The 144,179-nt window shown below is 42.9% G+C and overlaps 5 protein-coding genes and 1 pseudogene across 8 annotated transcripts; 1 reads left to right on the forward strand and 5 right to left on the reverse strand.

The window, feature by feature from the left end:
- Positions 1-9,841: 9,841 nt before the first annotated feature.
- Positions 9,842-10,774, reverse strand: LOC147444727 (uncharacterized). The gene has a single exon (XM_086527930.1). It carries the CDS (start codon positions 10,772-10,774, stop codon positions 9,842-9,844), a length of 933 nt encoding a protein of 310 aa, XP_086384056.1.
- Positions 10,775-11,683: 909 nt separating this feature from the next.
- Positions 11,684-12,297, reverse strand: LOC147444728 (uncharacterized). Its single transcript, XM_086527931.1, has 2 exons — positions 12,083-12,297; positions 11,684-12,005 (listed from the first exon to the last, which is right to left on the reverse strand). Exons 1-2 carry the CDS (start codon positions 12,295-12,297, stop codon positions 11,684-11,686), a joined length of 537 nt encoding a protein of 178 aa, XP_086384057.1.
- A 394-nt stretch (positions 12,298-12,691) lies between these two features.
- On the reverse strand, positions 12,692-13,397 carry LOC147444729 (uncharacterized). The gene is made up of 3 exons (XM_086528139.1): positions 13,364-13,397; positions 12,971-13,280; positions 12,692-12,890 (listed from the first exon to the last, which is right to left on the reverse strand). The coding sequence occupies exons 1-3, from the start codon at positions 13,395-13,397 to the stop codon at positions 12,692-12,694; spliced, it is 543 nt and encodes a 180-aa protein (XP_086384265.1).
- Positions 13,398-16,619: 3,222 nt separating this feature from the next.
- Positions 16,620-38,188, forward strand: LOC147444730 (endo-1,3;1,4-beta-D-glucanase-like). 3 transcript variants are annotated; one of them, XM_086527274.1, is made up of 7 exons: positions 16,620-17,239; positions 18,585-18,606; positions 18,692-18,812; positions 19,014-19,104; positions 37,400-37,489; positions 37,620-37,720; positions 37,809-38,188. In XM_086527274.1, exons 1-7 carry the CDS (start codon positions 17,158-17,160, stop codon positions 37,959-37,961), a joined length of 660 nt encoding a protein of 219 aa, XP_086383400.1. In that variant the 5' UTR covers positions 16,620-17,157; the 3' UTR covers positions 37,962-38,188. The 3 variants fall into 3 exon arrangements, with proteins under 3 accessions (XP_086383400.1, XP_086383399.1, XP_086383398.1); XM_086527272.1 differs by having other exon boundaries at positions 16,625-17,199; XM_086527273.1 differs by lacking the exon at positions 37,400-37,489 and having other exon boundaries at positions 16,624-17,199.
- A 12,478-nt stretch (positions 38,189-50,666) lies between these two features.
- Positions 50,667-97,424, reverse strand: LOC147444731 (endo-1,3;1,4-beta-D-glucanase-like). 2 transcript variants are annotated; one of them, XM_086527275.1, is made up of 7 exons: positions 97,026-97,424; positions 52,191-52,212; positions 51,986-52,103; positions 51,708-51,798; positions 51,425-51,514; positions 51,199-51,299; positions 50,667-51,110 (listed from the first exon to the last, which is right to left on the reverse strand). In XM_086527275.1, the coding sequence occupies exons 1-7, from the start codon at positions 97,228-97,230 to the stop codon at positions 50,958-50,960; spliced, it is 780 nt and encodes a 259-aa protein (XP_086383401.1). In that variant the 5' UTR covers positions 97,231-97,424; the 3' UTR covers positions 50,667-50,957. The 2 variants fall into 2 exon arrangements, with proteins under 2 accessions (XP_086383401.1, XP_086383402.1); XM_086527276.1 differs by lacking the exon at positions 97,026-97,424 and adding an exon at positions 53,770-53,988.
- A 4,835-nt stretch (positions 97,425-102,259) lies between these two features.
- Positions 102,260-103,362, reverse strand: LOC147444732 (uncharacterized; annotated as a pseudogene).
- Positions 103,363-144,179: the final 40,817 nt, after the last annotated feature.

Below are 144,179 nucleotides of genomic sequence, written 5' to 3' on the forward strand. Positions count from 1 at the left end.
GCACCATCTAGGCATCTTCTTGGTTTAGCCCACGACTTTGATAATGTGACAAGAATTGCCTCACATGGTTGACAACATCCTCAGAAGACGGTCTCTTTAAAGTAGGAAACTTGATGTTGACCCTCAATAGAAGGGCTGTCAATTCCTCCACCATGATAGGCCTGATAAGAGGGGTGGAAGGTGGTTTTGGAGAAGAGGTTGGAGAGGGAGATGATAGTGGGGGTGGCAAAGGTGGCCTTTGTGGCTGAGGGAAAGGCTTGGGTGAAGGTAGAGGCACTGGTGCAAGTGAGGTGGCAAAAGGTGAGTTCAAGTGATGATGGTGATGAATCTTTACAAGACTTTCTAAACATGCTCCACTTGATTTAGAGGAAGTGACCATATGCATAGATGCAAAAATAGGGTTTTATAAATTTAGGCTAAAATTTAGGGCAGGTGGTCCGAGTGACTACATATGCCTATGGCACCCTAGAATATGGTCACACTATTGGCTTGCCTCAAATCTAACTTCCTAGGTGACCAAGCTAGCTTGCAAGAAGCGATAGAGATGTCCCATCGGACGTGCAAAAACTGAGAGAAACTATAGATGGAAATGGTGCACAATTCTCTCCAGTGGTGGGGTTCTATAAATGTTATATGCTCACAAGCTAGCTCAAAATTGATAGGCAGTGTGAAAACATGAAAATAGAACTAAACAATGAACTGAACAAAAACTGAAACAATAGACAACCACAAGCCCTCCAAGGCAACACCTTGTACATAACCAAATGACCATACAAGACTAGTCTAGTTACTCCAACTCTACCCAGTCCAGGACTACACAACAAGGTATAATGGGGATGTAGAGGCTGAGGTGCAATGGAGAATGCAGTGGGTGCAAAGGTACAAGACACAACGGAAAATCACATTGTAACTAGATAATAAGACTACAAGGCTCACAAGCCGGCCAACTGCAGACAACCAAGGTGAAGGGCTCCAAAGGCTAATGCCAAAAAGTGCAAGGCCAGTGCTCTAGAAGGTGACACACATAGTGGCAAGCGCATAGCAAGACTATGGAAAGACTCTTAAAAACTCTAGCAAGACTCTCAAGAACTTTCCAAAACTCTTTTTTCTATCCACATCACACTGTATATATCGACAAGCCAATGCCATCATACGGCCACCACATATTTGTTGCTAATGGAAATATCTAGCCAAGGCAACCCCTGGCAACTAAAAATATATGATGTTAGTGGCCTATGGAATCCCTTGGTGAGTATGGCCACTAACTGCTAGGCTGGCCACTTGACATCCTAGCCATATCGCTCTTGGGAAAACCAAAGAATTGTTTTCTTGTAGCTCTTGGATTCTCTAAAAAGAGTGGCCACACTCTGTATCATGAATGCTACCTCTCTCTAGCCAAGGTGGTCTGAGCCCCACCCTGGCCGATCGATGTGCACATTGGGGCCCATGGGTGGGGGGGTCCAAGAGTGCCCAAGCATTCGGACCAAGTATGGTCCAGCTTGAAGAGAATTTCCTCTAGAGAAGATCCACCAAGGTGGTCATGCAAGTTTAGCCTTGTAACCTCGCTACATTGGTGCTTTTAGCGGCCATTGACCTGTTGAGGATAGTAACAACACGATTTTTTTAAAAAGTTTTTTTACATGTCAAAAAGGTTAGCCAACATCTCATTTGGTGATCTATAAAGGGCAGCCAAATCAGCAATAGAAGTTCTCACACAAAAACTTTTCAATTATGACTGTTGTGCAGTCAGGGTTGTCACCACCTCCACCCATTTGGTAGCATAGTCTATGGCTATTAGATGGTACATTTTATTGCTTGGTTGGCCAACCGGATTGATCGGCCCAACAAAACCTATGCCCCACCTTTCAAATAACAGCCATGCTAAAGAGATCTACAAGGGAAGGTTAGCCTAGCAAGCTAGTTTAGGAGTGCACTATTGGCAAGAATCACAAGACCGAGCGTATTGCACTGCATCTCAAAACATGTATGGCCACCACAATTGAGTGTTTTTTGGTGGATACAGGCGTATGCACACCAAACCCTGTAAACACTTACTCAATTTTTTGAAGAAAGCCGTGTAATTTAGCCTACGATGATTTTTAATTGTGATGTAATTTGACAATACCGTGTCAACCTCTTTGAGTCTACACCCTTGTTGTAAGTGGCTGGATGGCTGTGGGAAAGCTCCCTTAACTTTTAAGTCAAAACCCTTAGTTTGGACTAAGGAGATATCATTATCTTGGAAGATTTGAAAACGTGCACTGTGGGAGCTTCTTGCTGCTACCAATTGTAATCCTCTTTTCTCATGGACTAGTAATCAGAATTCATTTTCAAATAGCACATTGCGTTCCTTGTCTCTTGCTCTACAATCTAAGTGTAATCATCTTCAATTCTGCTGTGGTTTGCAATGCTTTGCTTGTGAGCTAAATGCATTGATTTGGAGGTTAAAATGGTTGTTTTTTTTATGTTTTGACCATGGATAAGTGTTTCTATGCTTAAGGAGGAGCTTTCCAAGTACTTCTGTTTCAGTTTTCTGCACATTTTTTGTGATGGATCATGATTTATGTACCTTCCTAGACAGTGATAGAACTTGGTAGGATTGTGCCCTTAGGTGTTGTGATACCTCTCCTTAAGTTTTGTTGCATTCCAAATTCGTTTGGATGCCGAAAAGGCGTGATGACCTAGAGCGGTGAGATTGGACACATACTGATTGTCTGACTAGGAAGTAGTTGATTTGCTTTTGTCATAGAATGAGTAGCCCTTTGAGCTCACTTTGATGAGATCGACACTCTCATTAAGTCTCCGTGCCCCATTCTGAGTCTCTTCCTTGCATATTGACATTATGTTAGTACAAAAGATCTATGCTGCAGACGTTCGTCACGGCAACCCACTAACATTGGCGCCGCTGCCGGAGAAACCGATCCTTAGGTGGTGAGTGACTCAGTGTATGAAAAAATCTCCCTTCAAAGCTTTTGACACCTATTTCACTTACACATAGACAGTGAAGCAGCTAGACGTAGGTTTAGTGCTTGGTAGAGACTGGAGTCCGAGACTAGCCAATGCTACTCCTTAAGGGCAAAGAAAGCTGTGAGTAAAGTACAAGATAGTTCTTTGATTTTCCCATGCTTGGAAAGGACTGTTCCACCACACACTTCGTTGTTATTTTTGTATTGTTAAGTTCATTTAGATTTGCAGATTTATTTCAGTTTATAGGAGTAGATTAGGAAACAATACACCATCATTTGGAGCCAAAAGGATCGAGGAGAAAACTATCAAAAATCTTATTTTGGTGTTGAAGACCATAGCTCTGAAAAGTTGAAGAATGATGGTCATAGCTTCAAAACTGAACCAAACCCAGCAAAACCTTCAAAAAGGGGATAAAAACACTTGCTGAAAACAAAATGTATAGAAAACTTCCATTTTGCCTGTCCAACATGGATCGCGATCCATGTACCTTTTTGGCAAAATGTGCTAAAATTGTTTCCTTTGCTTAGAACAGGCTCTCAGGCATCAGAACCTTGAGTTTGGTCAAAAAAAGAGTGCTAGAAGACCACTAAATCAAAAGATTGGGATGAGCAGAGCAAAACCTTGGAAATTGGGGAAAACAGGGAAAAATGAACTTTTACTTGTCCAAATTCAAAAAGGGATGAGAATGGGGATCAACTAGAAGCAGGGCACCAACAAAACCAAAACTCATGTCCAGCTGCTTCCAAACATGGATCGTGATCCATGTTCCTTATAGACATCTGACAATAAGATATGCCCAATGTACTCTTGATCACTAGTTGGACAACTTTTCCAAAAGGAGCCATGGACAAAAAGTGACAAAACCTGACCAAAACACCAAAAAAGAAGTTGTTTGCAAAAAAATGCAAAACAGACACAAGATCTTACTTTTGACTTGGAAAAAACTGATCAAATCCAAAAATATATGGGGAATAGCATCACCATACCTTGTGTCACCAACTCACAAAGTATCAGTCCAAAATCTTGCCAAACATGGATCGCGATCCATGTACCTTTTTGGAATTTTGAGTTGATAATGGGAAAGTAGAAAACTGATATTAATTGAAGCACTTTATCCCAAGGGACCCTTATCAAAAGAGTTATAAAAGAGAGAAAAAGGGGGCAAAAATCAGATCAAGGGGGAAACCACTGAAACAAACCCTAAAACTGACTTTTGGCTGACCTAAAAATCCAAAACATTCAAAAACCATATAGCCAACATCACTAGGCCAAGGACTAGCTGTGGCCAAGTTTCAGTGCATACTGACACTAAGGAACAGGTTCCCCTGACACATTTTGACATCAAACTGGCACCATAGCTAGAGAGCATCACAGAGAGTCTAGTGGTCCTTCCAAAATTGAATTTGGATGCAAAAATCCATCCCAAAAGCCCAAAATTGGAAGGAGCTCTGGCAAAGTGACAAAATAAACCTAGCTTCCAATCCAGAGGGTCATTTCTAACATTTTTGATACCATCAGACCTCATAATCATGTTGAACCTGATGGTATCAACAAAAGTTCATTTGGCTTCCCAACATGGATCACGATCCATGTACCTCTGAGTCAGAACAGAAACAAAATTCTACCACACAAAGAGATAGTCCACAGTATCCTAGTGGTTTTTTCAAATTTGAAATTGAATCTAAATTTAAATCCCTTATTTTGTTCGCACGTGCTATCTTACATATTTTCTAGTGGAAGCCCCGAGATTGGTGGAGCATAGCCTATGGCTTTGATACCACTGCTACATAGAGAGCACAAAGGGCTTGAAAAATACCAAAAATAACATGCTACAAGTCATAAAATAATAGATCTCCATACTTGGAAAATCCCACAAGCACATAATCAATGTTATACATGATCTGGGAGAGACAAAGAGCGAGAGAGGTAAAGGAGAACATGCAGGTGCACCTTCGAGAGCAGAGAGCTACACCAACACAACGAGAGAAAAGAGGGCAGACAAGAGAAGAGTAACACAGACATTGGGTGCAATTTTCCCCCCATACAAGAGAGAGCATTTTCCTCTTGCACATATTTATTTATAGATTGACCAATGCTCAAATATGATTACAAAATATCCACCCAAACATAAAGTGACCATGGCTCTTTAATTACAAGATACCCATAGATTTTCTATTCTTTGGTATAGTCCATAGCTTTTGCCATGTGTCAGCTGCAATAACTACATATTTATCCATTTTGATTACAACACGCATTCCCATTGGTTGCTAAATGAAGATAGAGTTTTCTATGTCATACCACATCGTGAGTGGCTCAACACTCTCTAGTGGGAGGTGTACACTTGGTCAATGGTTCAACATTTGACATTCTAGTTGCACAAAATGTTTTCTTGTTATTACCTAGTGGTGAATTATATATACTACAACATGTGTACTAAGTTCCTCAGTTGAGACAAAGTTTGATCCCAATGAGATAGTTAACAAATTATGGGTGTTAGAGACTGCTTAGAGAGCAGTCTTCCAAATGCATTGAAGATCAATAGAGATTGCCAAAGGGAGCCCGTAGTGGCTAGCACAATCTCAATTTTGTTTTTGGCATGTGTTGAGCGAGAGACAAGATGTGTCTCCTTTGTGAGTGAGCTCCAATATGCTCACAAGACAGAGCTTTTAGCTGAGCAAGACATACAAGTAGACTCTGTAGAGATAAAGGTAGAGCGGCAGTGCTCTAGTGAGACACAAAAGATATCGGAGTCTTTGTAGACATAGATAGAGTGGGTATGCTCCCAGACATAAGTAGAGATGCTAGATATGGATTTCTTTGATATACTCATGATAGAGGCGGTTGATGAGTTGATGCTAGGAAACATAGTCCACCTATGGATGAGAGGAATGCAGCCATCCTAGTTTTGGCAATGACACATCCATACATGATGAGTATCCTTGATGATGCAATGCATGAAAATAGCAGTGTGATGAGGCTAGCACAGCCAAGTTTTGCGGGTTTTATCCGCGTTCAAGCATCTCATGTACAATCTACTAGTGTCAATGCTTGACCTAGCAACTGTAGTGGGAGCATTTGCAGCAGGAATTGTCAGTCATGTGAATGTAGTCTCTCACCTATTTTCTTGTACATATTAGTTTACCTAGAAGGACTCATTTATCAACAAATTCTCCTTTAAGTTGGAGGTTGGTGGAGTAAAGGCGACATGCCTCTAAGTGGGGTTGGACATCTAGTTTTTAACCATCCACTGACCACACTTTCCATATTAGTGAATTGAGGTTTTCTCCACCCACATAATGTTTCTCTTCTCCTCCTGCCCTTCCTCACACGCATGCATCCACACTGCAGCCCACACTCATCAATAACCAAATCAAACCATGACTTGATGTTTGAGGATTACATGGAGATGAGGGTGAAAATGGAGAATCCATGAAGTAGCTTGAAGGTTGGAAATTTGAGGCATTCAAGTAGGGTATGAAGCTAAGACTACAAATCTTGCAAGGAATATAGTGTGCAACAATGGAGAACACTTCCCCGGGGAAGTCACCTATTAAAAATGTAACCTATCACATGAGTTCAACAGAAGGGTATAAAGTTCTTGAAACTTGCAGAAAATATATATATAGAAGGGCAGTATTTTTTCAAATTTGAAAAAAACTTACAGATTTTAAAAGAAAAAGATATATTATATTCCTTTAAAATTCACAGATAAGGGGTTTTACAAAGATGTTTTGAACGCACGTAATATGGTAGTTTTACACATAGTGAACCCCCCAAGAACACTTCCCAAATGCCCCAATCAAGGATTTCATTGACGTGATCACAATCATGTGATCACATTAAAAAAGACGTGGTCATGTTAATTGTTAATGTGATCTTGATGGTGAACTGCAAAAACCAATAGAGCCAATAGGCACACCGGGCTTTTTCATTTTCCTCGCGGCGAGCTCGTCAGGAAAAATGAGAAAGCCCGATGGGCCTAAACTGTATATAGTAAACCTCTTCTTACTTTTTCATTTTAACTAGGCAAATCCATGGGGAGTGTATTTGAGTACCGGGTACAATTATCTCCTTGTGAATTGACCTAAGGTCACAGAGTCACAGGTCCTTTTTTTGGGCCGAGCGTGATTCTTAATACGGTAACCACTTCTAAAATATTTAAATCTTTCACAAAAAATAAAGGTATGAAGCCAAAAAAATTGAAACTTCAAAGGGTCATTCTCATTGTTGTGACGAAGCCATTGGTCCATAAAAGGGCCGAAGTTGGTTTTAGAAGATGAGCATATTAAATAACGAGTTGATAGTCAAGGGTCGGATGCCCTATACTAGTGTACTAGGTATATAAAGATCCTTGAAGTCTTGCATTTTTCACCATTATAGATTTGAATTGATATACATTATCACTGCACAATATGAGAGCTATAATCCTTAATTGGGTGAAATCAGCTTTTATATATTGAATTGGATGCATAAGGGGGCTTCTATCCTTTTGATTGGGTACAAGTAGTCCTCAATTGTGAAATTGTATTGAAGATTTTATTGCCTTGTTTAATGCATTGGGATATATAGGGAGTGCATTATGTATTATGGAAGATTTTTAGTGCATGAGATGGCCAATCATCGAGATTATTGCTTTCTTGTGTGTTTTGCAAATAATTATCATTGTTTTAATGTAAATGTTGATGATTCTTTGTAGCATGTGAAAATACTTATGTCTTATTGTTTTCAAATCCTAGAGGATGTATGCTAGTCTTTATATTTATAATTGCATTGACAATTTCATATCATTTTTGTATGCATAATTCCATGTAGAAAGTGCATTGCAATGTGTATGTTCGCTCAAAACATATGTGATCAATATATGGAATTGACTAGAGTGCATTGCAAATCTCATATTGTGTAGATTTGATTGCTTTTGTAGTGATTGTTTTTCTAATATATACTGAAAAGAAGAAAATTACTTTTAAAATTGAACATCTAGTTCTTATGTCTTCAGTATTAAATTGAAAGCAATGGAGCAAAATGTCGGCACAAGTGATACAAAGAAGGCAAAGAATAAAAAAGCCCCTAGCAAACAAGGGGTTTGAATCTCAAATCAAAAAAATTATTTCCCAGATTCGGCCTGACAGACAGACTTAGTATTGGAGTATAACTTGGCCTAAATAAGTTGAAGGTTTAGCCAGACAATTTCTACAGAATCCTTACAAAGTTATCATTGGTTCATAAGCTTTGAAATCCAATCATTCAATTCTGCAGATTGTAGAAGTTGTTTTTTAGAATGAGAAATACTCAAAATTGGCAGATTTACTGAAGCAAATGATGGATGGAAGTAAAGTGATCATATTTATGAAAACAAAAAGAGGTTGTGATCAAGTTACTAAACAACTTTGAATGGATGAATTTGCAGCTTTATCTATCCATGATGATAAGAGTCAAGCTGAACAAGATTGGCTTCTTTTTTAATTTAGATCTAGCAATAGCCCTATACTTACAACAATAGATGTTGTAGCTTGGGGTTTGGATGTGAAGTACATAAAGCACAAGAAAGAAAATGATGACAAAGAATGCACTGACATTGAAAATGAGGTCATGTTAGGGACGAAATGAATTCGGAGGGGGGAGTGTTGACGCATGGGTCAACAACACGACATAACTCAATTTCCATACCAAAGTCTTATTTTTTTGAGAGTTATGAGATGATGTGGATTATGGTTAAAAACATCATTTATAATGAGTAGTTATTCTAGTCATAGAAGACGAGGTGCAATGTCACTTCCAAATTGTAAATACAAATCCATTTGACCCCTTGAACTCGAGTGCATCCATGGAGCGAGCCAAGAGCAGTGAGCCTCGAGCAAAAATGAGAAATCAGTTGAGCAGATAGAAGCGAGCACAAAGTAGCTTGAGACAACCCCACCGTAGTAAAATCAAGCCCCATGTATTTAGGGTTTAATACTTCTATGACAAATACTCCAGTGCACATAGAGAAAGACGATCCTAAAATCGCGAGAGAGAGAGAGAGAGAGAGAGAGAGAGAGAGAGGAAAATTTTTATAGACCTTCATGAATGTTAATACTCCCTAACCAAAAATTGGTAGGGCAATGGAAAAATTGCATGCACCATGATTTCTTTTAAATCATGGGAAAAATTTATAGGGAGGAAAATTTGTAGAGAGCTTGTGTGTGTGTGTGTGTGTGTGTGTGTGTGTGTGTGTGTGTGTGTGTGTGTGTGTGTGTGTGTGTGTGTGTGTGTGAGAGAGAGAGAGAGAGAGAGAGAGAGAGAGAGAGAGAGAGAGTGGATTTGAGATGTACTACCTTTGCAAAAGGCCCAAATGATCTATGAGAGAAAAACATACATTAATCATACCTATGATACAATTATTTGAAACACGAATGAAACAAAAGAAACAACCTGAAAAGATTATGAGTGGTGGGTACAAAATGAGATAGTGACAAGCTAGAGGGGGTTTGAAGTGTGTGTGTGTGTGTGTGTGTGTGTGTGTGTGTGTGTGTGTGTGTGTGTGACAGTGACAGAGAGCATGCCATTCAAAGTTGACCATTGGAAAGCAATGGAGATTGCAATATAGACAAGAGAGAGTGCCATGGTAGAGTTGCAAAGTTTGCAAAACTCTTTGAATATGTTATGGATGAAATCTATCATATTCTTGAAGGAATAACCTAGAAAAAAAAATGCTTTAGTACCTACCTCTTACAAAAAGTTTATGCTAATTCATTTAAAAAATTAGGTGCTGAGTGGGTTACAAAATGCACTAAGTAGGAGGAACTAAATAACTGCAGTGATCTATAGACTATAGGTTTTGCTATCTTGTCTACCCTTCCAAAAACAAAATAAGACATCACCCAGGCTATAGCCCTTATAGCTGATTAGGTTGGATTCTGACTGCCTTTGTTAGCATATCCTTAAGAATGGCCTTTGGAATTCGTGCTTGATGGATATGCATGTTGTTGTTGACATCTTGTCCAAGTACAATCAAGTACACAAAATAAAGATGCTTGCAAGCAAGAAAGGATGCTTTTTTTGCCAACCTGCCTTGAAAATCAATGCACGAACAAGATGGGACATTCTGAATTATAACTTCTATGCATGATGTAGGGGCTCTACTGTGACCTGTCAGTAGTTCTATGGTAAAAATCTCTTTCTCTCCTTCCACTTCTACGCGGCTTCCAGTCAATTTTGCTGACATTTCTAATGCTGCATTAACTTGAGCATAGGCAGCCTTCGATACCCCTGGTCGATAGGGATAATTTTGATCTTCATTTTTGTTGGCATGGGGCTCTCTCTGATGCACTTCTTTGGGGATCAATGATTCCGTTGACACTCCAATCTCAAATCCTGCCTTCACAAGTGCACAAGCTTCTTGGATGTTGAGTTTGGTGCCCTTTGCAATAGGCCAAACATGCGGAGCGCATTCTGGTGGGTGTATGATGCTTGTGACCATTCTCCATGTATGCCTCACATCTGTGTTGCAAAAGTAGCAAAACTTTTGCTTCCGCCAAGAAGATAATTGACAGTCACTCCAAAAACATGGAGCTGGGTCTCCCGGTCTCTGCCTCAATCCACACTTCTTACCAGCTGTCCAATGGTTACACTCCACTCTACTTGATGTTGGTATCCTACGAATAGCCCACTTTGTGTCATGGACATTTTTCTCTAGAGCTTGCAACAATTCACTGCATGGTTGCTCATGTGTTGCATTTGACGTCTTATCTTGCGTGACATAATTATACTCAGGCCTGTGGCTACAAATTCTTGTATCCATATCCATTAATGGTCGCTTGGCACGCATTGTCCTCTTCTCACCCTTGAAATTAACTCTGTTATTGAACATTGGAGTACCCATGGAAGCATCATCCACTGCCCTAGAGGTGGCTGTTGGTGATGGACTAGTCTGCATCCTTGACATGGCTCTGTCAACTAAAATTTCCAATGTTGGCCCCCCTCCAATATATTTACCATCCAAGAAGGCTAGACGCCGGGCACACTGAAGATAGGCATTAATAAGATCAGTGACACATGCATCATAAAGACTAATTTTTTGCTTGTACCCCTCTCCGGCCAACCAACTTGCATGTTTGCTCTCAGAGAGGTTGGTCCTTGGAATCAATGCATTCATTATGGGCTCCCCATCCTTGACCATCATATGTCCCCAATGGCTAACCCTGAAATGCCACCAACTCAACCAACTATCTAGCTTTGGTATGTTTTTATCTGTTGTCTTGCTTGTTGCCCACCAGCTCCTAATCCTACGAAATTGCTTGAGTGCCGCATCTGTTGTTTTAGACAATCTCCACTTCTCACACATCTCTTTATGCTTTGATTGGTACTGGGAGTGGATATACCTCTGTGTGTGCACCCTCAAATTATCCTCCCAGTGCCATAGACAAGACCTTTCCCTACCCACCATTTCCTTCTTGTCCCCGAACACATATCTCATTGCATTCCAATTTGCTCCTGCCTCATCTAACATAAATCCTTGAAAATTGGCTGGCCTATCTGTGTGCTCAATCATAACCTGGTTCATAGATTCCCAAAACATTATTTGTGCTTCCTCATCCTCTTCTTTGAACTCGCATGTGGCAATAGTTAGAAGCTCTCCAATCCTAATAACATTACAAAGCCATGAGCCAAGGTATACAATAGTTTACACAATTAGTATCCACATCCACTTATTTATTTTTTAATACTTATTTGTTACTTACGTGTGATCATAAACATGTGCTCCCATTGTGTTCCAGCCTCCTTCTATTCGATGGACATGGTCAAAACAAACCCATGATAATCGGAGGTCTTCATGTCCATCTCTATCCATCCTTCTGACCACATCTACTCCTGAACCTGGGCCAGTAGTAGACATCTTGAATATGAAGGACCGCTCTTGTGATGTTGATGCTTGCAACGGAAATCGAGAGCCATGGAAGAACTGAAAGTGGCACTTTCTCTTTAGTTCAAGAATTGCATCATATCCATCACCCATTGGTCGAGTGGTCCTTCTACACTGCATCACCATTTGCTTTACCCTACAAAATACATAATCATGGGTGAACCAATTTTTCAAGAATACAAGTGTTTTGGTGCTTATAAGTTGAAAACTTACTTCTTCATGTTGACAAGGGTAAGCAATTCATGGGACATCTCATGGACCTCCTTCTCACTTATAAAATCCCCACTTGTAATATTGTCATCTGTGAAGGCCTTGAGCACCATCTCTCTAGCCAATATCATTTGTACCTTCCTAGGGCCTGCTCTATTGTCCATTGTCACTGCCTTAGCTACTAAGGCTTTTATGTTCCGAATTGATGCTCTAGACATTCCCTTAGGGACGATGTGTTTGTGCTTGCCATGGTGCATAAATAGCCTACTATGGCAAGAATCCCTAGGCATAAAGTAGTAAATTGTTGTTGGACAATCTTTCACACACATGGGAACATGCTTGCAAAAAAAGCATTCCAAATTTCCATAGCTCCCCATGGCTAGGCAGCCATTCTTTGGGAGCTTGGACAACTGACCATTCCAATGTTTCTTGTTAGTTTGATTAGTTCTGCTCCTAAATGAGCATCGCTCATTCATACATTGGAAAACCCCTCCACAAAAACTCTTCCTAAGGACAAAATTTTTTTGATTTCTTGTCTGAGTTTGTGGTTTTGTCCACAAATTTCCCTCATACTTTTGCTCCATACCCTCCATTGCCTTCCCCTCAATCATTTCATAGATGCAGAATTCTTGGTAGATCTTTGACCTTGCCCTTGTATTCACACTCTTGCATAATAGTGTGAAGCACATCATTGGGAGGGAGTGTACGGATGATCTGGAATGCAGAAACTGTTGTCTCAAAATTTAGAGTTTCTTCATCTAGCTTATCAAATTCAACATGATCTTCATTTTCCTCATCATCATCAATTTGTCTGCAAGAGAGCAAAAAAAATAGTGAAGAATTGTTCAAATTCAAACCTTCCAAAATGATCTTGGACTTACATGCACTTACATTGGTGTAGGTGTTGGACCAATTGGAGATGACTCAGGGGTCTGAAAGATGTCTTCTAGTCTTGCAGTGTAATTTTTAGATAATGATTCCTCCAAGATGAAGTATGCCTCCATATAAACCCCCGCATAGGTGGGAAGAGGTGCCAAAACATTAAACTCTTGTCCCTCCTGAACAAGAGCCTCGACAATGACCCTAGTTGTACCACACAACTTCTCTTGCAGGAGCTTGACGGGAAGGAGGCATTTTCCATGGATGAATGGAATGTTGATGGACTGTCCGGACACAGATTGCAAGAAAATTTTAGCTTCCCTGCATAAAAGAGAACTTTCAATCAGATCAACACCATATCCATAGTTAATAATTTTGAGTAAATTGAACACGTGTCAAGTCAACAACAACTCTGTAAAGTTAACAATTTCACATTCATTCAAAAACACTACTGTCTCAATTCGAGTTTTTTTTAAAAATGAAATTCTGACAAATGCTTTAAAAATGTTAATCTTGAGAAATGTTTTAAAAAACGTTAATCTAGCGAAATGGTTGTAAAAGTTAATAATTTCACAGACATTCGAAAACACTACTATCAATCCCAGTTTTTTTTTAAAAATGAAATTCTGAGAAATGTTTAAAAAATGTTAATTTTGAGACATGTTTAAGAATACGTTAATCTGGAGAAACGGTTGAAGAAAGTTAGTTTGGTTTTTTAATTATATTCTAACTTTTCAAAACATTTTTATTGCCCTTCAAATGTTCAACTTTTTAAATGCACACTGCTTATTCTTAATCGTTCATATTGTTTGCTTGGTTTCCATCCTTTGCAACGCCATGAGGAAGGCAAGGCTCTTGCAAACGTCGCCACTGGCCAAATACTTCCACCCCTTAAGCCCCAAGAAAACAGCAAAGGTAAGCTTAACCTTTTGATTTAAGGACCATCTTTCTCAAATCTTTAAGCACGCTGAGCGCGCTTAAAGATCTGAGAAAAGAGAAGGTGAATTTGACAGCAAATGAGAGCATTTGAGTTGAGCGTAGGTGTGAGAGGAATGGAAGATTCCTGTTGCTGTGTGTATTGAGCTGTTGCTGTGTGTATTGAGCAGGTGGTAGCACTGTTGAAGCTTGCATCACTACTAGTTCGTGGTAGCAACAGAGCTCAGAGAGAGAGAGAGAGAGAGAGAGAGAGAGAGAGAGAGAGAGAGAGAGAGAGAGCTCCTATGAGAGACATTGTGTATAGTAAAGCTCCCTTAACACCTCAAACAGCGTGAGATGCAGGGTGTGAGTTGTCGATGGAGAACTGGAGAGCAAAGCCAGGAGGGGTCAGCGTGACTGCGAATGGAGAACACACACACACACACACACACACACACACACAGAGTCACTTACATATTTGCAGAAAGAACAGATAGATTCTTCACATAAAGATCCAGGAGAATGGAGAAGAGCAAAATGATAAGTGGTAGTATAGAGGTGGTGCGAGATTTGTAAAGTGATAAATGTGCCAGCTGTAATGATTTCAACTCGCCATAATGACTCTAACACACCACAACTACCCATAATTTAGTTAATGGTTGGAGCGAGATTCGTGGTGATAAATGTGTCGACCGTAATGATTTTAACTTGCCATAATGACTCTAACGCAACACAACTACCCATAATTTAGTTAATGGCTGATCTTGTCCTTTCCAATGTGTCCGATTCAGTCATTCATATGTCTTTTAACTAGATTTCATATAATCGAGAATTTTCATTCTTTCAAAGTGTTTATGCACTTCACAAGATCGAATTGTGAGGATGGTAAGTGTGAGGCAGATATTATGAGTATGGTAACTATGCCTAAGAGAAGGAAAATTGTGCAGGGTGCAGGGGATTTTGGAGCAACATACAAGAGAAGAGGTAGACCATCAAAGCAGGACAACTTCAATAGGTCAATTGCAAGAGCAGGTAATCAAGAGCATTCTCAAGTAAGTCAAAAGGATGCTGAAGATGTTGAGGAAAATGGTGGTGCTGAGGAGCTGGTTGATAGTATTGTTCATGACTTGGAGCAAGAAAACGTTGAGAATGTAGTGGATCAAGTTGCTATTGGGAGAGAGGAGCAGGAAGCTGATACTCAGAGAACTCAGGAAGCTTTTGCGAAACTTGGGGATGGATTACAATTCTATCCACGCTTGTCCTAATGACTGCATTCTTTTCAGAGGGGAATACATAGACATGGAGAAGTGTCCGAAATGTGATTCCGAAAGATATCGAGTAGATCTCCACGGGACAAAAATTCCACAAAAGGTTTTGCGACATTTCCCTCTGCTTCCTCGCATCAAGCATTTCTTCGAATGTAAGTCCATGGCCGCCCTAGCATCATGGCATGAGGAGAATAAATCTTCGGATGGTGTGCTACGAATTCCTGCAGATTGCGTAGCGTGGAAACATATAGATGGAATATGGTCGGATTTTGCCAGGGAAGCTCGAAATTTGCGCTTAGGCCTGGCTATGGATGGCGTAAATCCATTTGGTCAAAGATCAACATCTTACAGTGTATGGCCCGTTGTCATCGTCAACTACAACATTCCCCCGTGGTTGACTACGAAGAAGGGGCACCTATGGCTAAGCTTGATTGTGCCAGGGCGATATAAAGTGGGGAATATGGATGTGTATCTTCGTCCACTATTGGAAGAGCTACAACAATTGTGGATTGGCATAGAGGTGGTGGATATGAGCCGACACACAGGACGACGGAATGCTTTGATCAGAGGCATTCTAATGTGGACCATGCATGACTATCCCGGGCTAACAGAATGCTCAGGTGATCTATTGACACTCCTCACTCAGACACTGTAAATCTTGTTTTTTCCCATAGTTGATCTATTATCATGTGTATACATTCAGGGCTTCAAACAAGCGGATACAGAGCATGTGTCACATGTGGACCTAGACTGAATGCACGTAGGGCACCCTCACTGAAGAAGAAAATCTACGAAGGTCATCAAGCGTATCTTCCAGAGAATCATGTGTTACGCGACGGCTTTTTGGGAAGAGAGCCACCAAGGATGTCTGCACAAGCATGGTTAGAGCAGAAGGAGATGTGCGATGACGGATTGCCTCCAGGGATGAACCTACTTCACACCGAGTTCGCACCAAATTTGGTGTGGTGTGCAGACCCTCTCAAGTTCACAACAAGCTCACACTTTGTTCACGTCGAGTTCGCACCAAATTCGGTGTGGTGCACATACCTCCAAAATTTGGTGTGGTGTGCAGACCCTCTCAAGTTCACAACAAGCTCACACTTTGTTCACGTCGAGTTCGCACCAAATTCGGTGTGGTGCACATACCTCCAAAATTTACTCTTAGTTCACACCTAGTTCAAATGACGATCGAACGACCCGGATTGGACCCGCCTCGTGACACCTAATGTGAGGCATTGATCCCACCTCCCTAGGGAGGTGCCTCCCTAAGGAGGTGTCAATTGGGGGGGGGGGGGGGGTTTACCTAAATTGGCCTAACTTCTTGGATGCGTGGGTCGCATGCTGGTTTGAACTAACAAGGTCCTTTAGGTCGAAGTATTTTGATGTTGATAGCCTACCCCATGATCCTAATATTTTCCCCCTTTGTGAGGAAGGCTCTCTACTAATAAATAAAATGAGGTAGTAGATTGTTTCTCTGAAAGCGATGGCTCTATACTAAGATTTTGAATGTTCAAATCGCTTTGGAACATGTCGCAGAGTTGCGCGTGTCCTCAGTACTCTGCGCTATGGAAGATCAACAATATCAAATGCGCAGAGAGAGAGAGAGAGAGAGAGAGAGAGAGAGAGAGAGACTCTGCACGGCCAATAAGAATCACCACCCGAGAGAAAGAGTCTGCACGGCCAATAAGAATCACCACCCAAGCTCCAGAGAGAGAGAGAGAGAGAGAGAGAGAGAGAGAGAGAGACTCTGCACGGCCAATAAGAATCACCACCCGAGAGAGAGAGAGTCTGCACGGCCAATAAGAATCACCACCCAAGCTCGAGAGAGAGAGAGAGAGAGAGAGAGAGAGATGAAGTTGCCGGTGCTCATTCTAGTACTTTGTGTCTTGGCGGTGTGTTCTCCTCGATGCTGCAGCTCTACTAGTAGCCCCAGCCCACCACCGCAACAGAAGCCCTGCTGCGTTACGAAGGAGAAAACCTTTGGCCCCTTTGTATCCTACATCACTTCCCCCTACCATGTCCCAAAAGCAGCCGCCGTCATTGCTAGCGATGTCTTTGGTATGCTGCCCTAATCGAGTCGAGAGAGAGAGATCTGTAGGTAAGCCCATATAATATAGAGAGGGAGAGTCTTAGACTGAAGAAAAGTGGGCATTATAGTGCTACGCAAGGTTTATGTAATCTAGAAACGTTCTACATAAAGCTTGGAAACTCGAATATTGAAGTGAAGCTTAAATACATCACAAAGTCTTTCTATATACAGATATGATAATTAGTGATTTAGTCTCTGTTTGTTATCCTTTTTCTTGTGTGTGTTGATTTTGTGTTTCGTGAAGATGTTATAACCTTATACACCTTAGGTATAGAAACTCTGCTCTTCATACTTCAGAGTTGTAGTATTGAACAATAAACCCTTGATTTTCTTTTTCCCCTTTCCTTGTTGATGTTGTTTAATTATAAGAGGAAGGACTTTATGAGGAATTTGATCGTCGGATCCATGCCATCATTGAGAGGCGTAGAGTGGCTCCTATCAAGTTCTTCACAGAGGAGAAGATCGAGGCCATGAGGCATAGGTCTATGAGAGGCTTCATGTGATGTCATCGTTGTGTAGGTTGTTTGCTATTTTGTTTAGTTTGTTTCATTCCGGGATATGGAACATATGATTCATGATTGTGTAACCTCTTTTGGTCTCTTAGGTCTTTTAGGCCTTTTGCAGACGTTAATGAACATTTCATTTTTCTCTGTCTTCTTTCAAAAAAGGGGGGCTTGTACCTTTTGCATTAAATAAAATTCGATTATCTCTCAAATATACAAGAAATATGAAAAAAACTACAATGAAATCATGGAAATAAAACACCTGTGCAGAGGGATAAGATACAATCAATCAAAAAAATGGTGTAGAAGGCACTGGCTTTGTGAAGCCTACACAAATCTGCCAAAGTTTTTTCTACCTCTGACAATATAATGAAACCATGAAATCTAGTGCTAACTACCAAAAGCATTTGTTTGTCTGTTGTAAGGGGCCATCAAACATCCTATAGTAACTAATAAGCTTAAAAAGACTAGATGTCATACCTCAAAATCATCTGCATCCAGCTCATCAAGTTTCTATGTCATAAACCAAGAGATGCACAGAGCCATATTGTAAGAGATAGGGGAGGAATCCAACCGTCCTCTGTTCTAAAAACAGGAACATACCAAGAAGAAGGGCTCTTTGACCATACAAGCCATCACTAATTTGGCTCTCATTTATACTTGAAAAAGTTCCATGTCTATTAAATCTTTGGAATCAACTAGCGTTTGCTCTTGTAAAACATCATATACAACATTTCAACACAAACACTGAGGGACCTAAAGATACAAAGTTGTAGTTGCAGATTATGAGTGCACTGAATTTTTGGGTTCTATATTTTTAATCTATGATTGTTTTCTTATGATTGTTGTAGGTTTTGAGGCTCTGCTTCTGAGGTATGCCTCAGCTTCCTGCTGTAATACATTTTGTCTAAACCATTTCCAGTTTGTAGTCGTTTTATCAGTATTTTGTGCTCTTTAGAAAGTTTGCAGATAAAGTTGCCTCTGCTGGTTATTTTGTTGTTGTGCCGGACTTTTTCAATAATGATCCTTATGATCCTGCTACAACTTCTTTGGATGCCTGGCTCCAAAATCATCAACAGGTGCGACTATAAGCATAATTATGTATTGCTCTTTATGTTATGACATGCTTGCCCAAGAGATATAATTAGAGGTGAGGGTCTTTTCTTATGAATGCTAAGCACTGCTATCATTACATATTGCTCTTGTCTTCTCTAGTCATGACATGCTTATTAGGATTGTGGATCGATGCTTATGAATCTTAAGCACTTCTATCCTTTTAGTTGGACTCGGTTCCAGGAGCCAAACAAGTTATTGAATTACTATACAAGAAAGGTTTTTCCTCTGTCGGAGCTATTGGGTTTTGTTGGGGAGGTACTTTCTTCTTACCTTCTTCAACAATTTTATAGAAGCCCTGCCTTCCTCTTTTTGCATGTTTGTGTATGTAAGTTTTGATGTGTGTGTGTGTGTGTGTGTGTGTGTGTGTGTGTGTGTGCGCGCACACACACACACATGTGCGTGTTTCAATAACAATATAACATATACACCAAAGAATCCTTTTAGATCACAAAAGACACTAAAAACTGTGTCAATAAAAAAGAGGTATAATTCCCATTCATAGTACATAACATTATTTATACACCAGTGTTGAAATCAAGAGCCACAAGATATAATAGTCCACATCTTCCAGCCAAGGAACTTTGAAAACCATAGTTGAGAAGGTAACCCTCACCTGCACCCATGGAACCAACACAACAATCAGTTAGCATTGGCACCGTATGGAGGTGATGCATGGGTATCCCTCATGTTATAGATGTCACCCAGCTAAAATGTTTTCAAAGATAAATAATAAAAAATGTGAAGCTACTCATATATTCAAAGATGTTTTCATATACAAGGGGAAAAAACCATTTGGAGCCCCTTTAGCTTTGCAAGCTCTCATGAGATAAGACCAGACCATACACGCCGTTGTCTAACGCCCCACAAGTGTGTCAACCCCACTATATAGGGTCATACACCAGATATTTAGGCAAAACCTCTATCAATACACTGCCTTTCAAGGTCACATTTAAGAAGATACAACTTATCAATGCTTCTTTACATGCTTATAACCAACCGTAGAAACGCATTGACAAATATCCCTAAACGCAACAATGAATTTTAAACCAAAGTCATAGACACCGAAAGGGTGTTCATAAACATGCATTTGATAGGAAAAATCAATTCCTAACTAAGAAGGTGAGTTAAAACCAGTGTTGTAAATACAAAAACATCTCAGCAGAAGTTGCCATCAAAGTACCTCTACCGTCATATGCATGAGAGTTTTCCCATACCAACATGTCAATCACAACCCATCAATTAGTTCGGAAGCAGTCCATTTCAATGCCAAAACGTCACCTGAGATTGAGTCGGAGCAGCCAGCTCCACAATAGCTTGCTTATCCTTGCCCTTTGCCTTAGATCTGACACTTAACATTACCCTTGCAAGTAAAACCTTCACAGTTCTAATGTAGAGACAACAACTCCCAAGAACACACACAGAGCCAATGCTAAGTGAGCATGTAAATCACACATTTTTATAGGGTTTGGAGTAGATAGCCACTGTCCTTCACAGCCATATGGCGGGCCCGATTTCAATAGGGAGGATGGTGCAGCAGCACCGCTTGTATAGAGAGAGAGAGGGAGGGAGAGAGAGGGGGAGGAGAGAGAGAGAGAGAGAGAGCACTAAGGACGCAGTATGAAAGCGTGAAGCAAAAGCTACCGGGAGATGCACGTGTGCAAGATTGGGCTGTATGTAGCCAGGCGTGAGTGCAGGAAGGGGGTAGCACTAGGGATCAAAATTTGCAGAGAGAGAGAGAGAGAGAGAGAGAGAGAGAGAGAGAGAGAGAGAGAGAGAGAGAGAGAGGCTCGTACATTTTGGGAAAACTCACTTGTGTTGAGTTGTGGATATTCCACTTTTATTATATATGACTTTAAAAATGTGTCCAGGTTCAATGTGGACCTGGACAAAGTATAAAAATGTACATAAGGGGTTATTTAGGGCCTTCAACCCAACAACCTCCCACTTAAAGGCATAAATTATGCCTTTAAGTTAACCAACTCCCACCAGTTGTATGCAATGCTTGTGTTGTTGAGCCTTAGCAAGACTCTTGGTGAGACCATCTGCAGGGTTAGCCTGTGTATGGATCTTAGTCAAAGTGACTAGACCATCCTCCAATACCTGACGTATGAAGTGGTACCACACATCTATGTGTTTGGTACGCGCATGAAACATGGCATTTTTTGCTAAATAGACAACACTTTGGCTATCACATCCCAACACGGGAATATGAGCAGGCATGCCAAGCTCTTTTGCAAGTCTGCCGAACCAAATGGCTTCCTTTGAAGCTTTTGTGGCTGAAATGTTTTCAGCCTCAGTAGTACTCAATGCCACAATTTTTTGCAACCTAGAACACCAAGAGACTGCACCACCAACAATAGCAAATACATAACCACTGGTAGATTTCCTAGTATCCATGTCACCTGCCATGTCGGCATCACAATATCCCTACAACTTTAAGTCACTTTTACCATAACAAATACACTTTGATTGTGTACCTTTCAAATATCTCAAAATGCATTTAACAGCTTCCCGCTTTGCCAGGAGTCGACATGTATCGACTAACAACTCCCACTACATAGGCAATGTTGGGACGAGTGGCAGCCATAGCATACATAAGAGAACCACAAGCTGATGCATAAGGGATTCCCTTCATTGCTTTCAATGCCACCTCATCCTTGGGGCAATCTGCTTTGCTAAGCTTGGTGTATGGAGGTAAAGGTACTGCAAGAGGCTTAGCATCAGGCATATTAAACTCGTCAAGTACTTTTGCAATGTACTTTTCTTGACATAAAAACAACAATTTCAGCTTTCTATCTCTTTTAATACACATGCCCAAAATATGCTCTGCATCACCCAAATCCTTCATAGCAAATGTTGAATTTAGCTTACGCTTCAGAGCATCGAGACTAGTCTTATGTTTCCCAGCAAGCAGCATGTCATCAACATAGAGAACAAGTATGATGGGACTACCATCTTCATCCCTTTTCATATACAAACAATGATCTGTATGGCTGCGTTTAAAGCCTTGAGACAACATAAAAGTGTCAAACTTCTTATACCATTGATGTGATGATTGTCTCAAACCATACAGATCCCTTTTCAGTTTTCATACTAGTTCCTCGTGTGTAGGAACTACAAAACCCTCAGGTTGTTTCATGTATATGTCCTCCTCAATGTCACCATGCAAAAACGTTGTCTTTACATCCATTTGATTCAATTCCAAATCAAGCACCACAACGAGAGCAAAAAGGACATGTAACGTTGTAAGCTTTACAACACGGGAAAATATTTCTTGAAAATCAATTTCTTCTTTCTGTGCATATCCTTTTGCAACCAATCTTGCCTTGTACTTTGGTGTTTCATCAACAATCTTAATCTTGTACACCCATTTGTTAGGAAGAGCCTTTCTCCCTTTAGGCAGTGACACAAGATCCCAAGTATCATTTGCATACAAGGATTTCATTTCCTCTTGCGTGGCAAGCTCCCACTTACTGCTTGATTCACATGACTTAGCCTCTTTGTAAGTAGGAGGTTCATCCTCATCTGTGAACATTACATGATGCAAAGAGGGATTAAATCTCTACGGTTGCCTTCTTAAACGAGTTGACTTACGTACCCAATGATCTACATTCTTAGGCAACGGATCTACATCATGAGGCAACTCATTTTTAGCTCTATCATGCTGCTAAAAATCATTTTCAATCAATTCAGGTGGTTGTCCATCCTCATTAGGTGCATCAATATCATGTCCTACCTCTTCTGTCTCAAGGTTAACCGGCTGATTATCAATTTCAGCTTGCGGTAATGCATCATGAGGCTCTTTTTCAACATCAATGGATGGTACGAAAGGCTGAAATCTTATTGTTTTCTTGTTAGCATCAGATTTTGTAGCATTCTTAAGCAATTTTGCCTCATTGAAAACTACATCTCAGCTACAAATTACCTCTCTAAATTGTGGTAACCACACTCTATAGCCCATTTCACCTTCTTCCCCATGACCCAGGAAGACTCCTTTGATGGAGTTCATATCAAGCTTTGTTCTCAAGTCATTGCCTACATAAACAAAAGCTTCGCAGAGCCAAATACTCTCAAATGATCATAAGAGGCAGGTTTGCCAGACCAAACCTCCTTTGGAATGTCGTTTTTCAGCGTTGTATTTGGAGAGCGATTGCAAATATGAACTGTAGTTTTTAATGCCTCTCCCCAAAACTCTTGGGAAAGATTAGCAATGGACAAAATGCAACACACTCTCTCACATAACATACGCTTGTACCTCTCAGCCACCATTCAAAGATGGATTATAGGGGGTGTCAACTCCCTTTTAATCCCATTATCATCACAAAAACGATGAAATTCAGCAAATACATATTCTCCTCCATTGTCCGACCTGAGACATTTAATCTTAGAAATCTTTTGAGTAGTGAAAAAAGCATGAAACTTCTTAAAAGCATTAAAAGTATTAGTCTTATTTTTCAACAAATGCACCCAGCCTTTCCTAGTACAGTCATCAATGAATGTAACAAAATACAATGCACCACCAAAAGATTTAATAGGCATAGTGCATACATTGGAGTGAATAAGATCAAGAGGATTAGCTTTGCGAGAGACACCAGAGTAATAAGAAGATTTCTTTCGCTATCCATAAAGACAATCGTTACAAAAATCAAGTTTTTGCCTTTTACATCAACCCTCTTCAGAGAGGAAAGCACATCAATACCCCTTTGGCTCGTATGAACAAGTCTCTTATGCCACAATTCTGTATGTGAAGCAACTTCAGCAACAGCAAGAAACTTTCTAGGCAAAGCTTTACATCAAAGATAGTACAAAGTACCTCTTTTAGACCCTTTTGCAACAATCATAGAGCCCTTAAGAAACTTCCATGAACCCCCACCAAAGATGGTAGTAAAACCATGTGCATCTAACTCGCCAACAAATAGAAAACTTTTCTTAATGCCTGGTACAAACCTGACATCATTCAATACAAGCTCTTGACCATTGTTAAGATCCAAACGCATGGTACCCATTTCCTCAATATTGCAAGAAAAATTATCACCAAGGTACACCTTGCCATAATTGCCTACAGCATATGTAGCAAAACACTCCAAAGATGGAGTCACATGGAAAGACGCACCAGAATCTACTATGCAAGACTCGAATAGGTCATCATTAGCACTAAGCAATGTATCAATGGCATTTTTTCCCGAGATAAGCATGTCTTCTGCATTAGCTATGTAATGGAAATGGCCTATAAACTTTGAGAGTAGTGGAATTAAAAAATTAGATGAAGTAATTTTGTGAGATTTCTTTGTGAGCATAGCCGGTGAACTTAATTGATGGTAGCAACATAAACATGGTAGTTGACTTGGCATAAACATGGTACTTAGTTACCTTGGCATGAATAATACTTTTGCAAAGAGAGAGTTTAGAGAACATGACAATAGTTGAGGACCGGATTCATACGGAGCCGGTCCCCCCTCCAATAGAAATTTGTATTATAGTTTCTCCCATCAAGAGAGACTTGGTACAATACAATCTTTGTGTTCCTTGCGACCTAGGTGATGCAATGAAGATGGAAAGCTTCATGCATCACAAACATAACATAAACTTTGTAAAAAGCATTAACTATCCCAAGCCTCAGTCCCAAGGCCTCAAACACCTTCCAAGGTGGAGATACCTAGCGGGGAATGAGGGTAGGGAAGAGGAACAAGAAACATTCCATAGAAGAAAGAAATAGTTCCTCACCTATCATCACTCTTCTTGCTAGCATACATAATAGCATAGTAATGAAGATGGAGAAGATGGCAAGCTTAATCATTGAAGCATGTCTCTTGGTTGATTTGCATTCCATAGCCAAGAGTGTTGGTGTAGGCTCTCACTCCTCACAAGCTTCGAGAAGGAGGTGGAGTTACTCAACTTTCACCAAGTGAGAATGGTCCACAAAATGAGTGTGTGTGTGGTGTATATCCCCCAGCACCCCTCTTGCTTGCTTCGAGCGAGTTGTAGCTTTTACACATGTTTCAAGCTCATTGAACCCCTCTTCCCCCTAGCCAATCACATGCAGCATGGCATTCAAGTACATGGGTAGTCTTTGGACAAGTGTCCTCCTTACCCCTTAGAGAGAGAGAAAGAGAGAGAGAGCTTGAAAATATCTAGATATGTGTTGGATGGAACTAAAATCTCATTGGGCCCCTCTTTAGCCCAACCAATAGCATTCAAGCACACCATGTGGTTAAGCTTAGGGAGAGTCTAACATGTGTCCCATGTGCCCTTTTAGAAAAGGGGTGCCCTTTGGGTGAGTGGAGGTTAAGTCAAAGATTCCCCTAACTTTGGGACTTTCATGCATAGGAAGCTTCTCAAGAACCTTCCTCATTAAGTTTTTAGGGCCTCTTTTTGACTCAAGCACCTTACCCCCCAAGCATGGAAAGCTTCTCAAGAACCTTCCTCATTAAGTTTGTAGGGTCTCTTTCTTACTCAAGCACCTTACCCCCCAAGCATGGGAAGCTTCTCAAGCACCTTCCTCATTAAGTATGACAAGCACCTCAAGTACCTTAGTCATCAAGCATGACAAGCACCTCAAGCACCTTAGTCATCAAGCATGCACCTTAGGCATCAAGCACGACAAGCACCTCAAGCTTAGGTCGGGTTCCCACCTTAAGCTTAGCCCTAGCTTGCCTAGGGTCAAAGGACTTTTAACCACTAACCATTGGAGGTCTTTAATGAAGCTAACCCTAAGGTCTTTTAAGCTCCATTAGATGCACATTGCTCTTTGATAGACTACCTCCTTTTGGACTCCTATTGAGATGTAACCATCTCTCCTCTTGGTCACCTGCTAAGGTAAGTCTAGAAGCACTTATTGCACATTTCTCTTTGATAGACCATCTCCTTTTGGACGCCTATTTAGATGCAACCATCTCTCCTTTTGGTCCCATATTGAGATAGGTCTAGAACCACATGTCTCTATTCTAACTCTTGTTCCCGTTTATTCTCCCACATAAAATGATCAGTTTAATATAAGAAAATCATTTGGTAAAGTTAAATATTATATTTTATGGAATTACCTCTCTCTTGAAATCATAGTCGTCCTCGACTATGAGGTAAAGAAGATAAAGCCTAGTCATTAGTCCATGTTTCTTAGCGGGTAGAGGCTCCCTTTTTACCCTACGACATCATTCCAAGATGGATAACTAGTCCATTTGGTGCTTGGGGGACGTAGTTTCCACAAGCATATCTGCTCTTTAGTCCATATCATACTTCCAAAGTAGAGTGACAAGTTCTACTTGGTGTTTGTTAGACGTGGTCACAACAAACATGATCCTAGGCATGCATACTATTTAAATTTGTGCACAATAAAAGAGAACTAGTTTTATAAGACAAAAACATTGTTCATTTAAAATGCATTTTCATATGCTTACTTTAAGGCATCATTGTAAGCATGTCAAGGTTCATAATATCGTTAAGCTAGGTTCTTTGCATCCATCTAGCATCTTTAAAAGAATAATTCTTCCACTTAATAAGATATCGTCACATAATCTTACCGTTTCTTAATACCTTGTCTTCATGTCATAGGATGGACTCAGATTGAAGTACTTCTTCTTGATCTTTGATTTTTGGAGGGTCTGCAACTATTGCTTCTTTTGATGGAGCTCCTTTGTAAGGCTTACATAGGCTCTCATGGAAAACATGGTGCATGAGCCAATGGTTGGGCAACTTTAATTGATAAGCCATCTCATTGATTGGCTTAAGAATTTAAAAGGAACATAGTATCTTTTTGCTAGTTTAGCATAATACTCTTGGTGGCCCATAGTATGCCTTAGATGAGCCTTGAGAAACTTTACCAAGACCCAATCATTTTCCTTAAAGGCTAAGGCTCTTCTGTGCTTATTAGCAGCAGCCCTTTTTGCCTTTGCTTTGAGATAGATATAACCTCTTTAATCTTTGAAAAATATTCTTGTGAGTCTCGACTATATTCATCAGTAGTAGCAAAGATCTTCCCATGTACTTTAAGTAGTAAGGGACTTTTGGATCTTCCTTCTTTAACTTCGAAAGGTGCTTTCCCCATAGAAGTATGTACAATGTCATTGTACACATACTCTATAAGATGTAGGTACTTCTCTCATTGAGAACATTGATCCGCTTCCATGACATAGGCTTTTAGTAGATCAAGAATCGTTAGATTAGTTATTTCACTTTATGGATGATAGATCGAAAGAAAAATTTAATCTCCTTCCTAGATTCTCAAAGAGACCCTTCTAGAAATTACTATGGTCATTCTAGGATCTTTGTCCTACACTATGAATGTTGGAAAGCCATGACGCTTGAAAATTTGAGATCTATAGAGGGTTGCTATTTGATGTGCCTTAATAGCCTTTTTGACAGGCATAGAGTGTGTTTTCTTGTTAAGCCTGTCGACTGAAACAATCCAAGTTGCTTCCTTCGATCAAATTTCAGCTTATGGTATACCACACATTTTGAAACATACTCTTGGATGTTTACTTTTCATGGTAGACCAACAAAAATACATTTCTACTCCTTGAAGAGTAGACTATGGAATCCCTGTTTGCCCCGCACAAGGAGAAGTATGGGATTCATACATGTATTTCTTATTGCATGGGTGGTTAACACATAGCCTATTGCCATTTGGACGATAACTGTCCTTCAAGGTGAATGGTTCTTTTTTCTTCCCTATTGCAAAGGTTGTAATTACATACTTAAAGTCTTGCTCGGTAGCATACTCACCTATCATAAAAGATAGATCATTGTGAGTTGCTATAGACACCACATTTACCCTTGGTCGTTGTGAAAGTGCATCGACCACTTGATTGTGCTTGCCAACAATGTGAGCAATATGGAATTTAAATTGAAAAAGGAAATTTTCCCACCTCATTTGTTTGTCAGAGAGCTTGGTTTGCGTCATGAAGTTCCTGAGGCTTTGTGATCCATTTGTAGGATGAATGGAGTCCCCAAGAGATAGTGTTTCCACGTGTTTAGGGCATATAGAATAGCTAGTAGCTCTTTCTTGTATTTTCCCAATACTCACTTATCAAAGTTGATTCTTTGACTCTCATATGCTATGGTATGCCCTTCTTGAAGCAAAATAGCTCCAAGGCAATTACCACAAGCATCACATTGGGCCTCAAGTGGATTTGAGAGGTCTAGTAGTGTGAACACACGTTGAGAGATAAGATTCTCCTTAAGCTCTTCAAAAGCTTCTTGCACTTTTGCAGTCCATGAATACTTAACGTTCTTTTTCGTTAAGTCATGTAATGGGCTTGCTATTAGCGAGAATTTTTTAATGAAGCATCTATAGTATGCACACATACCTATGAAGCTTCATACCTCCTGTAGATTCCTTGGATTAGGCCATCCTTTTATTATCTCTAACTTTGTACGGGTGCCATCTTTAGAGAGAATGTGACCTAAATATTGAATTTCTTGTACAAAAAATTCACTTTTCTTTTGATTAATGAAAAGCTTATTCTCTCTCACAACTTGAAAGATTGCTTGGAGGTGTCGCTTATACTCCTCAAGAGAATTTGAATAGCCTGAAGATTTTTGTCCATCATGAGTTTGAATGTGTCTGGAGCATTTGTCAGGCCAAAAACTTATCAAATACATCTTCTATCCACGGCACGGGAAATCTATTTTTGATAGATAGTGATCTTATTTAGTAATCCATAGTCAACACACATGTGATATGTGTCGTCTTTCTTTTGCACTAGAAGTGATGGTGAACAAAATGCAGAGGAGCTAGACCTCACCATCCCTTTTTCCACCAATTCATACACTTGCCTCATGATCTCCTCTTGTTGAGCTTGTGAAACTCGATAAGGAGGCTTGTTAGGCGACGAGCTTCCTGATAGGAGATCAATTGCATTGTCATCATCCCTCATTTAAGAGGTAGCTCACTAGGGATGTCATCAATAAAAACATCTTGGAGGAAATTAGACAACTCTAATTCCTCTTGATTCCCTTTATTGCTACGTGTAAAACCATTGAAATCATTTGCGGATTCTCCAACAAAATCATATACCCAAAAGAAGAGCTTTTCATGGACTTACCAAAAGTAAGCGTTTTACCAGGGATATGGTGTTCCCTGAGTCATTAGCATGTATGTACATGCCCTTTTTGTTGTAGATAAAGGAGATTCTCCTTTCAGGGAACTTCATGTTGGAAGACATGCAGTTAAACCATGGTGCCCCAATGATAACATTCTCATGTTTGGGAGGGGAGATGAAGAGATCCTTTTTGTCCACATAGCTTTGGACATGAAGCCTTAATTTTCCAATTAAGAAAGTAACTGAGACATCTTGTTCCTTGATAGCTCCATTGGCTTTCAATGCATCTCCCATCTTGTGGGCTTGTATGCCTAGCTTAGTGGTCAACTCCGTGGATATGAAGTTGTGAGTTGAACTAGGGTCAAACAAAATAAAGGCATCATGATTTTGCATCTTTCCCCAAGCATAGGAAAGGAGAAATCCTTGGCAATGAGCATCCTCTTTTGGAGCTTCAAACATAGAGGCTCTAGGAGTCTTATTGTGGGAAATTCTCTTGGGGCAAAGATGATAACCAGGGCCTTGCTCCCCACACTTAAAACATTTGTGGTCCTTACAAAAAGCTTCTAGCTCTTTAGGAGAGAGTTTATGTTTACCTTTGTAAACTCCCTTCTCCTTGGACCGATTGTTGTTGTTGTTAGAATAGCCTTGGTAAGAATTTTGGGCATTGTTTTTCCCCTTGGCATCACTTTTGTCTTTATTTTCCATGGGCTTGACATTCCGTCTAGCCCCTTGTTGGAAATTGACGTCCGAAGCAACCATGGTGTGGTGGATTACTTTGGTGATAGAACCAGGTTGTTGAGAGTTGACATACTCGGCCATCCCTTTGGGTAATCCCGCACAAAATTGTTGCTTTTGCTCGGCAAAGTTTATCTTTTGAAAGATAGTAGCCTTGAGATGTAAATCCCAAAACTTGTCCACATATTTGTGGATAGACTCATGAGAGAGAAGCTTTAAACTCCGCCATTTGGTGAGCAGTTTTTCCTTTGCATTTCTTGCAAGGAATTGCTTCATGATGGAAACTCATAGAGTTTTCCATGTCTTTGGGGCTTTGCCATTGCCATGAAAGCTAGCCCACCATTGACGAGCCGATTTTTGGAAGTGCACAGCTACAGGGTGTAGCTTGGAGGACTCCGTGAAGACCTCGTCTCCAACGGCCGCATCATATTGTTGGATGAAGGCCAATACTTTGTCGGTAGCACCAAAGGTGCCATCATAGGTGAGAAAAGAGATACTCTTTCCTCCCTCTTTGAACTTCTTGAGCTTTTGTGACCTTCTCCATGCAGGGTAAGATTTGCGATGTCCTCCCTTCTTATATTCTCTAGGCGAATAGCCATAGATTTCATCGATAGAGGAGGAAGGTGAAGAAGAATGAGAAGAGGGTGACCTCTTTCTTGCCCTTTTCTTCCTTGGTTTCCTCTCTTCCCTTTTGGAGTGACGACGAGAAGGACTATGGGTTAACCGTTTCCTCTTGGGAGGAGTTGGCGATCGTTTAGTCCACCTTCTTTGTGGAGCCACATCTTTGGTGGAATTTAGGGATTCATTGCTTTCTTGATCTTTGGATTCCTCCTCTCGTATGGGAGAGAGTCTTCTTTTGGGGGTCTCATCAAGAGGCCTCCTAAACTCTCTCTCCTCTTGGAGAGGAAAGAAAATCCCATAAGCATGAAGTTGTTGAGTAACTTCGGCTTCCAAAGCGGGGTTGCCCATAGCTTGTTGCAACCTAGTGTCAAGATAATTAACAAACATGGGGACATCATCATTAGCACCTTCATGTGCAAAATCAAAGTTATCAATGTTCACTCTACTCTCTTGGTTATTGTCAGCCATGTTAATTAAACTTATGTGTTTATTTAGTGTATGCTTTGGCAATTCAAAACCTTAGTTGCTACTCCTCTTAGCCTTTGAAAATAGGCACTTTCTACACCCACGGCTTGAATTGGTTAATTATAGAGAGTAGTGGAGTGAGTCTAAAATAGCAAAGTTGCAGAGGGATAGCTCCTTTCAGACTTCTTATGTCTCAATAATGGTAAAGCCGTAGGCAAGTCTAAAAAGATTCCATTATTAAAACCAAAGCTCCCGAGGTGTGCACCATATCCCACGTACTGGGCTCAACAAAATCGATAATAAATCCCAGTCCCACTTACCCTAATATAATTAACAAAATCAACCATTAATAGGCTACTTAAGGACCTCTCTTCTTAAGCAAGAAAAGAGAAACCAAATGCTCTAATATCAATGTAATGGAAATGGCCTATGAACTTTCAGAGTAGCGGAATTAGAAAATTAGATGAAGCAATTTTGTGAGATTGCTCTGTGAGCCTAGCGGGTGAACTTAATTGATGGTAGCAACATAAACATGGTACTTAGTTAACTTGGCATAAACATGGTACTTAGTTAACTTGGCATGAATAATACTTTTGCAAAGAGAGAGTTTAGAGAACATGACAATAGTTGAGGACCGGATTCATACGGAGCCGGTCCCCCCTCCAATAGACATTTGTATTATAGCTTCTCCCATCAAGAGAGACTTGGTACAATACAATCGTTTTTTTCCTTGTGACCTAGGTGATGCAATGAAGATGGAAAGCTTCATGCATCACAAACATAACATAAACTTTGTAAAAAGCATTAACTATCCCAAGCCTCAGTCCCAAGGCCTCAAACACCTTCCAAGGTGGAGAGACCTAGCGGGGAATGAGGGTAGGGAAGAGGAACAAGAAACATTCCATAGAAGAAAGAAATAGTTCCTCACCTATCATCACTCTTCTTGCTAGCATACATAATAGCATAGTAATGAAGATGGAGAAGATGGCAAGCTTAATCATTGAAGCATGTCTCTTGGTTGGATTTGCATTCCATAGCCAAGAGTGTTGGTGTAGGCTCTCACTCCTCACAAGCTTCAAGAAGGAGGTGGAGTTACTCAACTTTCACCAAGTGAGAATGATCCACAAAATGAGTGTGTGTGTGGTGTATATCCCCCAGCACCCCTCTTGCTTGCTTCGAGCGAGTTGTAGCTTTTACACATGTTTCAAGCTCATTGAACCCCTCTTCCCCCTAGCCAATCACATGCAGCATGGCATTCAAGTACATGGGTAGTCTTTGGACAAGTTTCCTCCTTACCCCTTAGAGAGAGAGAGCTTGAAAATATCTAGATATTTGTTGGATGGAACTAGAAGCTCATTGGACCCCTCTTTAGCCCAACCAATAGCATTCAAGCACACCATGTGGTTAAGCTTAGGGAGAGTCTGACATGTGTCCCATGTGCCCTTTTAGAAAAGGAGTGCCCTTTGGGTGAGTGGAAGTTTAAGTCAAAGATTCCCCTAGCTTTGCGACTTTCATGCATAGGAAGCTTCTCAGGAACCTTCCTCATTAAGTTTGTAGGGTCTCTTTTTGACTCAAGCACCTTACCCCCCAAGCATGGAAATTTCTCAAGCAGCTTCCTCATTAAGTTTGTAGGGTCTCTTTTTTACTCAAGCACCTTACCCCCCAAGCATGGGAAGCTTCTCAAGCACCTTCCTCATTAAGTATGACAAGCACCTCAAGTACCTTAGTCATCAAGCATGACAAGCACCTCAAGCACCTTAGTCATCAAGCACGAACCTTAGTCATCAAGCACGACAAGCACCTCAATCTTAGGTCGCATTTCCACCTCAAGCTCATTGCCTAAGGTACACTAACCATTGGAGGTCTTTGATGAAGCTAACCTTAAGGTCGTTTAAGCTCCATTAGATGCACATTGCTCTTTGATAGACCACCTCCTTTTGGACCCCTATTGAGATGTAATCATCTCTCCTCTTGGTCCCCTGCTGAGGTAAGTCTAGAAGCACTTATTGCACATTGCTCTTTGATAGACCATCTCCTTTTGGACCCCTATTGAGATGCAACCATCTCTCCTTTTGGTCCCATGTTGAGATAGGTCTAGAAGCACATGTCTCTATTCTAACTCTTGTTCCCGTTTATTTTCCCACATTAAATGATCAGTTTAATATAAGAAAATCATTTGGTAAAGTTAGATATTAGATTTCATGACAAGATATCACCAAATCTAAGGGAAGCCGCAAGAAAAATTTCCTCAATGTCTGACAACTCCTCAATGACCACACTAGAGGATACATTTGCATTTCCAGCATCCCTGGAGAAATCACCTGCTGATTTTTCCCCCTTCTTCTCATCTTTCTTCTTCTTCTCTTGCACTTCCTTCTTCCTATCCTGCTCTGCTTATGACCCTTTCTACCACATTGATAGAAAGTGACATCCTTATCGTTTGTCTTGCTCTTACTTCTATTTTGAGTCCTGTTGCCCGCATCACACTTTTGATTTCTACCTCTTGCATTGTAGGCAGAACTGCCACCTTCCCCACTAGACTTGCGTCTAATACCTTCATTGATAATAGACACTCTCACACCATCATACGTGAGGGTGGGATTGTTACTCAAGGAGACAACCAATGTTTACCAAGTATCTGGCAATGTCATAAGCAAGGAAATAGCTTTCAGCTTATCATCAAATTGTTGAAGCCCACTGTCTTGCAACTGACTCAACACACCTGTAAAAGCATTCAAATGCTCAGTAGCTGGCTTTGAGTCATCAAGCTGCATATTCACCAACTTTTGCATCAAATGCACCTGGTTCACAAGCGTGGTGTTCTCATAATTGGCCTTTAGCTTTTTCCATGTTGCATAAGCAGAGTCCAAACGCTTGATGTGTCAAAATGTCATCATTGATAGCCATTTTGATGTAGTCCATGGCCTTCTTATTCAACCTGGCCCACTCTAAGTCAAAAAAACCTTGCGGCTTATTCTCTTTTAATGCATCTTCACAATCCTTTAAGAAGAGGATACCTTGCATGCGTTCTTGCCAGAGGTCGAACCCTTGACCATCGAACCATTTGATTTTCATCAAACTTTTAGTGTCACATGCGGAAGAGGTAGAAGCCATCTTATCTCAACCACAAGTGGCTATACAAGAGAGATGAAATAGGCTGAAAATTTTAGCAAATAGGAGCAACCACAAGACTTTTATACAATAAACCACAATTTCTTTACATGAAACTGTCCAAATCTGAATTTTCAACTAAATATGCCATTTAAATCACCTGTACTCAGCTTTTCACTCAAATCCTTGCACAAAACATCAATACACGTGATCCCACAAATTTGGTACACCTGCATATTGCTATTTTAACGTGTAATAACTTCTAAATCACCTGTTTTGACCTAAAAACAGCCTATTTTGGGCAGTTTTGGCAGTTTTGATGACCTCCTTGATCCCAGAAGTGAGGGGCTTTGCGATGGAAGTGAAAATTGTCGTTGGACAGCAAATTTAATTTGCTGTCCAACAAACTGCGCATGTCCTATTTTGAATCCTAGAGCTCTGATACCAATTGAAAGCGCGAAGCAGAGACTACCAAGAGATGCGCACGGTGAAGGAGTACAAGATTGGGTCATATGCAGCCAGGCATGAGTGTAGGAAGGGGGTAGCGCTAGGGATCAAAATTTTCACAAAGAGAGAGGCTCGTACGTTTTGGGAAGACTCACTTGTGTTGAGTTCTGGGTTTTCCACTTTTATTAAAAGTGACTTTAAAAATGTGTCCAAGTTCAATGTGAACATGGACAAAGTATAAAAATGTACATAATGTGTACATAAGGGGTTATTTAGGGCCTTTAATCCAACAGAATATTGCAGACTCGTCAGGAGGGAGCCACCTCGCTATTAAGTAGCAGACGACATCATTTACAGAGTCGGGTAGTCTGCCCATAAACCCTTTAATAACTAAGGGTTAGGTACCATTAAGGTACCACCAAAAAAATTATTTTCTAGTGAATTTACGCCAATTCTTCACCAAAGGTATCCCAAGCCAATAGCTCCATCTAATTATACTAGGGAAATGGCAACACGTAAAAACCAGCATATGAGTGTGTGTGTGTGTGTGTGTGTGTGTGTGTGTGTGTGTGTGTGTGTACACGTGTGTGTGTGTACCAATACCAGTACTAGTATAGTCTAGTAGTACCAATAAGTAACAATACCAGTACAACCAGTACTACTAGTACAAGTATAGCAGTATCATTATCTGTAGTGTATAGTGTCATTACCAGTAGTAGTATAGTCCAGTAGTACCAGTCAGTACCAAAGGTATCCTAGGCCTAACATTTCTAGCGAATTATACCAGGGCAATAACCAGCCATGTGTGTGTGTGTGTGTGTGTGTGTGTGTGTGTGTGTGTGTGTGTGTGTGTGTGTACTAGTACCAATATATACAGTACCAGTACAACCTATCAGTACCAGTATTAGTATAGCAGTATAGCAGTGTCACTATCAGTAGTGTATAATGCCATTACCAGTACAAGTATAGCAGTATCAGTATCAGTAGCGTAGAGTGTCAGTACCAGTACTAGTATAATCCAGTAGTACCAGTCAGTACCAGTACTAGTACCATTATATACAGTACTTAGTGAATTTAAGCGAGTTATTCACTAAAGGTACCCCAGGCCAACAGTCCCAACAAATTTATACCAGGGAAATAGCAACTCGCTGCAATTAGCCATGTGTGTGTGTGTGTGTGTGTGTGTGTGTTTTACAATAAGAACCCGTTGAAGACTATAGGAGCCTGAGAAACAGAACCATCATAGACATAGATGATGAATAACATTCCAAATTGAATAGACCATAATCCAAGTCATTATACAATCATAACAGAACAGAACCAAAGGTAAATAGTGTAGAGAGTTTCATCCAAATGACGAGTATCCCGATGACTCCCAAGACATCACCAACAAGACCCCAGTAGCCAGAAGTGGGAGAACTATTACCTGCCACCATCAACACCAAAAAATACATTAGTACATACTTTATGAGTGTTAGAAGACAGGTGTCGTGATCCACCCACACTTGTTATCGATGTCACCAGCCCACCAAGCTTGGTGAATGACATCTAACGGTAAGTCATTTCCAAAAAATTGTTACTTATACCATTTACAAAGATTTTAGAATTTTAATTCTTTCAATCTCATGAAAATGTTAAGATTTTAAAATTTTAATTCCTTTGAAATTTTACCACTCTAAAGAGTACACTCCCAATTAAAGCAAGCTTAACATAAGGAAAATCAAGAGTATTAGGATGTCTCACCAAAAAAATGAAAAGCTGAGAGTTAAAAGCATAAACCCTCACGTCAAGTTAGTGTATAATAGAACGTGGAAGCAAGAGAGTTCAAAATTTTGCAACCCAACATAACATCCTAAGTATGCATGATCAACACAACATCCAAAGTATGCATGATCAAGGATATCACTAGAATATAGAGAAACGACAATGATGCACCATCCAAGCCAATGCAAAAGTCAAAAACAATACCTAAGAGATACACCATCAATCAAAACATGACTCAGATGAGTATGGCTAGCAAAACCTCCAATCATGCGTAGGCAACATTTACTTGTATAGTGACCAAGACATTGCTGCCGTAATAGCCATACATGAATCATTGCCCAAATATTATCAAGTGTTGATTTACAGCACGAGACGACCTCAGATGAAGATGCAAAGTAACACTGCATCCCAATTATGCATGCTCAGAACAGTCAATCCCCGTTATGATTAAATAGTTTTCATAGACAACAAGAATCATACATACATGTTTGTGCAACAGACTAATAGAAACAAAACTCACCAGCATGTACATCCCAATCAGGGAAACATCCATACAGAAAGTACTAAGTAGGAACAATCCCTTTGACAACAGACTTAAACCAACTTCAATAGGTATGTACTATAAGTAGGCACAAGAAGCCTACCTGAAGTGGAGCCGAGTATGGCGATAGCAGTCCTGACGAGGTGTAGAGGGAAAATCCAAAGTACGAGCTCTGATTCAAACAGGAAAGCCCCGCATGATTTAAATACCCAACCATCAACGTTGTGCGCTACCTACGCAGAGAGTGATGCCAGCACCGTGTGGTGCAATAAGAGGGGCGCACGCAAATATTTAAAACTAGCAAAACCATCCCCATGGTTGGAAGCTAAAAAAGGAATATAGAACATCAGGTAACGTAGCTAGCAGGCCCACCCACTAGGGAAGGTATTAAATGAATTTAACAAGAATAGTTAGAGTGGGAGGTCCCACCAGAAGGAATTGGAAGATTCCAATAGGAGGGTGGGAGGTCCCACACCAGAAAAAATCTTTTTTATTTAACCTTAGCTCTAGCAAGGTTTGAATATTTTGTGTGTGTGTGTGTGTGTGTGTGTGTGTGTGTGTGTGTGTGTGTGTGTGTGTGTGTGTGTGTGTGTGTGTGTGTGTGTGCGTGTGCGTGCACAGGCGCGTATACATATGTAGCATACATTCATACAAAAACTCTTCAACAATGTTATAGAAGCCCTGCCTACCTCTTTCTACATGTTTATGTATGTAGTTTTAACACGTGTGTGTGTGTGTGTGTGTGTGTGTGTGTGTGTGGCATACATGAACATACAAAAGCTATGTGTATGCCCCTAGTTACATGTAGTATTCATCGGATGGTTTGCAGCTAAAGTTGTTGTAGAACTTGCTAAAGGAAATTTACTGAAAGCAATTGTAATTGCCCATCCTTCATTGGTCACAATCGAAGATATTCAAGGTAAAGCAATTGGATATGAATCTTTGTTTTAACATGCCACTCTAAGGAGTAACCTTACGTTCTAAAAATTGCAAAGAAAATGTGTTGGTCAGAGAGAAGTGATAGGACTCATCCCCTTGCTTGAATGCAGAGGTGGAGACTCCAATAGCGATACTTGCAGCAGAGTTTGACACAATTACGCCCCCGGCTATTATAGAAGAGTTTAGAGATGTTCTGGAGGCAAAACCAAAAGTATTATACATGTTCTTTTCAAGAAGGCTCCCCAAAATGATGAGGCTTACCATAATCTTATTGATTTCTTGCATCTTGTTCTGTGCAGATCAAAAGCTTTGTTCGAATCTATCCTGGAGTTGTTCACGGATGGACGATTCGATACGATCCTGATAATCCTGAAGAGGTTGCTGCAGCAGAGGAGGCTCAAACAAAAATGATTGCGTGGTTGGACAAATTTCTTCGGTGCAAAACAACTTGATTAAACCATGGAACATGAAGTGGCAATGTAACTAGCATGGTTACTTCCAGTTTTTTTGTGTGGGCAGTGTAATACTATGCAACTATAATGTATGGAGCATGCAGGGGAAGGTTTTTTAAAATAACTAATTGCATATCAGTACAAGCCTCTTGCTTGGTGAAGGCATTGTGTAAATCACTTTATGTGGGTCTATGGAGAGGCAATATAAAATAATATTATTATTGGCATTTTGGTTTTGTGGGCAGTATGAAATATTTGTAAGGAGGTGCTATAAATGGCTTCATTTTTATTTTCGAGCAAGTAGTAGGCCTCAAAATGCTACCTAGGTATCTCATGGGCTTGAGCATTGAATCTGTGACAATGGGTTTATGATAAGTCTAGACAGCTTCCTCATAACTTCAGCTCTTATGTCTCTTAAATTCTTTGGATAGTACCATGCCTTTCAATTATTTGTAGTTGTAGCACTCGTATGAAATTACCAAATAGATGTGCTTCATATACCACTGTATGAGCTTGTTTCGTACTCAAAAAGTGATAAGAGGGTGGCATGATAGCCCTCAACCTCTAAAGAACGATTGTATCATATACTTGATTATTATCTCAGGCCCCGTGCAATTCTCAAACTTGGATGGGGCAAGTCTCAGAGATGCGGAAGCAACGTATCTACGAAATTTTCTTGAATGTAATCTAACCACAAAGCAATTGAAGAATGAGGGAATAAACAATCTGTAGATTTGTTCTACATCCATGTGGAGAGGTGATTGCATGTACCCAAACATTGGAGATAGGGTAGAGGAATCAGTTTAGACACATTCAAATTGTATGTGCCAATTTAGAGAAATTCAAATCTTGCCAAATCAATCAAAATGATGCCAAAAGATAGTTGATATGAAAAAGTATAAAACGTTTATGTCATCGAGTACTTAGCAAGTGAAAATTTTATTCAAACTTTGTCTTGATTTTAGGACCTGCCCTTTTATTGGCTCCTTTACCCTAACACCAATGTGATTTCTAGGATGACCAAATTTGTAGGTTCTTTGGTTGCACAAAAAATAGATTTTTTGGCTTTTTATATGGGGAGCGTACTTTCATTTTCAATCTATGAAGAGAGCTTTTGAATTGACAACTGCAAAAAAAAAAAATGAATTGAGCATGTTGGGTCTCTACTCTTAAGAGATTGAACAAGCTCTACTTGAGGTCTTATCAAACTAAACATGGTGTATTGCATCCAAAATAGGCCCAGCCAATTTTTGAAACCAATTGTTTAGGTAGAATCTAGGGAGATACCTTTCTGTCAAGTAAAGTTAAGTGTTTCAGTTTTAATAGGAAAGTGAGGAGCCATCCACGTGTATGTTTGTGAGTAAGAGTCCGGCGAGGACTAGTGTCGCAACTTAATATCATTCTGCTTTCAATTTCAAAAATGCCAGTTGACGGCAAGGGAAAAAGGAAAATTCCGTCCCAAAATTGCGCTTCCTTGGGGAGGCCGTTTTGCCACACAGAAGCAGGCCATGGATGGCCCGAGAGAGAGAGAGAGAGGGGGGGGGGGGGGGGGGGCGTGGACGATGGACCAAGAGAAACAGGTCGCAGCCCCTGGATGGACCGAGGCGCACACACACACAGAGAGAGAGAGAGAGAGAGAGAGAGAGAGAGCTCATCCGCTTCGTTGTGTGGGCAGGTGCATCTCCACTGCCGGCAAGTAGTAGCTCGAGCACACAGAGAGAAACAGAGAGACGAGCTTGCCGACTTGGTCAGGAGAGAGAGAGAGAGAGAGAGAGAGAGAGAGAGAGAGAGAGAGAGAGAGAGAGAGAGAGAGGACGAGGCCATGACTGCGGAGCTAGAGCGACATGCGCAGAGGATTCGCTAAACGATGATGGCGACTAAGTGCTTTTTCCTTTTCAGATTTAACATTCGAAGGGAATCTGTGTGGCTAATTAATTGGAATGCGAAATCCACCCAAATAGGTGCCCAAAACGACTTTTTTTTGGGTGAATTAAAGGGAATTTGCAAAGATGCCTTTGGCTTGGGAGAGGGAAAGTCAAAACGGGGGCGGTGGGCAGTGTGAAAAGGCCAGAGCTTGACACCTGGCAGCGGATGTGAGAGGGATGCTTTGAGCATTTTTGAAATCTGTAAAGTGGGGGACGAGAAGAGAGTCTTAGTTTGAGGTAGGCGACGATGCGCATGGCCTGTGTCCGATAATGAGAGTCTTAGTTTGAGCTAGGCGATGATGCGCATGGCCTGCGTCCGATAATTCTGAGAAGACTGAGCCGGGATTGAGATGTGAGTCTCGTCGGCATTGCTAGAGAGCAGGGAGACAGAGGCGATGGTAGTGATTGCGAGGTATGCTCGACAGAAGAAGACATCGCAGGTGGAGAGAGAGAGTGAGAGATGAATTTCTATCGCCAGGATAGTGTGCTGCTCTAATCGTGCAATTGATGTCCTGAGGTGTGTACTACCAAAGTGACTCAAACTATTGCAACCATGGACAGCAATTGTTGGGTGTCGAGGTGAGGGCGGACAACAATGGTAAGTCAGGACAGACGACAGATCATGGGAACAACTGCTTCTATGGTGTGGAAGCTTATAAAAGTTTATGCAGGGAATCTTCGTAACAAATTAATGAATGAACTTTCAAACTTGAGCCAGTACGTAGTATAAATTTGAGATGACATTGCAAAGCCCATTACTTGTAATCACAAAAAACCCTAGGTCTATCATTTTTTTACTCTTCCTGCCACACCAAAACCAATGATGCTATTTAATCTTATTGCCATACTCCAACCTTCAAAAGGAAAAATTATGAAACAAACTCTATCGTCTTTTTTGGTGAAGGCTCTTAGCTGGTGATGGAGTGCTCGGACTCCCCCCAATTCACAGCATGCTTAAAGGTATGGGGTTCTTGGTTTGCTTAGGGTGGGTTCAGCCTAGGCAACGGAAGAAAATTGCGAATGGGCATCAATGCTCCATGACGAAAGTTGATTGGTTGAAGTTGAGGCACTCTTCCGAAACCCCCCCCTCCCCCCCCCGCGGAAGAGTTGATGGCCTCTCTCAACCCCCTTTGCTTTTTCACTGTTCCGCCTCCACACTGTTCACACTAGGCCGCGGCAGATTTGCAAAGGCTTCTTTGTTCCACCGGCTCAGTCTGAACCCAGCCGTACTTGAGTCTTGTTTGGAAGGGGCTTTCCTAGTGGTAGTGGGTTTGCATCTTATGGCATCCTTGCTTCTTATGATGTTTTGTATGTGTCGCCGATGTTATGTATTGTGGGTATAGGCCCCCTCCCCTGTAAAGGGTCGGAACATTGTAGTCATGTTTGATCTTTGCTATTGTAGTGTATTATGGGGGGTTTTGCAATTAATTCTTCACTCGCATATGGTGAGTTTTGCCACCAAAAAAAAAAGGGAAAGGGGGGGAGAGGTTTAGAATCTCAAGCATCCATCGATTATTCATGGTTGTGAAAGTAAACAACATAACAATTATTATTATTGGCACTTCCTTTTTGAAACACTACCTCTTCCATTGGCTCCTCCTGCCATGACATACACTGATTCAATAAGAAAGGAAAAAATGGCGAGCAGGTTAAGTCATGTCCAAAAGATAAGCACAAACCTCATTTGAGATTACATTGCAAAGGCCATCACTTGTAATCACCAAAAACCTTGCGTCTCTCATTTTTTACTCTTTCTGCCACACCAAACCAATGAGAGAGAGAGAGAGAGAGAAGAAGAAGAAGAGAGTTTTAACGTCGTAAGAAACTATCCCAAGAGACCTTAACGATCTAGCCGACGAGGAGTTGAAGTCAAGACCTGTTATTCAAGAGGAAAATGGCATAACCAATCTACCACACTTGGGTGATAGAAAGGTTATACCCATTTTCCTCTTTTTATTAGCACACACACCCACACCCACACACACACGAGAAGAAGAGAGTTTTAACGTCGTAGGAAACTATCCCAAGAGACCTTAAAGATCTATCCGACGAGGAGTTGAACTCAAGACCTGTTATTCAAGAGGGAAATGGCATAACCAATCTACCACACTTGGGTTGTCACGATTGTGACTTGCTACACTCTTCTTGATTCATTACAAATGCAAACGCGAAGTGTGGCCAACCCCAGAGGACTCCTGTTCTCGAACAGTCACAACCCTTTGACCGAAAGTCATACCTCTTCACCATGGCCACACTCCTTCGACGACCAGTCATGTCCCTTCGACAATGGTTGTGGCTCTTCATCGAATGGATGTGTCCATTCGCCTAAAGACATGTCTATTCACCTAAAGGATGTGTCTCTTCGTGAAGGGTCATACCTTTTCATATGTATCTGTTCATCTCCTATATAAGGAGCCCTTGTATCACACTTTGGATCAATCAACACAGAGTCTTCTAAGTCTTGTTTCTGAGTTCAGTTCAAGTTTCTTAAATCTTAATCATGAGTTTAAGTACTTAATTAAGGATTAGCACCTAGAATCCTTACAGTGATATCAGAGCAAATTTTTCCCCGGGACCCGAAGGTTGTGAGCCTCTCACCCTCGCCGCTATCCTCTCACCCCCTTCTAGGAGTTGCATGGAAGCAAAAGAAAGATGGCCAATATACAACCCAGCATGAGGTAACCTTCTCTTCTAAATAAATAAAGTCAAGCAGAAGACAAAAGACAAAGATGGGTGTTGAGGCATACCGGCTGCACTCCTGGAGTAAGCCTCTCCAGCAAGAGGTGCCTCTTCGCGCGGATGAGTTGTGTCTTTTCCTATGAAAAGTCACACTCCCCCCCTTGCACATATGACGCGAGCATGTGCATCTTGGTCGTCCCTTCACCCGGCATCACACGCACTGCAGCCCACGCTGGCAGTGTTCGGCATTTTTTTTCTATCCAGCGTATCGATTTCACTTACCAATGTTGGAGTATATTTTTACATTGCCACCCATTAAAATTTTAAGGGGTTTGGCCGACCGCCCAAAAAGTTCAAGTGGGCACCCTCTTGGTACCAAACATTGAAAAAATACTCCACGACCAGCCAACGAAATGAAGAAACGAACCAGTGTATGAATTTGGTGCCGCAACCTCTTTTGCCAATTTTCAGCGCTGCACAATCTGGCCATCACCTGGTGCGCGCACGGGATTTTTCACCGTCAGGGCCGACAATGCCTCCGATGTTCCAATCTCCTTTCTCTCGTACATAGACAAGGTTCCCGAAGACATCTTATCGAAAAATCCTCCTCCTGTTCACGAAGTGATCCAAGGTTGCATCCGAACAACGTACGGATAGGTCCGTATTGTACATCCGTACAATACAGATCCGTACGTATGGATAGGGATCCGTACAGATGCTTTTTTCCAAAGAAAAAAAATCGTGCATTGTGAGGTTTGCAAAACTTATTAGAGTTATGACTTCATACTTCAATCTTGGATTATCATTATGTACTTTTTTTTAATGCTCTTAGGTTTATGAGACCACGACATGAGACATTTGACACTGTTTGGCTGTAGACATTGATCAACTTTGTGTTTTCATTGTTCAGTTAGAGTCGTGGACTCTAGTCTTTATTTGAAGTCTTGGTGAATACATAAGTAAAGGTATGAAGTACTCTCCGTTTTAGGATTTTTGAAAAAAAAAAAGGACGAATTTTTACATACCTAAAAACTCAATCCATTCTGTACTACGTACCTTATGTACCGAATTTGTATCGAACACTACGTACCTAGCTACCTTGAAGTGATCGTTATACCAGATACCCTGGAACCGGAAGCCGCATACGAGCCGAAAGTGATTATCATTCCGGATTCCCCGTCTCCAAAACCCGCACTAGTCTTAGAAGAGATACCAATTCCCGAACCCGTTTCGGCACCCGAACTTGCTCTTGTTCCTGTACTACAGCCAAAAGTTTTGCCGCAGAATTATCTAGTATATGTTACCCATCGACACGCCTCTCGACTATAGGTCTGGGTGGTGTGGCACATAATTGTTACGTGCGAACCTCTTCATTTGCCACATTTCGAGCACATTCTTGGACGGTACCCTCACTTGGCCTATTCTCTGACGGAGTGTCGAGTGGATACAGTGAACGAAATTATTTCGCAACGGCCTCTAGTTCGGGTTCACAGCAAATTGCAGCTTCCGGACTATACCCCTTTGACCCCATACGACACACCTCCTATCAACGAGGTGGAAGATATAGAGGATTCGGACCTTGGGGCATATTTTTTGGAGGAATTCAATGCAGCATCAGCAGCAGCTTTTCCTTTTTACGACAACCACACCTCTCCAGCCTCTCCGAGATATTCCCTTTGAGTTGTCAGAAGGTCAGAGACAGGCAGTGCTCCTGTTCCACCCGACGATCGGATAGCCATCCTCAGAGAGCAGATGTCCATCCTCCAGGAGGCCCTTTTCAGCGGTCTTGCATCGATGGCAGCCCATTTGGATGTCTTACAGACATTTTCTTCTTCAAGGACGCAACTAGCTACACATTCAGTTTCCTCTGTAGAGCAGAGTTAGTTCCTGAGCAAGTCAAATCTCCAGAACCAGAGGTAGACAATCTAGAATTAAAGTACCTTTTTAAAATAATAAACAGAGCACAAAAAAAGAAAATTGATGGAAAGTTTCCCGAGCCATACAAAGGTTGCCGCGATAAGCGCGTGCTGGACCATTGGCTTTTCAAGATGGATGTTTATTTTGCAAACACCGATCTCATTGAAAGTAAGAAGTTTGCTTTGGCAAGTTCCCTGTTAAAGGATACTGCATTCCTTTGTTTGCGTCGACGAGTTAAAGATGGAAAAATCACCGCTACTTGGGACAAATTCCGACGCGTCCTTTGCAAGGCTTTTGAGCCTGCAAATGCATATTTTCACGCCTGGTCTTCTCTCCGCCACCTGAGCCAAACTGGTTCCTTGGTCGCGTACATCTCGGGTTGCAAAAACTAACTCTTGAGATAGAGACTTTCAGTCCTTCCGACAAACTCCACAGTTTTGTTGACAGACTTGAGCCTTCCCTGCGAGATGATGTCCATAAATTTAACCCTGCCACACTAGATACTGCAATTGCCTATGTTGAGCGTCTCGATGATAATCGGTGCCCATTCAGAAGCTTCCTTTCTAGCGATCAAGCTTCCAATTCTGCAGGCTCTTCACAGCGTAATCATCAAGGACACGGTAGTCAGAATCATCGTTCTTTCTCAGGACCTCAATCTTTGAGACAGCACTCTGCTGGACAAAATTCTTTTCGACCCCAATCTTCTGGACAAGCAGCCACTTCCAGAACCTCCTCTTCTGCAAATAATCAAAATCAACGACACAATCGTCCCAATCATAGAAGGAATGGTCGTCGTGATTTTCGACAGATACTTCTTCTGGGCAACAAGCCTCTTCATCGGCTCCTTCAACCTCCCACTCCAACCATCCAGGATTATGCACAATTTGCAATGGACCGCACAGATGGTATGAATGCCCCAAGAAACCAAACCCTTCAAATCCTTGCCAGAATTCTCACATAGAGACCACAATTTCAGAACCTATCCACAGCCAACCTCCTGTCCCAGACAAAGGCAAGCAAGCAGCACGTTGTGTTCAAGTTTCTAAGATGGTGGGTGCCTTAATGTTGAATGCTCGAAATCATGTCGCTGCTCCAATCTTTCGAACCAGGTTCTTAGCCTCCTTGGCTTTGTTGGCAAGCAGCCAACCAATGTTCTTGTGGATAGTGGGTGTTCTACTAATTTTGTTAGCACATCTTTGATTACTAAACTTCACCTTCAACCACAACCTAGTGAGGTGGCTTACCAAGTAGAACGTGCTGATGGTTCCTTCCTCGAGTGCAACAAAAGAATTGAAAAGCTGGATTTTCATATTCAAGACCACCAGGATCAGCTTGGTTTTTCAGTTATTCCCTTGTCACATTACGACTTGATCCTTGGCCAATCTTGGTTATTTCAGTATGATCCAATAATTAGTTTCAAAGATCACTCAATTCGGCTCTTTCACAACAATAGGAAATAGAGCTTCGTAGTCTTTCCAGTTCCAAACCCATTATATTGGTTTTCGCTTTACAAGTCAAATGGCTGGTTCGAAAACGTGATTGTGCTACTGCCTTAATCATGTGGCGAGATGCCAAATCCAGTGCAAAATAAGAAGTTAAATCCTCCTCACCCTTCTTTCAATTCCATCTGGATTTGTTTCCCGACGAGCTACCAACAACGTTGCCTCCTCGGCGTCCAGTGGATCATCCCATAGATTTGATCCCCGGCCAATCTCCACCAATTCGAGCCCCTTATCGAGTTTCATACTCAAAATCTCAAGAGATACGGCGGCAACTAGAAGATTTGTTGGATAAAGGTCATATTCGCCCAAGCAAAAGTCTCTTTGGAGCTCCTGTCCTGTTGGTCAAAAAGAAAGATGGGTCTATGCGTCTTTGCATCGACTATCGTGCTTTGAATAAGTTGACGATTAAAAACAAGTTTCCCCTGCCTCGCATTGACGAGTTATTTGATCAGCTATTGGGAGCGAACATCTACTCCAAAATTGATATAAAGTCAGGGTATCACCAAATTCGCATTCGCATTAGTGATGAGTACAAGACAGTATGGTCACTATGAAATTGCCATTCGGATTAACCAATGCGCCGGCCTCTTTCATGACACTGATGAACGAAATCTTCAAACCTTACTTGGACAAGTTTGTGATCGTATATTTGGATGACATTCTAGTTTTCAGTCGAACGATGGCTGATCACAAGGAACATTGTAGCTTGTCTTCCAGATTTCAACAAGAAGAAAAGTGATTTCTTCAAGAATCAGGTGGAATACCTTGGTCATATTATTTCTGCTAGTGGCGTTGCAGTAGATCCCAAGAAAATACAGGTCATCGTGGATTGGCCTTTACCACTCACCATCTCAGATGTGCGCTCTTTTTTGGGACTTACAACTTTCTATCATACAAAGGTGCACAAGTTCTCAGACATTGCAGCTCCTTTGACGGAGCTTACCAAGCAAGATAAACTTCAATGGACTGAAGAAGCAAAATAGTCGTTCAAAGCCCTTAAACATGCTTTGATGACAACTCCAATCTTGGCTATTGCAAATCCCACTCAACCTTTTCAGGTAATGATCGATGCGTCAGATCGTGCTTCTGGAGGTGTTCTTATGCAGAATGAGCGTGTCATTGCTTTTGAGAGTCGCAAATTTTCAACCATTCAAATGAGATACCTAGTTTATGACAACAAATTCTTAGCCATTGTTCATGCTTACCGCACTTGGAAACACTATCTTCTTGGCGCAGATTCCGTGGTGCAGACAGATCATCAGTCATTAATATACATTTTTACTCAACCATTGATGAATCCTCGTCAAGGACGATGGGTTGAGTTCTTGGCAACTTTTCATATGATTATTCAATACGTGCCATGCCTTGCAAATGCAGTTGCGGATGCCTTAAGCCGCATGCCTCGTGCTATCAACTTTGCCATTTCTGGTGTGCAGATGGAAATACCTACTTGCTTCAAACATGGGTATTTGACAGATAGAGATTTTGGAGATGCATTTCAAGCTCTTAAATCCTCTACTCCGACTCCTGCAGAGATGAATATGTTTGCAGCTTACACCATTGTCAATGATTTGTTGTATTACATTGGTCGCATTTGTGTTCCACACAATGCACCATTGAGGAAAATTTTGATCCAAGAACATCATGAAGTCCCTTTTGTTGCTCATCCAGGAATCAACAAAACATACAAATTGTTATCTGCAACATAATTTTGTCTACAAATGTTCAAGATGTTATCAAGTTTGTCAAAGCTTGTCATTCCTGTCAAACAATGAAGGCTTCTCAACAACCTCCTCAAGGGTTACTTCATCCTTTGCCAATACCTCAAGAAAGATGGGAAAGTGTCAGCATGGATTTTATCACTACTTTACCTCGCTCTCAAAAAGGCAATGCACAAATTCTTGTAGTGGTTGATCGGTTTTCAAAGATGGCACACTTTATTCCTTGCAAAAAGGTTGCTTCAGCCCCAGACGTTGAGCAATTGTTTGTGCAACACATTTTCAGATTACATAGATTACCAAAATCTATTGTTTCAGACAGAGATCCAAAATTCACATGACATTTTTGGACATCTCTCTTCAAATTTCTTGGTACAAATTTGTTATTCAACTCAGCATATCATCCTCAAACTGATGGTCAGACAGAAAGAGTGAATCAAATTTTGGAGGAAATGCTTCAACATTACATACAAATTCGATTGGGGTCATGGGAAGAGTATTTGCCACTTGTAGAGTTCGCATACAATAACTCTATCCATTCAGTAACTGGCATGACTCCATTCCAAGCAGCTTATGGGCATACTCCTCTCGTACTGACAAACTTTGTTCTTCAACACAAAATAGCTCTAGCAGATCAGTTAGTTCAAGAAATGCAAAATGTACTTACTCAAGTACGTGACAGGTTGGTTCATGTCCAACAAAAGTACCAAAAACAAGCCAATAAACATCGACGACATGCAGATTTCAAAGAAGGAGATTTGGTCTTGTTATATGTAGCACCTCATCGCTACAAAACTGTGAAATTGGTCTTTCCAAAGTTGCGCCCTCGCTTCTATGGACCTTTCAAAATAATCAAGAAATACTCAGTTGTTAGTTACAAGTTGGAGCTTCCACTCTCATGGGGAAAACTTCATCCAACCTTCCACATTTCTTGGCTCAAACAGTACATACAAGGAGATTCACCAATTCCCGACTTATCTTCGTATGTGTCAGAAATCGAGGATGAACACATAATTCTTGTTCTAGAAAAGATTCTTGATGTTCGACAAAAAGAGACAAGACGAAAGATCACAACAGAATTTCTTGTTAGGTGGATGGATCTTGATGAATCAGATTCAACTTGGCAGATGGATGAAAAAAATGCAACAGTACCCAAACCTTCTTCAAGAGTTCTTTGACAAGCGGATGACTTTCATTTGAACACGGGGTTTTAATTTAAATGGGAGGGAATGTCACGATTGTGACTTGCTACACTCTTCTTGATTCATTATAGATGCAGACGCAAAGCGTGGCCAACCCGGGAGGACTCCTGTTCTTGAACGGTCACAACCCTTCGCCCAAAAGTCATACCTCTTCACCAACGGCCACACTCCTTCGACGACCAGTCATGTCCCTTCAACCAATGGTTGCAGCTCTTCATCGAATGGATATGTCCATTTGCTTAAAGACATGTCTATTCACCTAAAGGATGTGTCTCTTCGTGAACGGTCATACCTTTTCATATGTACCTGTTCATCTCCTATATAAGGAGCCCTTGTATCAGACTTTGGATCAATCAACACAGAGTCTTCTAAGTCTTGTTTCTGAGTTCAGTTCAAGTTTATTAAATCTTAATCATGAGTTTTACTTAATTAAGATTAGCACCTAAAATCCGAAACTATCCCAAGAGACCTTAAAGATCTAGCTGACGAGGAGTTGAACTCAAGACCTATTGTTCAAGAGGGAAATGGCATAACCAATCTACCACACTTGGGTGATAGAAAGGTTATACCATTTTCCTCTTTTTATTAGCACACACCCACACCCACACACACACCCGAGAAGAAGAGAGTTTGAACGTCGTAGGAAACTATCCCAAGAGACCTTAGATCTAGCCGACGAGGAGTCGAACTCAAGACCTGTTATTCAAGAGGGAAATGGCATTACCAATCTACCACACTTGGGTGATAGAAAGGCTTGTCTCCATCTTTAGGATTCTTTTTTGTCAAAGCCCTTGTCTCGAGCTTTCGGGAAGCATGTGTCCTCCCACACAGGGGTTCCCTTTTGTCCATAGTTTCGGTAGGTTCGCATCATGGAGGCTTCTTCATTGGTATTGGCAACCATGGTGGAACACTCCGTTTGCTCTCTCCATGGGTGCGCTCTTATTGGATAGATGATTAGATTAACATCTCTTCCTAAACAAGGATATTTTATGGTCCATCTATTAGATGCTCAAATGTTAAGAGTCCTACAACAGTACTCCCCCATAATTTTGGGTTCCTGTATAGTGTTACAATCATGGGATATCATGAGAGATTTATTTGGCCACATTTGAATTTCCCTAAATTGGATCATACAATTTGAGTGTCTAAACTGACTCTACCCTACCTCTAATGTTTGCATACATGAAGTCACCTCTCCACATGGATGTAGAACAAATCTAGAGAATGTTTATTCACTCATTCTTCAATTGCTTTGTGGTTAGATTAAATTCGATAAAGAATGGATATTCAAGTAACTTCCGTATGTAACTTACTTGTTCTTTGGAGGTTCAGGGCTATCATGCCCCCCTTTTTAGCAGTTTTTAAGTACAAAACACCAAAAGAAGATTTAGAAATTTTCTAATGTAGGAAAACGGGGTCTTTTTCAGTGTTTTTCATACAATGCATAACATCATGAGCTTTCGCTCGAGAGGCACCGCATACCTAGCTAGGTATACGGTGCCTCCCTCACAAAAGCTCATGATGTTGAGGTAAGTCACAATGTGGGAATTATTTCCAAAACTTCTTGTGCACTTCCATAGAGTGGTATATGTAGCACATCTATTTGGTAATTTCATATGAGTGCCGCAACGACAAATAGTAAAAAGGTACCAGACACATGGTATTGTACAAAGAATTTAAGAGACATAAGAGCTGAAATCTACCCATTGGCAGAGTCAATGCTCGAGCCCATAAGATACCCGCAACAATGACAAAACCAAAATGCCAGAAATAATATTTATTTATATTGCCTATCCACAAACCCACATAAGGTGATTTACATTACCTCTCCACAAATATTTATTTATATTGCCTCTCCACAAACCCACATACGGTGATTTACACAATGCCTTCACCAAGCACAAGGTTGGTACTGATTTGTTGTTGGGTCTTTTTTAATTATACTTTCCCTGCATGTTCCATACATTATATTTACATAATATTACACTGCCCACACAAACAAATTGGCAGTAACCATATGAGTTACATTTCCACTTCATGTTCCATGGCTTACTCAAGTTGTTTTGCACTGCAGAAATTTGTCCAACCACACAATCATCTTTGTTTGAGCCTCCTCTGCTGCAGCAACCTCTTCGGGATTATCAAGATCGTATCGTATCGTCCATCCATGAGCAACTCCAGGGTAAATTTGAACAAAGCTTTTGATCTGCACATAACAAGATGCAAGAAACCTATAAGAGTATGGTATGCCTCATCATTCTGGGGAGCCTTCCTAAAAAGAACATGTATATTACTTCTGGTTTTGCCTCCAGAACATCTCTAAACTGTTCTATTATAGCCGGGGGTGTAATTGTGTCAAACTCTGCAGCAAGTATCGCTATTGGAATCTCCACCTCTGCATTAAAGCAAGGGGATGAGTCCCATCGCATCTCTCCGACAAAAGCATTTTCTTTCAATTTCTAGAACTTGAGGTTACTCCTTAGAGTGGCATGTTGAAAGATTCATATCCGATTGTTTTACCTTGAATGTCTTGGACTGTGACAAGTGAAGGATGGGCAACTACAACTGCTTTCAGTGAATTTCCTTTAGCAAGTTCTACAACAACTTTAGCTGCAAACCATCCGATGAATACTGCATGTAACTAGGTGCAAAGACATAGTTTTTGTATGAATGTACGCTACAGACGTAGATGTACAGCCACACACACACACACACACACACAGATACAACTTACATAAACAAACATGCACTAATAGGAAGGCAGGGCTTCTATAATATTGTTGAAGAAGGTAAGAAAAAGTACCTCCCCAACAAAACCCAACAGCTCCAACAGAGGAAAAACCTTTCTTGTATAATAATTCAATAACCTGTTTGGCTCCTGGAACCAAGTCCAACTAAAAGGACAAAAGTGCTTAAGATTCATAATTAGCGATCCACACTCCTAACAAGCATGTCATGACTAGAGAATTGAGCAATATGTAATGACAACAGTGCTTAAGCAAAGACCCTCAATTCTAATTATCTCTTGAGCAAGCATGTCATGACTTACAGAGCATTACATAATTATGCTTAGAGTCACACCGGTTGATGATTTTGAATCCAGGCATCAAAAGAAGTGGCAGGATTATAAGGATCATTATTGAATAAGTCCGGCACGACGACAAAATAACCAGCAGAGGCAACTTTATCTGCAAACTTTCTGAAGAGAGCACATGTTACTGATAAAAAGACTGCAGGCTGGAAATGCTTTATACAAAATGTATTACAACAGAAAGTTGAGGCATACCTCAGAAGGGGAGCCTCAAAACCTGCCCCAATCATAAAAAAACAATCATAGATTAAAACTATAGAGCCATAAAATTTAGTGTACTCATATTCTGCAACTACAGCTTTCTATCATTGTGTCCTTCAGTGTTTGTGTTGAAATGATGTATATGAAGTTTAACGAGAGCAAACTCTGGTTGAGGCCAAAGATTTCGTAGACTATGGACATTTTTCAGGTATAAATGAGAGTCAGATCAGTGATGTGTTGTGAAGGCTTGTATGGTCAGAGAGCTCTTCTTCTTGCTACGTTCTTGGTTTTTATAATAGAGGATGATTGGATTCCTCCCATATCTCTTACAGTATGGCTCTGTACGTCCTATCTTGGTGTACAACAGAGAAACTTGATGAGTTGGATGCATATGATTTTTGAGGTATGACATAGGGCTTTTTAGTCCCATGGAGCTTATGAGCTGCTACAGGATGCCCCTTACAACAAACAACAGATACTTGAGATCTTTTTGGTAGTTAGCGCTGGATTTCACAGTTTCGGTACATCGCCAGAGGTAGACAGAGCTTTTGGCAGATTTGTGTGGGCTTCACAAAGCCAGTGCCTTCTACACCCTTTTTTATGATTGATTGTATCTAATCACACTGCACTTGTGTTTTATCCCTATGATGGCGTTGTATATTTTTCTTGTAAATTGAGAGATAATCATATTTTATTTAATGCAAAGGGTACAATCCCCCCTTTTTAGCAAGAAGACACAGAGAAATGAAATGTATATTAACGTCTGCAAAAGGCCTGAAAGACCTATGAGACGAAAAGAGGTACACAATCATGATCATGTTAAAGTTTAGGCATCTCAAGTGAACTGCGCAATGTGATCAAAGTCTTGGGTAGGGCAATTTACTGGGCTTGATATAAGCAACCATAGTTACACGGAACGGGAACGGGGAACGAGAACGGGGGGGCTCCGGGACGTTTCCGGAACGGGGGGCCCTTGGGGTGGCGGAACGGGAACGGAGGCCAGAACGGTAGCCTTGAGGGGAAGGGAGAGGGAGAGGGAGCTTTGAGGGAGAGGGTGAGGTAGAGAGCTTGAGAGAGAGAGGGTTTAAAGCCCTTCTTTATATAGGAGAGGATGGAAATAACACCCCCCCAAAAGTTCAAAAACCTGCCCCAAACTGTCATTTTTTAAAACTTTGGTGTTCCGGATTTGCCGTTTCGTGTTCTGGATGCCGTTCCGGTTATGCCTGGGAAGGGAACGGCGTTCCGGTCCCGTTTCCGTTTCGAGGAGGCGTCGGGCTTGGGAACGCGTTCCGGGAACGGGAGGGCCCCATTCCGCCCATTCCCTGTTACTATGTAAGCAACCCCTTGCCTCCATTGTATACACATTCAATTATTCATTGCCAAGGTTGATTGGTTCAGGAGACTCTCTCTCTCTCTCTCTCTCTCTCTCTCTCTCTCTCTCTCTCTCCCCTTAGTCACTACGCTTCCCCATCGTCAACTTTGACATGGTATCAGAGCGGGCGGCTTGAAGCCCTTGGCGTGGAGGAGCAGTTCGTAGAAGAAGAAGCAGAAGGGTTGTCCTTCTCAAGCCTACCTCCTCCCTTGCCGGCAACCCACGGGCCTTTTGGAAACGCTGTCGGAGATTCCTTCTCGCTGAGAGTTTTAAAACGCTCGCTGTCGAGCAGCTTCGAGTGGCGCATCCTGTGCAGCGTTTTAAGACGCCCTGTGCGTCAACGACCGGCCTCCCCCCTCGTGCGCATTTTGAGACGTTGCGCTTAGCAGCGTTTTCCCATTCAACCGACGGTGCCATCTCCCCTCCACTACCTCTGCGCATTTTAAAACGTTGCCTATGACAGCCAGTTTTGCTCCCACTGTCCCCAGCATGTTGAAACGCTGCAGTAAACAGTATTCAGCCCCACCCCCCTCGATTTGCGTTTTGAAACGTTGCATGAAGAGAGGTAGCTTTGAGAATACTGTTTTGGCATAGGCTTGGCCTCCTACAACAATGACAACTTTGGGGAGTGTCTTGGTGGTGAAAATGCACTGAGAGGCAGAAGCGCAAAACAAACCGGGTGGCCTCTACACCAAGACTATGCATGATGGCCTCATCATGGGAGGTACACAATAGGGGCACCACTTAGCAAGATATGCGGCTATGACACATACATATATACAATCAAAAATACCATGGAAAACAATTTCAAGATCCACGCCCAAGTGTGGGATGGGATGGTCGGAAAACAAAATGAGAGGGATGGTGAGTGAGTGAGAATGGGCTTGCTACTCATGCATGTAATAAGAAAGATAATGAGGTAAAGGAAACATGCAAGTATGCTCACTTCTCATACCAGAGGTGGCGAATCCGCACACCTTAAGATGCAAGTAGCAAGATGATAGAAATATGAGTGGGAGAGAGAGAGTGTGTATGGTGGCAAATCCGCACACCTCAACATAAGCAAAATGGAAAGAAACAAGCATAAGCCATACTCACAATGAAGTATATCCCAAACGACACAAGGTATAGCACCAAGATGGAGGGTGTTGATTGCTTGCAAAAGATGAATACAATAGGTAGCACATGTGTCACGTGAAACATCCAACCCTATGTGTCCGTGGACAAGCTACTTCTCAACAAGGGTTCCGTCAATCCAGTCAGTCTAGATTAGCAAGTGTTCTAGCACTTTTGTGAGTCTGTTCGCAGACCGTGCATGCCCAAGCACTTAGTGTAGATGCATTTCCTCCGGTTGCACACAGCATGATCATAAGCATTCCCATCAGAATCCTTCAGGGGAATTTTCTAGTGCATTTAACCTATTTTTCCTATTTTTGACATTTTTCACTTATTAATTTGACTTTTGTTGGAAAGTAGGTAGGGCAAATTGAGTAAATTTGTATATAAGAAAACCTAGGCTAGCACTAATTGGCAGAAGAGCAAGGATAACACAGGCCACAGGCAGCAGGTTCCCCCTCTCTCTCTCAACAAGATCCCCCCCTTGGTGGCGTTTTTCCTCCATGCAAGACACCCCAGCCTCTAGCGTTTTCATCAGCATCGCCATAGTCCTCCCCAGCCTCTGGCGTTTTTCATCCATAGCATCATCGCCCACAATCTTCACTTTGCTGGCGTTTTCAGCAAGATCCTCATCGCCCAAGACCTCACAGCATCCAGCGTTTTTCATCAAGAAGTCTCATCGCCATAGGTCACCCCTTGCTGGCGTTTTTTCAATAGGCCATGATCGCCCACATCCCTAGCGTTTTCAGCAGTTCATAGCATCAGATTTGCAGCGCTTTGACCGCCCAAAACAGCGGTTTTCAGCCAGCAGGAATCAGCCCCAAACCAGCGTTTTTGGTTTTCAGCAGATTTCAGCCATTGGCAGTTTTAGACAGCAGATAAAAGTGCATCAATTTCAACCTTAGCGTCGATCTCGTCATCCGCTCGTCGACCTCGACATAGCCTAGACTTGCATCAGTTTCACTCATTGAGAGTGGACCGTGCACTTAGCGGCCGGCCAATCGACGTGAGGTGGGAAAAAGCAACCTTGGTGTGAGCGCAAGGCCGCCAAGGGGTGCGCCCGCAAAAAAGAGCAAAACTCGGGTGAAGAGAAGATCCTTTCCAAACACAGATTGCAAGCCAAAGAAGACCCTCAAGAACCTCAAGAACCTCAAGACCCTTGAGAACCCAAGAACCCAAGACCCGCAAGAACCCAAGTTCCTCGTGAACTTAAGAACAAAAGACCATAATGCATGGTCATCACCCGAAGCGGAATGGATACTTCGCATACAGGTGATGAGCATGAGAGAGGCGACAAAGAATTTTTCCCACCAGAAGGTTTTTCCGACCCTCCCTCTTCTCCATCTACGCCACAAGTTGTACCAAATCCTATGGAGGCAATGGTCAAGTCAATGTTGGACACGATGGCACAACAACAAGAAGCGAATCGAGTTGCGTTGACACAACAACAAGAAGCGACTCGCGTTGCGCTGGCACAACAAGAAGCAACTCGCATTGCTTTCGAACGCGAGCACGATGCACGAAAAGAAAGAAAAGCACAAAGAAAGGAGGAAGCCGAAGCAAGACGAGCGGCCTTGGAGGCCAATCGTAAGGTTCAAAGAGACCTACGCACTCAAGAATTGGTTCGACAAGTTCTTGCCTCGAAGTCTGAACCAGCCAAAGATGTTGGTAGTTCCTCAAGTGGCGCAAGCCGGGATGCGGACTCCAACAACCCAGTCCCAGAGAAGTTGACTTTCAGTAAGTATGATGGTAAGATGGATGCTACGGTTATTCATTCTTGGTTGCATCAATTTAATGCTTATTTTGCGACAACTAAGAAGACAAGAAATAGCAAAGTTTTGACAGCAGCCATGTACCTTGCCAGTGATGCCATAAATTGGTACCACCCATGGCAAGAGGCACAGCTGGCCGCGCACCTAGAGGAAGCCGACGAATTCACGCCTCTTTCCTTCAATTGGGTTGATTTCCAAGACAAGCTCAAGGCGCGGTTTATGCCACCTCAGTACCTCGCACAATTGAAGGACAATTGGCGCGCTCTCAAGCAAAATGGTATGCCGGTTATGTCTTTCTCTAATCGTGTTTTGCAGCTCGGCACTCAATTACGCAAATCGGATGCGGAGCGCAAGGAGGCATTCCTTTATGGATTGAACAAGTATATCAAGTACAATGTCAAGGTGCTCGATCCAATCAATCTCAACAAGGCAGTAGCGATCGCTCTCGCATAGGAGATGAAGCACAACAAGGGAAAGCCGAAGGAGAACAAGACTTCCACAAGTACCTCTCAGACTTCTCATAACCCTTAGAACGATAAGAACCGTAAGAACGGTAAGAATGGTAAGAACGATAACTCTTCTAACCAATCTTCCAACACTCTCTCAGAAAAAAACTCTCAAAATGAACCTAAGGGTAAGGCTAACACAATTGCTAAACCTAAGCTCACTCCATATGAAAAGGTAGCACAAGGAATTTTAGGAGGATACATCTCGTCGGAAGAGCAAAGCACTTATTTTAAGGAAGGTCGTTGTTTTCTTTGTCACATTAAGGCAAGCTTGACTCTAATGAATCTAAAGAATCCACAGAACCCACTTCCTCTGTCAATGCAATCAATGACAACACGAGTGTACCCCAAGTTTCTCCTGACCCTCCCATTGATGAGTCCCTCATGAAATGTTAAGGTCATACGACGGGGCAGCGTTTTGTCATATTGTTTGACCCGGGCAATATGCATGATGTGATCAGTCCCTCTCTTATTGAGAGAGCCCGCCTAGAGGTTAGTCAGAAATCTCCTCTCGAGGTCTCTGACTTCGCTCCTGGTATGGACTCTCTCATCATGAAAGAGTGCCTTGATGTATTGTTTACAGTTCAACAAGCTGCTTTCCGTAGAAAAATTTTTATCTCTCCTCTCTTAGGATGTGATATGATTTTGGGCATTCGATGGTTTCGTGAGCATAACCCTCTCATTGATTGGGCGGAAAATACGTTCACTTTCAATGCCGAAAGTGACTCTCCCATTGTCATTCGTGGAGACCAAGTTGTTCATTCTCCCTCTCTCATTGCTAATGTGCAGGCGAAGATTGAACGGATTCAGGAGAAAGAGACTCTCTCAGTCTCTTCTTCTCCAAAGCATGACACACAAGATTTGCATGATGATCAGATGTGATTTCTCACAAGCATGATGATTTGTATGAAGATGACGTGATTGTTCACAAGGATGATGAGTTAGTTGATGCTTTTTCTAGCGAAGCTAACCTCGTTGCAGATTCGATCAATCACGAAGAACCAATCTTGGCTCTCGAGCCTCGGTCCAAAGAACCCTCACAGGAAGTATTATGTGTTCGCATGATTAATACGCACGCATTGTTCGAGTGTTTCATTCGTGATCGTTTCCTGTATTTTCGTCAGCGTCTTTATGTGATCCCTTTTCCTAGGCATGACATATTGTACATTGAGCACGTTTCACTCATGAATGAGCACGAATGTATACGGATTGTTCATAAAAAGCTGAAAAGTATGTATGTAAGGAAGTCACATTCCATGTCTCTTCCTTGGCATGACACATTCGTAGAACAAGCACAAGAAAGTATGAGCACCAAGCATGGGCATTTCCGTTGTGAATTGCCAGAGTTGATTGATTTGGATCAGAATGACAAGATTAGATCTCATTGTTTGCGTGTGTGTGGTGAACGGTTTGGCACTTCGTCTCTTTGTTCATCTACATTGCATGCACAGTCTTTTAGGAAGACAAGAATTTTTCCACTCACTTTACATGGAATAGATATGTTCATGGTTTTGTGTTGGAAATGGTTTCAGGAATTTTCAGCCATGGAGATTCTTGAAGAAAAAAGAAGCACGACTCTAGACGAATTTGAAGCATCGAAGGAGCCTCAGAAGACTTTGTGTCGCCTTCGGCGCGGCCCAAAGAAGCAAGCGTTGCAGACCTTTATGAAGTTCAAGTACCGCACGACCCACACATCAAAGTGGGCCGGCGAAGAGTCTCTTCCAGGATTCCGAATGCTATTGGCGATCTCCCTCGACGCCATACAGTTCGGTACCAGTACCTCACTTTGACAAGGAGGGGATGTCACGTGACGCATCCAACCTTATGTGTCCGTGGACAAACTACTTCATAACAAGGGTTCCGTCAGTCCAGTCAGTCTACATTAGCAAGTGTTCTGGCACTTTTGTGAGTCTGTTCGCAGACCGTGCATGCCCAGGCACTTAGTGTAGATGCATATCCTCCGGTTGCACACAGCATGATCATAAGCATTCCCATCAAAATCCTTCAGGGGAATTTTCCAGTGCATTTAACCTATTTTCCCTATTTTTGACATTTTTCACTTATTAATTTAAGTGACTTTTGTTGGAAAGTAGGTAGGGCAAATTGAGTAAGTTCGTATATAGCAAACCTAGACTAGCACTAATTGGTAGAAGAGCAAGGAGAACATAGGCCGCAGGCAGCAGGTTCCCCCTCTCTCTCTAAGCAAGATCCCCCCATTGGTGGCGTTTTTCCTCCAAGCAAAACACCCCAGCCTCTAGCGTTTTCATCAGCATCGCCATAGTCCTCCCCAGTCTCTAGCGTTTTTCATCCACAGCATCATCGCCACAATCTTCACTTTAATTGTGTTTTCAGCAAGATCCTCATCGCCCAAGACCTCACAGCATCCAGCGTTTTTCATCAAGTCTCATCACCATAGGTCACCCCTTGCTGGCATTTTTTCAACAGGCCATGATCGCCCACATCCCTGGCGTTTTCAGCAGTGCATAGCATCAGATTTTCAGCATTTTGACCACCCAAAACAGCAGTTTTCAGCCAGCAAGAATCAGCCCCAAACAAGCGTTTTTGGTTTTCAACAGATTTCAGCCATTGGCGGTTTTGGACAGCAGATAAAAGTGCATCAGTTTCAGCCTTAGCGTCGATCTCGTCATCCCCGTCATCGACCTTGACATGGCCTAGACTTGCATCAGTTTCAGTCATCCACTTTGTACCAGTTTGTGCAATCAATAGTAGACCACTCTCGCCAACGAGAGTGGGGCCTTCGGAGGAGGGTTTCACGTCGTCTCTAGTGTCGTATTCTCTTCTCTCTCTATCTCTCAGTCTCATACACTTTCACGCACAGTGTCCATTCACTTTGTTTGTATCCATTGCACTCTCTCATTAAGAACGGAAGGCTCTCCCTTCCATAAGAACAAAAGGAACCTTGAGCACAGTTTGGAGCACTCATCTTGAGAAAAGTACAACATTCACAAGAAGATGAGAAGGGGACAAGACCGTAGGATGCATAATGGAGGGATGGGAGTTGATGGCGAGGAATATCATGCGTGTAGCCATTATTCTTCTTCTTGAAATCGTGCCTTCAATCCTTCATTACAAGTGTGTGGAGATATGGTGCTCATTTTGTGCATGGTGATGGTGATGGTGTTGTGATTATGTGATTAGGGTTCATGCTACTAGCATGTAGCACAAGGGTGTATATGTGTAGGTGTGTGTGCGTGTAGTGTGTTAGTGTGTAGTGTGTAGTGCGTGTAGTGTCAAAGCTTGATCATGTCAAAGCTTTTAGTCCCCGTTTACAAAAGAGAAGGCCTCCTTTTATAGGCCAAGAGAGTGATTAGGAAAGAGATTATGAGCAAGAGGAGTTATTACAAAGTAGCCTCAGTTAGAGGCATTTCCCCAATGAGAGAGCTCCGTGTGGCCTACTTATTGACCAATTTCCTCCTAATCGCCTTCATCACATGACGGGCTTTGTCTCCATGCCACCTTCCATAGCTCGAGTCCAAGAGCTTTCTTACAATATTTGAGAGAACCTTGATAAAATAAGAGAAAATCCAACAATAATGGAGAAAATTGCCCAATTGATCCCATTATTTAGTTTGGCTTTTAGGTATTTATTTTACTTATTTGTCAAAGTCTTGGGTAGGGCAATTTACTGGGCTTGCTATATAAGCAACCCCTTGCCTCCATTGTATACACATTCAGTTATTCATTGCCCAATTGATCCCATTATTTAGTTTGGCTTTTAGGTATTTATTTTACTTATTTGTCAAAGTCTTGGGTAGGGCAATTTACTGGGCTTGCTATATAAGCAACCCCTTGCCTCCATTGTATACACATTCAGTTATTCATTGCCAAGGTTGATTGGTTCAGGAGACTCTCTTTCTTTCTCTCTCTCTCTCTCTCTCTCTCTCTCTCTCTCCCCTTGGTCTCTACAGTTCCGCATCGTCGACTTTGACAGATCATATGATCCATATCCCGACATTAAACAATCTAAACAAAATACCGAACAACCTACACAACAATGACATCACATGAAGCCTCTCATAGACCTATGCCTCATGGCCTCGATCTCCTCCTCTATGAAAAAGAAGTTACACGGTCATGATCATATGATCCATATCCCAGTATGAAACAGTCTAAACAAAATACCAAACAGCTTACACAACAATTACATCACATGAAGCCTATCATAGACCTATGCCTCATGGCCTTGATCTCCTTCTCTATGAAAAAGAGATTGATCATATGATCCATATCCAAGCATGAAACAGTCTAAAAAAAAACACCAAACAATCTACACAACAATGACATCACATGAAGCCTCTCATAGACCTTTGCCTCATGGCCTCGATCTCCTCCTCTATGAAGAACTTGATAGGTGTCACAAGGACGTGGCAACTGTTAACTATGTCACGAGAACGTGGCAACTGCTAACCTTAGTTGTTGGTTTCTTTCCAATGATTTTTGTTTTATTTTTGAGACCCTCTTTTTGAAGTTGCAAATGGTCGGACATTGTCTGTCAATGTGAACGGTAGTTTCCACCGCAGACAGGAAGTGGGTCGGCACTAGAATTCGTATAGTAAGAGGGTGTCTAGGCTCAGTTCAAGATCATGTAGGTCCCTCCGTCGCACTTAGCAAGTTGGTGGATACTAGAAAGTGAACTCAATAAAGGCATAAAGTCAAGGTGGGATCACCAAAAGAAAATACCCGACGGTCGGGCCACATTGCATTTTTGGATGCGGTCCCAATGGGGATAGATGGTCAAAAGACCAGTGGGAGCCCAACTGAAGCATCTCCTAAAAATTAGGGAACTGCTATTTTGGACCATAAAATGTGTTCGCGTCATTACCTCCGGAATGAAAAGGGGAACATTTTACAACTTTGCCGCAAAGTCAATTGGGCAGTCAGTCGGGATATTTTTAAGCGGCAACCCCGAAACGGGAAAATACTTGTAATCGTCTAGGTTGCATAGTCGGCATGTTACGTACACATCTAACCCTATGTGCATGTAGACGAGTTGTGACTCCTATCTCTAGGGTTTAGGTCAGCCTAGGAAGTGTTCTGGCACCCTTGTGAGCCTGTATGCAAAACATGATGTAACAAGCTTGGACACTCCAAGCGAGAAATCTATAGCAACACACGAACAGAAACTTCAAAATCACTGAACTTTAAGAGAGAGAGAGAGAGAGAGAGAGAGAGAGAGAGAGAGTCGACACACCCCGGCATAGTTCCGTGCCCAGAGGTATTGGCCCTAAAGTCTGGCGCCCCTTTCGGTATTTCTTTATCATTAATCATTGCAAGGTACAACTTTCAAGGGACCTCTGCTCTCAGACTCTGCATCTAGATGTTCTACAGAGTGAGGCCTCAAGGGCTCTTTTAAACAGTACAAGGGATGCCAAAAGCAGAGCCCCATAAGCGATCACATGAAAAGCTTCAATTCTAAAAGCACTTGGTCCACATGCTAGCACTCCCAAAAGCTGGCACCGCAAATCACGGAAATCCATACACTGTGTCACGTCAGCAGTCTGCGCGTTTTGCGAACGTCCGTACAGCCTTCCACGTCAACAATTTCCATGCAACTGTCTTTTTTGGAAAATTTTAATTGCCTTGTGTCCCTTGGGCCCTGTCGGAAGGGAAACATAAGTTGAAACAACTTATAAAATCATTTTTATCTACTTGTCCGAGTGGTCATGCCACGTCATCACTTTGTGGCATACCCCCCTCTTGAAAGAATTGTAATCGTCCTCGATTACGCCTGCAAAATCACACACAAGCCACAAACTAGTTCAGTAGACACTCACTCTAAGTACCGACGCACTAGACAACACAAATCCAGCTCTTGCACAAAGACAACAGTCACTGAATATCCACATCACATTCAAATCAAATCGCATAAAATCCATCGAGATCTCGGACCATGATCTCTAGGCAACATGTTTAGCAATCGCATCTAGATCCACACCGGACCTCACTGATGTTGGATTAACTAATTCTTATTGCTATCATGTCCATAGAATCTCAAGACCGAAATGTTTCAATCATTTCATCTTTCAAACCTGCACTCAAACATGGTCACATGAGAGAGCACACATAAATCAGATTCATTTTTGGGAATTCCCATTTCCAAGTACTTCATCCATAAAGTCATAAAGCAAAATACTGTCAACACAGCAATATCCTAGAAATCCAATGGGAAATCAGTGACTTTATTCCATCTGGGTAATTTGTGACAAAGGAGCGCAGTAACTCCCCTCTTGTGCAGTCCCATTTGCACCAGATTTAACCCTGCTGATCTGCGGGATCTCTCAGGATAGTTGAAGCTAGACCGAAAGCCTCAAGGTAAAGTTCCAATATCTGAGGCGTATCTGCTAGGTCCTCAACTTCGCATCCAATGCTGGATAGTTCTTAACTAAGAACCGCTGTTCACTTTACCTTTCTCCATTGTGAGCCAGTATCTATTTTTGGAACGAGAATCTCCTCACTCTCTTCTACTTCCAGGTGCTCCTCAGGCTCTTGTCTACTGGCACCTCACCCTTGAAAGGTTTCAACAGACTCACATGAAACGCATGGTGAATCTTCCAAGTATCTGGCAATTTCTGCAACCATGTGCCAATGTTCTCCCAGATTTCCCTTCAAAACGAACTCATGAATCGGAGATCTCTGTCCGAGACTATGGACTCAGGCATGCCATGTAACCAAAAATTCTATGAGATGAATAGTCTTGCCAAATGGTCACGCTTAGCTATCTTCTTTACCGGAATGAAGTGGGCCTACTTACTAATCCAATGACTGTCCAAATGCCATCATGCCCACTTTGAGTCTTGGGAAGGTCAAAGATGAAATCCATAGCAATGCTTTCCCAAGGGCGGGAGGGTATGGGTAAAGGCTGTAGAAGTCCTGGTGCCTTATGCTTGTCAAACTTGACCTTTTGGCATACTAAACAACTGCGAACAAAGTCGTCCACATCCTTTTTGAGCCTTGGCCAAAAAAAGTAACGCTCAACACCCTTCAAGGTGGTATATATGCCGTGGTGGCCCGAAAAAGGTGGATAGTGGCAATCTGTCAGAACCTTTTCCCTCAAAAGGCTGTGTAGCACACAACATCGCTTTTCGCATCAAATAGCCGTCCCGTATAAAATAGCCTGCAACTGCCTCTCCACTCTGTATCCGGTGAAAGATGTCTACAAAGTCAAGATCTGGGCGTACTGATCCACCATATCCTCGAAGCTTCAATGATGTAACACGGAAATAACCAAAACCAAGGGCTTTTGAGACAATGCATCTGCCACTAAGCAAATTCAAGACGTGAAAAAATCCTGCTCTCATAAGCAATGACATGGCCGTCTTGCATCAAAACTACTCCCAGACTGCGACCACAAGCATCACAATAAACTTTCGAATGGCTTTTGCAAGTCTGGCAAGGCCAACACTAGTCCCGTTGTCAGCTTTTCCTTGAGAGTCTTAAAGGCTGCAATCTCTATCGATCCCCAAGTAAAAGGAACTCCTTTCTGAGTCAGCATATGCAGGAGAAGCTATCTCTGCAAATTTCCGAATGAACCGTCGATAATAAGAGCACAAGCCCAGAAAAACTTCAAACTTCATAAACATATTTCAAATTAGGCCAATCACGGGTGGTCTTTACTTTACCAGGGTCCATCTTTACCCCTTCTACTGAAACGATGTGTCCCAAAAAGTGTATCTCCGGCAAGAAGAACTCGCTGTTTTTCGCATTTATAACCAATCTATGTTTTCGCAATGCATGGAAAACCTGTAACAGATGCTGTCGATGCTCTCTAAAAATTTCGTCCATCATACGGTTGAATGTAGCCAGTGTATTCGTAAGGCCAAATGGCATGACCAAATATTTGTATAAACCAAAAGTCGTCTTGAAAGCTGTCTTGTAGACGTCTCCAGAAGAAATTCGGATCTCATGATATCCACTCTTCAGATCGATTCGATTAAAGCAAGTAGATCCCTGAAGTATGTCGAGTATATCATCAATCCTTGGGATAGGGAATCTGTTCATGATATTTATTTTATTGAGAGTTCTATAATCAATGCACATTCTCCAAGATCCATCTTTCTTCAAAAACAGCAACACTAGCAACCAAAATGGTGAAGTACTAGGTTGGATGAGACCCTTCTCAAAAAGTTCTTTTACCTGGTTCATTATTTCTTTATTTTGGGCTCGGCTAACTCTATAAGATGGCCGGTTTGGTGGTGTAATACGGGTAAATCAAATCAATCGTGTGATCCTCAGGACGTGAAGGAGGCAACTCGCTTGGTAAGCCCTCGAAGAAACAATCAGCCTGAGCTTGCAGAAAATCTTGTTGTTCTTTTGAGAGGTCTGACATATTCGACCTTTGATCATCATTCAGTTCTTTCAAGAAAATCGGGTTTTAAAAAAAAATGGAATTCACCAAGTGGGACGGACTCGTCTTTCAGTTTTCCATCAAGTACAATCTCTTTGCCCTTGTCATTCTTCAAAATGGTTTTCCTTGCCCTATAATCGACCACGGTACTGTTCTTGGGGAACCAAGGGATTCCTCAGAGGGCATCACACCCTTCCAAAGGTCCCCATGCCCTAAATACCCCTGACAATGCAAACGTAGTTTGCCAATGACACATGTAATGGAAACATCTCGTCCGAGTGTCGCTAGAACAGCCTCGGCCTATGGCCCCATTTCCTCGGGCGTAATTCCAAGTCAAGCCGCCAATTCGGTTGAAGTTGGCCTTGGCTCCTCCATCAAACAGATTAGGGCTTCTTGGTCCCGCACTTTGCCTCATGCTCTACAAAGGCCGGTACTTTCGTTCATATGATCAGGATCGGCGGTCCCACAAAATTCGGTGTCAGTCCTGTGTAGCTCTCTTGCTCATCTTCTTGTGGTCCTCCGGTTCATTGTCACGGTGCACATGGCTCTGTGTGCCACGTGGACATACTTCATCGACTTCCAAAGCCAGTTTTCCCCTTCTTCCTAGATAGGGATGTCTAGAATCCTAGGAGGATTAGTACCGGCAATTTTGTGAGCCTGTTCGCAGGACTTGCATGTCCGGACAAATCCATTAGATCAGGTTTTCCAGTTTGGAACCCTCTTGCATAATTGGTTTGTATACGCGTTTTGACAGATGTCATTACACTACGGTGGGCATCTGGCATGTCAAGCATGTCGTTCTAGGTTAGAGGAATGAGGAATTCGACGTGCCAGACCGCACGTCGATCAGATTCCCAGGTGGATGGATGTGCGACAGTTGCACCCAGATTTGGACCCCCTGGACCTATTTTTAATAAGTCATATTTTATGATTTATTTGTTGGAAATCATGGTGGACAATTGCCCTACCTAGGCCTTAATAATTACTTAAGGCCCATTCCTCGCCCATAAAGGGAACCATTTGCTAGCACTTGGAGCAAGAAGAAATAAGCGCTCAGTACAGCCAGCATTTTCAGCAAGGGCATCCCGTTTTGCAGAATTCAGCCAGCAGCTAGCGTTTCCAGAATTCAGCCCAGCCAGCGTTTTCGGTTTTCAACTTTTGGTTTTCAACCCTATCGCCAACAATTCTCAGCCATACCAGCCAACGTTTTGGTTTCCAGCCCAAGTGCTGCAACAGCAGCAGATCAGCCCTGCATTTTTTCAGTTTTCAGCCCATCCCTCACCGCATGTGCAAAAGATCCGCAGTGGTTCCCATTGACGTATGCAGTCCGGTACTTCAGCAGCAAATTGAGCCCTCCCCTCGGCAATTCTCTCGCCGAAATTGAGTGCTCCATCGAGCTTGCGGAAGCGGCAGAGAGAGAGGAGCATCGATTGGCGGCCGAAGCCGAGGCTCGTAGGCTGGAAAGGATTCCATGCGTGATCTCATCACCACCTTGGCGCTACGACCCGATCCACCATCTTTGGAGCCCGATTATGAAAAGCTTGCCAAGACATCGCGGAGGCAACCATTGCTACACGAACGACCAATGATCCAATTCCCGAACAGATCACGTTCAGTAAGTATGACGGTAAGATGGATGCTATTGTCATTTATCGTGGTTGTATCAATTTACATCCTATTTTGCAGTTGTTAAAAAGTCTGATAATAACAAGGTTCTCTTGGCTTCCATGCATCTCATGGATGATGACATCACATGGAAGGATGAATGGATGGAGAAGCAAGAGGCGGCCCATACGGCTACCCTTGCCGAGTCCTACCTCATTCCCCCTCTCGAGCGTAGTTGGTAGGAGTTCACGGAGGATCTCAAGACTCGCTTCCTCCCTCCACAGTACATGAAGCGTTTGAAGGAGGATTTTCGGGCTTTGTCTCAACAAGGTAAACCGGTGATGTCGTATGCTAACCATGTGTTGCAGCTAGGTGGACAATTGCGGAAATCGGATGATGAGAGGTTAGAGACTTTTCTCTTTGGATGTCACATGACACATCTAACCCTATGTGTACGTGGATAAGCTACTTCATGACATGGGTTCAGTTCAGTTAGCTTAGGAAGTGATCTGGCACTTTTGTGAGTCTGTTTGCAGACCGTGCATGTCCAGACCATAGTTACAGGGGACAGGGGGGACGGGCCCTAGGGCCGGGGGACGGCCGTAACCGGGCCGGTAACGGCTGGGAATGCCGAGGGACGGACGGAAAACGGGCCGGACGGGCGGGTCGCAGGGGAGACGGACCGGGGACGGCCGGGGCCGGACCGGGGTCGGACGGACCGGACGGGGACGGCAAGGGTCGGCCGGGGTCGGATTCAAAAAAATGGCCATTTTTTACCGTTTGCAACGGCTCTGTGCAGCCCCAACTGCCATATTTTTTAAGCCTTAGCCCTTGGGAGGCTATAAAAGGCTCCCTTGGGCCTCTTAATACTCATAGTCTCAATGCTCAATGCTCATTCCATTTCCCTCAAGCTCAAGGCTCAAGCTCAAGGCTCAAGCTCATTCCATTTCCCTCAAGCTCAAGGCTCAAGCTCATTCCATTTCCCTCAAGCTCAAGGCTCAAGTTTGAACTTTGAAGCTCTCCTCTCCCTCTTCTACCCACTTTGAAGCTCTCCTTTACTCTCTCTCCACACAAGCTCTCCTCTAACCCTTCTAACTTCTAAGCTCTATGTGTGTGGCATGTGTAGGTCAAAAAATGCCAAAAAAACTCTCTTTTTTTTTTGCCATTCCGACCCCCGTCCCCGTTTCCTAACTTTTGCCGTCCCGACCCCGTTCCCAACCGCGACCCGCCGTCCCATGTAACTATGGTCCAGACACTTAGAGTAGATGCATATCCTCTGGTTGCACACAGCATGATCATCAGATTATCATCAGAACCCATCAGGAGCATTTTTACGGTGCATAGACCTATTTTCTCTATTTTAGCCATTTTTCATTTATTATTTTTAAGTGACTTTTGTTGGGAACTGGGTAGGGCAATTTGACTAAGCCAATACATAAGAAACCTAGCGTTAGCTCTTTCTCGCAAACGAGGCAGCAGGAACCAAGGTTCAGCAGGCACCTTCTCAGCAAGACTCCCCCCCATCAGCAAACCTAGCGTTTTGCAACTTGCAAAGCCTAGTGCTTTTCACCTACATCAGCCCCAGGCGTTTTGGATTGCAGATCAGCCCCGACAGCAGCAAGACAGAAGAAACCCTAGCATTTTTACAACAGAACACAGAACCAGCCCTAGCGTTTTTACATCAGCAAGCAAGCTTAGCATTTGCCAGATTCATCGCAACAAAACCCAGATCTAGACCAGCGTTTTCATTTTCAGCACATAGACTCCGCAGAACAAGTCCCGAACGTCGCAGATCTCACCTTCCCGCAGCAAATCCTCGACACACGGTCAGATCCAGCGTAGTTTGCAGTTTCAGCCCGGAAAACGCAGATTTCAATATCTGCCTTTTCAACGCGTCGTCGTTGCATCGTCATCATCGCCGTCGTCATCGACAAAGAGTCAGAATTCAGCAAATAAAAATTTGCAGATTTCAGCCATTAGCGTTTCCAAATTCCAGCCCGTCTCGTCGTCGTCCTCATCGTTGTCGACATCGTCAGCAAGTCCAAAGCATTGTAGAGATTTGTGCAATCAATAGTAGACCGCTCTCGCCATAGAAAGTGGGGCCTTCGGAGGAGGGTTTGACAACATTCTGGTGTCGTATTCTTCTCTCTATCTCTCAGTCTCAGCACCTTCATTCATAGTGTTCACCACTTTGTTTGTGTCCATTGCACTCTCTCACTAAAGGAACAGAAGGCTCTCCCTTCCGTAAGTAAAAGGAACCCTTGAGCACAGTTCGGAGCACTCATCTTGAGCAAAGTTCAACATTCACTTCTGCTGCACCTTACATTGGTATCAGAGCTTTGGCAGTGTTCTGTATCACTCAAGGAGAGAACCACAAGAATTTTTTTTGCTTGTTGCGATCGCACCTAACCCAAGACCTCTTGGGCGTGTCGATTCCTAATCATGTTTTTGAAGAGTGACAGGAATCCCAAGAAAGAAGGGCTTGTCCAGCCTCCCCTTGTTTCTCTTTTCACTCATTAAGAACGGACCGTGCACTTGGCGGTCGGCCAATCGACGTGAGGTGGGAAAAAGCAACCTTGGTGTGAGCGCAAGGCCGCCAAGGGGTGCGCCCGCAGAAAAGAGAAGAGCTCAGGTAAAGAGAAGATCCTTCTCTAACACAGATTGCAAGCTAAAGAAGAACCCAAGAACCCAAGACCCACAAGAACCCAAGTTCCTCGTGAACTTAAGAACCCACGACTTCAATGTATGGTCATTACCCGAAGCGGAATGGATACTTCGCATGGAGGTGATGAACATGGAAGAGGCGAAGAAGAATTTTTCCCACTAGGAGGTTTTTCTGACCCTCCCCCTTCCCCATCTACACCACGGTTTGCACCAAATCCTATGGAGGCTTTGGTCAAGACGATGATGGACATGATGGCAAAACAAGAAGCGACTCGCATTGCCTTGGAACGCGAGCGCGATGAACGAAAAGAAAGAAAAGCAGAAAGAAAGGCAGCTATTGAGCGTGAGCGTGAGCAATCCCGCTTGGAAGCCGAAGACAGACAAGCGGCCTTGGAGGCAAAGCGTGAGCTGCAGAGAGACTTACGCATGCAAGAGTTGGTCCGACATGCTCTCACCTCGAGACCCGAGCCGGACAAAGATGTTGGTGGTTCATCAAGTGGCTCACGCCGAGATTCGGACTTCAACAACCCCATCACAGAGAAGATCACGTTCAGTAAGTATGATGGTAAGATGGATGCTACGATTATTCATTCTTGGTTGCATCAATTTAATGCTTATTTTGCGACAACTAAGAAGACAGGAAATAGCAAGGTTTTGACGGCAGCTATATACCTTGCCGGTGATGCCATTAATTGGTACCACGCATGGCAAGAGGCACAGTTGACCGCACACCTAGAAGAAGCCGAGGAAGGCACGCCCCTTTCCTTCAATGGGCCGAGTTCCAAGACAAGCTCAAGGCGCGGTTTATGCCCCCACAGTACGTAGCACGGTTGAAAGAAGATTGGCGCAGTCTCAAGCAAAATGGTATGCTAGTTATGTTTTTCTCTAATCGTGTTTTGCACCTCGGCACCCAATTACGCAAATGGGATGATGAGCGCAAGGAGGCTTTCAATTTCGGGTTGGACGACTATATCAGGTTTGATATCGAAGTCCTAGATCCAATCGATCTCAACAAGGCGGTAGCGATTGCTCTCGCACAGGAGATGAAGCACAACAAGGAAAAGGCCAAGGAAAACAAGACTTCAACAAGTACCTCTCAGACTTCTCAAAATCCTCAGAACGGTAAGAACGGTAAGAATGGTAAGAACGGTAACTCTTCTAACCAATCTTCCAATAGTCTCTCAGAAAAGAACTCTCAAAATGAACCTAAGGGTAAGGCTAACACAATTACTAAACCTAAGCTCACTCCAGATGAAAAGGTAGAACAAGGAATTTTAGGAGGATACATCACGTCAGAAGAGCAAATGAAGGTCGTTGTTTTCTTTGTCACATCAAGGGTCATATTAAAAGAACATGTCCTAAGCTTGAATCTAACGACACTAAAGAACCCACAGAACCCACTTCCTCTGTCAATGCAATAAATGAGAACACGAGTGTGAGCCAAGTCTCTCATGATCCTCCCATTGATGAGTCTCTCATTAAGTGTTATGGTCATGTAAAGGGTCAGCGTTTTGTCATATTGCTTGACCCAAGTAGTATGCATGATGTGATTAGTGACTCTTGTCGAAAGAGCTCGCTTGGAGGTTAGCAAGACATCTCCTTTCGAGGTGTCGGGCTTCGCTCCCGATATGGACTCTCTCATCACGCAAGCGTACCTTGATGTTTTGTTCACTGTTCAACAAGCGTCCTTCTACAGAAAATTTGTAGTCTCTCCTCTCTCAGGATGTGATATGCTTTTAGGCATTCGATGGTTTTGTGAGCATAACCCTCTCATTGATTGGGCAGCTAATACGTTCACTTTCAATGCTAAAAGTGACTCTCCCATTGTCATTTGTGGGGAGAAAGTTGTTCATTCTTCATCTCTCATTTCTAAAGTGCAGGCGAAGACTGAAAAAAATCAGGAGATGGAGACTCTCTCAGTCTCGTCTTCTCCACAGCAAGACACACATGGATTTGCATGATAATGGTAAGCATGATGATTTGCATGATCAAGATGTGATTATTCACGAGCATGATGATTTGCAGGATAATGATGTGATTGTTCACAAGGATGATGGTTTAGTTGATACTTTTTCTAGTGAAGCTAACCTCATTGCAGATTCGATCGATCACGAAAAACCCATCTTGGCTCTCGAGTCAAGGTCCAAACAATCCCCACAGGAAGTATTATGTGTTCCAATAATTAGTCAGCACGCATTGTTCGGATGTTTCATTCGTGATGCTTTCCTGTATTTTAGTCACCGTCCTTATGTGATCCCTTTTCACAAGCATGCCATATTGCACGTTAAACACAATTCACTCATGAATGAGCACGGATGTATGCGGATGATTCATGAAAAGATGAAATGTTTGCACCGAAGGAATTCACATTTCATATCTCTTCCTTGGCATGACACAGTTTCAGAAAGAGCACAAGAAGGATTGAGCATCAAGCATCGGCATTTCCATTGTGCTTTGCCACAGTTGATTGATTTAGATCAGAAAGTCAAGATTCGACCCCATTGTTTGCGTGTGTTTGATGAACGGTTTGGCACTCCGTCACTTTGTTCATCTGCATTGCATGCACATTATGGACACAAACAAAGTGGTGAACACTGTGAATGAAGGTGATGAGATTGAGAGACAGAGAGAGAAGAATACGACACCAGAATGTTGTCAAACCCTCCTCCGAAGGCTCCACTCTCTATGGCGAGAGCGGTCTACTATTGATTGCACAAATCTCTACAATGCTTTGGACTTGCCGACGATGTCGACGACGATGAGGACGACGACGAGATGGGCTGGAATCTGAAAATGCTAATGGCTGAAATCTCCAAATCTTTATCTACTGAATGTTGACTCTATATCAATGACGACGGCAATGACAACGATGCAACGACGACGCACTGAAAGCGCAGATGCTGAAATCTGCGTTTTCTAGGCTGAAACTGCAAATTACGCTGGATCTGACCGTGCGGCGAGGATCTACTGCGGAAAGGTGAGATCTGCGAGGTTCGGGACTTGTTCTGCGGAGTCTTTGTACTGAAAACTGAAAACGCTGGTCGCACTCTCTCACTAAAGGAACGGAAGGCTCTCCCTTCCGTAAGTAAAAGGAACCCTGGAGCACAGTTCGGAGCACTCATCTTGAGCAAAGTTCAACATTCACTTCCGCTGCACCTTACATTGGATTGGACCACTCGATCAAGTTTGATGTGGAGGCCGGTCATCCAAAGACATTGCAAGAAGCGATACGCTTGGCTCTACTCCAAGAGATGAAGCACAACGAGGGTAAGCTCAAGACGGCTTCAGGTAATGGTAATTCTTCCTCTCAAGACTCGTCTAAGGAAAAGGACAAGAATACTAATGGGAATGGCAACAATAAAAGAACTCTCCAAATTCTTCTCAATCTACTTCTACCTCTCAATCTTAATCTAAGGATAAGCGTAAAGGAAAATCTCATAAGCCTCAACTCACACTAATGAAAAGATTGCCCAAGGAGTTTTAGGTGGTTCATTAAGTAGAGAGGAACAAGCATTGTATGCAAAGAACGTCGGTGTTTCCATTGTTCAGTCGTAGGTCACATGAAAAAGGAGTGTCCTAAGAAAGAGTCTAAAAAGGAAAACTCTATTGCGTCCACTTCTGACTCTAGCCCTCAAGTGAATGCCGTGAGTGTGGTAGAGCAAGAAGCTAAGCAGGAGGGGACTTTCGAAGAGGATGAACTCATAAAATGTTATGGACATGTTAATGGTCAAAGGGTCATCGTGTTGTTTGATTCTGGAAGTTCTCACGATGTCATAAGTGAATCTCTTGTGAAATGTGCACGTCTTCAGACTAATTTGATCCCCACCATCCCGGTGCAAGGATTTTCTGAAGCCATGGACCTTCTCTTTCTCACGAAGTTAATGATGTCAATTTGATTGTTCAACAGATTCAATTTACTCGTCGATTTGTAGTCTCTAAACTTGCAGGATGTGATATCATTTTGGGCATTAAGTGGTTTCGCATGTTTAAGCCCATTATTGATTGAGAGCAGTACACGCTTCTCATCAATCACAATGTGTCGCAACCAGTCCTCATTCGAGGCGAGAGCGGCATTCCCTCTCTCCCTCTCATTTCTCATGTCCACGCTAAAAGAGAGCTACATCGAGGAGCCCAAGCGGCGGTCATCTATGTCAACCCCACATCCAGGAACTTGGGTATTCCTGATAGGTACGGTGAGTTATTTGAAAAGTTTGAGCATTTATTTCTCCAGGATGATCTCCCCCTACACTCCCTCCCGAGCGACCTAAGGATCATGTCATCGACCTAGTGGACGGAGCACAACCTGTAAGTAAGTTTCCATATCATATGAACAAGGCTAATGAAGAGGAGCTAGAGCACCAACTAGGTGAGTTGTTAGATAGGGGTTTTATACGTCCCAGTGTAAGTCCTTTTGCTGCTCTTATAATTTTTGTTCGTAAGAAAGATGGCTCATCGCGGTTATGTGTGGATTACAAGGCCCTCAACAAGATGACGATCAAGAACAAATTTCCTATGCCACGAATCGAGTACATTTTGGAGCGTCTCAATGGGGCGGTGGTGTTTTCGAAAATCGATTTGAAGAGTGGCTACCACTAGGTAAGAATCGCAAAGCGAGACATCTACAAGACTGCCTTGAGGCTTGCAGACCGAACGCAGGCACTACGAGTTCATTGTTATGCCGTTTGGTCTAATGGACACACTGGGTACGTTTAATCGCATGATAATGCGTATCTTCATCGATTTGTTCGGTAAGTGTGTGTTTATCTTTTTGGATAACATTCTCATTTTCTCCTCTTCTTGGGAGCAACATGCTATTGATGTGGAGAAAGTTCTAGCCCGCTTGGATGCCAAACGTCTTTATATTGCAGCAAAGAAGTCCGGAATTTTTTTTTACTACTGTGTGCTATTTGGGCTACATTATCTCTCCTGAGGGCATTCGACTTGATCCCGCGAAGGTCAATGAGGTAAGAGAGTGGCCTATGCTTGAGACAGCATATGATGTTCGCTCATTTTTGGGTTTGTGTCAAGCATACAATTCTCACATTAGGCATTTTGCACATATTGCCGCACCATTATCTCACTTGTTAAAGGGTGTCAAGACACGCCGTTGGCGCGTTGTCCTGACCGATGCTGCTAAGAGTGCTTTTGAAGCGCTCAAAGTAGCAGTCACCGAGGCACCATGCCTCACTCTTGCCTCTTGGGATGAGCTTTTTGAGGTGTGGACCAACGCTAGTAACATTGCCCTTGGCGCAGTGTTACAGCAAAACAACCATCTAGTGGCATTTCTCTCTCGTAAACTCAATAGTGCTGAGAAGAATTATTCTGTTTATAATAAGAAACTTCGCTCTGTCATTCATGCATTAAAGCATTGGAAGAATTTCATTTATGGGCATGAGTTTGTTGTTCGCACAAATCACCAGGCACTTAAGTGGCTTCAATCTATACCTAGTGCACATTGGAGTGATAGGCAAGCACGATGGTCTCAATTTTTTGAACATTTTGGTGGTATGATTATGTCCTTGGAAAAGCTAACCCTGTTGCAGATGCACTTAGTAGAAAAGGTCAAGTTCTCTCTCTTGAGTCTCATTCTTTTTTTTCTATTCAAGGTGTTAGCTTTGATGATCTAAAAGACAATTACATGGGTTCCGAGTTTGAAAAGCATTGGTTACAAGCATTGAATGCACAAGGTCCGTGCAATTATCTCATTCGTGATGGGTGGATTTTCTTCAAGAACCGCTTGTGTGTGTTGTCTTCTCACCGAGCACCCATTTTGCATGACGCACATGATGCTTTGACGGGTGGGCATAGGGGTATTAATGCTACATTAGAAAAGGTTGAACGATTTTTCTATTGCCAAAGATGCGTAAGGATGTGTATGATTATGTTACTAAGTGTGTTGTGTGTTTTGCAAAAGGTTAAAGTCCCTCATGGTAAGCAACAAGGGCTACGCATGCCATTGCCTATCCCTGACGGACCATTTGAGGACATAAGTATGGACTTCGTAACTAATTTGCCTCCTTCCACATCTGCACGGAGCACACAATGTCTAACCATTGTTGATCGATTAAGCAAAATTTGCATGTTAATCCCTTGCAAGGCTAATGTTACTGCACAAGATGTGCACGGTTGTTCATCAAGCATTGGTATCCATTGTGTGGTCTACCCAAGTCTATCGTTTCAGATCGTGATACTAAGTTCACATCCCATTTTTGGCGTGCTTTGTTTGAAAATTTTGGCACTAAGTTGAATTTTTTGTCTGCATTTCATCCACAGTCTAATGGACAAACTGAAATTTACAATCAATTGGCATTTGATGTTCTCAAATCGTATGTGCATGATAAGCACTCCAAGTGGGAGCAATATTTGCCATTAGTTCAGGTTGTCGTCAATGATTATTTTTCTAGTGCTATTGGTCGCACTCCATATGAGGCTGCATTTGGCCGACCTTTTAATCGTTGTTGACTAGGTCAGTTTCCAAGTTTAATGATGCTAATTGTGTTAGTCAAACCTACGCAGAGGTACTCGAGAGTGTTAAGCTTCGGCTTAGCAAGGCTCAAGAGTCCTATTCTAGGCATGCTAATAAGCATTGACAAGATGTCTTATTCAAGGAAGGTGACTGGGTGTATTTATGAATCATGAAGCAACGTCTCAAGCAAGTCGGTAAGAGGTGTCCTAAACTCTCTTTTCGTATGTATGGTCCATTTCCAATCGTCAAAAAGGTAAATGATGTTTCCATGCAATTACGTTTGCAATCTTCTTGGACAATGCATAATGTTTTCCATGTTTCATGGCTTAAATTGTTTCAAGGTGATCCTCCAAGGAGCGTTCCTAACGAGGATGAAGCCGAGGTGATGGAGCCCGAGCAGATCCTTTTGCATCGATTCAAGCATGGAACGAAGAAGCAAGCACGACAATATTTCCTCAAATTCAAGGATCGAGGGACACATGAAGCGGCATGGGTGGACGAGGAATTCTTCACCGATTACCCCGACTTGCTAGCCTCATACAAGGCGGCCATGCAAATCGGTACCTGTACCTCATCTTAAGCAGGAGGGGATGTCATGTGCACATGGCTCTGTGTGCCACGTGAACATACTTCATCAACTTCCAGACCCAGTTTTCCCCTTCTTCCTAGATAGGGATGTCTAGAATCCTAGGAGGATTAGTACCAACAATTTTGTGAGCCTGTTCGCAAGACCTGCATGTCCGGACAAGTCCATTAGATTAGGTTTTCCAGTTTGGAACCCTCTTGCATAAATGGTTTGTATACGCGTTTTGACAAATATTATTACACTTTGGAGGGCATCTGGCATGTCAAGCATGTAGTTCTAGGTTAGAGGAATCCGACGTGCCAGACCCCGTGTCGATCGGATTCCGAAGTGGGCGGATGTGCGACAGTTGCACCCAGATTTGGACCCCCTGGACCTACTTTTAATAAATCATTTTTTATGATTTATTTGTTGGAAATCCTGGTGGACAGTTGCCCTACCTATGCCTTAATAATATCTTAAGGCCCATTCCTCACCTATAAAGGGAACCATCTGCCAACACTTGGAGCAAGAAGGAAATAAGCACTCAGTATAACCAGCGTTTTCAGCAAGGGCATCCAGCGTTTTGCAGAATTCAGCAAGCAGCCAGCGTTTCCAGAACTCAGCCCAGCCAGCGTTTTTGGTTTTCAGCCCTTATCGCCGGCAATTCTCAGCCATACCAGCCAGTGTTTTGGTTTCCAGCCCAAGCGTTGCAACAGCAGTAGATCAGCCATGCGTTTTTCAGTTTTCAGTCCATCCCTCGCCAGGTCTGCAAGAGATCTGTAGCGGTTTCCCATTGACGGATGCAGCCGGTACTTCGGTAGTAAATTGAGCCCTCCCCTCGGCAATTCCCTCGTCGAAATTGAGTGCTCCATTGTTGTCCATCATCGACCCCGTCGAGATCTGCGTTTTCAACCCATCATACTTCTCACATGTGGAGTGCAAATCAGCCTGTGGTGGTCATCCGCAATTCCCAGATCGAGAAGGATCCAAGGTGCATCAAATCAGCCCCGGAGGTGCCTCTTCTCGAGGAGTTACCATGGTAATTTGTCGTCGTCAAGTCGGTAGAGTCTATATTGACGTATTGCATTGTGTATACATTCCTTTTTCTTTTTCCGAGAAAAAGATCCTTCTATTAGTTAATGAAATTGCCCATGGGGCTACAACCTCCTCTACAAGAGAGGACTACAACAATCATGCTAGGGAGACTCTCCCAATGAAAAAACAACATATGTACAATGAGGCTAGATCAAGGGATGGGAGGGAAGAGCCACACAGGTGGACGGTAGTGCCATCTGAGCACACCCTGGACCATGGTGAAAAATGGCCCAGGACGCCAAAGTCGAAGGAAAGCCTCTCTGCGCTCCCTCATGCGGTCGGACCTGCCCTTGAGTCTCTCAAACTGTCCTCTGAGAGTATGGACCAGCTCAAGCCAAAGGTCCCGAACAGTCTCTACTAGTGGTACAGAGCGAGCCTCGAAGATGCAGAAGCAACGGGCCCGCCAGATGAACCAGAGTGTCAGGCCACTGATGAGCTCCCAACACACCTCTCTCACTGCACCGCTCCTGTGGAGTAAGCTCTGTGGCAGGCTGGAGTGTAGGTCGCCCCCCCTGCATCACTATCATCCTGCTGGTGGATAATAGCTCAAACTAAAGTGCCGGGCCCGTGAGAGTGGACCAAGCAGCTGCCCCCCAAGTGTACTGTTGAGCCGTGGAAAGAGCGGACATCAGCTGAAGAACACGCAGTCACACCTGTTGTGCCAAGGGACAGTCCAAAAGACAGTGACGCTGACTCTCCACAAGATGGTCACAAGCTGTGCATGCGGACGAGAGACCACTATGCACAAGCCAGCTCCCAATTGCTGTAGCTCTGTGTGCGACCAACCACTGAAACAAAGTGACTCGCCTCGGCAGTCTGGAGTCCCACAACCTCTCCCAAAAAGCTGCCAAGAACTCAGCTGTGAGACCCTCCTCCTACCAATGAGGTGTTGCAGCAGGGCGAGCCTCTCTCTGTGCTACCAGAATGAGACGTCCCAGTCGAACAGTGTACTGAAAGAAAGGGACACCTGGGTGGTCTGCAGAAGAGAAGGGGTCCCTCCAAGGCCACTCTCCAGGATCCCATTGTACTCGTGCTGGTGGACAGCACTCCCAAGCCCACAGTCTCCAATGTCCAATCTCAAGAGCAGTTGGGTCAGGATCGATGACACAAGTCCTCCCACAGATGCCCACCACTCGGATGCTCTGAAAACAGCACTCTGCCACCTGCGGGGCCTCTACTCAACTTGCTGTAAGCGTCCCTCACCCTGTAGCTCGAAAAACAGGGAAGGAACAGTCTCTGAGCAAGCCCGAACACAGATGAGAACCTCCAGTTGCGTGAAGGCTCCCATCCATTTGGGCGCTGCCGACTCGAGAGGCGTGAGCCACTCAGCTGATACTGCCTCTGAGATGTCCTGGCACATGCTCTGCACCCCTCTCATGCCCTGTAGCTGAAAGACCTGTAGCTCCTCTGACAAGCCTGAAGACTGTAACCAGTCACCTAAAGAGCGTGTTGGACCCGCTGCCATGGAACCCCAGGAAACATGAGGCCGACTACCAACCAAGTGATCTCTCTGAGTGCAAACCATGGGGTTCCAAACAAGGGGCTGTCGCAGGCGCTCCTCCGTGCAAGTAGGCTGACGTTGCTCCAGGCCTCGCCGCAAGTGCTCCCAAGATCGAAGCAACCCCATGGCGAAGCGATCCTCCAGTCTCCTGCTCAAACCAGCTCTACGCATCTCTGTGAAGATCCGTTTGGTCGAAGGTTGCCAGGGGCCTCCTGCCTGAGGCACCCTAGCACGAAGCGGCTGTAACAAGAACTCCTTCCAAGGCTCCTCACCTGGAAGAAGACCTCGGGCGATGAACTTCCCAAGAAGGGCTCTGCTCTGCTGTGCTGGGTCTATGATCCCTAGCCCTCCCTATGAACAAGGAAGAGTGATGACCTGCCAAGCCACTTTGGCCCGGGCTGTCAGAGTGTCGCGCCCTGACCAAAGGAAATTCCTGATCAGCCGCTCTACCTGGCTGATACAAGAACTCGAGAAGATCCAGCAAGAAGTGATGTACCACATAGTAGCCAACAGCACCTGGTTGGCCACTACAACTCTGTCAGCCAAAGAAAGTCGTGCGGAGCTCCAATGTAACACCTTCCTCCTGATAGACAGGAGGAGAGGAGCAATCTGCTGCTCGGGAGACAAGTCCAAACCAACCTGACAGCCCAAGTACCGAACTGCAGTCCCTGGGGGAATCCACCTGAAACCCTCACCTGGCATCCAATCGGGCACGGCAGCACTACCAACCAAGAAAGCCACTGTCTTTCTCCAGTTGATCAGTGCGACAGATGCACAACAGAAGGTCTCAAGAGCCTGCTCACACCTGTGAAGGTTGGGCCTCCTGGCCATCCAAGTACAAGGCTGAGTCGTCAGCAAACTCAACGTCCAGTAGCTCATCCCCCCGAATAAAGAGTGCTAAGCCCCGTAAACCAACCTGCTGCGACACCAAAAACCTGCTCATGGCCTCATCATAAAACAGAAAGAGGAAGGGGGCAAGAGGGCAGCCCTGTCTGACCGAATGTGTGAGCATGAAACGATCACCTCTACCTCCTGACAAAAATACCCGACTCTGTGCCCGTCTATACAAAACTGACACCCCTCTGATCCAAGCATCTGAGAAGCCCATCCTACGTAGAGTACCCTCCAGAAAGTCCCAATCAACTCTATCGTAGGCCTTCTCAAAATCGAGAAGAAGAATCACCAGATCCTCACCACGGAGCCGCGCTAAGGAAGAAGCCTCCCAAAAAGTAAAGATGTTGTCAAGGATACTGCGCTCCTTGACAAAACCTGTCTGAGTCCCATGTATAAGGCTCTCTAGAAGTGGCTGGATCCTCAAACTCGGAGCCTTGGCAAGAATTTTGTAGGCTGAGTTGAGGATGGTGATGGGGCGCCACTGTCGAATCTCATCCAAGGAGACACCCTCCTTAGGAATGAGGTAGATCAGACCCTCACTCAAGTCGTCAGGCATCTCTCCTGTGTGCAAGATGTACTGGAAAGCACTACAGAGATCTGGGCCAAGCAAGTCCCAGTACTCCAAGAAAAAACTGGGAGTCAAGCCAACCTCACCTAGACAGCTACCACGGGGGAGTGCACTAAGAGTCGTGTGCAACTCCTCAAGCTGAATCGGCAGCTCAAGCATCTGACGCATCTCCTCAGTCACAAGGCAAGGCATTTGTGCCCACACCTACTCCCTGCATACATCTTGACGCTCTAACTGAGGCTCTGCAGACAGTAACTCACGGTAAAAGTCAGTAGCAATTGCACGCATGTCCTCTGGCTCACAAGCAACTGACCCGTCGGGCCCCCTTAACTGACTGACCTTGGCATGCGTATGCCGAGGTCCCACTGCCTCGAAGAAAGCACTAGTCACTCTCTCACCCACTTGTGTCCACTGAGATGCCTGTGGATGGAAAGCAAACTCATGGCGCCGCTCCTCTGTGCTAACAAGCTCCTTGCGAGCCTGCTGTAACTACTCCTCCAACCAAGGACTATCTGGATGCTGCTCCTGCATCCTCTGCAAGGAAGCAACGCCCCCTCTGAGACGCTGCTCCTCCTCTCTCGCTGCAGCCAGGCGAGCCAAAGACTCTTGGAGAAAGGAACGACTAATCTGAGCTAGTCATGAGGCCACTCTGTCAGTAGGAGAATCCTGCATGTCCAAGCTCTCTGTCCAGAGAGCCTCTACTCGCTCTCTGAGTGTAGAATCCAGCAAGACCCTCTAAGGGATGCGAAGGTCCGAGAAGGAAGTCCCTGCCAGAATGCTAACTGTCCCACCCAAGTCACTGAAATGGTCACTAGAAGTAGAAGCGATCTATCCGCGATAGATTCACTCCCCCCACTCTGCGGTCCGATTCCCGAACGAGAGAAGGCCAAGCTGTCTGGGGGCCTCACAGAACTAGAGTGCTGCCACACATCCGAGACCCTCAGTCATACAAAACCTCTCCCAAGCTGCCAACTCAACTCCATGCACAATAGCATGGCTACCACCAATCCAATAAGAAGGGTCCTCCAACATGTTGAAGTCACCCCCTATGCACCATTGCTCTGCCTACGGCAGAGACTCAACAATCTGTGACCAAAACTCTGCTCGTGCACTCGCCACATTGGGCGCATATGTTCAGGAAGCCCACTAGGCAACCCTAAACCTGCATAGTGATCCATTGAGCCTTGCCTCACACAATAATCCCTCTGCCCACAATGGCATGCTGCAAAGAATCCGCAATAGTCATACATAACCCCACCCTGGATGCCTCCAGGTCCAAAAGCAGCTTACCAAAAAGTATCATATCGTCCACGCAAGAGCTGACCACAACGTCTATGCGGTTCTCACACAGATGATGCTCCTGTAGCATAAGGATATCAATCTCTCCTTCCACAAGGCAATGCTGAAGCTCCTGACGTAATCTGTAACAGACTTGGACACTCCAAGTCAAGAATCAATCACGACAGCACCAAATAACCACTTCAAAATAATTCACAGATCACAATAGATTTGCACTGGCCCGGCGGAGTTCCGTGCCTAGAGATATTGGCCCAAAGACTGGCGCCCCTTTCGGTATTTCTTTATGTACTAATCAATGTTCAAAGTACAAGAGAGCGGTTAGGGTTTCACTCTCAGACTCTGCGTCCAGATCCTCTGCAGAGTGAGCCCAAAACCGCTTATTTATTGTTTACAAGGGATGCCAAAAGCAGAACCCCAAAAGCTTCAGAAAATAAAGCAAACTCTCTTTTTCTCTCACAAACTCACTTGAGTTTTTAAAAATAAAGCAAGGGAATCTCTCTCTCTCGCTCTCTCTCTCTCTCTCTCTCTCTCTCTCTCTCTCTCATGCTCAATTGCGTCGCCCAAAAGCTAGAAATCAACGCCGTAAATTCTACCGCAAAACCCGGAAGTCCTTATTGCTGCCACATGGCATTTCTGTCGCCAGAATTAGGGTTTTAGCAGCAGTTAGGGTTAGGGTTTCCAGAATTAGGGTTTTGCAGATTAGGGTTTTTGGCAAAAAATAGGGTTTGCAGGTTTTAGGGTTTCTGCAGAGTAGCCACGTCATCACTTTGTGACATACCCCCCTCTTGAAAGCATTGTAATCGCCCTCGATTACGCCTGCAAAACAGACAGAGGCCATAAGCAGGTTTTAGGGTTTCTGTAGAGTAGCCACGTCATCAATTTGTGACATACCCCCCTCTTGAAAGCATTGTAATCGCCCTCGATTACACCTGCAAAACAGACAGAGGCCATAAACCGTCTTAGCACACACTGACTGTTAGTACCTACGTACTAGAAACACACATCTAGCACATGTACCAATCGACAGTCACATCACACGACATCACAGGACATCACATGACATTCAACATTCATTTGGATCTTAGACCATGATTTATCGACAATGTAGCTAGCAATCGCATCTAGATCCAATCGGGACCTCATCGATGTCCAATTGACTAACCCCTATTGCAACCATGTCTATTCGAAATCAATCAGACCAAAACATGTCGTCTATCAGTTCTTGCACTTAAAAGAAGTCAAGAACAAATCAGTATCATAATCAAGAATTCCATTTCATAAAGTCATACAGCAAAATACTGTCAGCTTTCAGTATCCCTCAAGCTCAAAGAGACATCAGTGACTCTAGTATCTAAATCAAGGCATCTGTTGACAAAGGAGCGGAGTGACTCCCCTCTTCTGCATCCCACTGCACCAGATCTCCGGCCAAGCTGAATTCTAGGTTCCATTTGGAGTAGACTATGCTAAACCAAAAGCATCGAGGTAAAGTTTCACAATCTGAGGAGTATCTGCTAGGTCCTCCTCCTCCATCCACTTCGCATCCAATGCAGGATAGTTCTTGAACTTAACCAAGAACCGCCTTCGGACTTTACCTTTATTCTTCATATCTTTATGTGCCAAAATATGTTCAGGAACAAGGATCTCCTCGTTTTCTTCCACTTCGGGTTGCTCATCAAGCTCCCCATCATCAGGCACATCACCTTTAAAAGGTTTCAAGAGACTCACATGAAATGCATTGTGAATCCTCCAAGTATCAGGCAGTTTCAGTCGGAAGGAGACATCATTTATCTTTTCAGTAATACAGTATCGCATACTAAGCTTTGGAAAAAGCCTCTCCTTTCCCTTTTTCTTTCTCAGGCGTGCCTTCTCAAAACGTAAGAGCACCCAATCATCCTCCTTCAATTTCAAGTCGCAACGATGGCGATCCACTGCCTTTTTCTGTCGTTCTTGAGATTTCTGCAAAGTCTCGCGAACCTTGGCAAAAGCCGTATCTAAGTCTCGCGTGTATTCATCTGCTTCAAAAATCTTATCTTTCGTGCTTAGGAAGGGTGGAACCTTCGTAGCACCTTCAACAATCTCAAATGGCACCTTCCCCGTCAAAGAGTGTATCGTGTTATTGTAGGCAAATTCCACCAAAGGTAGGTACTTTTCCCATTGAGTCTTCTGATCTGAGATATAAGACTTCAATAAATCTAGAACCACTGAATTTGCAATCTCAAATTGCCCATCAATCTGGGGGTGGAACCATGACAAGAACTGCAACCGCGTGCCAATGTTCTCCCAAATTGCCTTCCAAAACAAACTCGTAAATCTGGGGTCTCTGTCGCAGACAATCGTCTCAGGCATGCCATGTGATCTGAAAATCTGGGCCACAAACAGTCTCGCTTAGTGATCCGGCTTGACTGTTTTCTTCACTGGAATGAAATGAGCCTGTTTGCTAAATCTGTCAAGAACAATCCAGATACCATCGTGACTACTCTGTGTTCTCGGTAGATCAAAAATGAAATCCATTGCAATGCTTTCCCAGGGGCGGGTGGGTATGGACAAAGGTTGTAACAATCCCTGTGCTTTATGCCTGTCAAACTTGACCTTCTGACATACTAAGCAACTGCGCACAAACTCTTCCACATCCTTTTTGAGTCTCGCCCAAAAGAAGTATCTCTCTATCCCTTTCATGGTGGTAGCAATGCCACGGTGATCCGTAAAAGGTGGACAGTGGCATTCAGTCATAACCTTTTCCCTCAACGGCTGTGTAACGCACAACATGGTTTTTCTCATCAAGTAGCCATCCCGAATGGAATATCCCGCTACTGTCTCCCCATCCCGTATCCGTGTGAAAACGTCTCCAAAATCTGTATCTGTGGCATACTGGTCGACCATATCCTCGAAGCTTCTATGATGTATCGCGGAAATAGCCAGAACCAACGGCTTGCGAGACAAAGCATCTGCAACCCCATTCTTCTGTCACTGAACATGGACAATTTCGAAGTGAAACTGTGACAAGATGTTCGCCCACCGCATCTGCTTTTCCGAAAGCTGCTTCTGTGATAAGAAGTAGCGCAAACTCTGATGGTCTGTAAAGACGGTAAAATCCGCTCCGAGTAGGTAATGACGCCACTGAGTAAGAGCATGGATAACCGCCAAAAGCTCTTTCTCATAAATCTGTGTTGTCATCTCCGGCCTTGAGAACAATCGGCTCCCGTAAGCAATGACATGGCCTTCTTGCATTAAGACCGCACCCAGACTACGACCACAAGCATCACAATATACTTCAAATGACTTCTGCAAGTCCGGCAAAGTCAAAACTCATCCCGTAGTCAATTTCTCTTTCAATGTCTGAAAGGCAGTCACCTCTGTGGATCCCCACGAGAAAGGGACTCCTTTCTGTGTCAAGATATGCAAAGGGAAAGCAACCTCTGCAAACTTTCGAATGAACCGCCTGGAGTACGAACACAGTCCCAAGAAGCTTCTAACTTCATGGACATTCTTCAAATCGGGCCAATCACGGATAGTCTCTATCTTGGCCGGATCCATTTGCACTCCTGCTGCTCAGACAATGTGTCCCAAAAAGTGTATCTCTAGTAGGAAAATTTCACTTTTCTTTGCATTAATCACTAACTTATGATCTCGTAATGCCTGAAAGACCTGAAGCAGATGATCTCTGTGTTCTGCCTCATTCGTGGAGAAAACAATGATGTCGTCAAAGAAAGTGCCAACAAATAGCCTGTACTCTCGAAAAATCATGTCCATCATCCGGTTAGATGTCGCAAGAGCATTGGTTAAGCCAAAAGGCATCACCAAAAACTCAAATAACCCAAAAGTCGTCCAAAAAGCTGTCTTGTAGACATCTCCCGGTGCGATCCTGATCTGATGATATCCACTCTTCAGATCAATCCTGCTAAAGCACGAGGATCCCTGTAATCTGTCGAGTATATCATCGATCCTAGGAATCGGAAATCTATTCTTGATGGTGATTTTGTTGAGAGCTCTATAATCGATGCACATTCTCCAAGATCCGTCTTTCTTCAAAACCAACAACACTGGAGAGCAATACGGTGAAGTACTAGGTTGGACAAGACCCTTTTCCAAGAGGTCTTTCACTTGGTTCATAATCTCTTCATTCTGTGCTCGGCTCACACGGTAAGGTGGCCGGTTCGGTGGTGTGCTTCCAGGTATCAGATCAATGATATGATCTTCAGGACGAGCAGGTGGTAACTAGCCTAGTAGGCCCTCTGAGAAGCAATCGGTGTGAGAGTGGAGAAAATCTTGGCGTTCTTTATCAATTTTAGACATATTTGTCCTATCCTTATCGCTCAATTCTTTCATAAAGATCGAGTAAACAAACAGACTGGATTTCATTAATTTAGAAATGGCCGAAGCCGATACAATAGGGACAGACTCGCCCTTCAGTTTAATATCAAGTACAATGGTTCTGCCCTTCTCTGTAGTCAATGTTGCTTTCCTTGCCCGATAATCGACCACGACGTTGTTCTTGTGGTACCAGGGAATCCCTAAGAGAACATCACAACCTTCCAAAGGCATTATGAAAAAGTCCTCATGCCCCAAATACCCCTGACAATGCAACCGAAGTTTGCCAATGACAGGTGTAATGGCTATGTCCCTGCCGGGTGCCGCTAGAACTGCCTCCGCAAGTGGTCCCATCCGATCGGGAGTGATCTCGAGCCGCGCCGCCAATTCCGGTGAAATGAAGTTGGCCTTGACTCCTCAATCAAAGGGCCTCTTGATCTTTCACTTTGGCCCAAGCTCGGCAAAGTTCTGTACTCTCGTCCATGGTGTCGGGATCAGTACCCACACAATCTGGAAACAGTCCTATTTTCATCTTGCCTTTTCTTCCACGTTCCTCAGCTACTCTCGAACTCTCAGGCCTGTCGTCGTCCTTATCTTTTTGTTCAATCTGTGCCTTTTTAGGGCACTTCGCAGAGATATGTCAATGTTCCCCACATCCAAAACACTTTCCCTCCCTGATGAAGCGAGCTCGCTCCTCAGGAGTGAGCTTGGGTCGTGCATCCTTCTTCGCTGGGTTGCTCTTTCTCTTTCTACTTTCATTCCCAGAAGTCTGTTCGGCTCCTTGTGTCATGGCCTCATCGGTGGGGTAGGTCAGACTGCGAGAGTGAACGGCAAAGCACCGCTTCGCATGACTCATCAACTCCTGAATAGAAGCTGACTTCTGTTTCAAGCAGTGATCTCGGATCTCTGTAGGTAGACCCAAGGTGAACCGCTCAATTTGTTCTCTGAACGAGATCTTCTTGAATGAAGAGGCAGGTAGAAAAGAGCTCCAGAATCTCTCACAGTAAGCATTTACTGTATCTCTCTTGGCCATCCGAAGATGGTTCCAAGCAGCTCATATATCGCGTTTATATTCTTGCGTCAACCAAGAAGAAATAAAAAGCTTCTTAAATTTCAGCCATTTAGCTGGCGCAGTCTTGTTTAAAAGAAGCGTGGACCACCAAGTTCGAGCATTCCCCTTAAAATAAGAGGCAGCTTTCGCAATCTTGGAGTGCTCTGAGTAGCGTCCTCCCGCAAAAGCGATGTCAAACTGCTATATAAAAGACAAAGCCTTCTAAGCATCTTGGTATCCTAAAAAAGTGTCAAATTTGATCAACTGTCCACCTTTCTTAAACTCTCGGACTTTCTTGCTTTTATCTTCCAGAAAGTCCTACTGGTTGGCTTTATAAAAATTCTTCTTCTTCGCATAAAATTTTCCGTCATCAGAGTCTGAACTGTCTGTAGACGAGTCCTCTGTAGAACTCACTCACTGGGCGAGATTTAGACTTCTTTGCCTTTTTCTTGGCCTTTCCGAAGCGTTGTTTCTTGCTTCGTTTTTTTCCTTTTCTGTCTTCTTCGCTCGAATCTGAAGAGCTAGAAGAACTGTCAGAAGAAGAAGAAGAAGAACTGGGTACTCCTTCAAAGCGAACACGCTTCTTCTGTTTCTTTGCTTTGTCAAATGTCGACTGGCGACCCAAATATCCCGGGAAGTCAATGCCTTTCTTCTGCTTTTTGCCGTGCTCTTTGGCTTTCTTTTGCGCGTCAAAAAGCTGAGCAATCCGTGCATCAACCACCTCTTCTAATTCCTTCTCTGAATATTTCTTGTGCTCAGAAGGTTTCTTGAGAGCGGGTTTCGGGGGTGGTGTTGTGGTTTTCTGCCACTGTGCATGCACTTCTCGAAAAGAAGTCTCGCTCATATATTTTGCCAATTTCGGGTCCTTCGCAAAACTGAGCATCATCTTTGTTGCATCACCGATCAATTGACAAAGCTTCATCTCTCGTTGCTCCGCCTGAGTTGGCCGAGGCGGGCCATACTCTCTGCCAAAATCTTCGTTGTGATCCCTGCCCGCATCTAGATGCAGAGGGAGTCGACCGATCCTTGCGTGAAGCCATAGGTGCCACGGAAAAAAAATTTGGGGATCGGATTTCCCGTAGAAGAGAAATCGGCCGTGCTCTGATACCACTGTAACAGACTTGGACACTCCAAGTCAAGAATCAATCACAACAGCACCAAATAACCACTTCAAAACAATTCACAGATCACAATAGATTTGCACTGGCCCGGCGGAGTTCCGTGCTTGCCTAGAGATATTGGCCCCAAAGACTGGCGTCCCTTTCGGTATTTCTTTATGTATTAATCAATGTTCAAAGTACAAGAGAGCGGTTAGGGTTTCACTCTCAAACTCTGCGTCCAGATCCTCTGCAGAGTGAGCCCAAAACCGCTTATTTATTGTTTACAAGGGATGCCAAAAGCAGAGCCCCAAAAGCTTCAAAAAATAAAGCAAACTCTCTTTTTCTCTCACAAACTCACTTGAGTTTTTAAAAATAAAGCAAGGGAATCTCTCTCTCTCTCTCATGCTCAATTGCGTCGCCCAAAACCTAGAAATCAGCACCGTAAATTCCGCCGCAAAACCCGGAAGTCCGTACTGCTGCCACGTGGCATTTCTGCCGCCATAATTAGGGTTTCAGCCACAGTTAGGGTTTCAACAGCAGTTAGGGTTAGGATTTCCATAATTAGGGTTTCTGCAGATTAGGGTTTCTAGCAAAAATTAGAGTTTGCAGGCTTTAGGGTTTCTGCAGAGTAGCCACGTCATCACTTTGTGACACAATCGGCCCCTCTGATGCTGAAACTGGGGCCCACCAAGTCCCTACACGTTTCATGAGACGATCCTCATGGGGAGCGAGAGAGAACAGATGCTGCCGCAGCAGCTAAACGTGCTATCTTCGAGGCTGGCTTGGATGGGGAGTAATCAGCATCCGAGCGTCCTCTAGATAGGCGTGACTGTAACGAGTGCCTGGCCCAAGGCCAAGTAGATCGAGCCGTACGTAAAGCAACCTCCTCTGTCTAGGAGTCCTCATGAATGTGTACATAGCATGGCAAGCACTGCGTATCAGCAAAGAAACCACAATGTGTCTACATCCTGCTGTATCTGGAGGGGTCACCACAAACTTGGCCAATGGCCACAATATCTGAAGCATGTTTGTAACTCCTAGGTCTCCCATGTGGTGAGAAAACTCTAGGACCTGTGTATGCAACCACTCCAACACTGAGTCGAGAGTCCACTCAGTCTGGTCCCTGCCGCAAAGGGGAAAAGAGAAGCCAATTGCTGAGTCCAAGGCCTCTATCCCCCTAGCTGCAAGGAGCAGTACATGAACCCTGAAGCAGGCTGCCTCATGGTCTGCTGAGGGGTCACCGAGAAAACGTGTAAAGTCGTAGTCAAAGAAGTCCCATCGGCGCCGAATGTCAAAGCTCGTCAGACCACGAGGGACTACTGCAAAGGGATACGTCTGTACCTGTAGAGGGGGTCGCAAGAAAGGCTGTCCCTCTCTCGCCAAGCGACTCATGGCAAAGGTGCTGCCAAGAGATCTCCTAGCAGTCGGGGATGTCCCTGTCCCCTGGGTCGACTGTAGAACTGGAGCGGGAGGGGGGGGTGGAGGAGCAGTCGGAAGAGGGAGAGAAGAGGGGTGGGGGGGAGCGGCAAAGGTAGAGGGGCGAGGGGAAGAGGCGGTGGGAGCAGGAGACGGGGGGGAGGATGATGAGGAGGGGGGAACTCGGGGGGAGGAGGGGCTGTCGAGGGTGAGCTGAGGTGGGGGCGGGAGCAAGGACCTCATCCTGCTCAAGAGGACCGAAACAATTCCCCGTGGGAACCCACTGCTGCTGGGCAGGCGCCTGACGACCACTCTGAGTGCCAGGCTGTCACTGTGGCCCCTACCGTCGTCGACCACGAACTTGCTCCCATCCCTTCTCCGTTGAAGCCCCAGGCTCGGAGGGTGGCTCTGCATGTGTGCTCTGTGTCTCTGCCTGTGGCTGCTGGCCAGCCCTTGCAGGCTAGGGCTGCGTCTGTGGTGTAGGTCGAGGCCTCCTCCATGGACAGGCCTTCGCGAGATGGCCCATCTGTCGACAAATGAAGCACTGGTTCGGGAGGTCCGAATACTCCACGCTCTGTCTAAACCAACCCCCACTCACCCGAGGCAGGAGGATGACCTTCGAGAGAGTGTGAGTGTCCCTAACCAGAACGCGAACTGAGGGAATGCTGGCTGCCTTGGCAGCTACTAAGGCTACCGTGCGAGGTGTCTCCAGGACAGTCCTAATCGCTAAGCCTATCCTGGACAAAAGTGGTAGGTACTCCCTCCGCAAACGAGGAAAGCAGAAGGAGATGGGGATGTCTGCCTCCTCTACTAGAACATCTGAAGCAGGGTCAAAACCATGTCTCCACTGTCAAAAGTGGGCTCGAGCTGCTCGGCTGGTCAATGGACTCATGGCGATGACCTTGAACGCCATCTCGGAGGTCGAACTCGATCTGGTAGTAGCCTCGTTCGAGGATCTGAACGTCCAAGATCTTGCCCACCTCTGCGAGAAGGCGGGCCTGGAGAAGATCATGCAGCTCTCCTCTGTTGGGTCTGGTGCCGAGAATCTTGCAAATGAAAGAAGTCGCCTGCAGGCGATCTACCTCTGCGGCTAGGCTCGCTTGCTCTGTCGGTGAAAGAGCAAGTCGAATGGTGGGCTCAGCGGGGTCGGGCGATGGGGCTTCATTGGAATTTGGAGTCCCTCTACGGTGGAGCTTGAGCCTCCATCTGTGTCTGCTACTGTGAAGAAGAAACGAGGGGGGAGGCTTCGGCTAGACCAAACACGCCAAAGTGATTGGCGAGGCTCGACAAGCAGGGAAGGCTAAAAACGAAAATGCAGGCAAGCGGGGAAAGGGCAGAAAAGTTGCGGGCAGGAAGGAGGGCGGGCAAAAGGATGGCCGCGGGACAGGGCAACGGCGGGGTTGGCTGGGCGGGAAGGCTGAGCGGGCGGCGGGCAGTCAAGCTCTCTTTCTCTCTCCCTCTACACATCTCTATTGCATTCTCTCAACCCCTCTCTTCAGGGGAACATAAAAGGAGCATTCATTGAAGCACAAAGTATTCACTAACACAAGGAAAGAAGAAAAGGATTTTGTGGAAGTGTAAAATTAGATCTTCACCATATTCAATTCCGTTGCACTTGACATTCATTTTCTTTTCAAGAGTTCTGTCTAGCTCTTTCTACGAGTACAGGTTCCGCTTTTCTGCACTAGTATGTCCTTTCAGCTTTCCAAGTTTCCTGACTTGAGAGGAGATTCAATGGCCTCACGCCATCTCAAGTAAATCTCATCAATCGGGTAATTCTTCGGGTGTTTCGCAAATCTCGGGTCTTTGGAGTACTTAATCAATGTTTTCACACGTGTCAACATGCACTTAACGCTTGTACTCTGCTCTGGCAAACTGCTCTGCCGAAAATTTTCCCCAAATCTTTCATTCTTTTCTTCAGTTCCCGCGCAGGATTTCAACTTTTCTTTGCCTACCCACCAAGAGGTGTTATCTCTGTCGGATTCTCCATGAGAACCCATGTGTAATTTGGGGTTCTTTATGGCTTATGCCCTGTAAACAAAGCAATGAAGACGGGAGTGCGCCCGATGCGCGATGTACGAAGAGTGGGAATGGCTAAATAAGTCCAAGATCGGGACACGAAGAATCTTTCAAAGAAAAGTTGTGCGTGCTACAAAAAGGATCAGATCCTCCGTAAAGGACACTCCAAGCTAGAAAACTATAGCAACACACGAACAGAAACTTCAAAATCACTGAACTTTAATAGAGAGAGAAAAAGTCGACACGGCCCCCTAAGGTATTGGCCCCAAGTCTAGCGCCCCTTTCAATATTTCTTTATCATTAATCATTGCAAGGTACAATTCCCAAAGGACCTCTGCTCTCAGACTCTACGTCCACATGCTCTGCAGAGTGAGGCCCCAAGGGCTCTTTTAAACAGTACAAGGGATGCCAAAAGAAGAGCCCCAAAAGCAATCACATGAAAAGCTTCATTTCTAAAAAGCATTTGGTCCACAAGCTAGCGCTCCGAAAATCTGGCACCACAAATCGCAAAAATCCTTACATGTGCCACGTCAACAGTCAGCGTGTTTTGCGGACGTCTATACAGCCTACCACGTCCGCACTTTCCGCACTTAAGCACTCTTATTATGAGTTCTAAACTTATTAATAAGTGACATATAGGCTTTTTATTAGCAAGTCGTGGGGTTTCATGTAGGTTGCTCGACCCAGCATGCTCAAGCCTATATAAATGACCCTAGGGGTCAATCATTAGCATGCTCAAGCCTATATAAATGACCCTAGAATCATTGGATGGGTTAGTACCCAGTAGATGGACAGCTATCACAAGACGGGCACCACGTGCCAAATAGAAAAGAACAGACTGAACAGACATTTAGCACTTCAATAAAAACAGAACTGAGAGAGAGAGAGAGAGACGACACGCGACACGGAGTGGCGGAATTCCACCCCAGAGAGTATTGGCCCCAAACCTTGGCGCCCCTTTCGGTATTTCTTTATATTGCATCAACACAATACAAGCCGGTACTTCAGACTCTGCACCTTCTCCAGGAAGCATGCCAGAGAATGAGCCCTTAGCACATATTTAAAGGCCCTTGGCCTCAAAAGCAATTACAGTGAAAAGCCTTCAAACTCAAAAGCATCTGGTCCAAAAGCAAAGCCAAAAAGCTGCCAACGCAATTTACGAAAATCCGTACAATCCTACCACGTCAGCACCGCCAGCGTGAAAAGCGGAAATCCGTCCTTCTCCAGGAAGCATGCCAGAGAATGAGCCCTTAGCACATATTTAAAGGCCCTTGGCCTCAAAAGCAATTACAGTGAAAAGCCTTCAAACTCAAAAGCATCTGGTCCAAAAGCAAAGCCAAAAAGCTGCCAACGCAATTTACGAAAATCCGTACAATCCTACCACGTCAGCACCGCCAGCGTGAAAAGCGGAAATCCGTACAGTTCTGCCACGTCATCAGCCAGCGTGATTTTCGAAAATCTGCCACGTCATCAGATTGTGACAACAGCAGTACCCTCCGCAGGACCACCACCTTCATCTAGCGTTTTTCCATCAGCCTCCAACCTCAATCATTAGCGTTTTCAGCAGTCCCCCAAGACCAGCATCCAGCATTTTCAGCCCTAGCAACATTAGATTTCAACCCAAGCATCAGATCGATCATTGGCCAGCATTTCCAGTTTTCAGCCATAGCCTCTTCATCAGCTTGCAAATCCCACCAGTTCGACCAGCATTTTTGCATTTCAGCCCTTAGCCTCACAGAACCAAGCATCACCAGCAAGATCCCATTAGTATCGAAGCATCTAGGACCATTGTATCAGCATTTGTGCAATCTAAAGCAAATCCCTCTTTAGCAATAGAGAGGGGTGACCTTGGAGGGGGTTTGGGAGCCCATCTTGTGTCTTCTTCTCTCTCTATCACTCACAGAACCTTCACAATATCATTCTCTCCTCTCTCTAGTCTTCGCACATCTCTCACATGAATTAAAAGAAACTCTCTCGTGAAAATCAACACGAGAGAGAGAGAGAGAGAGAGAGAGAGAGAGAGAGAGAGAGAGAATATTGAATGAACCAACCTTGGCAATGAATTGATGATTATACAATGGGGGCAAGGTGTGCTTATATAGTCACCTTAGCAAATTGCCCTACCCAGAGTTTGACAAATAAGTAAATTAACTTAAAAGCCAAATTGAATATTGGGATCGCATTGGGTAATTCACTTGAGATGCTTAAACTCTTTACACGTACATGGGGGATCATGGAATTGTATAAGACAATGACAGTTAGAGTATCCATGGAAGAGGCTTATCAGAGGTAGTTCACTCCACCGTTGGAGTGAAACAAGGATGCCCACCTTCGCCTACTCTTTTTGGCATGTATATTGATGAGTTGTTATTGACAGAGAGGGAAATATAGGAGCGTAGCTATCAGGTACTTGGATACCCCTATTATTATATGTAGATGACATTTTGCTCATAGTTGACTCACCGCAGGGGTTGCAGATGCAGCTCGATGCATTAAAGACTTTTGCATATGATAGAGACTTGTCGGTAAATCTTGGCAAGACTAAGGTTTGATCTTTCACACTATAGTGCAGTGGGTAAGGGATGCATCAGCACCGGCTCTCATGTATGGGTAGGAGGTGGTGGAGTATGTGGAGTCCTACACACATTTAGGAGTACATTTCAGAGGGCAGTCACCGTCATTTGGATGCTTTGTACACATTTGCCCACAATATTGGACTCTCTCTTAACCTGGGGAAAACCAAGGTTATGGTGTTTAACACACACCACAGTGGGTCAGGAGGTTGACACCCACTTTTACTGTTTACATATGGCCAAGAGACAGTGGACTCTACAGATGCATACACCTATCTTGGGGTGTCTTAAGTGGACCGGTGTTTTCATTGAGAGCAGCAAAAAACTACATTGACGAGAGCTTATGCCGCCTTGGGAGGATTGGAGAAGATGTGTTCGTAGGTTCAATTTCAAGAACAAAGCTGTGGCTTTTTGACACTCTAGTGGCTTCACCTATGCTTTATGGGGTTCAGATTTGGAGACCCTCGGTGGGCCACCCCATGGTAGACCATGGATGGAGATGCATGCAGAGGCCTCTAGTCTCTATGATGCTCGGATGTTTCGGGCTAAGGCCTCAGAGCCACATGAGATTATTCGAGCCGAGCTAGCTGCCCCTCCTCTCATGGTCAAGGCCCTTACTAGATCAGTATCCTTCATGCATAAGTCCCTCCCCAGAGACAGATATGCTTGGCTAGCCCTTAAGTCATCTCGACAGCTAGCGCTACAGGGGGACACAGCATGTTGGTATGGGCAGATGACATCATGGTTTCAGTTATATGGCTTCAGCATAGATAGACTGCCTCCGTTCCACTACTCCTTGGATGCACCCTTCCTATCTCTCACACGGACAGAGATTACTAGACTCATACGTCAGGATTTGATTCAGCTAGATATCAGGAGCACATGGATACAGCCGACACAAGAGTTGGATAAGAAGATGGCTTTCTATTGAGAGCGACTTCTCCAACTAACAGAAGATAGATATGTGATCAGACCGGCCTATATGGACACTCATTTATCCTATGGGATACGATGTGCTATTGGTCAGATGCACACATCATCGCATCAGCTAGAGATTGAGACTAACAGATTTAGGAGAGTACCAACAGAGGCCAGTATATGCCAGTTGTGTCATATAGAGCCAGAAACAAAGTTACAGCACATTCGTCATTGTCCGGTATACTATGAGATACAAGGCCGTTTTCACTGTCTATTCAGAGAAGGCTTTAGACAATTGGCTAGACTCATGAGATATCAAGATCAAAGATGCCTCGGGTTGTTTTTGTTAGAGCTGCGCATACACAAGCAGAGTCTCTTGAGGATATCAGGCAATGAGAGACATTCGCAGAGGGAGATTACTGACTTCTTTAGAGTAAGGACTCAACAGGCAAATGAGCATGCTTCACAATAGACTTCAGACCGCACTTATACCAGAGGTATATTAGTTGACAAAGCCACTGAGCTCGGGAGAGTTAGACGCCCACGTCTATGAGGACGACCACGACATCGACAAAGGCTCCATCAAAGGATCGGGACTATTCTAGCACGACATGGGAGACGCCCAATACGACTATTAACAGAGGTGGACATTGATGAAGCTCTTCAACGACCGATGCAGTACTTTCTCGGACAATGCCCGATGTCGAGCATCCTCGGGCCCTGATGATGATGATAATAATGATGATGATTTTAGTCTTTCCTTTTACTTCACTTCATTTTTATTTTCATACCCAGACATTGGATTAGATCCACTAGGATTATATCAATTTGGTTTCATAGGTCATTTTGGCCTTTTGAAGACGTTTAATATAACATTCCATATCTCTCTCTCTCTCTCTCTCTCTCTCTCTCTCTCTCTCTCTCTCTCATTCATATTCTTCCCATTGCTCTACGCTTCCACATCGTCGACTTTGACATGGTATCAAAGCCTTGTGCTAGTTGATCGCAAGCGAGGATCAGCACATGGTGAAGAAAAAGAAGACCATGGAGAGGAACCGTGTGTGCAACGATGTTCAAAAATGCAAGAAAAGCGAAGCACAGGAGTTGTGGTCGATGGCGTTTTAAAACGCTAGGCGGTGTTTCCTACAGCCTTTTGATAGGCGTGCAGTTTCGGCGATCGTTTGTGGCACATATTGAAATGCTATCAGTTTTGAACCTCATTTCGACAACAGTTCTGAAACGAAGCGGTGGCCCACAGCAGAGTTTCTATTACTAAGGTGTATAAGGCACAGCGTTGGGTGACAACACTGCACAAAACACAAAATACACACAAGAAAAAGGATGACAAACAGAGACTCAATCACTAATTATCTTCTCTTTATACAGAAAGACAAGAACAACGGCTAGATGGGATAAGACCTTTCTTAGCAAACTTCGCTAGTTATTGTGATGTATTTAAGCTTCACTTCAATCGAGTTTCCAAGCTTATGTAGAACTTAGTGTAGTTTCTAGATTACATAAACCCCATATGCATGAACTATAATGCCCACCTTTCTTCAGGCTAAGACTCTCCCTCTATGGGCTTACCTGGATCTCTCTCTCTCTCTCTCTCTCTCTCTCTCACACACACACACACAAGACTCAGGAGCAGCATACCAAAGACATCGCTAGCAATGAAGACGGCGGCTTTGGGGACATGGTAGGGGGAAGTGATGTAGGATACAAAGGGGCCAAAGGTTTTCTCCTTCGTAATGCAGCAGGGCTTCTGTTCAGGTGGTGGGCTGGGGCTAGTAGAGGTGCAGCATTGAGGAGCACACACTGCCAAGACACAAATTACTAGAATGAGCACCGGCAACTTCATATCTCTCAGACGAGAGTCGTCTTATTCTTCTCTCTCTCTCTGGAGCTTGGGTGGTAGTTCTTATTGACAGTGCAGAGTCTCTCTCTCTCTCTCTCTCTCTCTCTCTCTCTGTGTGTGTGTGTGTGCGCGCGCGCGCGCGATATTGGTTTGACTTCCATAAGGAAGTAGAGAGGAGTCGGAAGGACACGCGCAACTTTGCGACGTGCCAAAGTGATTTGACCATCCAAAATTAGCTTGTTGTTGAGGGGCCATTGATTTCAGAAACTCCCTCAAGAGTCAAAGGGCTTTCCTGTCCTAATCCCCACCTCGAAAAAGAACTTTCTTCCTAAAACTTTGGCATGCAAGATAGATATATATATTCACTATCTACATAGTGCAAGACAAGTAAACGCCCACGGAAAATTTTAAAAACAAATGTTGCAATGCATTATTTTATAAGGACGTAAAAATTCTTTTGGCTTTTTAATTTCGTGGGTCTTTTCATTTCCTACATTCACCTTTCACTTTATATACACTTAAGATGTTTTCAAAGGATTTTTATTTTTTTGAAATTGGAGGTCCCACTTAATTAACAAGGTGAGAACTCACAGTGGCCTGCAGAAAGGAAGGGAAGGTCAGTTTTTGGCGATGAGGAGGTATGTAGTGGAGTGGTCGGACCAGTAGTTGTAGTTAGTGTCGGACATGGTTTGTGACAGGTCATTGCTAACCCATACGTGGTCCAGCATAGAGTTGTGTACTGTGGTTGGATGGTGTATCAGTTAGTGGAGATCGTGCTGGAGAATGAGGTTGGAAAGGGTTCTATATGTGGTGGTTTCCTCAAGTGCGTTAATGTTGAAATCTCCCATTATGATTGGTGGTCGCATGGTGCGGGTTGAATCAAGAAGATTGGAGATGCTATGCAGGAACCGTGGGAGCGATGATGTCGGTGCCCTGTAGAGTGAAATGACTGTCGCTAGGCACTTGTTGGCGCAGTGGAAAGTTGCATGGATCGTGTCAAGTGTTTGATTGATGCAGATGTGTATTTGTGTAGGTATTAGGTTGTCTTTATGCAGAATGGAGATGCCGTGTAGTTGTGTTGAGGATATGCTGCGGAAGCCTGGAATGGTTGTTGCATGTTGTCGAGTCTCTTGTAGGCAGAGGACATCGAAGACCATTAGGCTTTTGTCGTGGATGATATCGTTTGCATGCTTTGCAAGGGAGACGACGTTCAGTGATTGGACAATGTAATGTGTATCTTGGTGGAGATCTAGTTGCTTTTGGACGAGGAAATAAGTTGCTTCTGTTCTCAACATGTGGAGCTCTTTGAGGACTGACGCGTCGGTGTGAATGTTGCAGAGCAGCAAGCTCTCCATCAAATATAGATTTGCAGTTTCACGAATCCGTGTGAGAGCAGTGTATGCGAGGCCGTGAGACCTAATCCCTTTGGGGTTGAAAGCTAGTGTGTTGAGTGTAAGCCCTTGCGATCGGTGAATCGTGCGGGCCGCAGCAGGCTGAACTGGGAATTGCTTGCGTGTGAGGGTGTTGAAGTAGTTCTTGCCAATTTGGAATTCGCGTGTGATGCGGAGAATTGGCGTCCAACTAGGCAATGTGAGTGGGTTGCGAAGATGACGGTGGTCGTACCTTTGTTTTTGCCCTATGCTAGGATTGGTGAAATGAATCCAAAGGCATGTCGTGTCGGAGAATGTAGTGTAGATCTTGTAGACGCCTTCTGCATCGTTGACGAGGCCGTCGGGAATGTCCATATTTCCAGCGCATAGCTCGACCACTAGGCCCGGCTTCAGACACAATGTTGCTTGGAGACCCGTAGTTTGTCTGGCATCCAATGGAGTTGCTATTGTTTTGCTACAAGAGGCGCCACGCTTGTCAATTGCTTTGAATATGTGTGCCTCACCGGGCAATTGTGCAAAGACCTTTTCGTTGTGTTCATCCTTTGCCTTGTTAGAGTAGAATAGGTGTGATATGGTTAAGTCAGCAGGCAGCTCTCTGTGGAAGGAGTTGTTAATGTATGCAAGGTCGTTGTTGGTGTGTGAGCCAGTTCTCATTCGGTTGAGCACCTCTATAAACTGTCCATCGGTTTGTCTCATTGTCATCGTTGATTCGTAGCACTTAAGGAATTCATGCTAGTACGAAGGTGCAACCGCCTCGAGAAGAGGCTGCTTGGTTGTGAATATCCAAGAGTCTTTGACTGGGCTAGCTTGGTAGAGGTCACCACAAAGTATGACATCTAGGCCACCAAAAGGTTGGTCGTGTTTTCTCTTGATGGTACGAAGACGTGAGTCGGCCAATGAGAAGACACTTGATCCTATCAAGGAGACTTCATCAAACACTACAAGCTCCAAATCTTGATAAAGTAAGGACAATGCATCTAGCTTTTCTGCTCTGAGGCTTGTGTGTGTCGTAGTTATCAAAGGCAAATGTAAAGTTGAGTGTATAGTTGTACCACCAATGTTGAATGCTGCCTTGCCTGTATATGCCATCGGGAGTGCCTTAGGAAAGTCAGGATTGTGGCCCGACTTATGCGTGTAGAAACGAATGAGGGCTTCGACCAGCAAGAGTAGCGTGAATGTTTTCCCAGTGCCTGCTCCACCTGTGAGGAAGAGATGTATCTTTTCGGATGGCGCTATGCGTTTTTTGAGCATGACATCATCAAGGATGAGTCTCTGTTGTGGGTTTAGTTTTTTTATTCATGTGTGAAAATCCTCATTGGTCATGCCATATATGTTTGGAAAAATTCAAAGCAAATGGTTTCTTCGTCAGTTGGTTTGATGGGGTGTTGATCATCATGCTGGGATTGTTGGAATCGTTCAAGGAACTTACACTTCTCGTGTTGCGTGAGGTTGTGATAGCTGTTGTGAGTCTATCAAGTGGAGCTGGTTCGACAACGAACTGTGATTCATTGTTTTTTACTGTCTCAATGTTCGAAGTGTAGACATCGATCCAAGATGAACCTTCGGGTAGGTGCTCATTCTCATGCCTTGACCACGGCAAGAAGAGAAGGCATTGTTCTCTATAGTGGTTGTCAGGTTCTTTGGCTTTATTGTATCTGACGTATCGCACGATGCGTGCCCTCTGCAACAACTTGTCAGGCCTGGAGGGATTTTTGGTTGTGGAAGCGAACTAGGCCAAGCACATGGCAAAGAACGAGTGTGGTCTGGAGGCTTATTTGTCAATGATGGAGGCAGAGAAGATTTCTGTTGTGTCGGGGTGCATTTTTTGCAGGACGTTCTTCTTTTTGAGAATGAGAGCACGCTCTTCAGGTGGGTTAGTATTTATGTATATGAATTCTCTGGGGGAGCTATGCAATGGAAGCGAGAGACATATGTAAGCAGCTTATTGTGAACTAATTTGCTGTGTCTTAAGGATTGTGCTACCAACTTTTCGTAGTCTCTCCAGCATTGTTGCATTGTTTGCGACACAGTGATCAACTTGTGACTTGATTGCTCCTATTAATGTATTGCCCATTTTTGGCATGTATGAGGTGCAATAGCTCGCAGCTCCATGTGCATTTAGCACGAACTGTATATCTGTATTTGCATTCCAAAGTGAAGCTATTGATTTGTTGAAGTTGTTTGTGAATATATCGCTTGGTTTGCGCTTGAGGAAAATAGTGGGTGTTGAGATAGTTGCTTGCAATGCAAGCAAGTACTGTTCCATGGACAGTTGTACTTGTTCTAGCCATTCTTCAAACGTAGGGGCATTTTGTAAGTCAATTTGGCTGAGTTGTTTTTCGATTTGTTGCAAGTAAAGCTTGCCTTGTCTAGCTATGTTTGCCTCAAGTACTCCTTGTCGGATAAAAGTTGTGAATGGCATGGGAAAACGTGGAAATTCAAAACGGCAACTTTTGCTCTTCTTTTGGCAAGTCTTATGATGCTTGTGCTTGTAAGCTTCAGAAAGGTCATTGGGAAAGATGGATCTATCTGTGCTAATGTGGGTATCTAGAAGTAATACAATATCTAGATCTGAGTGTGTTGTGAGTGATGGAGCATTTTCTAGCCACAGTAAACCATGATCGTGTTGGCTACCGCGACTTTGGAACTCCGTGATGAAAAAGAAGTCCCGTATTTTGCCACATATGGAGGAATCAGTGCGCAACAACCGTTTCATTGCGTTGAACCTGTTGACGTAGAAACGAGCAGTTGTAATGGGATCGGCACGAATGAGGCGACGTTGATATGAGCTCAGACTCTCGTCAGGCTCTTGGCTCAGCGGGACTAACTTCTCAAGTGCAGCAAGAAGCTCTTTCCATCTTCGTTCTGCGGAGGAGAACGTGAAAAAAAATGTAGGCGGTCCAAGTTGCCGGATCATTGCGAAGACATTTTTTTTCATCTTTTCCTTGTAGTCGGGGGACATGCACAGTGCCTCGAAGTCTCTAAAGCCTAATCTTGAGTTGAGAAGCCTCTCTATGTTTGTGTCTTCTAAAACCTGCCTTGCGGTTAGCACTGCACCTCCTAGCTTTCCCTTGCGCATTTGCACCTAAACAGAGGAAGCAACTTGTTGCGACATGATTTTGATAGACTTGAAAAATAAATTCTCGATGTCCAGGGTGAATCTTCTATCGACGTTTAGGAGCTCCCACTTTGCGATCGTTTGATAATCTTTGGTCGCGGCCTCCCTATATCTTCTAGGGGACCCGAAGAAAAGAGTCGGGAAGCTCAACTCCTCGCAATACTCGTCCGTGAAGATGCTCAACGGTGAATTGCCCTCGCAAGGCGCAACATGAAGAATCTTGCCACTGTAGTCGACAACCTCTGCCGCACTTGTGACCCCATGAAGCATGACATCAGTCAGATCATCCTCAAGCTCAACATCATGCGTATTGTCGTTAAGGGTATTTGCAGGAGGCATACTTAGACTGGAAAGGTGTGCAAGCCACCTGTCGTTGATGGTGAAACCTTCTCGTGTGTAGAGCGGTGTGGACAGCAACGTAGTGGTTGCACGCATTGTGAGCAAGGGTCGCACAACACCGCTTAGGTAACATCTATCGTACTCGAGTTTTCGTTTGATGCCCACAAGGACAGAAGCCTCATCCTCAATGAAGCGAGGCAGCTACAGCTTGGCTCTTCTCCAAGTTGGCAAGCACATTGACAACACTACCTCTAAGCCCATACTGACCATCGTACGTCAGTTCACGTATCTTGGCGAAGGGAATACGAATGGAGACCAAGCGTGCCTCTACGGGGTTTAGATCTGACCAAAGGGAAGCATTGGATTGAACCCTGTCTCTTGCAAGCTCCACAGGCGGTTGCTATCACTTGTCAAGTGTTTCTTGCACTGGTTGTAGATGTACACATCCGCATAGCGCCTTCGCTTCGTTGAAGTGGATTCCGCAATTGAAGGTAGAAGCTGACGTCTTAGCTGGCGACGGAACAGCAAGCGTCCACATTTTTCGCAGGGTGTAATGGGCTTGTCCTTGATGATATTGTTGTATCTCTTAATCGCCTTGCTCAACCTAGCATGGGTGCGTCGTATCTGAGCACCGGTGACCAAGCCCTTCTCGTTCTTCAAGCGTGAAAGCTTGCATTTCACGGCCTGGGTTGCGTGCAATGTGTGTGGGTGTTTGGCTTGGAACATGCGGACGACCTCAATATCTGGCAAAGCCTCATGCAACAAGGATAGTTGATGCAAAGTGGCCACCTCATCTTCTTCCCATCGAACACGTGCACGGTTTGAGGACGTTGTGAAGGTGGGAAGGTATGTGATGCCGTTGCTTGTTTCGGAGAGCAGAATGCCCTTTGCAAGAAATGGTTTCGATGGCATCCCCAAGATGATTGTTCTCACGCTTCCATTTATTTTCAAATACACTTTTAGCCTACAAGTCACAGAGCGAGCGAAGGCCGTTAATATGTCGAGGCTAAGGGCAAGTGAGTTGGTGGATGTTGAATACAAAGACGAGAATTTTGTGACTGTCATTGCGCTAGTGGGCTCATCATCACGGAAGAAGAGGCATGCACCCGGGACGGCGTGTCTATCATGCAAGGAGCTCTCAAACAAGACGTTGAGCAAATTTGATCTAAGTTCATGCGGTGCACCTGTTGAGTTTTGGAGATGGTGTAGCACGAGGAAGATGTTTGAATTGTTCGAAAACTGTGCCGCGAAAACGGTATCAACGTCGTGTTTGGCCAAGAGAGTCATTGGAAAGACACGCAAAGATTGTAAACATTAACTCAGCTTGTGTGTTTGTTTGTGTACGTGTGTTAGAGAGAGAGAGAGAGAGAGAGAGAGAGAGAGAGAGAGAGAGAGAGTCTGTGCTTTGGACGGCTGAAAAGATGGAGAGGAAGGAAGAGTAGAGAGCGAGTTATGGAGAGACACCACGGACTTTCTTCTAAAACGGGATATACAATGGACAAGCCAAAATTTAGCTCATCGATTGTAGAGGGATCTAAGTAAGGAAGGATAGTTATTCGTGGTGAAAGGCCAAAATCTATTCAAATACATGCTCTCAAAGCATTTAGGTTTCCAACAGAGGAGTGAAAGATATCATAGAACCATTTGTGCCAATTTTGAACACACCCTCGACAACGGATGTCGATAAAATATCCCTCGCCTCTGGAATGCTCTCCATGTACACCTCCTTGAAGCTCCTTGGCAAGCCCAGAAGACGATCCACCATAGATTCTGACACTTGAACCGCCACAACACGTCTGTCAATGTTGCTTCGAATATGTGCCTCCAGTCTGAGCGTCGTGTTGATGACGTGATCTTTATCGCAAAGAGAAAAACACAGTCGGCCTCTAACCTTCTTCACCTTCGGCGAGTCACAAACTGAGCACTGGGAATGCAAGAGAGCTCTATTGAAGTTCACACAGCGCAAAGTCCCCACAACCTACAAAAAAAAAAAAAACGTGTAAAGACCACTAAAGATGTCTTCATCCGGTTGAGTGCAAACCATGCAAAGTCACCTCTCTATTGTAGCCAAGAGTCTCACACTGTCTATGAAATGCTATGGTCAATTCTTCCTTCAAACGTGATCCTCGCACGGGGGCCAAAGTTGTGACATCCAGAACAGACAATGTGCGCACCTTGCCAACAAAGAGGCCAATATTCCTAGCCACAAACATAACAATGTCCTCCCTAGCCATCTGGGCCATGACCCGATCATAGTCTTGCTTTCGAGAGTTGACAAAGCTGACCTACATATGACAAAAGGTTTGTCAATATCAAAATAAAGAAACGCTGGAGCCAATGCTTCTGATACGTACAACTGCTTTGTCGTCTGGGGTCGGGCCATCAGCAACAACCAAATCCCCAAATGTAGCACCAATTCTTTGATGGAATTACGACTTTGTAAGACAACAAACGCTAGTGTCGCTAAGGGCGGACGTGGGCTAGTAGTCTCGAAAATTGCACCGTCAGCAAGAAATGTGCTTATCTTGGTCTCAAGATAGAAAGCTAAAGCAAGAGGGAATGCGTCACAAGGTCTAATGGTTGCCGATGCATCGACATGCAAGGAGAACGAAGCTGACCCAACATCGTTTTGGTTTTTAGCCCTCACAAGAGGACAGTCAAGCCTGACGAAGAAGCTGATCTTGAGCTCCCTGGTGTAGGTCTCAATGAAGGGATCCACAATGACGACCGTGATCGTGTCGATGCACTCAGCATCGACGATGTCAAACTTGAAGTAACGTGCATTTTTCTTTTGCCCAGACGAGATGGAACGGTATGTGCCATAACAATTCTAGATTTTCCCCTCTATGGAAAAAGGTTTACTGTCCTCATCTATATCGCTGATCATGAATAGCGGCAAGGTTTCCTTGACTAACAAGATTTTCCCTTTGTCCAGTAGCTTGCCACTGTCCAAGACATTCCGAGCAACCGAAGATTGGCCAACTTTAGAAAATGAGGCTGCAGCTTTCCCTAATTCGCGAGGTGGGCAAGGAAGTTGTTGTTGAGAAGAAGACGGTGCTTGTGCGCACTCCTCTCCTAGTGGAGAGTATCCTTTGTCTGCAAAAAAAAGTAGAGCACCATCTTAACGCAACTCGACAGTCAAGAATGCACTGTAGCAAAGAACATCGTAGACACGTTAAGGCTATTCCACAAAGAATGATTGTGCGCATCAGCGATACCTGCACTGCCAACGGGATCGGGAGAAGGGCTTCCTTGAAGCAACGCACGCCTACACCTCTTCCCAATTGCGATTTCCTCGAAGGCCGGATCTGGCGGCGACCCGGCAGAGCTTGGCACCACCCGCTGCGATGAACGTTTGCCTGCAGGACATGGAGGAGACTCAACGAACCTACGCAGTTCTGCAGGAGCAAAAGAAAAGCAAGAATCCAATTAACCATAGCATAAACTAGTTGAGTAAAGCAAAGAGAGAGTAAAAAGGATCCTACAAGCAGCACACTCGCAAAAGCAAAGGAAGAACGAGGCGCGGAAACGAACTTATTGAAAGGATGCGAACAAACTTGCACGGAATATGATTTCTTTTTGGGTGAGCAAGCAAACAAGATATTTAATCTTGGAAAATGTCACGTTTCAAATCCCTCGCCAGGTTGCATACACAAGAAGATTTAGAAATCTTCTCATCCAGGGAAACAGAGTCTCTCAATGTTTTTCTTACAATGTATAACATGATGAGCCTCTGCTCAAGAGGCAACGTATATGGAGGCCTCCGAGCCAGGAAGCAACATTGCAAGTTACTCAAGCGAGCATGAACATAAAGAGCGTCAGCTGGAGCCTCTTGATTCACTCTCCTCAGGCGAGCGAGAGATGCAAGCATGTGTAGAGATGCATAAGTCAAAAGCTAATGAGGGACTGATGCCTGAGCCTGGCCTTGCTAAGGCTTGTGAGCTGTTGCATGTAGAGACAGCTCGGAAAAGGTATAACCAGAGCATAAGAAGAGTTAGGCTGTGGGATACGAGATAGCCGTTGCGTGTGCATGATGCTACTGCTAAGCCCCTTGCTGTGAATTGTACCCAGGCAGGTATACGGTGCCCCCCTCACAAAAGCTCATGATGTTGAGGCAAGTCATGTTGTGAGAATTCTCGTGCTTCTTGTCATACACTACACATGACATGTATGGTATGGCAACAAGGAGTTAGGTGTGTGAATGACTACAGCCTTGCAATGGTCTCCATGCTGACAAGGAGTCTACATTTCTTGCACCCATCCCATCCCAACAGAAATACGGAAAGCATGAAGCCCATTCTTTACCGACCGAGCCCCATTACTCAAGTCAATCAATGCTCACATATCCCAGTTTGAAGCGTAGATTTCCCGGTTTCAATTTAATTCAACCTTTGAGTTCCAAGGTCAAAATTTGGGCGATATAGTTCTAAAAACCTTATTTTGGACATTGATTCTGATTATCTATTTGAATGGACCCTAAAAAACAAGATCTAGCAATGTTTTAGACGTAAGACACACACACACACACACTCTCTCTCTCACTCTCTTACTCACTGTGATACACAATGACAATGTCGGAGCATGTTGTCCTGGAACAGGATGCATCGGTGGCATTTGCTGAGCCATGCAATACTTACAGAACAGACGATATGTTCTCAATTTGTAGCAGCTTCAGATCAAGCAGGGAGGAGAAAGCAAAGCAATCGCTAGCAAGAAGCAAGGTTCTAGTTTTGGAACTACAACGTCCGTGGGTGCGTCATGCAAAAGGTCTGCACATGGAAACGATGACTGATCCTTTAGTCGAGGAGTTGACGCGGCTGAGCAGTGGGGGGGAAAGTCGATGTAGATGTGACAAGTGCACTCCTCATGCTACTCACAACTTTACTTGCCGATGTCCCCTATTGTGTAATTGCACCGGCCTTGCGCGGAATGATGGTCATAAACGCCGCCGGGCTCGAGTTCATCGTCAAAGTCAAGCTTCAGGCTCCCGAATCCGAGGTTGATTCCGAGATTGAATGTGTAATTGCAATGGTGGATGAGCTGGGCATCACTGTTGAAATGGCGGGAACAATAATGCATCGTGTGCTGCCAGCTGTCGTTGCCAGCCGCCACTCGGCCATTGCCGAAGCGCTGGAAATTTTGTTGTCCCCTGCTGCCGTGGCAAAGGACTGAAGCAAGCAACTTCACATAATCTCGAAACAGTTTCAGTGGGCATGACAAAGAGCAGCAACAGATGCTGTGCCAGATCATTATTAGTCCAGCTCTCTCTCTCTCCCTCTCTCGCTCATTGCAAGATTCCATATAACCAAGAGCCGGCCAAGACTGAGACCGACAGTGTACTGTAGGGCTTAGGGAACAAGAGTAGCATAACTACTTTTATTAATAACAAGTACATGCAAGCAATATATTTTGGTTTGTTGAGCACTTGAAACTCGCAGTGCAGCCAAGGTCGATAGTTAGGCTCGCCATGCCATGCTCAACTGCCTCGTCAGGTGCACCAAGCCGAAAGAAAGTAGGACCAGCAAGAACACCAACACAAGAAACACTTCGAGTGCATCGCTCGCAAGCGAAAAGAAACCGGGACTGACAGTCAAAATCAAGACCAGCATAGCACAAGCAAATCAACAACAATTATCGGCATACATAAGCGTACACGAAACCGTTGAGCAAGCAGGGAAACAAACCTCCGGAGAAGTCCATGCTGTCACCATTGCTAGGCGAGGCATTGCTTGCACTCCCTTCACCGCCACCAGCAATACCAGCATCCGTTGCCATGATATTAAAGGATCCAGATACTTTAAGCAAAACACACAACCCTCAAACCAGTCCGCAGCAGATCCTCGACAAATTTCAACTGCTTACGACCAATAGCAACCTCTTCAACAGAATTCAGCAAAAGAAAACGTTCATTCACATATGGTGACTCAAGCGAACTTAAATTTGGAATTCCAACATATCAGCACATAGGAATTGGATAGCAAAAAGAGAATCTTCCGCCAAATAGTGATAGCTCAAGGCTTAAACATCGAAGCAAAGATCACCACTTCCTGGAATATTTACAAAAGCAGGACACATAGAATCTTCCAGTAGATAGATACATCAAAATCTGAAGCAGTAAAAAAGACTTGAGACTTGTTGCTACATCTACAAAAGGCTTGCTGGCATATTTAGAAAAGACTTCCTGGCATATTTACAGAGGCAGGACAGAGACAATCTTCCACTACATAGATAGCTCAAAAGCTCGAACAGTAAAAGACACTTGAAAATTCCTGCTACATGTGCAAAACCACGACACAGCATAATGACGATCGGCTGAGACAGGGAGTTCTTACAACACTGCGTTTTTCTCATCTTTTATACAAGCTACAATGAGCATCTGGATTAAAATATTCTAAGCATCGCATCCCAAGACGTGCTCTCAAGCACAGAGAATGAAGACGAACGCCATTCAGCACCTGAGGCCACACTTGCTGACGCCATTGAATGGAGTCACCCCTAAAATCACACGGATCCACAACCTCGAAAAGCATCCAAACAGCGCCCGCCTTCAGCATTGAACACACCGCACTGCCGTGTGAAAGACCCGCACCACTGCACACGTCCTCTAGCAGCAGCAGCACGAAAACACATGTACATGTTGCACGCCACCTTCATGGGAGGATGACACCTCCTACATGCGTCGCCTTCTCTGGTAGGAGCAGGGCAAAAACCGACGGGACCTGCCAAGAGCAGGCCGCAGCAGGAAAAGACGTTGCAGGTTCTCTCAAACACCCTTTAGTGAACCTAGGGCCACGTGGCACTCATCCAGTGAATGTATCGAACGGCCCAAAAATTGCAACAACTTTGCAGCCCAAACCCTATGGCCTTCTGCAGGCCAAAAAGTATTCTTAATGGTTTCAAAAAAAAATTAAGTTATTCCTAATTCAAAGATTCCCTCAACAACAAGAAAAATGATGCGTTAATTTATAGCACATAACAACAGGCAATGACAAAGCACATATATTTGCAACAGTATTACCTGGGAAGGATGGATACAACATTGCACGCGAGAGAGAGAGAGAGAGAGAGAGAGAGAGAGAGAGAGAGAGAGAGAGAGAGAGAGAGAGAGAGCAAAGAAAACACTCAAGAAAAAATGAAGGAGAAGAGAAAGACCTCTTTATATGGACACAAAAGGTCTATTGACTTTCAATCTTAGTATGTCTTTTGACTTTCCACCTTCCTATGTCTTTTCATTTCCTAAACTCACCCTTGGGCCTTTCACTTATGCACTTGATATGTTTTGAAAGAATTTTTATTTTTCAGAGATCGGGGAGACCTAATTGATTAAATTCGAAGTTTTTTAAACCGAATTTCTCTAAATTTTGTAGGTATTCTCACCTTCAAATTTAGAATTTAGAGGTAAATCTTAAAATTTGTAGATGGGATGAGGCCCCATTCAGATTGCACAAGTCTAGCGCACTTTAGGAGCTTTCATCCAATCAAAAGAGGCGCTTGGGAATGCGTGGTTCACACTAAACGGATCCCAGCTACGCTTGCTACCTTGTTGGCATGCTGAGTCACGCCCAACTATCCTTCCTTTTGTCTGGTCTTCCCACCCCGCGCGTGCTCTTGCTCATCCAGGAGCAGCCAATGAGACGCAGCTCTAGATACTCCCGCCAACTCGCTAAGGCTTAGCGCCTTTTAAAGCACATTCACTCATACGCTTAATGATGTAAGCAGAACCCTGCATTGTGCCTTCATGGGCTCGCTATTGCTCGTCCTACTGGACATATTGGCAGCGTCATCATTTTATTCAATTCAGTGCAAATTTCTATGTGAATCTCATCCTTCGTCTTCTGAGGACCTCACCCTTTAAAAGGGCTAAGCTAGGAATCGATCTCAAGCCCCAAGGGTGTGCGGAGAAAATTGCTACCAGGTCTAACCACAAGCACCGGTTGTTCGTGTTGCAATTCCTAGTGATTCGTAAATTTTAAAAAAAACTAGCAAACTCTCCACCTGCTCCATCTCCACCTCACTCTCCTGCTGCTTCGCCACCTCATTCTTTTTCATTGTGCACCGCCCACCTCTGCCTTGGATAGCTGCCGCCCTCGCTCGTGCATCACCCACCTACTTCATTCTTAATGCTCATTTCGCTTCCTCGTTCATTTACCAAGGGGATCTCCCCAGATTCTTGCTAATAAGAGATTAAAATTGATTGGGTCCTCCCTACTTCTAGCGTTGTTGCTATCTACGGGGGCTCTACCCTTCTCTCACTTGTAGGTTGAAAACTATTCCAGGCTGTCTCAATCCGCCCAGCTCCTCCATTGGCTTGGAGTAAGACCGCATAGGAGCCCATTTAGCTTGCTAGTTGCCGGTAATCAGCTTGTTGTCCGCTCTAGCATACAATTGCGTAATCATCTTGTTATGAGCCTCGGCAATCAGCTGCAACCATAGTTGACGCAACCCTCGCTTTGGACTAATGTGCAAACATTCTTGTGGCAGCTAAGGCTCTCAAGCACCAAATGGACTAGTCATCCATTCTGGAACATTGTCGTAGGGTAACATAGGGATCCTCTACCCGCTAGCAAACGGACTAATGACTAGGCTTTATCTTCTCTATCTCATAGTCGAGGACGACTATGATTTCAAGAGAGAGGTAATGTCATAAAAACTAATATCTAATTCTCACAAATGATTTTCTCATGTTAAAATGATCATTTAATATGGGGAGCTCCCAGGGGAGTAAAAGCCAGAATATTGGTAAGGCTACTAGACCGATCTCAACAGGGATCCAAAGGAGGGAAAATAGGGATCCAAAGGGGGACAGTCTGCAAAAGAGCAATGTGCAAATGGAGCTTAAAAGACTTAAGGTTCAGCTCCATTAAGACTTCCATAGGCTAAGGTTCCAAAATTTAATTAAAAAGTCCAATGGTCAAAAGTGGGGAAAATTGGATGGTTACGGGAAGACTGAAAAGTCTTCCCACATCCCTAGGAAGGAGGGGGCGAGCCCTAAAGGTAGGGGAAGAGAGAGAAAAACACACACACAATCCCAAGCTCTCCCTTTACACAAATGGAATAATGGACACATGGAAGGCTCCTAGCCCAGTTGCCCCCAATCTCCCCTCAAATCCTATTGGATGGCCATAGAGGTGGACCAATGAGAATTAGGCTAGAGTATAATTAGTCTAATCAATTTAAAAATGCTTGATAAAAGAACCAATAGAAATTAAGCTCCTTAGAAGACTATTGGACAGTCTACCAAGGGGTCCAATGAGCATCAAGCAGCCCAATGGCTTGCTTGATTCCTATTGGCCAGAAGATTAAAAGATCCAATGAGAATTTAAATAAATTAATTTAATTATCTAAATCTCTCACAAACAGAAAAAGGGAGACACATGTCACAAAACTATCAACTATGCCTCTTAATTGCTATTGGCTAAGCTCTGCAGGAGCCAATGGGAAGCCAATAAGAGAAAATGGAAAGAGGGGTCAACCAAGAAGAGAGAGAGTTGGCATTTTTAAGCTAGCTCATTTTGCTACACACACACATAACTCATGTGCTGAGGAAGAACTCCATCTCCTCCTCCAAGCATTGAGAAGTAGAGGCCTACACCAACAACTCTTGGCTATGGAATGCAAATCCAACCAAGAGCCAAGCTTCAATGGCATGCTCATCTCCTCTATATGCTAATTACTAAGCTAATATATGCTATAAGAGTGATTATGTGAGGAGAATACTTCTTTCTCGTAAGATACATCTTCTTCCTCTTCATTTTTCCTCATTCCCTGCTAGCTCTCACCATCTTTGATGGTGTGTGAGGTCTTGGGACTGAGGCGAGGTCCACTTTATGTGTTTTTCACGCATAATTTGGTGCATGAAGAGCTTCCATCTTCATTGCACCAACAAGTTTTGTCAAGGAACACAAAGATTGTATTGTACAAAAGTCTCCCTTGATGGGAGAAGCTATAATACAAAGCCTTTTTGGAGGGGGGACCGACTCCATGTAAATCCGGTCCTCAACTATTGTCAATTGTTCTATTTCTGTCTCTTTTAAAGTAATGTCTATGCCAAACTAGCTAGGTATTGCTATGTTGTTTTCTCCAACCAATCCCCCTCTCTATGCTCATTAGGAACTCGTTCTTAATGAAATGCTCACTATGTTATCATTTTCTGCTACACACAAGTTACTAGTGCATTAAATGACTATTTGTAATGCATTTATGCCAACGCCCATTAACTAAGAAAATTTCAAGGTTTCAAACTCACAAGCATCTCATAATTCAGGCTTGTTTTAAAATATTTATAGTGTATCATTTCTTGAAAAAACATTGCTATGAAAAATTAATGAAAGTCGTATATGAATTTCCTAATTATTTCCATATAAGGTATCTATAAACAAATAGGTGAGATGAATTAAAAAATTCAAAAGTGGAACAAAACCAATCTTTGATAAATAGAAATACAACATGCTAGTTTGTTAGATATGGCATAAATCAATAAATATGGCTTGCATAACCATCAAAAAGTATCACTTTATGTAATAGAGTTGAAGATGTTGTATATGCAACTTAAGTCTACATTGTAATGTGAATAAATTAGAAATTTCATGTGGATGTTGATTGAGGGAATGACAAAAATATATAAAGTAGATACAATGAATTATTGCATGCATTTTTCTTGTTTAATTTGTACACTAAAGTACAAGTTTTAGTGAAACATCCACTATTGTTGTGCGAAGGTACTTTTTGTAACATTTAATGGCCTAGTAACTTGTGTGTAGCGGAAAATAGCATGAACATAGTGAGCATTTCATTGGAATAGATTCCTAATGAGATTAACAAGAGTGCTTGGGTGGAGAAAGCAACAAAAAGCATAACACCTAGTTAGATAGCATGTACAATACTTCAAAAGAGAGAGAAATTAAGCAATTGACAACAGTTGAGGACCGGATTTGCATGGAGCCGGTCCCCCCTCCAAAAGGCTTTGTATTATGGTTTCTCCCATCAAGAGAGACATTTTACAATACAATTCCTTGTGTTCCTTCAATACTAGCTAGTGCAATGAAGATGGAAGCTTCATGCACTACGCAAAACGCTTATCAAACACAACATCAATTCCCTCACGGTCTCAGACCCAAGACCTCACACACCTTCGAAGATGGTGAGAGCTAGCGGGGTATGAGAGTAGATTGAGAGGAAGAAGGATTATTCTTACGAGAAAGATGTACATCTCCTCACATAATCACTCATATTAGCATAGCTTAGCTTAGTAATCAGCATGATAGAGGAGATGAGCATGCATTGAAGCTTGGTTCTTGGTTGGATTTGCATCACAAAGCCAATAGTTTTTGGTCTAGGCCTTTCTTCTCACAAGCTTGGAGTAGGTGATAAGCTTTCCATTAAATTTTGAGAAGGAGAGAGAGTCTTCTTTTCTTCACACTTTAGCTAGTGTGAGTGTGTAGGTGATAATGCCTTTGAAAAATCAGCCCCCTCTCTCTCTTGGTCGATCCCTCTTGCTAGCATCCTATTGGACCTCCCCAGGCTTAGCCAATGGTAATTAAGCAGCATAAGTGATAGCCTTCTGACATGTATCCCCCTTTCCCCTTTTGTGAGAGCTTTAGGTAATTATTTATTTCAACTAAACTCTCATTGGACCCCTTTGCCTCCTGGCCAATAGGAATCAGGCAAGCCATTGGGCTCCTGAATGCTCATTGGTCCCCTTGGGAGACTGTCCAATAGTCTTCTAGAGAGCTTAATTCTTATTGGTTCTTTTATTAAGTGTTTTCTAAATTAATTAAACTAGATTTACTCTAGCCTAATTCTCATTGGTCCACCTCCAAGGCCATCCAATAGGAATTCAGTACACCTTGTGGGCAACTGGGCTAGGGAGCTGACATGTGTCCCTCATTCCCTTTGTGTAAAGGGAGCTTGTGTGTGTGTGTGTGTGTGTGTGTGTGTGTGTGTGTGTGAGAGTTTCTCTCTCATCCCCTACTTGCAAGGCTCGCCCCCTCCTATGTAGGGATTGACAAAGACTTTTGGGACACACACAAAGCATCCAATTCCCCCAATGTTTGACCTTTGGACACAACCTTTGAATTTTGGAACCTTAGCATTTTGGAAGTCTTAATGGGTTGAACCTTAGGGTCTTTTAAGCCCATTGTTGCACATGGCTCTTTTACAGATGGCCCCCCCTTTGGATCCCTATTATCCCTCCTTTGGATCCCTTCTGTGGCCGGTCTGCTAGCTTAACCAATATTCTAGCTTTTTGTCCCTTGGCACTTCCCCATATTAAATGATCAGTTTAACATGAGAAAATCATTTAGGAGAATTAGATATTGATTATTATGACACTTTTCATGAGTGTGGTTACTATTGAGGTTGTACAAAAGTGATATGCGATAAGTTTTATGAGTACTTTGGATATAAGTTGGCAAAAGCATTTCTTGATTAAAAAATTTAGATTTCATGTACCATTTTTAATAAGATTGTGAAAAGACAATACTAGAATATTCTTTTTGGTATCAAACTAGTGTTAATAAACCAAAGATGGTTGATAAAGAATTCAATGAATAGTTGTTACATGATTAAATCTCTTTTGTTTTTTTCTTAATGTGTTGTGAATTGATATTATATAGTTTGACAAGAACACTCAGCACAAACATTTCTAGACATTACAAAATTTTGTATACAAAAAACTCTTCATGGCCGCGTTATCGACCAAGCATTTCATATCTGTAATACTCAAACAAAAACTATATATTCATGCACATACAGATTATAAAGGATTCCTAAAGCCAGGTTAATGACCTAAATACCACATTTATGAAAAAAAAAATGGCTCTAATAAATGACACACAGTAGCCACATTACCAACCAAGTGGCGCTCAAATCTACAAAGTAAAAGCAATTTAAATACGAACATCATATGTCCATGTTACCAATTGATTTCCATACATTTATTTTGCATGGGAAAGGGATGATGACTCACCATAAGAATAGTAATATCGCCACATTAATGACGTAGTAACCTTGTGATGAGCAAATACTTACCAGGAGGATATCATATTCCCAGGTGATGTCCTTGTGTAAGCACTAGTCCATATGATAGCTTACGCACACAACCACATTGTGTGGTAAGGTACCTTATTATTGTCGTACTATACAACACAAGGCATGATACCACACAACGCATACACAACACAAACACTCAAGTTGTGTGGTTAGGTACTCGGTTACTGTCGTGCACTGCGACGTAGAGTGCGATCTTATACAACCCCTTCACTCCGTCTCTCCTCTCGATGAACCTGTGGAGGAGATCATCCATTAAAACTCTCTCTCTCTCTCTCTCTCTCTCTCTCTCTCTCTCTCTCTCTCTCTCTCTCTCTCTCTCAAAATGCAAAACCATGGGCACATACAAGCCCGCTTGTTTATTAAGTTGCAGGTCCGTCGGGATTTTTAACTTTTCCCGTAGGGCCATATGGTAATTTTCATTATGTAAATATGATAATAACACTTAGAAATCATAAGAAATTTTATGTGATTCCATAAATATTAAAACCCTAACTAGCACACAGTCATGCGTAAGTTCACAAAAAGATGTTTTGAACATGTACATGAAAATGCTACTTATAGCTTGTCTGAACTAGATGGGATAGAAGTAAAGGTTCTCATTGCAAGGAAAAGGTCAAAGTGTTTAAGGAAGAGAAGAGAGTGATCCAAAAGATGCTGATGAAGAGGATGAGCAAAACACAGGTGAAGATAAAAGTGATGATGAAGCTTTGGAATCTATCAATGAAGATAAAAGCATCCTATCAGTGAAGATAAAAATGATGATGAAGCTTTGGAATCTATCAATGTGCAGGTTGAGAGAGGGTGGATGTTGTACTATAGAACATACATAGCGGGAACGAATGCTACAAGATTTATTTGTGACATTTTGGATGCATAGGTATATTTGTAATGTACATATTCATTTTTAAGTATAAATTTTAATATTTCTATCTCATCCTAGTATTTATATGAAGGGTAACATATTCTTACTTTACAATTAGAAAGTATTGTGGGAAAAATTGTCAACAACTCTGCCTCTTTAATGTGGAAAAAAAACGCATTGGTGCTTTCTTTCTACTATCCCATTATCATCTCCCACTATAGCTAGATCCCATAGGCAGTGTAGTTTCCAATATATATATATATTTTCTATGTAGTTGCATATTTTTCTCATACTCTTTTTTTATAGCTATTAGGAAGATATCAAATCCTAGGGGGACACTAGCTTGCATCATTTTCAAAGATGCAACTATTTTAATCCTTAATTGAAAGGATGCTTACAAAACAGTGTCAAGGATCAATGTCATGCTTTTATATTCCATGAGGTGTCCGTTAGAATCAAATGGAAGTCTAGGCGAAGGGGACCACAATTAGACTATTGTTGCCAGAAAGATATCCTATTTTGATGATTTTTTTACACATAGTTCCCATCCAAATTGGAAAAAACATATAATATGACCATTGTAAAACTTGAGCTGAACTTTTGGCACCTTTTTTTTTTTGGGAGCCACAGTTGAGGATACCTGCTTAAAACAATGGACCCGACTATGTCCGCATCATGTAGGAACATACCATTTTAAACTTTGCCAGCTCCTTTTCATACTGACTCCTCTCTTTCTTGTGTAACCCTTGGGGGTTCCCTTTACCTATAAAAGGGACCTTTATTCCTTGAAAACCATTTAATAAAGGATGAGAGGATTAATGCTTTATCCATAAACATAAACTTAAGCCCTACACTTGCTCCTTAAGGAAGACTAAACAATCTTGTAAGCATTCCTTGTAAGATCAACTCAAATCAAAGAAGAAATTAAATTTTGCGCATCAATCAAGGATTTAAGTCTTCCCTCTCCTTTTATCTCTACCTCTATCTCCAAATATATTCCCGAACCTAGCTCTTTTCCACTTCTAATTCTATCTCTACTTCTACTTCTACTTCTATCTCTATCCATATCCCTATCCCCATATCTCTTGTGTCCTAATTGTTTTTATTGATGGTATTCAACAAACGAGACTCTTCCAAAGCAACGAGCAACCTTCTTGGGAATCTATGATAATGCACAAGGTGAGTAGCCATATCTTCACATGCAAACACTCTCATAAAACTCTCTCATTCTTAGAAGCTCATTCTCTCTACAAACTCTAGGTTCTCCTTGATACAGATACATCTCTCTTCGCAGTATCCTTATTGTCTAAATGTAAGAGTAGGGATGGGGAGAGAAAATTCTAGATGGAGAGAACGACCCTTAGAAGAAGGCAATTGGACTAGAAGATTCTAGATTCTAGAGACAGAGCTACGGATAATTACCTCAATAACTAATATAGTGCATAGGCAGCCAGAACCCAATCAAAAGCCTATAAGTAGGGTCCACTATACCATTTTGAGGGACTTGTTGGTGGAACTTTGGTCTTGGGTTGAGTTCATTCCTTTTATCTTAGCTTTTGGAGCTACATGGTCTTGTAGTTCAAATACACACTTAGCTTATGTCTCAACATTGTACTTGTTCTTACCTGAATACATAATCCCAATTTCAATTTTCAATCTCAGTATCTATTTTCATTTCCAGTACTAGTGTTCAATACCATTTCCAATTTCAATTGTCTTCTTGTGTGCCTTGTCTGAAGTCTTGAGTGACCTAAACTATACCTACCAACCTAGAATAGCTGACTAAAAGTGTCCAACTCATTTAATTTTTTGGCAATCATGGTAGCTTGAGCTAATTTTCTTGACAGTTGAACTATCTCCCTGGTGTTAGAACCATCACAATCAATCATGCCACCTAGAGGAACTACACAAGGTAGGAGGCCAACTACAAGTTTCATGGAGAATCTAGAGCACGTCAGCCCAGTTCCAGAAGAGTTAGAGCGAGGTTCTCACTCAGAGAGAGAACCTAGGAATGAGACCAATGTTCATCCATAACCAAGAACAATTGATGAGTTGAGGGATTTTCAAAATTCATCGCATTCCAGGAACGGGTGGGGAGAGAAAGCAAAACGATGCAATCAATCTCATGGATCTCAACATAGCCAGAAAGCTACTGAAGAAAGAGAGAGAAAAAAAAGAAAACATCAATCAATAGGACACAAGCCAACAAAGAAGAAAAATGAAGACACAATGCTGAAACCAAAACTTACAAACAAAAATCCAAAGATAAGAAGCTAGCTTCCATAACTAGATCCAGTAGTCATGAGCATTCCACTAATTTGAAAATTTTGTTCCCAATATTCAAAGGAGGCAAAAAGGATGATCCGGATTATTACATTCAATCATTTAAGTAGTACGTTGAACTTAAGGATATTGATGAAGATGAATGGGGAGAATACTTTTCCCAAACACTAAAGGAGGCAGCAAGGAAATGGTACTACCATTACCGAGCCTTCTAAATTGAGGTCATAAAATAGGCTCATAAAGGCTTTCAGATTGAAATCTTCAAAAAATAGGGGAAATGGAAAATATCTTTTATGATCTAAACAAGATTAAAAAAGACAAGTTGTTAATTAGTAGTTATGTAGAGAGAATCAAGGAACTAACTAGACAACTACAATAGCCTCCATCAAAAGAAAGAATGAGGGCTTAGTTTTTGAATGGGTTTAAAAGTAAAAAGCTTAGGGAATAGGAGGTTTCAGCACCAACCAAAAAAATTGATGATCTAGTGCAGATGGCACTGAAACTTAAGCAGCAGGCCAAGACATAAGAAGAAACATTCCACTGACAATGAATCGTCCACGAAAGAATCAGACTCTAGTACCAGTTCTAGTACATCTAAAAGTGAATCTGATGATAAGGACAAATGAAGGAAAAGAGGACCGTGGACTAGGAAACTGGAGGAGTTGTCAAAAAAATTTGCTAAAATTGCCAAGACAAGACCATCAGTAAATAAGATAGAGATTTGGTGCTCAAGATGCAAGTCAACAAATCATAGGTCTGATGAGTACTCACAATGTATCTTTGTAAAGCCTGTGGTCATGTATGGAGAAATTGCAGCATTAGAATCCACCACTTTAAGAAGAGAAAGGATTTATCAATGATTGCACTGACAAATCCTGAAGCAATCAAGGAAAATGGGGCTAGTGAGTCCAAGGATAATGAAACCAGTACAAGTATTGGAGGTACTAGTACTGCCAGGGGCCAATTACCAAGGGGGCACTAATAGGGGTAGAGGCAGAGGAGATTTTGCAAAACAAAGCCTAAAATGCTATATGTGAAAAAAGTATGAACACTTTTCACTCTAGTACCTAGATGCTCTAAAACTAGAAGCACCTAACCAGAAGACACAAGTGATAGTGCTACTCAGGGTAGTGACCAGAAGCAAGGGGATCAACATCGAGGATATCACAAATGAGAATGAGGAAAAGTGGACTAATGAAACTAGGAAGTGGGAGCAACAGAGAGCAGTCTAGAAGGTGAATGGCAAGGAAAAGGTAGTAGATGAATAACAGGAACAACGTAAGCTAGGAGCAAAGATCACTGAGAATCTAGGTAAGAAATTTCTAGCACAACCAGAGTGCTCTGAAGCCTGCACAATTTAGAAGCTACCACCCTAGTCTTTAGAAGGGAAGCAACACTAGAGTGAGAAAACATTTGGACCAAATGAGTCCATGATTGCTGTAGTAGAGGTCTGATAAATGGGGCACAACAAGTCAGATCAGACTTGGCCGAGGCGGAGTCACTGGTCTAATAAAGGACCAATGAGGGGATCCATCTCAGATTCAGCCAAAAACCAGACAGAGAAACCAATTGAATGTAAGAGTAAAGATAGTCATCAAGAGAAATCTTCCAATTCAGATTGTAGTTCTAGGAATGAGCAGAATGAAATCTATGTGAATGCATCCAAAAATTGATAGTAGAGATGAATGACATGAGACGTACGCTACCAAAGGCTGCAAAGCTCATCAAACATTAGAGAAAAGTTGAGACTGAAGCCAAAGTAGTGGACCTGGCAGCCATCCAAGATGATGAGGTTCTAGTAATCCATGTGGATCATACGCTGAGAAAGCACTAGAAACCATTGTTAGGGGTCAAATTGGATAGAGGAGTTGGTGCTTACATTTTGAGAGAATATCTAAGGCAAAAACTAGGAATCATGAATATAAAACTAGCACCACTCAGGGTCAGGATGGCTGACCACAAGGTGGTGGAGGCTGGTTGAGGCTGTTAGGCTAGTTGAAAACATGTAGATCAGGGTGGGAAAGGAAAATTCAAAATGAGATTCTTGGTAGTGGATGATCAAGGCGCATATGGAATGCTCTTCGGTGGATCATGACATAGGACTTTTGGTGCACAACTACACCAATCAAACACCGACAATTCAAAAAGCCAACAAGAGGATTCACATTAAAAAAGACAACACTTGAAGTTGGAAGAATGCTTTGAGACTTGAAGGGTTATGGAAGAAATATGGAACAAAGAACATAGAAAATATTCTTGCCTCTATAAACATCTTCCCACTCACAGAGATAGACTCGAGTTTTGTGCTAATGGACAAGGAGTAGACAGAGAGACAAAGGAAACATACCCAAACCAATTCATGGAGTTGAACTCTTGGGAGAGATCAATTCATTTGTATGGTCAGTGATAAAACAGCTGGCACCAGACAGTAGAAACTCTAGAAGAGAAAAGAAGACCATGCTAGAAGATTTGTTCCACCTCATCTTTCCTGTAAAAGGTACTGTTTCTTTTCAAAAATGTAAATGGTGAACAAGTTTTACTGTAAGGTAGAGCAAGAAAAGATCCCTTGAAATTACTCAGACCAGTTAGTTTTGGTTACAAAGAAGATTGTTCAACATTAGTTCAAATCTAATTTCTCATTAAGAGACTACAACTGAAGGCTCAGTCAGCGTTGTGAGCGGGATGGAAACACACAGAACGCCTCTATAACAACCCGACACACACTCTTGGGAAGATACACACACACACACACACACACACACACACACACACACACACACACACACACACACACACACACACACACACACACACACACACACACACACTAGGGGGCACCACTCGGCTTACACAACACACCTGGCCGAAACAGGACACACATCGATGGAGTGAGAAGAGAGAGACTATCCACTTGCCCACTCCACACAGAGACACACACACACACACCCAAAAAAATCAGCTCAAAAGAGGATAATTTTTGATGTTTAGATACAATAGAGCTTGGGCCAACACCAATGGGGCAAATAGCTCACACAATATGGGTAAACTAAGCCAGATACAATCACAAACTAGAGCAGAAACTTCGCTCATAGGAGAAACTTACACAGAAAAATAGCAGAAAAAGAGTGAGGAATTTGGCAAAATGGACAGCGCCATCGCGTCCGGAACGGCCCAAAACCCCACTCTACAATGTCAAAGTGCTCAAATCCGACCTCGGATGAGCAGTTTACGGCCAAAACAGGCTCCAAAAACCCCAAAAACACACCTGCAGTTGTTCCTCCTCTCTTCTCCACGTTTTTTCTGGTCTTCTCTCTGTTTTTTCAGTTCCCACACTTAGCTTTATTAGTTGGGCACCCTTGGCCTTTTAGATGACCTCAAACGGACCCTGAACAGGCTAAAAACTGACCTCGCAGTGCATAGTTGTCACCTTTTTGCATCATCCGCACACCTGGCACTCGACTTTTTTCAATAATGCATCCCGCCACCACGTGAAGTGGCCCCAAAATATGGTCTTCATGACGACCTCTCTGCATAATTATCACAAGAACACATCCACGTCGTGTCCGTACTTATCCACGTGCAAGTCTTGACCCCGTTCGGCCTCCTGACGCCACTAGATGCCATCTGACGCACCTGCTTACCTCATGTCGTCGGCCCGCGGATAGCTTTCGCGAGAAGTTTTATGCGCTACCAACTCCTCATTATTATATAGAAAACACACTGGTACTGGTAATAGTGAAAATCTACGCACTATGTACATCCTGTCCTACCTGTACACATGTGGGCCCCACGTAACCACCTGGCTCTGGAAAATGGACAATCCTTTATTTGATGCACCATGCATGTGTATGTACATATGCACAATCCCTTGCTCCAAAAACTCTTGACATAATTTGCCCACCCCCTAGCCTGCTAGAGCATTCATGCTCAGCAACAGCAAAAAGAGATATTCATTCCACCTGGATCAAAAGGCCAAAGGCATATCGCCTGATTCACAAGAAGCATCATAACACCACACCTACATTTGTCAACAATCAACCAAAATGCACCATAGGCATATCCAAGTAACACATCCGCCCTATCTGGAGTTCCAAAAGCATAAATATTGCATGCCACATTCAACCCAACCGATAGAAACAACTCAAGTGTTTCATCACCTGGCATCTTGGCTTCACCAGCCATAGCAACAACCTGAAAATCATGCACCCAAGTAACTAAAAGCATTGTGTGAAGGTAAAGTTGTTGATATCCAAAGCAAAAAAGTATCCCCACAGCACACAGATCCCTAGCATAGGCATCCACATAGCTGATATTGGACTCATATATGCCAAACCCCTTCTCATCATCATAAGCATACTCATCATCACACATAACTTTATCCACATCATAATCATGGCTAGCACCACTATCCATAGCTTCTAGCATGGGTTCATCAGTCTCCAAGAATACAGATCCCTGCTCTAAACCACAATCATGCTCACAAATCGGTTCAATCACTGCACATCCATCAACATATGGCTTCAAAACAGGCTCCACATCCAACAAATCCACAAAATGGTTCTCAACCTTGCCCTCGTCCCTAATTTCCAAGGAACTAGTATCCAAAGATACGTGCTCATCATCAATAACCTCAACCTCACACTCACACCCAGAATCACAAGGTACACAAGTAGCCAATGCATCCTCTTCAAGACTTTTCAATCCTGTATCCAAAGCATTACTCACCTCTTTAGGCTCTTCCATAAACCTGTCAACTTGCAAGACCTCTTTACGCTTCACAATAGACCTTGGGAAGAAACGAGAAACATCATAGGATAGGCTACTTTTCACCGGCTTAGGCTTAACTTCATCTTCCATGCCAAATCCATCTTGCACATGCATACATGTACTGATACCATGTTCCTCAAGATGCTTAAACTTCCATTCCTTGTGCTTTGCAATGCATACCACATCTTCAAAAGACTTGGGCCTCTTTAACTCAACCTTGAACCGCAACCAAGGTGACAAACCATCAAGAAAAGAACTTTTCTTCAATGAACAAGGGGGGGGTCTCATCCTTAAGAGCAACACACCAACGAGTCCATAAATCTGTAAAACCTTGTACATAGGCATCAACACCTTGACAAGAACCTTGCTTAAGAGCATTGAGCTCATTCCATACTGCATTTGCATCTTCAAAAACCTGGAAACGCTCTAAAAAAGCTTCTATAAACTTGTCAAGACTTAAACCAGAAGAAGAAGCCACTGCTTCTTTAGCTTCCAAATCCATGAACCAAACACGGGCCTCATCTTTCAAAAGCAATCCAAATAGCCTCAAAATCTTCTCCTCATCACACATATTGTTGCTTATGCATGCCACCTCGACTTGCTCCAAAAAGTCTTCCGCATCTTCACCACTTCTTCCATGAAATTCCGGATAAGAGAAAGCCATGGCTACCCAAGCTACTATGCTTTGAGAACCCCTTTGAACACACATGCAAGAACCCAAGACTTCACTACCCAATCCCTAGAAACTTCAATGGAGCTCAGTTTTAGGTAAGGACAAACACATGCACATCAAATGAGTTTTCATAGTTGATCATCGGAATTACAACAGGCAAAGGACATTCCAGGATCTCTCTTAATCTTCTTGGCCCGAACATAAAGACTATGCGCTGCTGGAAAAAGATCTTCCTGGACACATGAACATTTATCTGGATTCTTTGAGTTAAATGAAAAGGAGTGAATTGAGGGCCATTTTGATCATCCATTAAAGTCAACCATGCAGCTCCCAAGAAGGAACACCTGTCTTATCCTGTGATTTGCCAAAATTTCAGCAGCATAACAGTATAAATGGCTCAAAAGACCAAAAACCAACCATCATAACTTGGAAAAATTTTGACAGAGTTTCCCCAGAAGTAGAGCAGTGTGAACCCAAAATATAGACTGTATATGTATGCATAAACTGCCAACAATAGAACCCGAGCATCAAATAGGAATCACTAATACATAGCCTATGGTGATGTCACGAAAAGGGTGCTCCAGCTACCTGTATCAGTGAAAGGATCTCCAAATTTGAGAATCCCCCAGCTCAATAAAACCTCACGCTATCGACCCTCACACGAAGGCTTATGCAAATCTCGTATAGTCAAGTCTCAGAAATGACTATCTTCCAGACCAAGTCTCAGAAATGGCTAGGACTGCCAAATAAAACCAAATATGGCTCCACAAATGTGTACACTGGCAGTTTCCACAAGTAACGTACAATCTAGTAGACAATGCGCTCAAACAGGCGCCAAATGATGCATACCCACAACAACTGCAAGTGACACCACTGGTAGTATATCACTGTACTCCAGCTACCTGTACCTGTGTGAATCACCTGTACCTATACATGTCCCTGTAACCTGTAACCTGTAACCTGTAGTCTGCAACCTGTAATCCGAATCTCGAAGCTTGAAGCTCGAACTCGAAGAAGATCCTTCGTGGGGGCACCAAAAGAATGTGAGCGGGATGGAAACACACAGAACGTCTCTATAACGACCCGACACACACTCTTGGGAAGATACACACACACACACACACACACACACACACTAGGGGGCACCACTCGGCTTACACAACACACCTGGCCGAGAAAGGACACACATCGATGGAGTGAGGAGAGAGAGACTATCCACTTGCCCACTCCACACAGAGACACACACAAACACCCAAAAATATCAGCTCAAAAGAGGACAATTTTTGATGTTTAGATACAATAGAGCTTGGGCCAACACCAATGGGGCAAATAGCTCACACAATATGGGTAAAATAAGCCAGATACAATCACAAACTAGAGCAGAAACTTCGCTCATAGGAGAAACTTACATAGAAAAACAGCAGAAAAAGAGTGAGTAATTTGGCAAAATGGACAGCTCCATCGCGTCCGGAATGGCCCAAAACCCCAGTCTACAATGTCAAAGTGCTCAATTCCGACCTCGGATGAGCAGTTTACGGCCAAAACAGGCTCCAAAAACCCCAAAAACACACCTGCAGTTGTTCCTCCTCTCTTCTCCACGTTTTTTCTGGTCTTCTCTCTGTTTTTTCAGTTCCCACACTTAGATTTATTAGTTGGGCACCCTTGGCCTTTTAGATGACCTCAAACGGACCCCGAACGGGCTAAAAACTGACCTCGCAGTGCATAGTTGTCACCTTTTTGCATCATCCGCACACCTGGCACTCGACTTTTTTCAATAATGCATCCCGCCACCACGTGAAGTGGCCCCAAAATATGGTCTTCATGATGACCTCTTTGCATAATTATCACAAGAAAACATCCACGTCGTGTCCGTACTTATCCACGTCTAAGTCTTGACCCCGTTCGGCCTCCTGACGCCACTAGATGCCATCTGACGCACCTGCTTACCTCATGTCGTCGGCCCGCGGATAGCTTTCGCGAGAAGTTTTACGCGCTACCAACTCCTCATTATTATATAGAAAACACACTGGTACTGGTAATAGTGAAAATCTACGCACTATGTACATCCTGTCCTACCTGTACACATGTGGGCCCCACGTAACCACCTGGCTCTGGAAAATGGACAATCCTTTATTTGATGCACCATGCATGTGTATGTACATAAGCACAGTCCCTTGCTCCAAAAACTCCTGACAGCGTGTAATGAGTTAAGAGCATCATTGGGCTAGTAGGTCCACTATTTTCACAGACAAGGATGGCATAGACCTTCCTTTCAACTTAAAAGGTCATTCTAGTTCTCATTCAATTTTGTGCACGCAAGATGGAAATATATATATATATATATATATATATATATATATATATATATATATATATATATATATATATATATATATATATATATGGAGTTTTAGGGATGGAGTAGTTGAGCAAAAGAATCAAGTTATTGCAATCAAGGGAATGTAACATTTGCATACATCTAAAGGAGGGAACAAGATACAAATACAAGGCATAATGGACAAAGCTCCTCTAAGAGTAGTTAAGGTTAACTAATCGATCAAAAGACTTAAGAAAGGTCTATTGAAGTAATTCATCAACTTAAATAAGCCCAAGAAGGAATCACCATGCTCAGAATCCAAAAATAAGTCAAGATACACTCATAAAAAGAAATGAAAAAAGAAACTTCTATTATATTTTATTCGTCTATAATATTGTATTTTTCATGACTGTTAGCCCTAGGGTTTTAAGGGGAGTCCTCTCAAAATCATGAAATTGAAGAACTTAGCATTTACAAAATGCTAAAAAAGTGTTTCTTCTTGATCGCTAATTATTCCCCAAATGTCGTTTTGAATGTGATAAAGAGAATCCACCTTTTGAAATGTTTAATTATTAAGAGGTTTAAATCTACCCTTGGGTATTTGTGAGATTATGAACCTATTTTTTGCCACAGCCATAAAATATGCCACGTAAAATCCCAAGAGATAGAGCTGCTTGGGACTCGCCTATACCTAACACTTCATACTCAATGCTTCTTGATACATGAGCGTCACCAACACCTCAAGTTGTCCCTGTACCAAATCAGATGTCGCTTGCTACTACACTCATATAGGATTTCGGACATTACAAGGACCTGAAGGCCCAACTAAAATTTGTGCAACCATGTTTATTTTTAGGCATGGGTAATGATCTACCTAGTCAACTAGGAGAATGGGTAATTCAAACGGATGACTACTTTTCTCTTTCCGGCTACAATGCAATTGCTCAGGGGATTATGGGGAGAGCTAAGCTAGAGGGACCAACAAAAACATGGCTCAACTACCAATCTTGCCAAGTAGCAGAGGTGAACCAGAGTTGGGATGAGTTAAAGCATCATCTCAAGCAGAGATATCTTCCCCTAGACTACTCCGCCACTAAGATGAATGGATTTCTTTTTTGCAAGCTAGGGAACAGGTTTGTTGAAGCTTATTCATTAGGTAAAACTTGAATTCTCAAAGGGGCCCTATAAGGAGGTTTGAATTTGCCTCTCTTGTCGAAAGTGAGAAACTTGGAGAAGTACATAGACACTTTGTCAAACCAACATATCATTTGAAAGATCTTAGAAAGTAGGTTCTAAATCCCTAAACTTTGGCAAATTTGAACTTGATTTGTAGAAGTTATGGCCTCCCCATAGGAGCTGAAATGTGGGGAGAGATTCCATTTATAAGTTGAAGTTGTCACATCAAGAAATGGAATCTTTTAGAATAAAAGGAATTTTATGGCATGTTATATTTCAATGGACAGTTCTTGATGAGTATATTCTAAATCCAAAAGGTTCGGCAAGTTCGTAAAAAATTTAGAAATTCAAATTCCTTATAAGTCCAAAATTTCCCTAATTATGAAGAGTTTCTTCGACTTTTAAGGTATGATTCTCTCATGACAGAGAAACAAAAGTTAAGATATTTCATCCTTGGGATTGGAGAAGATTTGGCTCTCAAAGCAGAGTCCCCTCGACCTGCCTCACTGGAGGATGCTCTAATATAGTCCAAGTCAAAGCATACAACTATTTTTAAGGGAAGTACTATAGTAGATAGGAAACTTGAACTCCCTTCTTACCCCAATTAACCCTCTAGAGCACCCAAAGTGCCATTTATGCCAAAGCCAAATGTCTAACCCCAACCACCATCACATTTTGTTCATGTGAATGCTCTTTCAGTCACTCAAAGTGGAAGACAAATTAGTGCTACAAGTGCCTAGAATTTGGTCATAAGAAGGCCAAACGCCCTCAAGGAAATGACCCCAATAATTCAGCCCCCCATGTTAACCTTTAGAATCACTCCATTAAAGGGGAGGTGTCTAAAAACCTAAGAGACAAAGAAAGAAATCCAACCCAAGCAAGAACTCCCCCTACAACTCATTTTCATGGGCTAACCATCAATCCACCTAGATTAGCAACATTAAACTTTGTTTTTGTAAAGGATGAGATAGATGAACAATCCAATGTTTATGCTGCCTTGGATGTTGATGATTGGAATCTACAATTTCCCATTCTTGAGACTAAGAGAGAGTATGAGGATAGAGCTAGATAAAATTTTAGACATGAAGGAGTTGAAGCTGCTACACAAAATTGTTTAGAAGGTTTTGGTCCAGTGGAAGAGCTATCCCAGTGTAGATGCTTCCTAGGAGGATTAGAAACATCTTATTTCTTAGTTTCCTCATATTTTATAATGTGTTTTCTCCTTTTGTGATCATATTAATATTCCCTAGCCCATGTAATCAATAAATACAAGCTCCGTCTTGTCACCTTTTTGTGTCACCCAAGCACTGTTTTTGCTACATAATAACAAGATTAGTGTTATCCTTTAAATTTGTAACTCAGATCACTATATGAAATTGAAAAATAAATATATAAATAAATTTAGTCACGTTTGTAATTGTCTTAGAGGTTTTTACAAAATACCAGATTTAGGAAACTAAGAACAAATTTATTGTATGTGTTAAGAGAAATCAGAGAAGGAAGGACTCAAGACAAGGACCAAGATATTAATATATGATGAACTTGTTAGAAGATACAATAAAGATAGATTTTTTTGCAAGTCAAAAATCCCATCCATCACATGATCACAAAAGCAACTATCACAAGCATGGCACATATTAGGCCTTTCACTCATAGGAAGAACTCACTGTAAAATTGTTGCATTGATCTCTCTAGTATGAGGTGAGAAGTTAAAGGGCTCTCTAAGAGGTAAACCAAAGTGAGGGTAAATATATATCTTTTGATGAGGAAGGAAATGTGCAAGAAAAAAGACTCATTCAGAAAACCCTCAATGCATTGACCTCATATGCGCGTATTTCGCACGTGTCAATGCAAGGAACTTGCCAATACACTGTGTGCGAGCCACAAATGGCTCCAAGCACACAACAAGCCTAAACTAGTAAGCTCAAAGATGGCATTGGTGTGTCACTCACCGCTCTACGCTTCTTGTCATGGAGGATTCCTCGCCGCGAAGAAGAGGGAGACGCCGCTACGCCGCACTCAACCGCCTCGCCGCCGTCGTGCCGCCGCAATGCTCGATCACACACTCTCTCTCTCTCTCTCTCTCTCACACACACACACACACACACACACACACACACACACACACACACACACACAAGGAGATGAAGAAGAAGAAGAAGATGGAGCAAGAGCACTCTTCAATTGCACATATGAGAGAATGAGTGAATTTTAGGTTTAGTTGACTTTTATATGAGCTCACCCCATTCACACTTGGACGCCCATGCTTAGCCAACTAATCCCATGAATGTTCCAGTTAGAGTGCGCCTCTCATCGACGATCACTCTTACCCTTTTCCTATTGGACCGACAAGCCCGGTACCTGACTCTACCAAGTAAATAATACAACATCCGTCGTAGGTGATAGGGTGTTCGTGAGCCATGAGGGTTAACATGCCCCCCTTCCTGATGTAGATTCCGTCCTCGGAAGCTATTGAGTTGAAGCTCGTTCGTCGAGGTGGAAGATAATTTGAGATGAATGTCCTTAGCCTTCTTCAGTCACTGCAAAATCAAATAGCATTGGCACAGTAATTGCATTCTCATAAACAATTAAAAAGCATATGCAATTTTAGGCAGACAAATTGATTGGTAGCATAATTCTAAACCATTTGTCAGCAATAAACATTAAATTGCAATATAATCAAACGCATAAACAGTTGTAAAGGTAAAAAATTTAACAAGTATGGGGTCGCTAATTTAACGATCGAAAGGCACTAAAGATCGACTATTAATACCATGGGTAAGCTTCTCAATTTTCTCTGGTCAATTAAGTTGTTTAATCGCGAGAGCCAAGTATTTCATGTTCGAGGGTTGACTAGAGGCTATACCTAGAAGACCTTGTAGTTAAGCTACGATAAAAGGAATTTCTCATGAAATCATCGCCTGACTGATTACCTTTTCTTTGACCCCCCAAAAGTCTTTTCTCATTGATTTACTTTTGATGTGTGTGCTTATTTTGTATGCCTTGGGTTTTTTGCTTTTCAAGGAAAAGCGCCCACACTGGGAACCTCTAGGGCTCTAGTACCATAGGCGATACATGTGAGTGAAGTACCAAATCAAGCTGAGGTTTCTCTTCCAGCTTAAGATTTTACATTGTGGCACTTTGATTTTTTTTTATTTTTTAGCATTTTAATTTTGTCACCTTGGGGGGTCATATAACACCGTTACCCTCCCTAGGCTTATCACACTAGTAAACTCCCTTTATAATACTTAAGCTAAAGGTCAATAGGGACTAAGCCCACTAGAAAGCCCTAGTACATTTCACACAATGCTGCCTAAATCGGATTAAGAACCTAAGTAACCATTGATAATTAGGAAGGCATTCCCCATGGTATTAAGAGAAGATCTCTAACACCTAGCTTGGTCAAACTAGCTTAGTCAGACTGCTTGATTTTTAAACCTAAACAAGTGATTATGACAAAAAATTACATTGAATTTAATGTTTGGTGCTAAACAAATGTGCCGAATATTATGATACCAATCACCATCAAAGCAGACAAACATAGATGCAAAAAAGATAAGGGGCAATGCTAATGGACAAGAAACACCTGTTTGTGTTGATGGTCGCGCTTGATTTGAAGAGTGAGTCGAGATAAAGATTCCATGAAGGTCCAAATCCTAACAACAGCAACACGCTCCTGTAAACACTAGGAAACACAAGGAATACCTCTAGGAGGCACATCAATGGGAAAAGGTACCAACACTTATTGAACACAACAAAAAAAACATAAGGAACCCTAACCTAATTATTTGCACTCCCCCTAGAGAGTCAAGGGAATAGGATATTGTAGAGATTGGGGGGAAACCCTAAGGCTAAACCCCTATCCTCGTCGTCGAGATAAACAAAGTCATCATCCATGAGACCATATGTGCCATCCGTGTAATCATGTAAATCTTCTTCTTCACCATAGGTACCCATGTTTTCTAAGAAGGTCACTAGACACCTATAGTCATCTTGGTCAAAAGGGTAGGCTTGTGCAATGGGAGAAACGCTCTCTACTAAGTATGGATCAGTCGTGGTCAAGAGACGTATCAGCCACTCTAACTCCTCAAAATTCCTCTCACATGCTAGCGTACCTACCAAATCCCATTCACATGCAAGCACCGGAAAGACCATGTGAAACATTTGTGAAAAGTAACAAGGGTACCTCTCACCCAAGGCAAGAGTGGATGACTCTAGCGTACTAGCCATATTTGTACACGCAAATAGATGATTGTTAGAGTGCAAATATTACAAGGGTCGTGTTCTTGTGCATAATGTGTTTTTATGATTTTGTGTTTTGGCTATTGATCTTTCACTTTTTTATCTTGTTTTTGTGAGTATAGGGCTTTATATATACATTCCCTAAGATTGGAGATCATGAGAGGTCAAGGAGGAAGGTTAAGAGGGAAGCAAGTGAATGATGGATGTCAGTAAACACTCCCCCCTTCCTTGGGTAGATCATACCTTTTGGAATGATGTCATCACCCTTTGAAACCAGTTGTTCCAAGTTGTTATAGGTGAAGGCTTTAACCAATAGATTTCGACCACCCTATGCGTTTCATCTAGTTGCAAGGGTGGTAAGGTACTCTCCCATGATTTTATTTGCAACATTGTTGTAGGTGGTGAACTTACAACGGGAGGTGCAAACTCTTTCTTGCTTGTATGGATATGTACAATGGTAAGTGGAGGTTGTGTTGAAGCTTCTATTTCCGTATAGGAACTAATTGAAGAGCAAGAAGCTTCATTTGATTTCCCTGTTCCTGAGCTAGGTGGAACAAATCGTTCTTTCTTTGGTACCCAAACTAGCTCTGGAGCAGGTGTGTAGCATTCCGTGATTTTTTCCTTCCCACGATCTTGAATTTGTTTTGGAGCCACATGATTGAGCTCACATGGTCCCGGTGACAAGTAAGAGCACAATTTACGTTTTGGCACCTAGATTTGATCATTTCCTTCATAGTAGCCTTGGGCTTCCAATAGTTTTTTAAGAATCCAATGCAACGTTTCTTTACATTTCTTGGGGCGAATGGGACGTCTCTTACCAGGCTCCTGTCTTTTAGCACTGGCTATGGTCGCTAAAGAAGCTTTAGGGACCCACTTGTATATTTTCTTTGTTATATTGGGATGGGTCTTGTGTGTCTCAAGCTTTATTTCAACTACATCAGTTGGAGCTCTAGAGAGTTGGGCTATGGGGACATATGGTCCAACCTCTTGGACATGCAATGTTTTGGGTTTTATTTACTTAAGAGGCAATATCTCAGGGACTATGGCTTGAGTGGCAGGGCTAAGAGTTGGTTTCTGTGTTGTGATACCCCCTGTCCCCCAATCAATAGTGCATTTGGTGGCTATCATCCACGTGCGTCCTAGATTTATATTACCCTCCATAGTTCCGACAGGCATGACCAAAAAGTCTTGAGCTACAACCCCATTGTCATAACTGACAAAAGTGTGCCAGATTCCAAAAACCGAATTTTTTTTTCTTGTTGACACCCTTGACTTGGATAATACTCTCAGATGGAGGTGGCTTCTTTAATTGACACCACACCCCATATGATGGCAGATTATATTTAGCACCCTTGTCCAATAAGGCGTTATATAACACTTTTCCATATGTGCTATTTAGCTCAATAGGGTATCGTAGAGGTGTGTCAGAGTCCAACCAATCCTTGTCGATTTCAACATGGAATGCATGTGTGACTCCAAGGTTAGCCTCTTGTTTTTGCCTTATGCGTTGTTGTCGCTCCTTAGCCTCAGGTTGAGCTTGTATCTTCTTCAATTCTGTTTGTGCCTTGGCTGCCTTTTTTGTATGGATGGCACATAGCTCCTCTTGGCTTAAAGGATCATAGTATCTTTTAAATTTGCTCCCATTGAGGAACCCAATGGTTTCAACTCCATCAAGAGTCTCCACACGAATGGTTCTTGTGGGGTGATCTCCCATACTCTATATGGTCCTTTTCCCGCATATTTCAACTTTTTTTTTTCGTTACGCACTCCATACATAAGGACTTTATCACCAACACTGATATCTTTGTTCTTTAGATGACGGTCAAACCATTTCTTCCTCCTATCTTTCTCCACAAGTGCATTTTGCATAGCTAATTGCCTCTCTTCATCTAGCCTTTCAAGGATATATAATCGCTCAACTAATGGGTTACCATCCCAACCTTCTTGAGAAGCTACTCAAAGACTAGGAACGACAAACTCCCATGGCATAACCACTTCTTGGCCATACACCATCTTGAATGGTGTGCAGTTAATGGCAACTTTGTATGCACTACGATAAGCCCATAGAGCTGATGTAAGCTTTAAATCCCAATCTGTGTGATGAGCTTCCACAGTTTTGGTTAAGATAGAGATTAAGGTCTTATTGGTGCTCTCAGCTTGGCCATTTGCTTGTGGAAAATAAGGTGTGGAATTATGGTGAGCTATCATAAAGTTGGTAGTGAGTTCTTTGATTACTCCATTTATAAAATGAGTACCATTGTCACTCACAATCTCAAAGGGACAACCAAATCTTGTAATAATGTTCTCAAAGAGAAACTTGGCAGTTGACCTCGCATCGGCGTTACATGTTGCCCTGGCTTCCGCCCACTTTGTCACATAGTCAGTGGCAACGATAATATATCGAGATTGAGTGCTACGAGCTGCCGGACTAATTGGGCCTACAAAGTCCAAACCCCATTTTTCAAATGGTTGAGTCACTTTAACAGGATGTAAGGGCATCCTAACCTTTCGTTGTGTGATCTTGTAACGTTGGCATTCATCACATCCTTTTTGCAAAAAGTGATGCATCCTTAAATAAGGTTGGCCACCAATAGCCTGATTGCAACACCTTTCTAGCTGCTAGTTCCCCTGAGAAATGTCATACGGTTATACCCATGTGGGCTTCTTGCAGTATGTATAAATACTCATTCTCACGGGCACAACGTCTAAGAATATCATCCTTGCCTAGCCTGTAGAGAGTTCCTACAATGAGAGAGTAAGGTTCACATTCTTTTAACAATTTTTGAGCTATGTCTTTACGAAGCTCTTTGGGGGGAAAACCATTAACTAGAAAGTTCACAATCTTCTCACTCCATTCAGGTATGGTTTCGACTAGGAATAGAGAAGTATCGGGCAACTCATCATCGACTCCAGTAGGGGCTTCACCATTGGGTATGCGAGACAAATGATCCACCATGACATGTCTTTTACCAGTTCTCACCACAACGGTAAAATCAAACTCAAGGAGAATTAACAACCATCGTGTAATTCTTTCCGTGGAACAAGGTTTATTTACTAGATACAACAAGGCTTGATGATCAACATAGAACACAAACTTGTTGGCCAGAAGGTAGTAGAAAAATTTCTTCACTGCATAAATCATACCTAAACCTTCTTGCTCTGTAGTGGTGTAGTTTCTCTCGGCATCATTCAATTGACGACTTGCAAAGCTAATGGGGTAGTCCAGTTTATGTTCTCCTGGTTGAGCTAGAACACACCCAATAGCAAAGTTCGATGCATCAATATGTACATGAAAAATTACATTCCAATCCGGCACTCGTAGAATAGAAGCACTAGTCAAGGTCTTTTTCAATGACTCATAAGCATGGTCACACTCCGCAGTCCATTGGAACTCAATAAGAAGCTTGTACAAAGGACGAGCTATCTCGGCAAAGTTTAAAATAAACCATCGGTAATAACCAACATGGCCCATGAACCTTTGAACTCCTTTATAGTTTTTAGGTGGTGGCAATTCAACAATGGCTTTAATTTTGCTCTCATCTGTGGAAATCCCATGTTTGGACACTATATGCCCTAAAATGGCCCTAAAATGACTCCATGTTTAACCCAAAATTGGCATTTGAAAGGGTTTAAGGAGATGCGATACAATCTACACTTCTCAGACACATTTCATAAGCATGATAGATGTTCTTTCCAAGAGGAATAAACACAAAGGTCATCTAAGAAAGCTTCACAAAACTCCCTCAGATATTCACTAAAGGCAGTGTTTATTAATCTTTGAAAGGTAGCAGGGGCATTGGTTAAACCAAAAGCCATAACACGAAATGCGAACACTCCAAATTTGGTTATAAAGGTTGTTTTAGCTTGGTCCTTGAGCGCAATTGTGATTTGATTGTAGCCAGAGTACCCATCTAAAAAGCTATAAGCTTCCTTCCCTGCAACTCTTTCAAGCACATGTTCTGAATATGGAAAGGGGTAATGGTCCCTCCTAGTGGCGGCATTGACCTTCTTGAGATCCACGCACACTATGAGTTTCCCATTCTTCTTTGGCACAATCACTATTGGAGACACCCATTCTGAGTGCTAAATAGGGTATATGAATCCGCATTCCACAAGCTTTTCAATCTCTTCTTGAACGATTTTTGCATATTTAGGATTCATTGGGTAGGGTCGTTGCTGAACTGGTTTAGCCATGCTATTCATGGGGATTGTTTTGTGCACCATGGAAGGTGGAACACCTTTCATATCATGATATGTTCAGGAAAATATATCCCTGAATTCCTTGAGAAGTTCTTTAAGTACACACTCCTCAGTCTCGGTCAGATCTTGGGCAATGAAAACAGGTTTAGACTCTTCTCCTGGGTCTACTAATTCTATTTCCTTTACTATCGTTGGACCGTCATAGACTCCATTGCTCCCATCGATAGGTTTTCTTTGAGCCTTTGTATACAGAACCTTACGTTCCTCTGTGGTATAGGATTTGAAATGTTCAGGTGTAGGGTGTAAGTCTATGGAGTCATGTTGTTCCGTGCAATGTGATTTCACTTTCGATTCCTTTTGTTGTTGAGCTAACTCTCGATTTTGTTGTCTCCTTACAGTACGGCTCAATTTTGGCTTCTGTGTAGCCTCTAGTTGTGCGATTTCAATGGGTTGTGGACTACACCACATAACGCTTTGAAGGTATTCAACCCTGTTATCTACCAACTTCCGATGAGCATCACATGCCCCTATATAATTAAGCCATTTTGCGGTAGATTTCTTTTCATTTATTGTAGCACGCACATTTTCTCGATATCATTGCCTCTTATATCTCTTACTCTTCTTGTTTAATTCTCGATTACGGCCGATCTCTAGTGAAGAGTCACTAGATGAATCACTACTTGTGTCTTCTGCTCCCTTGGATAGATTATCATCTAGGTTACCACTGGGCCCTGAATGGTTTGTCCCCACATTTGCACTAAGATTTGACTTAGATTCTTCATCCTTAGAGTCAATTTCAATTGATGATTCTGACCCCAAATCGTGTGGGCTATAGTCTTGTGAGGCGCTACTGGTTCCAATGCTAGTCAAACTTTCATCTTGTAGGTCATCAAAAGCTATATGCATTGCTTCTAGCATATTTAAGGGTACAAGTGGTGGCATTTCATCCCCCTCAGGTGTTACCCAGGTCGTCTCCCTATTTCCCCAAGTGTCTATGGTTGCTGCTAGGTGGACCCAATCCATATTGTCCGACTCAGTCATCCCATGTAGTACATCCATATAAGGATAATCTTCCCCAACATCAGTGTCCGCTTTACACGTGTAACAATACTGCAATGGGGCCGAGTGAACTGTGGTGTCAGATCTATGATCAATTATAAACCTGTTTCCTAGAGGATGTGCTTGACCCGTCACAAGATCCACTCGAATGACAGAATCTTGGAACTGCAGGTAGACATGGTTTTTAGACCAGTCATGCACCATTTTTGCTTCCCTCATGAAAGGACGTCCTAAGATCATCTCCGATGCCATAGTGTGTTTGGAGAAATCCATAACAATGAAGGTAATCCTTATTTTATGTCCAAAGACCTTGATCTTGAGATCTTCTAGCATCCCAATAGGTTTAACAATAGACCCATTGGCCATCTTCACTACTATGGTTGTGGTCGCAAGGTGAGGTCTTCCCATAGTTTCCCAGCAATTTTTAGTCACAATGCTAACCCCAGCGCCACCATCAAGGATTCCCTTCACAGTTAATCCCTTAGTAGTGATTGGTATGGTCGCATTGGATTCATCACCCTCAAAGTATTGTCCCAACTTGTTAACAGGTATTTCTATCACAAGGTTCTCATCTAGGTTGGGTTGTGGATCTAAGTGTTCCTCCTCTATTGGCATCTCCCTAGCTCCATCCATCTGTGCAAATTGTGGTAGCCCAAACTTTAGTTCTCCATTGAGGAAGGCTCGAAGAGATGAGACTAGCTCAGGGTCTTTATATAGTTTGGACATGATGGTGGTTCTAACTTCTGAAGACATGAAATCCATCAATGTGGCAATGTTTAACGGCACCTTTTGGACTTCAATCCCTTGACGTGGGGAAGATGGGATCTCCATTTCTTTGATAGGATCAAGTAGTCCCTCTGTAAACATTCTTTCCATCAAGAAGTGAGTACGCCCACTTTCCCATGACTTTAAGTCACTTTCTTCTTGGATGACACTAGGTATGGCTAAGGGTCTATGGACTTGGTGAGGTTGATGTTGCGTAGGGAACACGGTTTCTATAATCTGGATCTGCCTAGGTGCTGGTTCTAGATCCCTTTGGGTATCTTCTACCAAACTCCTTAATTGCTTGACTCGCTCGATCTCCTCTGTAGGGTTTGGATAAGTTCCTATTTTCTTCTTGGGTCCTTGCCATTGTGGCTCATGAAGATCTTCATTGTTGGTTTCTATCTTAGTGGTCATTTTGGTCTCCATGGTTTCACCTGAATCAGAATCCTCTTCAGCGTCGTTCATATATACGGGGTCGTCACCAGTCCCTATGTTGGTCTTTGAACTGGGGTCTGACTTCGCTGCTTTTTGTTATCTCTTCCTTCGTGTTTTCTTCTTTTTCTGAGATTGGGCAATTGATGCTGTGTCTCTTTCCTCAAGAATATAATTTTGTTTTTGGAGCATTGATCGTGTGAGTATGTTTACTGGTACCACAGGTGTACTTTGTGATGGCTCCTCGGTAACTTCAATCAAGTTTAATGGAGTGATCTTCGGTGCATTTGGATTATTTGGACATTGGGCAATCAAATGATCTATGCCACATTGATTACACATGAGTATCGGCATTGTAGACGTGCTCGCTCGATTGGTTTGCATTAGTGTGGCATTATTTTGTAGCCTAATAGGACACTCAGCTACATGATGTGGGCCTCCACACTCATAGCATTGAAGAGGTGGTCTCTTAGGAGTGTAATTGATATTTTGGCCTCTTGCCGCAAGAGCAGCTACTTAATATACAAGTTTGACTTGTCCCCAATAGTCCTCCATGTAGTATTGTGGACTTTCTTCAAGCACATCCATCCCATAGGCAATATTAGGATCTATATCTTCCTCACAGCCTTCAAAACAAGGTATAGGCACTCGGATTTTGTCGGGTACCATATTGGGATTTCAAGACCAAGGGAAACTGTTTTTGACCTTTCTTGTGCTTGTGAGGCCTTCGGTTGAGATACGTCTTCTTGAGCTACTTGCTGCTCTATATCACCAAAAGAACGTTCACTTCTCTGGGAGTGTGAACTCTTCAATGTGCTGTTAGACTTTGGTTTCCCTTCTATGGATTTAGCAATTTTGGCCTCCTTGGTGTATCTTTACTTCTTTTCCTTCTCCATTTGAGCATAAAATAATTATGGAGTTATGGATGGGACCATGGGATTCTTTGTCCACACTTTCCTAGGAACCCATTTCTTTACAAAACCACCCTTTTCCACTTGTTTCTTCTTTAATTATTCAACTAGTCTTTCACCCCTAGCTTGCTTTTGAGATTTCTCCTCCTTAGATGATCTTTCCTCAACAGTCATTGGCTTCTTTCCCTTCTTCTCTTTGGGCTCTTCTTTTGTCAACTCAGAAGCTTTTGGTTTCCTCTTTGATTTTGTTTGAGTTGTAGTTTGATTAGACCCTGACTTTTTGGTCTCTTCATCACTTTTCTCTTCTTGGTATTGGCTCTAGGTATTCAGAGTAGGTGCTTCATGTAGTTTTTGGGCCACTCCAATAGCCTAATAAGCAATTATTCTTACCTTTGCATGCTTCTTCTTCTTCTTCTTGTTTAGGAGCTGCAAAATATATTGGGCATGATTAATTATTACTTGCTAAGTTTGCTAGTAGGCCGAGTTGTCTGTTGTAGCTATTGTATGGTTGGGTGTTGTGAAGTGTCCTCGTCCTTCGTCTTCAATCCAAAAAAATTGCACGAACATTTTGGTAGGCAACTCAGCTCCTCAACATATTATGTCGACAAACGTGGCCACTTCTCCTTTCCTTACGAAGAGTTCTTGCCCTTCTGATTCCTTCTTGCCCTACATGGAAGTACCTTTGTTTGATAAGTGTAGTGCTTCAACTATTATCCCTATAGTGACTAATACTTGAATCTTGTCATTGTCCATTGTAGTAACCTCAAAATTCCATATTCTTTAATGCTAGTATATAATTCATGGGCCACATGTGGGCAACTGGAAGTAATTTAGTAGGTCGGTCTTCTCTATGCACACTTGCCTTAGGTTCTTTTGTAAAACCACCTAAATTCTTTGTCACACGAGAGAGAAAACAATCCAAAGCTTTTCTAGCAAGATAATCACGACCATTATTCAAGGCAAAAAAGTCTTCTTGAGAATCCCTTTTTTGGAGCAGGTGTCCATTGTTGGAATCTTCTAGTACTCCCCCCTCCTATTTCATGTTTTCCTCAGCATGAGTCAATACCAGGGTGGTTGTTGATGAATTATGGTCCGAAATTGTAGATGATTATTTATCGTCCACCTGAGTCCTTCTCTATACTATCCCATCTGTTGGATGTCTTCTTCGGCATAAGGCTTGAAAGTGGCTTGATGGTCAAGCTCCTTGGCATGGTAACTGACAAAGTGTTCTCTTTGATCATTTAATTCTAACTTAGAAATAGTTGCATCTAGTGTGAACAATCCCATTTGTTGGATGTCTTCCTCGGCATAAGGCTTGAAGGTGGCTTGATGGTCAAGCTCCTTGGCATGGCAACTGACAAAGTGTTCTCTTAGATCATTGAATTCTGACCCAAAAATCTAGTGTGAACAATCCTATGTAGAAAGTCATTTCAAAAGTGCTCATGTAGTATGAATGCATAGACTTTAGACGTGCAAAGAAGCGATGCAAAAATCTGCTCATCACACTACCTGCTAAGATCATATACAAGGCCTTTTAAGATTCAATCATCTCTTGCTCTATGGCCACATTGTGGCAAAGGTATTCATATCTAATTAGTGGCAATAGAAGGGCTCTGGTATACCATTCTTTCATTGATGTTTGTCAATTTTAGTAGTAATTGTTGTGCGTCGATTGAATGTAGAATTATTACCTCCCATTCCAATGCCCTTTTCTAGTGCACCTCTTTTATTGTGGTAATTAATTTGTGCAGTTCATTGATTGCTGTATCTATCAATCTATGGGTCTTTTCTCTTGAACTACAGATTCCTTTGTGCCTTTTGTTGTTTTCCTTGGAGTAGCACTTGTCTCTGGCACATCTTGAGATGTATCCGTCTTTGTTTGTTGATTTCATGTGCTTTTTTCACCTTGTGATTTAGATGTATTAGTTACTTCTATCTTTGACGAGGAGTGTGCTGTCTCCCTTTATTGATTTTTTGATTGTCTCTCAGGTTACATTTTTATATCTTCAACATCGTCTCATGATCGTTGATTTTAATTAATTTTGGTTTCTTACACTCAAGCTTTGCTTATAATGCAGCTACTAATGCCCATAGATTCTCATTCTACTTCTTCAAAGCTTCATTCTATCTTTGTATATCATCCTCACAAGCCATGGTTGCTGCTATGGCAGCTTGTCTCATGCGCTCATGTACCCTGACAATTGAGGAAGTAGCACTTGTATTTTAGAGTCGTGCAAGTGTAGGGTTAGTCTTGATTCTCTCAACAATGTTGGTTTGAGTTGCCAACTCTTCTTCTATGCTTTCTAATTTCTCCTCTTTGATTTCTAACTTGACTTCCAATGTGTGCAAAGTGGCCTTTATCATTGCTTGCAGATCATCAATAATATCTTTATGTATATTGATGGACATCTTAGCCTTTTTAAGAGAAAGTTGTGCTTTTACCAACTCCTGCTATTCAGTTATTATCCGGCTTTGAAGAGCCTCCACCTCTTGTCTACCTGCTTTAATCGCCAACACTCATTCATTGCCTTTACAACTCATCGGCTTCCTATATAATGGTTTCTCCTCCAATATTCATGCTCATTTCTTAGTATGTGTTTCTCAGCATAGGCCTTTGTTAGATCACTTTGTAGGGCTAAGATGGTGGCGTTGCCCTTTGTTTGTTCTTGAAATGCTACATTGTACATGTCCGCCACAATCCTTTGTAGTGCTTGATAATAGGAGTCCATCGTACTTCATTTCTTGGCAGACACACTCAATATAGGTATAGGCACTTGGGATTTTCCGGGTACCATATTGGGATTTCAAGACCAAGGGAAACTATTTTGACCATTAGGACCCTCCTGTGCCTGTGAGGCCTTCAGTTGAGATACATCTTCTTGAGCTAATTTTTGCGCTATATCACCAAAAGAAAGTTCACTTTTTTGGGAGTGTGAACTCTTCAAAGTGCTGTTAGACTTTGGTCTCCCTTCTGTGGATTTAGCAATTTTGGCCTCCTTGGCGTATCTTTCCTCTTTTCCTTCTCCATTTGAACATAAAATTCTTCTAGTTCTTCCGGAGTTATGGATGGGACCATGGAATTCTTTGTCCACACTTTCTTGGGAACCCATTTCTTTGCAAAGTCACCTTTTCCACCCGTTTCTTCTTTAATTCTTCACCTAGTCTTTCAACCCTAGCTTGTTTATGAGATTTATCCTCCTTAGATGATCTTTCCTCAGTAGTTGTTGGCTTCTTTCCCTTCTTCTCACTAGGCTCTTCTTCTGTCATCTCAGAAGCTTTTGGTTTCCTCTTTGATCTTGTTTGAGTTGTAGTTTGATTAGACCCCGACTTTTAGGTCTCTTCATCACTTTCCTCTTCTTGGTATTGGATCTAAGTATTTTGAGTAGGTGCTTCATGTAGTTTCTTGGCCGATCTAATAGCCTAATAATCAATCCTTTTGACCTTTGCATGCTGCTTCTTCTTGTTTAGGAGCTGCAAAATATACTGGGCATGATTAATTATTACATGCTAAGTTTGCTGGTAGGCCGAGGTGTATGTTGTAGCTATTGTATGGTTGGGTGTCGTGAAGTGTCCTCGCCTTTTGTCTTCAATCCAAAAAACTTGCATGAACGTTTTGGTAGGCAACTCAGCTCCTCGACATATCATGTAGGCAAACATGGCCACTACTCCTTTCCTTACAAAGACTTCTTGCCCTTCTGGTTCCTTCTTACCCTGCATGGAAGTACCTTTGTTTGATAAGTGTAGTGCCTCAACTATCATCCCTGTAGTGACTAATATTTGAAACTTGTCATTTTCCATTGTAGTAATCTCAACAATTCCATCTTCTTTAATGCTAGTATACAATTCATGGGCTCTCTTAATGTCCATACCACATATGGGCAACTGGAAGTAGTTCAGTAGGTCGGTCTTCTCTATGCACACATGCCTTAGTTTTTTTGTAAAACCAAAAATTTAAGTTAATGTGTTGTGGTTGATGTTGATCTTAGTGTTTTCTTTGATGAATTCATTAACCATAACTTCAAAGTCATAGAAAAATGGCACTTGTAGAGTTTGGAATGAAGCAATGTATTTTCCTTCCAAGGTGAGGCCAAATCCTTAAACCATGGCATGTACAAAGGTGACCTTTTTGGAATAGATTATTTGGCAAAATTATGCCACATGATTGTGTGGATTGATCTTTCTCTTGTATCACTCATAGAGATTTGGAGGTGAGAGAGATTGATATGCTTAGAGCTACTTCCCCTCATCCTTACATTGGAAAAACCAATATATAGAGTCTTCTTAGGCATGTCAATTTTATGTCTTACTTCCATGATTTATCATTCAATAGATGGATAGTACTTAGGGCCATGCGAAGGTGCAAGAGGGAGAGAAGCAAAAGAGACATGGGTTTAATTCCTCTTTTTCCTCTGTGATCCCCATCCCATGCCTCCTCAGAGATTCCAAGGTCTTGATGGATATTGTAGTGTTTGAACCCTATACTAGGATTCTTCTATTCTAGCCATGGAGGTTGGTTTCTCAAACACAAATCCATTGGTCCTTTCTTCCCTTGTTTCTCTTAGTATACTTGCAATGCCCGTTTTGGCCACCGCAATGTATGCTACACAATTTGTAAGGCCCCCATATGAGGAGAAACCAATAGTGCATGTATATTTGGTGGATTCCAGCTTGCATGATGATGAGGTCTTTATTTGTGATTGTGCATGGTACATAGAAAATTTAGGGCCCAACCTACCCCCAGGTAAAATCATCAAAACACCTTGGCCTGACTATGACTGGAAAGTGATCAACAGTGGCCACCAAATGAATGGTGTCTAGTGGTCCATAGTCTTTGGCCGATGGCCAGATTTCAATGGATGGTGTTCTTTGGCCGGTGGACGGATTTCAATGGATGGTGGCCAAGTTCTACTTGGACTTGTCTACACAAGGTCTGCTACACATGGGTGCATAGAGGCTCCCTTACATCTGTATAAGGAGGCCTAGTGCATATAGACACACTCATCCTTATTGAAGGGATGATGCCAATAAGTGCTAATCTAAATTTTTGATTTCCACTAGTCTACTTTGCATCGTATCTCTCTGTACTCTCCTTAATACTAGATCCTATTGTGTTCCACATTTCTTAAACACCCCACATATGGTACTTGAGTTTGCGAGGGTTTAACTTAAAGTATTCAACTCCACATTGCTGATAAAATGTGGTGTAGAAGACCATGTGGAATTACCACAGAGCCTACATCTAGGTGGGTGATCATGTTTCCAATTAAGTGACTTGTAGACCTAGCCTAGCTTGTGCAAATGCTAGATGGAATAGGGGAAGTGAGCATATATTCTTCTCATTGGCATCTCCCAAATCAAGTGTTGAGC

Source organism: Adiantum capillus-veneris, chromosome 13 (genome assembly GCF_014529385.1).
Source record: "Adiantum capillus-veneris isolate H3 chromosome 13, ASM1452938v2, whole genome shotgun sequence".
NCBI classification, from domain to species: Eukaryota; Viridiplantae; Streptophyta; class Polypodiopsida; order Polypodiales; family Pteridaceae; genus Adiantum; species Adiantum capillus-veneris.

What these genes read in the sequence shown, in the direction of transcription:
- LOC147444727 (XM_086527930.1), bottom strand. Translation starts at nt 10,774, where the DNA reads ATGCGTGCCAAGCGACCATTAATGGATATGGATACAAGAATTTGTAGC.
- LOC147444728 (XM_086527931.1), bottom strand. Translation starts at nt 12,297, where the DNA reads ATGTCTAGAGCATCAATTCGGAACATAAAAGCCTTAGTAGCTAAGGCA. An exon ending in ACCCTTGTCAACATGAAGAA is followed by an intron (nt 12,006 to 12,082) that starts GTAAGTTTTCAA and finishes TGTATTTTGTAG; the next exon opens with GGTAAAGCAAATGGTGATGC.
- LOC147444729 (XM_086528139.1), bottom strand. Translation starts at nt 13,397, where the DNA reads ATGAATGTGAAATTGTTAACTTTACAGAGTTGTT. An exon ending in GTTAACTTTACAGAGTTGTT is followed by an intron (nt 13,281 to 13,363) that starts GTTGACTTGACA and finishes CTCTTTTATGCA; the next exon opens with GGGAAGCTAAAATTTTCTTG. An exon ending in GGTCCAACACCTACACCAAT is followed by an intron (nt 12,891 to 12,970) that starts GTAAGTGCATGT and finishes GCTCTCTTGCAG; the next exon opens with ACAAATTGATGATGATGAGG.
- LOC147444730 (XM_086527272.1), top strand. Translation starts at nt 16,707, where the DNA reads ATGGAAGATCAACAATATCAAATGCGCAGAGAGAGAGAGAGAGAGAGA. An exon ending in CATTGCTAGCGATGTCTTTG is followed by an intron (nt 17,200 to 18,584) that starts GTATGCTGCCCT and finishes TGATTGTTGTAG; the next exon opens with GTTTTGAGGCTCTGCTTCTG. An exon ending in TTCTGGAGGCAAAACCAAAA is followed by an intron (nt 37,721 to 37,808) that starts GTATTATACATG and finishes TGTTCTGTGCAG; the next exon opens with ATCAAAAGCTTTGTTCGAAT.
- LOC147444731 (XM_086527275.1), bottom strand. Translation starts at nt 97,230, where the DNA reads ATGAAGTTGCCGGTGCTCATTCTAGTAATTTGTGTCTTGGCAGTGTGT. An exon ending in CATTGCTAGCGATGTCTTTG is followed by an intron (nt 52,213 to 97,025) that starts GTATGCTGCTCC and finishes TGATTGGGGCAG; the next exon opens with GTTTTGAGGCTCCCCTTCTG. An exon ending in TGTTGGGTTTTGTTGGGGAG is followed by an intron (nt 51,515 to 51,707) that starts GTACTTTTTCTT and finishes GATGGTTTGCAG; the next exon opens with CTAAAGTTGTTGTAGAACTT.